General features: G+C 33.8%; 3 protein-coding genes and 2 non-coding genes across 5 annotated transcripts; 2 read left to right on the top strand and 3 right to left on the bottom strand.

Moving 5' to 3' along the window:
- The first annotated feature begins 15728 nt into the window (after positions 1 to 15728).
- On the top strand, positions 15729 to 24440 carry LOC123703188 (kynurenine/alpha-aminoadipate aminotransferase, mitochondrial). The gene is made up of 7 exons (XM_045651110.1): positions 15729 to 16306; positions 17642 to 17810; positions 18601 to 18787; positions 19245 to 19505; positions 20984 to 21163; positions 23291 to 23497; positions 23980 to 24440. Exons 1-7 carry the CDS (start codon positions 16096 to 16098, stop codon positions 24178 to 24180), a joined length of 1416 nt encoding a protein of 471 aa, XP_045507066.1. The 5' UTR covers positions 15729 to 16095; the 3' UTR covers positions 24181 to 24440.
- Positions 24441 to 27771: 3331 nt separating this feature from the next.
- LOC123703334 lies at positions 27772 to 27933 on the bottom strand. The gene has a single exon (XR_006752980.1). It is a non-coding gene; the product is annotated as a U1 spliceosomal RNA (small nuclear RNA).
- Positions 27934 to 58794: 30861 nt separating this feature from the next.
- On the top strand, positions 58795 to 102873 carry LOC123703192 (retinal homeobox protein Rx1-like). Its single transcript, XM_045651115.1, has 4 exons — positions 58795 to 59200; positions 73281 to 73510; positions 102101 to 102260; positions 102707 to 102873. Exons 1-4 carry the CDS (start codon positions 58795 to 58797, stop codon positions 102871 to 102873), a joined length of 963 nt encoding a protein of 320 aa, XP_045507071.1.
- Positions 64473 to 64587, bottom strand: Trnal-caa. Its single transcript has 2 exons — positions 64550 to 64587; positions 64473 to 64517 (listed from the first exon to the last, which is right to left on the bottom strand). It is a non-coding gene; the product is annotated as a tRNA-Leu (tRNA).
- A 33675-nt stretch (positions 102874 to 136548) lies between the features above and the next one.
- LOC123703067 (actin, muscle) lies at positions 136549 to 138060 on the bottom strand. The gene has a single exon (XM_045650945.1). The coding sequence runs from the start codon at positions 137985 to 137987 to the stop codon at positions 136857 to 136859; it is 1131 nt and encodes a 376-aa protein (XP_045506901.1). The 5' UTR covers positions 137988 to 138060; the 3' UTR covers positions 136549 to 136856.
- Between the last annotated feature and the right edge of the window lie 6119 nt (positions 138061 to 144179).

A 144179-nucleotide genomic window follows, 5' to 3' on the forward strand; every position in this document is an offset into this window, starting at 1 on the left:
CCTTGAGCCCATGGCTAGCTACGCCCATGCATCACATCAGCCTATTCCCGTCCACTGCTGGATGTAGGCCTCTCCCAAATAAACCTTCTAATTATTCTGAATTTATAACACAAGTTGGAGCTCGCGGCTTCACTTGCGTAATACCAGCGTGCATTTGATGATTTTCTCATTTCTGTGAAAGAGTAACAATCATCCATACCTACATTTTTATAAACTTTCCCGTTAACAATACGTTAATGGCTTGGCAATTATAAGAATTACCTACTATGAATGCAGCATTTTTATGTTATTTATTATTATTATTTGAATTTCCAGCGTGAGACACTAGTAACCCTAGTGCCGATAGAAAGGGAAGACTCATTTTCTTACGTGGGAGTGTCGCGCGGCGGTCGGGTCGCGCTCTATACGGCTGACTTTAAACTTATTAAGGCCTATGAGGTAATTTGTTCTAGCTATTATTGTTTATTCAATTACTTGCCAAAACACCAATGCGATACAAAAATGTGAATTATATAAAATTGTTAATATGCAGTTTTTCTTCGATTGCGCATGACAACTTACGAAAACAAAGTAGGTAAATATACAAGTATAGTGATTTCAAGAGACAAAAACAACTAATAATTTTATTCCTGAATAAAAATATCAGCTTGATTAATTATTGATTAATAAATATATTAATTAATAAAATAAGTTCATCAATAAAATTTGGTAAGTGGCTTCGGCTGAAAAGTGCAACTAATTAACTTGCCAGCAGATACATTCGACATTCTAGTAATAATGATTACTTTCAATACAATATTACATTGAGAGTAGGATACTTTGTAATATTGTATGAATGTAATTATTTTTCACTAGCTGTTCCCCGCGGTTTCACCCGCATTGCTCCGCTCCTGTTGGTCTTAGCGTGATGATAATATTATATTATAATATAGCCTATAGCCTTCCGCGATAAATGGGATATATAACACCGAAAGAATTTTTCAAATCGGACCAGTAGTTCCCGAGATTACCGCGTTCAAACAAACAAACAAACTCTTCAGCTTTATAATATTAGTATAGATTATGTATCAATGTTCTACATTTTTATATTCTATAGATATTCTACCACCGTACGGGCGTGCGGCGCCGGGTGCGAAACTGTTGGATCACTGATGCTGTCTACATGCATGTGAGTCAGTATTGTAGTAATTTCAATAGAACAATAATTTTTTAACAAAAATTTAAGCCATTCAAATTGTCAGAAATTAAAATGGAATGGAATGGAATGAAAAAAGGACCAACTGGAAGGCAGTAGGTAATATATATATTAGATTAGGTAATTTTATATGCATTACCAATTGTAGAGTCAAATATAGTATAGACTTAGTCACATAGATGGCGTTTTAAAGCTATTTATGTAGAGCTCTACTCTTGGCTCTACTAGATAGAGTCAATTTCAACATATTTTTCAGAGATGGCGTCACATTACAGTTAAATATCGTGTTTTCTAAAAATAAAAGAAAAGAAAATATAAGGATAGGTATATTTATAATCTCTCTATGACTAGTATATAATATCTAGTATGTGATAGGTATACATAATAATATATTACATACTTATTGTTAAAGGATGTAGTTCCAATCATCAAGATATGGAAAAGGATTGTATAAGCTAAAATAGCTCTACATTTTTGGTAGAGTACCTACAATGTAAAGTAAATATGATTTGTAAGACATGTAAGAGCTCACAAATAAAATTTTATTATTATTATATATAATTTCGGTGCCTGTTGTAATATATTTGCCATAGAGGACGCCCCTTATTTTTGCTATGCCTCTAACTCGCGCTATTTTATGAAACGCAGGCTGGATACAAATATTGGCGAACCTAATAATAAGTCATTTCCGAGCATTTAAATCTCTATGATTTTTTGTATATTCGCATTCACGAAATGTGTGATAGCGAATAAGAATATCCGAAAAATTATTTACATTGAAAAATATGGACTAGAAGTCAGAAGTGAAACTTCTTTGGCAAGATTCAAAGATACCAAAATCGTCGCCTTATTCCATGGCGTGACGGTATTATCGTGATTGATTGATTGAATTTAGTAATTTTAGCGGTGCAAGGTTTTTATTTTTTGTACCAGTTATTATGGCGTGTTCTGTTAAGAAACTACCTCTTGCAAAGATACATATAGGTATAGAGTATAGACCAACGGTATAGACAGAAAGATATACAGAAAAAACAAAGTTACTTAATACACCTTGAATTATTACTAAAAATATGCCGTCAAACGAATTGGTTAATGTTATTGTTTATATTGTAACTAGCTGTTGCCCGCGACTTCGTCCGCGATTAGGTCGTTTTTCGTCATTCGTCGTTTAAAAAAAATAAGTGTAACTTTATTTTAAAATGTTAATTATTGTCTCTTATAAAATTTAACTACATTAAAATTGAACACTCTGATAAGAAAATCTTAAAATCTGAAGAAAACATGAATGAATATGATTTAAATTCTACATTACTTAGTATCAAATAATAATCTAAATTAAATGTAGATTAACAGTTTGAGCACACCATTATAGAATATGTACCCAAATATTAAATTACGTTAGTTTACATAGTAACTTTACTAAAAACACGATGACTATCTTTCGCGCTCGGTACCACAAACTAAGCATGTTTGTGATACGTGGCCCGCGTCACTTGACCCCCCGCGAGTTCCCCTCCGTTGCTATGCGAAAATACATTCGTCGCCCTACTGTAGGAAAAATTGTAATACTGTGGCCTGGGCGTTATAACACGTCCAGGGAGTTCCTGAGAGCCGATATCACCATCTTGAGGAAAAGCTTCTAATGTCGATTTAAAACTGCATACATACGAATTAACCTGTTCTAAAATTGTGAAATGAGTTCAGTTTTAAATTTGAGAAATATTGATTTCTTGTATTCCACTATTCGTTGTAGTCGAATACAAAATATATTTAAACAAACTTAGGTTGGCCTTCAGGCAAAAGGGATCCTATCAAATGGTAAACTTGACCTTGTATCTTAAAAGTAAGCATGAACGGATCTTCTGATAATTATTGAGCACCAAAGGATCATTTGAAACGCACTACTATAAGAGCGAATATTGTCTAATAACAGTTTACATTGCACCACAGAATACATATTAGTATCTAAACGAATTGCACAGTATGTTCCTCTAAAAGTAGTGATTTCAAAGGTTCCGGTGTATCTTCAAACGAAAGCAGACTCGCCTTACATACTACGTTAATATCGCCTATACAGAAGATGATTTGTAATCAATTGTGAGGTTATAAGCAAACCCACTTTTATATTTGCCAGACCACACCACCGAATTCGTAGATTGTTTACCTCAAGACATGAACTATGACGAAATCTGTCTGCAGTAAGACGGGCCTCTCGCTATTCGTACGTTTCCAGAGACCGAATAGTTTCAATTCTTAATCTTTCATTAAACAAACTTATTAATCGTTCTTGTCTCATATAATTGTAATATTCGCGTCCCTACTCTAGTCATTGCTTATGCTCATGTCCATCTTATTATGATGCATCCTATCATTTGTCAAACGGTCTTCATATTGAGTAAAGTTTCAGATTCTCGAGATAAAATATGACTGTCGTGATCAGTAGTGAGACGTAATTCCGTCTCAGTGAGGGTTTCGGTCTCACGGGATAGTACAATATGCCGTTTGCGATCAGCTGTGAGACGTCATACCCTCTCAGTGAAGGTTTCGGTCTCACGGGATAGTAGGGGAGACCGGGTTTGGTTGTCTCACGGGTTGGATGTCACAGCGGTCTTAATACAAAACTGAACTATCGAATAAGTCTGGTGACCAGCGTGGCAAGAGCGATACAGTGACAACCCTGTCCCCACTTCGCGTCAGACCGCCCCGATCGGCCGTGAGGGCCTCACACGTGTTTATTGTTTTCGCACAGATTTTTTATGATATGAGGACTGAATATGCTCCTCATAACATCACTTTTTGTGAACGAAACGACAGCGCGGTTTAATTCAATGCCAACACCATCAGAAAAAAGGATTATTTTTAATTGTGGAAAAATATATTATGATTTACACTATTAAGGCCGTGTACGCGGTCCGTGCGCTGTTTGGCTCAAATATGTGATTTTTCAAACCAGATTGTCCATCAACCACTTATCTTACAAACATATGAATTACTAATAATTTTAGGAAATTTTATTGTCTATATAGTTAGTTAAGAGTTTTTTTCAATTAATACAGTATTTGTGAATACCATCAAGATAACTGAGCCGATGATTACTTGATTTCGCTTTTAGTGTCAATTTCGAAGCTAAAAATATCTGAAATCGCTGACAGATCTAACACACAATTTTTTTTAACTAACTGCAAAAATCCTTATTAAAATAGTTAGTTAAAAGATTTTTTTTATTTTGGACTCCTAACTTACGAAATTAAAATCCGAACAATGTGAATTTTTTTAGAAATTATAGTCGACAAAATAATTATTTTCACCAAGATATTTGACTTAGTTAAATATAATTTTTACATATTGCAATAAAAGAACGTCTTACTTATAAGATAAAATTTAAAAAATCAACTAAGGTACCTCTATTATTTTTCTACAATTTTTTTTAAAGTACTATAAAACACTGCGCGCGACCCGATTAAAATCAGTCGGCAGCGAGCCTTTCCAGAGAGAGGACATGTTGCTCGGCGCTCTCCTGTGGACTTATGCTGTTCATAGTAAAAGGATAGCGCAAGCCGCGATCTATCGTAATAGATCGCGGAGATTTTGACTTGCGTTAAATTGAATAAGCCCTCTTAACACTCTTTTACATAATTTATTTTATCTACTTAAATAATGAAAATGATATATTTATAAAATATAAAACATATTATGTAAAATGATTAAAAATAAATAAATGAAGCAACTACGATTCAAAGAAACATCTTTTTCAGTGTGAAAATGCTCTTAGCAATCCTGGATGATGAACTGTATATCACGTAGGTACTCTGATCCCAGTACGGTCGGTACGTCGATAGCCATAACGATAAATATTATAATCAGATAACCGCAAAGTCAAAATAAAAACATTACTTGTAAAGTTGTGAGTGCAAAATTTACGTTTCATTTGGCAATAACATTTTTTTCGGTACTATAAAACGTAGTAGTTTGATATGTGGTTGGCTGCCCCTCCTCTCCTTCCTGAAAAATATCCTCCAAAATTTCCCGAGATACTTCCAATGATTGAACCATTGGACGTTGGACATTAACTTCAGTCAAAAATTGACGAAGCGGATGATTACTAATTTCCACTTAATCCTCGCTGCTACTGTCATTATCATCAAATCATCAATTTTCAAGTGGTGTAGTAAAAATATCAGCAGAAATCGCCGTCCAAAGGCGATATAATTTTATGAGCATTAGATCTGTAAATAAAAAAATCAAAAGTTAACTGTAAATCTATAAAAAAAGCTACTTACAAATAAAATTTTATCAAAAACTTCTGTTCCCAATGCACCTCAAAATAATAAAAGAATCATTCATTTCATTTCATTTCAATAAATACCTATAAGTTAGTCTGTGCTATAAGTAACAACTTACCTTTTGTGGGAACGCATGATGGTGAAAATTCACAAAACATGAAGATTGCATTTGATATTTTTGGTTTTATGGCATTCAATTGCTTTATAAATATCACTACATAGTATAAAAAAAGTCGCTTTCTGTGTCCCTATGTCCCTTTGTATGCTTAAATCTTTAAAGTAAGCTAGTAAATTTATAAAACACGAAGATTTTTAAAATTGTAACTAATGAACACAATCATTAGATTAACTGTAGATAATGGTGTCTATTTTTACTTAAAATAATAAACTTAAAATAATAATCTACCCTCACTTTAAAAAAAATGTAGTTTATTATTTACACGAAATATATCTTATAGGGAACGGAAGATATGAGTTAAAGGGTTAAATAAATAAATAACATAATTATATTTAAATTATTAATTTTTAACATTGTGTTCAGTAGTGTTAACATGTAAATTGATTTGATTTTTACGAAATCTCATAGATGGCGCTGTTACAAAATTAACATTATACAAACATTCTTTAAACTATGTTTCTCTTCCCAAGTTACTTAAATGGCATAATTTTTATAGTGTCAATCTGGATATTGTCAAACAACATTTATATATTATGCGTCATTTGATTATTATTAATTTCCAATAGTTAACGTGTAAATTGATTTGATTTTTACGAAATCTCATAGATGGCGCTGTTTCAAATTTGTCTTTTATACTATATACTAATAAATTCATTAAACTGATTCTCTGCCCAAATTACGTTACTGACACAGTTTTTATTGTGTAAAGCTAGATAATAGCATGGCTTACCCGAAACCAACATTTAAACATGAGTCTTTAGATTGTACGCTGTCGTAATACACGAAATACGTAAGAAAAAAAAAGGTTCACAGCTCCTCCCCCAGAGGTGATAGCATGATAATATGTTTGAAAAAGCCTCACCCGACCTGTTAGTAATATCCATGCAAAATTTGAAGTAAATCTATGCAGTACTTTTCGAGATTAGCTCGGACAAACATACAGACAAACAGACAAACAGACAAACCGACAAACAGACAAACAGACAAAAATTCTAAAAACTATGTTTTTGGCTTCTATATCGATTATAGATCATGGATCAAGTATTCTTTTGAAAAAATATTCAATGTACAGTGTTGACTTTCCTACGATTTTATTATATGTATAGATAATGTGTGAGTATTTGAAAAAATGCATAATAATCGTATATTCTACAGGATTCATCTAGCATAGTTTACTCCGCCTCCGACCGCAGTCTCACCATTTACGATGTGTCGACGATCACACATACACCTCTGTACTGTATCACTGGATTACCTAACATTCCTACAGTAAGTAAATACAGGACACCTGTCAGTAGTGAAACTTCTTTGGCAAAGGTCAAAGATACCAAAATCGTCGCCATACTCCATGACGTGACGGTATTGACATGACACGACCTTGAAATTTTGCTCTCAACGCACCTAAAGAAGTTTCATTTCAAAAAAAAGAAAGAAGAAAAATAACTATAATGTACTTGAAGTGAAGTTTTTCACTTCTGACACGGCACAAGCGTTCTTTTCTTTCAAAATCAGTCACCGTTTAGAGGTTATAGTAATTTAAACGATTTTGATGGGATAGTAGAATAATATAAAATGTAAATTTGTTATTTTTTTAGATCAAGATGCTATGCTTATCATTTTATTTTTTACTTCGATGGAAATCAAACAGAGCATAAAAATGTTTCCAAAGAGTGCTTTCAACAATCAATATTTTATAGAATTAAAATCATACATCAACAATCTAGTTATTATTGTAAAATGGGATTCAGAATAAATAAAACTACACATATATTTTCATAAACCATTTTTATTTCAAATATCCCTATTAACATACAATATTTATCTATATATCTGGCAGTGTCTAGCCTACAGTCGTGCAGGCGGCGCGTGCGCACACCCCGAGCTGTATCTGGGAACGGAGCGGGGTGATATCACATGTATACGGTTTCTGCAACCAAGGGTTTCATTGCTGCATGTTAAGACACCCGACACCATTAATTATTATTTTTGGATGGTAGGTAATATAATTTGACACTCAGCAAAATAATTTCCCAAAGTTATATATAGCTACCTAAGTGATATAAATAACAAAAAAAAAACTACTTACATAATTATGTAATTGCAAAATAATAATTCATAGATTCTCATAGAATATTGCTTGATGATGAAAACTGTGTTTAAAAACAGAATCTCATGTTGATGTTTTGTTGTTGAATTTTTTATTTTGTAATGTACATTCTACAAAATAAACATCCACACTCACAGGTTTATTTTGGTATAAAAAAGATACAATAAAAATATTTCGTAAAAATAAGTACGAATTATATAGATTGGAGCCATAGATCCGGCTCGAAGGACCAAAATTTAGGTGAGGTTTTGTGATAAAAACCACCACTATTTAAACTATAATTTTAATATACATTTAATTATATTATTATTATGATTATTTATTACCAGGAGTTGAGCACCCCTCCCCACAGTACGTACGTCTCGCTTCGCTCGTGGCGCGCGCACGGGCGGAGCGTGCGGCGTGTGATGTGCGAGCGGGACGGCGCGCTCGTGCTGTCCTGCTCGCGAGACGCGGCAACGTCGCTGCGCATGAAGTATGTGGCTGGCACGCTGGATGATTACGTTATTGCTGTGCATCGGGTGAGGGATTAGTTTGACACAAATAGGTATTGTATTCCTTTCTGTTGGAACGAAGTTCCATATCGAGCGTTGCGAAAGGGGGCTAGATGGAAAAAAATGATTACGAAAAGTTGTAATGACACTTTATGCTATAGTTATAAGTCGAGCGTGTTTCTCTGTCTGTCTTTCTCTGTTTCTTGACGTTTCTCAAGCTTCTATTAAGCTATTGTATAGCTTCTATCTGATCATATATCATGGCCTTGAGCGCGGGGATCGAATCCAGAAATTCCGTAACGAAAAACCTCACGCTCCCCACTCCGACGGGCACGGAGGTGTGGCTAGAAGGCATGCTATGCAATAGCTTTACCGCGGCAGTCCCCGAGTGCTACACGTCTTTTTTTTTGTCTATTTTGCGGCCCAAGCCCAACACGCGCACTCAAGCTCCCAGTATGTGGCAGGGTGTGACGTGTTTCCACGCGACGCGGCAGCTGACGGCGTGCGGCGCGCAGTGCACGGTGCGGCTGCACGCGCCGGCGCAGCGCGCGCCGCACGCCGTGCTGCACGCCGCCACCGCGCTGGTCGACGTGCGCATTTTGGACAGCGAAAATATCGTGATTGGATACTGCGTGGATTGTGTAAGTATACTCTGACACATATTTATAATTATGTTAACAAATTGTTAAAATATACACTACTGTTAACACGAACGGGAATATAATAATTACTAGCTTTCCGCCCGCTTTGACTAAATTATACTAAAACCTTCATGCTTCATGCTTCATTGCGTAGTTTTAAATACCTACTTTAGCATACACATAGATGGAAAGCGACTTTGTTTTATATTATGTAGTGATGTTGATGTGTCGAACTGAAAATTTTTCCACAGAGTATTTACATCTGGGACATTTACGAAGAATGTTTACTGCAGAAGATTAAAATCAAGTTTCCGTTTCTAGGTGTGCTGGGCAAGAAAGTTGAGTTTGGGACTAGATGTATTCATTTAGGTAAAGTTTTAAGTTACTTTTTATGATATTTGGCATCGAAAAACCTTTTATTTGCATTTCTTTTTTCATATTTTTGATGCTTGATATAATACAGTTTATTTTAATAATAATTGAATAAATAATAATTGAAAAGCATTTGTTACAAGGTCCACCGAGAAAGAAAGTACAAAAGCAAACAGCAGAAGATCCAAATAAATCGCGCAGAGGTTCAAGTGTATATGAAGGTTCGACTGGAGGGCTTATTCTGCAACCTGAGCATGATGACGATTCGGATCAGAATGGGTACGTAATTACTTGATATTTTTTAAATTATTATTGGTTTATTGGGGCAGCTAGTTTAATTAATAAATAAAAGATCTTTTCCGAAATAAAATATCTCTTTAACGGTTTTCAAACAAACGTGTATAAGAACAATGATTTAGTTAATTCTATAAAGCGTAAATTTTTGTACGCTTTTCACCAATTTTTATAAATTCATCTTTACTTAATTCCAGGTCATACGAAAGAACAGAGGTACTATTTACGTGTAGCGACAGTGTATACATATTGCGTTTGCGCGAATTCAACACCCGTACATCTTCACACTTGACGCAAGAACAGCATGTGCAGCATGAACAGCATGTGCCGCATGAACAGCTTGTGCCGCATGAACGGCCCTTTATCGATGATCCGCATGACAAGCACAAGCCAGAGACTCATGAGTTTGCAAGTAGGTAATAAATCTTAATCGAAGTTCAGTGCATGTGCAGCTTGTGCATGCATGTGCAGCTTGTGCCGCATGAGCAGCCCTTTATCGATGATACGCATGACAAGCACAAGCCAGAGACGAATGAGTTTGCAAGTAGGTAACAAATGTCAATCGAACTTCAGTAGCCATCAGCAGTCAGCACCTGTTGCATATGCAGCTTGTGCCGCATGAGCAGCCCTTTATCGATGATACGCATGACAAGCACAAGCCAGAGACGCATGAGTTTGCAAGTACGTAACAAATGTCAATCGAACTTCAGTAGCCATCAGCAGTTAGCACCTGTTGCATATGCAGCTTGTGCCGCATGAGCAGCCCTTTATCGATGATACGCATGACAAGCACAAGCCAGAGACGAATGAGTTTGCAAGTAGGTAACAAATGTGACATTTGATTGGCTACTGAGCCATCAGCAACTGCTGCATGTGCAGCTTGTGCCGCATGAGCAGCCCTTTATTGACGAGACTTACTTTTAAATGAAAATATAGATATGAAACAAACTGTATAATATTGCAATAACATAAGTAATTAATATCTTGAACAAAATAGCTCAAACGCCTTCGCTTCACGATTCGCCCGCTTCGCCTTCGCTGCAAGTACCCTCGATGCCGAACACACAAACATATGACTTGGATGAGCTGATCAAAAACGCAGGTATTATTTTTGAATACATATTAAAACATAAAAAATTATTGTATTTAAAATCATACTTCGTCCTTATTTAGTAACCGGCATATAAATTTTGGTAAATGAATTTTCAGGTTTAGAAAATATTCTGGAGAAGAATTTCGTTTTAATGCAAGGATTAAAGCACGATTTGAACAAGAAGTTATTTGAAATGGAGTCTACTGTTGAAGCGGTGAGTTTAAAATATTTTAAGTTTTTTTTTTGTGAAATATTAAAATCTAGAGTAGGTATGCGAATTCTATGGCAGTTTTAATATCTACTATACTATATTTTATGCGAATGTGTTGCACATAGCATATAGCAGGGATTGAGCCAAACGTACCCAAGGGATTAAAGACATAAAAACTGCATTAAAATTATTAAATTTAATTAACTTATAATATTTAATGTAAACTCTAGCGCAAGTCAGCAGTGTCGGCGTGCGCCCCACACTTGGCGCTGACGAGCCGCGAGCTAGATCCCTTGCCGACGTTCGACCGACTCGCCGACAGACACACTGCAGTGCAAGCGTAATATTTGTTGTTTACACTAGTACAAGTCAGCAGTGTCAGCGTGCGCTCCACACTATATTAATAGTAAATTGATAATAAATTGTCACTCGGAAAACTTTTAATTCACTTTTTAAAATCTGCGTTTTGTAATGAAGAACATAAAATTATTTGTTTTATTCAATTCATTTTAGCTAGCGACTAAAATTCCTATTATAACTCCAACACAGTTTTATCTAGACACGCGGCAGCGTGTCAAGCCGAGTTCAAGCGAAGAGAACTGGCGAGCAGCAGCCGTGTGTATATTTACACGAACCATTTCGAGCCACTTTTCACCCCCTTATAACTCGAAAACTATTTAAGTTAAATAAACCAAATTTGGTACATAACAAGAGGACCTCAAGATAAACAAGAACCTTAAATTTCATAAATACAGATTAAACAGTTGCGTAGATATTAATATCCAAAAATCGCAATTTTTAAGACTGACTGACTTATAGACATATACAAAACCTAACCCACTTCCAGATGACCTAGAAAGTTCAAATTTTGTAATCAGCTAGGTAATAGTGAGTGTACAAAGGAAAAAATCAGAAAATACTGAATTTATTTGTATTAAATTTTTTTTTCAATGACATTAATTTTGTTTGTATGTAAAAATGGAAAAGTTTAAAAAAATAGAAAATAGTATATTCACCTTACTAGTCTTAAAAAATAGATCAAAACTAGTCAGTGGCCGAAAAAAATTTTGAAATCCATCAATAAATGACTGAGATATAGATTATTGAAGTTTACATATTTTAGCGCGAAACATCTGTAGATTGGATGCGCCTCTGACATCACACTCGCGCTAGTATCGCTAGGGCGGATTACTTCGATTGCATGATTTCTTTATTCAAAACTATTAAGTATTAAACGTAAAATAAAAGAAAATTGTAATAAAAATATTGCTCATACAGTTAAAAATAATATATAATTTTACAAATTCACATTTCTTTATTCTTTATTTATGAGTGTTTAGTTTATTTTTAATTTCAGTGTAATGGAAGAAGGCTTTGTCGAAGGTCGAAATGATTTAATTTGCGTAATATTAATATTAATATAAGTGAAACATCTTTAGGCGCGTTTAGAGTAAAATTTCAAAATCTCATCATGGAAATACCGTAACGTCATGGAGTAAAGCGACGATTCTTCTACAACGATCTTTGCATCTTTGTAATAGTGTGTGTACATATTCACGCTGGATGTTTAGAAAATCATGTAATCTTTTAAACAGAAAACGAGTTTAAAAAATTGCAGATAATGACGGGGCAATGTGCGCTGACATTCATAACATACAAGAAAATATAGAAAATAATACTAAACAAACCATACAAAGAATCCGCAAGAAAAAATATAAAAATAGTTTGGAAAATCCAAAAGTGCACGCCTCATAATCTCGTCCTTTACAATAAAATTGATTATTTATACACTATAAATATAAAAAAGAAATAAAATAAAACAGTTGGAAAAGTAAAGAAAGCGGTACTGTAATAATTGAGCTATTTTTCTTGTGGCCCCACCTAGATGTGAAACTGCGCAGGTTTAAGGGACTGACTACCAACTTATTTTTTTAAACCTTGGCTTATAGTAGGTATAAAGAATCGAGTTTATAATGGTGAATTTTGAGTACACTATAAATATAAAAAAAAATAAAGAATATATATAGATATACTAAAATTATGGAGAACAGTCGATATTTTTTTTTTGTTTATTTAATAACAATTAAACCACATCGAATCAGACCCTGAAAAATGAAAGGGTTCTATTCTTGAGCATACTCAAGCGTAAGAGAAAAAAAAAGACTCGATTAGTAAAGTATTTCGGTCGCTATCGTGTTAACAAGAAAATCCTCCGCACATACAGACACACGGACGTCCAAGACAGAACTTTTTTAAACTGTTTTTTAACTAGTTTAAATAACAAAAATGACATCAAAAATATCATGAATGTTAAAAATAGTGTTTTTTCTTAATATGTGTGTGTATGTGTCGTGGTCATATCGTAGATTTGATCATTTCATGATATGACTGGCCATTTCACGAAATGGTCGCATATCGTGAAATGGCCAACATAGTTTGATCAGATCGTTAAATCGTCAACGTTTCACGATTTGGTCATCCACATTTGGCCAGATCGTATAAAATATAAAGAGTCCATAAAATATTAAAAAAATTCAGAATAACTATATTCTAAAAACTTGTTTAATGTCATTTAAGTTAGTGCCGCGGCAGCGGCCGGCAAATGCCAGAAGCGAATCGTTTTTGCAATAGAAAACAGTTCGGTTAGGTTAGGTTAGACTTTGATAAACAATGCCAGAAGCGGATCGCTTTTTAAAAAACAAACAATTATAATAATATAGTAGTAGTTTCTTAAATTATTTTATTTAAGTCGCATTTTTTCTTAAATACATATAAGATATCCACATTTTCCATAGTAGATACTCGTACCTCTTCGTCGTAAATTCTTTGCTATGACTTTCTTCATAATATTGTTCTTAAACGAATTATGAAGTTTTTAACTGCGAATAATTTAATTTTCGCCAGCGGCCGCCATCTTATCACATAAACACAGAGCTTGCAGCGCCTCTACCAACGATTAATGTAACTATTTTACGATATGATCAAATAATTTTGATCATTTCATGAAAAAACCGTGCGTTAATTGGCCATATCGTGAAACGATTTCTTATCATTGATCTGCCCAAACCACATCATGATGTGGCCAAACTAAATTGGCCATTTCACGATATGCGACCATTTCGTGAAATGGCCACTCATATCATGAAATGATCAAATCTACGATATGACCACGACATATGTATTATCTTACAAGTGCAATGTATGATATATAAAGACATTTTAAGTTTGAAAAATCAGATGTTTTGCGCGAAGTGACAGTAGTACCCACCTCAACGCTTCGCTTATGAGGCGTGCAAAAATCGTATATAAAAAGTATTATATTCATAAAGTAAATCAAATTTGCAGAGTAATTTTCTGTACAAAAAGTAATGATATCCCACCAAAAACATAAATGTAAAAATTGGAGCCGAGTTCAATCGTTGACTTAATTTGCCAAAAAAGAAATGAGATCTAATTAATGTGTGCCAAGTTCTGCAGACAGTCCAGAAATTTATTTATAAAGATGTATTAAGTTCTTAGGTTGACTGAAAACTCAATTGTTTTATTTTCCCTTAGAGAACAATGTTTATTCCAAAATATAACTTTTTTAATTTGAATAATATAATTATTTTCACAAAGCAAACAACTAATGACCTATTGAACCCCATAATTTGATGAGGCTAGTTTTACATACTGTTTATATTTTGTGAAGTTCTAAAAACTAGCCTCATCAAATTATGGGGTTCAATAGGTCATTAGTTGTTTGCTTTGTGAAAATAATTATATTATTCAAATTAAAAAAGTTATATTTTGGAATAAACATTGTTCTCTAAGGGAAAATAAAACAATTGAGTTTTCAGTCAACCTAAGAACTTAATACATCTTTATAAATAAATTTCTGGACTGTCTGCAGAACTTGGCACACATTAATTAGATCTCATTTCTTTTTTGGCAAATTAAGTCAACGATTGAACTCGGCTCCAATTTTTACATTTATGTTTTTGGTGGGATTCATATCACATGATTTTTTATATGACCATTATGTGTTTCAGATATTTCCCCGGTCCCAGCGTGAATATAACTCCGACGGGAAGCCAATCTACTACGCCCAGAAATAAAATCAATTGACAATTTCACTTGGATTTTTAATCCATTTCAAAGTGCGCCATATATTAATATGAAATATTACGATATTTTTTGCTGTAATTACTTTAACTGATGCGAATTTATTGAATAAATATTTTTTACTGCTGATTATGGTTTTATTTCATCTTTACCTTATATTGCTTAATCGAATTAAGTACAATCTCCGCTGAAAAACAATTTCATTATAAATTATGTAGTTATTTTAAAAATTACATATACATAATATAGACCGTACCTATGTACCTTCGTGGTACCTTCTGAAAATTTTTGCAAAAAAATTATATCACTGGAATTTTAAATTCACAATTCTTTGTTACAGCTTCGTTACTTAAATTGTAATTTATGTTCTATGGAAGATTTAAGAATAAAAATAGCAAGTTTTCGTAGTACTTAGGCACATAATATAATATCTTTATATAATTTCCTCAACCACTTATAATTTTAATTTTCAGTATATAAATAAGTATGTTGTTTAGAAAACATACGAATTCAATCATTTGAAATCTAATGCGTAAACTCAAAACCTATACTTTAAAAATAAACTCTAGAATAATAGAAAAACTATAAGTAGGTACCTATTAAGATTTTCCTCCCACCTATTGACTAATGCCTGAAACGGATCAAATACTGCACAGTTATTAGTTTTGCACGATGAATTAATTTAATAACATAAATGTTTACATAAACTTTATCAACGGAACTTCATAATCAATGAATATGGCAAAAACATTTTTGTGTTTATCACGTTTGGGCAACTTACCACACGATATTATTATTCGGACCACGCTAATCGTTTATTGTGTTTAATTTTAATTGAAATTAAGGTCCGTGGAAATTAAATTATAGTCGCGAAATTTTTTGTACGGATAACTCGTCGTATAGTATTATAGAAAGACGACAAAAAAAATTAATCGATTTTAATAAACGGCAATTCAAATTTATTATTTTAACATCATTATTTACTTTGTACGTCAATAATTGCATCATTAAAAAAAAGTTACAGGCTGCCGATAAAGTGAAAGAAAAAGAAACAAAGAGAAAAAAATAAAAGTCGAAACCGCGCCAATAACGTTCCATTTTTAAAAAGTTATTCGAATTTAAAATGCTCGTTTCGTGTTTGAAGTTAAACGGGGTTCGTCCCTTATATTCTGTGATAAGAAAGAGTTCTCAAAAGGTGGAAGATATATTATGTTTATATGGCGAAGAAACATATGATTTCAAGGATAGATACCGGGTTTTGGATGAAAAGGATTACGCTAGATTTATAAGCAAGCGGGCAATGAAACGAGAACCGGCAATCACTCGATCTATGAGTAAGTATGTTATATATTTTATTAAGTTCTTATAAAAACGGGTAACAGCCCGTGGCTCTACTTGGGTAAGGTAATTTCTTGTGGGAATGAGATATTATATCAACGCAGTAAAAGAAGCCTTAGATATCACTCTCTAGCCTCCTATTGCCATTAAATTACTCTGTTGCAAAGATAAAGAAAGACCAACAAACAAACACAGTTAAAATAATAAAGATGTTGATTACGTAATAGCTCTATCTAATAAATAATATCTACCTACTAGGTAAATAGCTACTTATATTTATATTTTTAGTTTTTGCGAAAAGAAGGCATGACTGATAATAATTAAACTGTTAAATTAAAACCAATCAAAGTAACAAAAAAAAAATGATAGGTACGTACTTAGGTAATTTTTTTTCATATTTTCACGATTGAACCTTTTTTTCAAATAATATCCACAGTACAATATTTTCTAAATGTGTAACACCGAAATAATTTTTGAAATCGGACAAGTTGTTCCTGAGATTAGCGCGTTCAAACAAACAAACTCTTCAGCTTTATAATATTAGTATAGAATTCTTAAATTTAAACGCGTCGTTATCACCAACATAATTCTACAATACTCTCTCATAAAATATAGTAACCAAAAACATAACTCAAATAAAAGTCAATGAACCAATTTCAACCAATTTATTGCGAAATTCATATCAGCTGCGTTTTCCAGAAAAATTGTTATCATTATGTAACTGACCCGCTATCTCAGTGACCCCATACTGACGCAATACATTACACAATAGTTTATTGACAACGTAAGAAATATATTTAAAAACTAAAAAACAAGAAATCATTTTTTCAAGGTTGATCAAGGATCATTGTCACTGATCCTTGATCCTTTTATGTTACCTACGATTTTTGTGCCTGTAGACAGTTAGGAGGCTAGAGAGTGACGAAGGCTACTCTTTACAGCAGTATATAAAAAATGTGGCATATATGACAATTGCTATTTTCTTGAACTACTTGAGTGAAACCGCTAATATCAGGTAGTTTCTTCCTATGTAATTCTACTGCTAATAATTATGCCTATAAAAATTGCTGCTGTGTTTTGTCACCTACTAAATCATAAACGAATACACATCAAACAAAAAATGACGTGTGGCACTCGGGGACTGCCGCGGCTGCGGTAACGCTATTGCATGCTATGCCTTCAAGCCACACCTCCCTCCGACGGTCGGAGTGGGGAGCGTGAGGTTTTATCGTTACGGAATTTATCGATTCGGTCCCCGCGCTCAAGTCCCGCGATAGAAGCTATGCAATAGCTTAAAAACATACCTATAGGTAAATCTAATCCCCTTACAGCATCCTTAGCCTACAAGATCGGCAAGCAAATGATCTCCCTAGCAGAGGGAATGCCAAATGAACAAATCTTCCCCTTCGACCGACTGGAGATCAGCACCAAAAGTGGGGGTAAGATCCTCATGGAGGGGGATGAGCTTGCCATGGCTCTGCAGTATTTACCGTCTCAAGGGTAGGTGTCGAACTCTAATTGATCACAGTTATTTACATCAAAACAAATATACGAGAATCAAAATAACGATGCAATACCTTCATTCAACTCTATGCAATAACATTTATTAATTCAATAAGTCTTCCAAAGCTCTTGTGAATAGTTGAAAAAAATAATTAGATATATTTATTTTTAAAACCTAGACAGTAGGTAAATAGATTTATAAAGAGCACTAATTGAGTGCTTTCAAATGTTGGAAAAGTAGTTCAACAATTCCATATTATTTCAACTGTAACCATACCTACTAGAAATAGATTTCAAGGTGAAATACTTAATACCTATCATCTGAATCAGTGTGGAATCAGTTCAGTGTTTTTTGTGTGACTGTAACAAAAATACGCACATAATATCGTACTATCATGATCTTCATTAATTTCTCCAGTCTTACCTATATATCACAGAATAATGACTAAAAATAATTTGTTTTCTTTGAGTGTCACAAAAAATTGTTTATCCACGAACATAGGTAGGTACTTTGGTCTTTGGTATAATGTTCCTGAAGCTAGGAATCATAGGAAATCTTTGGTACAATTTACAAATGACTTAACTTGGCAACCTTTAAAGCTTTTTGGTATTTAACTACTTTAACTAACGTACTTACGTTTTTTTAACATTCAAATGCGGTTTAATTGAAAACTTTTATCATAGAAACAATTTGATCACTTGGCGGGATTCGAACCCTCCACCACGTGATATCTGAATTTCTTCTTAAAAAATTAACCTAAATTTCCAAAAACTTCCAATCTCAAAGGTTCCCTCCCCTCCTCACGCTCCTCCGGGAGTTCCAACAGGATGTCCACCGCCCTCCCCCCCTGGACCGCGACATCCTCATCACCAACGGGAGCCAGCACGGCATCTACCAGTGTGTGGAACTGCTCGTGGACCCTGGGGACCCGGTTATCACTACCGAGTTTACTTTTACCGGGGTTAATAGCGCGGTATGTGGATGCATGCTATAATTGATAACAAAACAAAAAATTGTATCGAAATGTGTTTACCTAAGTACGTATATAATATGTCATTCTTGAAGCAGGCTATTTCTATTACGTTTTTCTTTAGATCAACTAGTAATTTATGTAACGCTCTTAATTCTTATGACCTGATATTCTTTATTTTTATTTTTAGAGGCTACTATTTGATCAAAATGATTTTTCAAGAGTTTTACTTTTTATCCATTGTTACTTCACATTTTTATACCAAATGCATTTGTAGAGTTTTTATGGATGTCATAAGCAAGACATTAAAAAAAAAATTGCGGTTTAAATAAAAGCTTTTGGATGCTATCAGATTTTTTTACCTTTTTTGAAGCCTAGAAAAGCTTTTTAAAGAGCTTTTATTAATTGTTTATTGGCCAAACACTTTTTCGAGATTCAAAGTAAATCATCAATTTTCCAGCTCCGTCCCTACGACCCAGAAATCCTCGCGATCCCCGAAGACGAGGATGGTTTAATCCCCTCTGTACTAGAGGATTGTCTCTTCCACCGCTCTAAACTTGGGCTAAAAATGCCCAAACTCTTATACACAATTCCAACAGGAAATAATCCTACGGGAACAGTTCTACCGGCACACAGGCGAAGACAGATTTACGAACTAGCTTGTAAATACGACTTCTTGATTGTGGAAGACGATCCGTACGCGTTTTTGAATTATTCTGATGTGAGTATGAGTTTATTTATTTTTGACTGAATTTTCATAATTTTTTGTGTTTGTATTTTTTTGTGAATGAGGTGTTAAGCTAATAATAATTTATTAATACTTACGCTAAAATAATTTTGACGTATTTTGATGCCCAGTTTCTTTGAGTGTAACAATAACTTTAAAATTTCTTGATAATTTTTATCAAACCTCATAAAATCCAAATAAATGAAGATTAATCGATAAAAGAGAAGCCGCGGGTTCAATGTTAACCTGCAATATTTGTATAATTTACATCATATTATAATTAAATTTAATTGTAAACAAATACGGAAATACAAATATGTACAGATAACAGCTGATAAAATATATAAGCTTCAAATAAGACATGATTCATAGCCATCTTGTTATTTAGATGTCTATGTTCATAGCAATATCTAATTAAATCTAAGTGTCAATAATAAATAATCACAAGAATAAATAATAATAAATAATCACTCTTTTAAAATCTCAACGTTATCTATACTAATATTATAAAGCTGAAGAGTTTGTTTGTTTGTTTGTTTGATTGTTTGTTTGTTTGTTTGTTTGTTTGAACGCACTAATCTCGGGAACTACTGGTCCGATTTGAAAAATTCTTTCGGTATTAGATAGCCTATTTATCGAGGAAGGTTATTTCATCACGCTACAGGCAACAGGAGTGGAGCCACGGGGGTGAAACCGCGCGGAGCAGCTAGTTTAAAATATCTTTTAAAAATAATTTCAATAAAACTCTTTTGAATAAAATATCGCACGTTTCAGCAAAAAATAAGTTTCTTTGACATTTAAATTTTAATTGCTACAAAATATTACTTATTAGCTTTCCTCCTATTTATAATATTTTAAAATATTATTATCTTATTTATTATATTGTATGTGACAAAAACCTTGCATTACGAATTACGATACAAACAATGAATCAAAATATTTAACAAAAGAGCTATCAACTAGGGTTATCACTATCGATGGGGGTTTATCTAAAAAGGTAAACCATTTGTCATTTTATGTGTTTATATAATATTAGGTTATGAAAATATTTTAGTTTTTATTAATCTTGTATTTTTTAAACGTCAAGTCACATGATTGGATCAAAAACTATTAACTTATCAACATAAATTATTATGTTCAATCTAAGTAGAGCTCGGCTTTTATGAATTTATGTGGGTCGTATCTTAAGTTAACACTTTTAACTGTTTCTTAAAATATTATATAAGTATAGAGGAAATTAAAGAATCGCACTAATTATGTCTCAATAAAAAGAGCTTAACCGCTAAGTTTTTGGTGATAAATTCTTTGCCATATTTTCATCGTTTGCTTTTCTTGATTCATTTTCAAAATGATTTTGAAACGGTAAAACTGAATAAAGTCTTAAGATCCGACCGCACTAGGCGTAACTATTTTGGTATTTTTGAATCTTGCCAAAGAAGTTTCACTTCTGACACGTTCATCACGTATTCCAGTCGCGCCCCCCGTCCTTCCTATCACTGGACCAGTGCGGGCGCGTGCTGCGCCTGGACTCTATGTCGAAAGTGGTGTGCGCGGGGCTGCGCGGCGCGTGGGCCACGCTGCCCGCGCCGCTGCTGCGCCGCGCCGAGCTGCACACGCAGGCCGAGCTGCTGCACCCCTGCACGCTCGCGCAGGTATGGCATGATATGACGTTACGTGACGTGTTATGACGGAACGTGACGTGACGTGACGTAACGTGATGTGACGTGGAATTACGTGTAATGATGTGAAGTGACGTGAAATGGCGTGTTATGACGTGAAGTGACGTGATATGACGTGACGTGACGTGAAATGGCGTGTTATGACGTGACGTAACGTGAAATGACGTGTAATGATGTGACGTGAAATTATGTGTAATGATGTGACGTGACAGAAAATGACGTGCTATTACGTGACGTGAATTGACGTGTTATGACATGACGTGACGTGAAATGACGTGATATGATGTGACGTGAAATTATGTGTAATGATGTGACGTGACGGAAAATGACGTGCTATTACGTGACGTGAAATGACGTGATATGATGTGACGTGATATGATGTGATGTGATATGATGTGACGTGACGTGTTATGACGTGACTTGACGTGAAATTACGTGATGTGACGTGAAATTACGTGTAATGATGTGACGTGACGTGACATGATATATGTTATGACGTGACGAGAGGTGAAAGTCGTATTATGACGTGACGTGACGTGAAATGACGACCCGTCGTGACGTGACTTGTATGATATGACGTGGCATAGCATGACATGACGTGACATACGTCACGTATTGTAAATGTTTGAATTATTTGTATGTAGAACGTAATAAAATAGTCAGTGACAGGCCAGCGGAAAACTTACCCTAAAACTGATGTTAAATTATATCATCGTGATTTGTTTAACTGTTATGTAAAAATATTGTCCTTGGCCATGTGCTATCAAACGCGGCGACGCTAATCAAGGTCGATGATAACGGTATCACAATTTGGTAAAATGTGTCTTACTTGTTGATGCAATTAAATTGGACAAAATCAACATGAGTAGACTAATACCACAGAATACATAATAGTAGCTAAACGCTACTAATACAGTTTAAATACTGGTTTATTTAATTAATTTTAATGAATGAGAATATGTATTCCTTTTCTTATCAATTTCCCTTATCTCTCATCCTTCTCCTTTCATATCCATCCCTAAACATTTTTTAGACCACAACGCGTTTTGAGCAATTATTTCGCTCAATGAGCGTTTTCGGTCTTTGAGCGTAACATAATATTATGTAGGTACTATCTCTTGATGAAAAAAGAAGATTCGCAGAACGCTGTACCTACTCGACATAATATTGTAATATACAGGGTTACTTGTAAAACACCGGCAACCTAGCAGGACAAGATAGCTAACATCATAAGCAACAACATTTGTTCTACGACTTTTGATAATTTGTTAGATTTTATTTTCATACAAAAATAAATATTCATTTAATTTTCCGTTTGAATATTATAAACTCTACGCCTCCCAAAATTTCTGTAAACAAGAAGCGAACGAGAGGGGGAAGGGGGCGTCGCGTCGTCCATCCGATAATGAATAGAACATAGACTTACAAATGTTAGGAGAGTGCAATAAAAGTTTAAAAAATCATTTAAAAATAATTTATTGCGTTATGCCAAAAGTCGTAGAACAAATGTTGTTACTTATGATGTTAGCTTTCTTGTCCTGCGAGGTTGCTGGTGTTTTACAAGTAACCCTGTATATGTCACGATATAATCGTAAACAAGATTATAATCTCGGGATAGATTCATGTGCTTTTCATCTTATGCGTGATTGTAGGTTGCGAAGTATTGTCATCCGTGAGACCGTGAGCTACTGCTTGCCGAACGCTGTATTCGCGCGCTGTACACATATATTGTAATTATCGCGTGATTAAATCTCTCAGAGTAGCGCGAAGATTATCTTCTTGCTCATTGGAATCTGTCACTACACATTATCTACACAATGTATGACTGACCGGTTGGCTTGGTTGGTAGTGGCCTTGCCTTCCAAGCCAGGGGTCGTGGGTTCGATTCCCACCCGGGGCAAATATTTGTGTGATGAACATAGATGTTTGCTCTGTGTCTGGGTGTTAATTATCTATATAAGTATTTATTTAAAATTATATATTTATGTTTATCAGCCATCTGGTTTCCATAACACAAGCGAAAAGCTTAGTATGGGATCAGATCGTGTCGTGTGTGAAAATTGTTCCGAAATATTTATTTATTTATGTAATAACGGACAGGTGATCCTGTACCGGTTGCTCCGCTCCCGCAGCGAGTTCGCGTCCCACGTATCGTCAGCCCGCGCGCTGTATCGCTTGCGGCGCGACGCACTGGGCGGCGCGCTGGCGGGCGCGGGGGGGCTGGGGCAGCGCGCGCACTGGGACACGCCGCGCGCCGGTTTGTTCTACTGGCTGGCCCTGCGCGGCGTGCGCGACGTGCACCGCCTGGTGAGTGTGTGCTACACGCTTTTTTCAGCATTTCAAGAGTAAAAAGAAAGAGACAAGTGATAACTGCGTTAAAAACAACCGACTTCAAACTTGCACTTTGCAACATTTACAAATACAGACAAAAATGCTCATAAAATAAAAACTACTGGGCCTATCCGAATACAATTTTTATGGGACCAATTCGACACCATCCCGCATCGAACAAAAAAAAGAATCACGTAAATGGGTTCAGAAACCTCGGAGTGATCGGTGTACATACATAAAAAAAACATACCGGCCGAATTGATAACCTCCTCCTTTTTTTGAAGTCGGTTAAAAATCTCAACAAACAAAGTTTTTCATTATTATAAAATATCATAATCTATTTTTAGAAAACATGTCATCAATTTTAGTGACAACAAAACCTGCACAACATCAAATTTTCAAAATGTAAAACATAAAATTTCAAACGAATTGTAATCCATCAATTTTTCCCCTACCAGGCGTTCGAAACAGCAATATCCCACGGGCTCATGGTATGTCCCGGGCAAGCGTTCTCCTACGACACACAAGCTCCCTCTCCATACGTACGACTTACCTTCACTAGAGCTCCACTCGCTGACTTACAAGTCGCGGCTTCGAGATTACGCGACTTGCTTGTTCTTGAACAGGGAGAAGAAAGATTGCGGGCTACTGAGGGATAAGAGAAGGTCGAAAAATTAAATAAAAAAAACATTATATTGTGTAAATCCTTTATTATAAAAGGAAAACTCAGAATAATCAATTTTGATTATGTACAATACAATTTATTTTAAACATAATATCTAGATAACATTTGAATACACAGTAAAAACATAATTTCCCATAATATCAGCTAATTGCACAAAGCGCTAACTGTGCATATCACGTAAAATGGTATTTATAAACAAGTCAAATTGCACATTTCCATTTTTGTATTTATTCGTCCTAATTACACTATTATGGGAAATTATATAGTATTTCCCATAATTTGACACATATTCCAACAGTTAATAAAACATTACAACAACATAAATTAATTTAATTTATATTTTTATTATTAATATTAACCAACTACAATGACGCTATTGCGTATAGCGCCATCTGTAGTTCTAAAATAATAAAATATAATAGTTTATAAACCATTATGTAATACAGTAATATAATAATAGATGGCGCTGTTTTAATTCTACAACATTTTTAATGTAAAATAATTTAGATCTGTATTAATTAATAACGTGTACATAAGTTATTTTTAAATGAATTAGGAGCGATTTTTTAATCCTTGATTAAAACTTATCCTTTCAAATAACTACAATCTTTCTTCTCTAATATATATAAATCTCGTGTCACAATGTTTGTCCTCAATGGACTCCTAAACCACTTAACCGATTATAATAAAATTCGCACACCATGTCCAGTTCGATCCAACTTGAGAGATAGGATAGTTTAAACATGTAGGTACCACGGGCGAAGCCGGGGCGGACCACTAGTATAATATAAAAATATCACTTTTAATGATAATTTCCGTACAATAGAAAACATTTTTGAAATGCTTATTTAATACGTTATTCGTTGAATAAAATAATCAAACAATTATATAAACAAGGATTGAAAAATCGCCTTTGAATTTTTTACTGTAATGTGATTTTTAAGTTTACATAGATGTCGCTAGATTAAAACTTTTTACTGTAAAATAATACTTAGTTTTAAGGAACATAATATAATATATAAGCGATCGAATAAGTCATTTTAAGATTATTTATATAAATATTAAAATATATATTAAACATTAATTATTATATTAATTACAATAAAGTTTTTATTATTTACTGAAATTATTGTGTTTTATTGGAAACTAATTGTTCTACTGGATACAAGATGGCGCTAAGAAAGAAAGAAAATGGTTAGGTATTTCATTTCATGTTTGAAAGATCAGCAAAATTTTATACCTAATTTATAATGATATTCTATGTTTTTACTTTTCATACCCGTTTCTTTATTTTAAAGTTTTAAGTCAGAAGCATAAGTTGGATCACAAACAACTAGGTAAGTATCTGGTCGCGGAAGAATTCTATTCGGTAAGAATCCGACATAACCCACGGCTCCTTCCCCGGGGGCCGTGGGTATCTTTGGAAGATTTCCCCACTTTAAAAAAAGGTAAGTATACCTAATAGTTAAACAACTATAAAAAATATATCAAGTTCTTTTATCCAATATAGGCATATAATATACTAAGGTAGGTTACCTATCGTAAGCTTACGCAACGTATTTTGATGCGGTTTTTATTAATAGATAGATTGATTCAAAAGAAAGGTTTTAGTATATAAATTATTAATTTTTAGACAAAGCAGGCGAACCCGCAGGAGGTAAGCTATACACAGGGAATTGAAATAGTTTATCAGGATTTATTTCTTTGCTGCTCCCCCTTAACATTATCTAGTTAGCATTCAAATGCTTTTTATCGATCACGTCACGAACATCGATCACGAGGATTTTGGGCGGAAGACGAGAGTTTGTTGAATCGGCTCGAATTTTTTCTATTCTTTAAAAATTTCTCAGTAGTATATTTTCCAAAGCAAGCGGTGTGAAGGCAAGCCCAATAATGAATGATATAAACAAACCGTCTGTCGTCTGTCTGTACATCCTCAATAGGGGCCTAGTTAGCGCCCGCTCCAATCCGTTACGTAGACTAACTGCACACAGACTCTATTCGTGTATATTCCAATATAATTTAATGAAATCTACAACTATACTTTTATATATATATATAGGTACCTAATATTATAAAGCTGAAGTATGATTGTTTGTTTGAACGCGCTAATCTCAGGAACTACCTACTGGTTCGATTTGAAAAATTCTTTCGGTATTAGATAACCAATTTATCGAGGAAGACTATAGGCTTATATATCATCACGCTAAGACCATCAGGAGGAGAGCACTGCGGGTAAAACCGCGGGGCACAGCTAGTATTAAAATATTTATATAAATCTACATTTTATATTACGATAAAGGCAAAGGGGTTTGCTTGTTTCTAATAATTTTCGAGAACTGCTCCATTTTAACTTCAATTGTAGGTTAAAGATGATATTTTAATAAGCATTAAGAAATCCGCTGCCGGGACCAGTAGGTAAATAAAGCTAAAAAAATATTTTATTGCCATTTTTGGACCGTCTTTATGTATTTAACTTCGTTTTTCTATCTGTATAATGCAGTCATCATCGCAGGAGCTGGAATTGTTTATAAGGATCTGATTATAAATTAGATAGATTTCCTATCTACACCTTTAAACGCTCCAGAAGTGGCGCGACGAAATTATTATACAAACTGATATAATGTACCTAATAATTGTAATTTATTCCGAAATTTAGCGAATATACAAAAATAAAATTGCATTCTGCGTGTTATTGTTTATGGAGAAAAATCGTGTACAATAACATCTGTATGTAACAGTGCGAGTTAGATGCAAAATAAATCGAGGGACGCCATCTTTGATTAATACATTACAACCATTCATGTAGAGCATCTACATGCATGGTTGGCATGCATTTTACTCTACCAAAAAACAGTAGAGACATTTAAGCTGTGTTTAAGCGTTCACTATTCTTTTCCGTATTTTGTTACAAAATGTTGCATATTTAGCTCTACCTTCTTTATTCCAAATTAAGATAATTTGTATTGGAGATATATTATTTGCATTCAAATCACAAATAGATTGACTTGCAGAATTATTTATTTAATAGGTAATAAGTTTTGCATAAGTTGATGTAAGTGTGTAATGAATCTTATACATTGTTAATTGGCCCTTCGAGCAGGATATTGCCTAATATTGTAGGTAGATACTTGTTAATTTTTTAAGCAGAACGGTAGTCGCTTGTTTTTTTATTTATTTGTAACAAGCTGTATAAACATTTTGCCAATCTCTTTCTAATTCATATCTTTAGAAGATCTTTATAAAAACGATTCCTCATAAAAATTCCTCTTCCCTTTCCCTTTTCCTTTCCTCAAAAAAATCCGATTCATTCGTAAATATCATCATTCGTAAATCGTAATAGTAAAAAATATGTCAAGTAGTTGTTTAATAGTTAGTGTTGTCAAGTTCTAAGTTACGTTAGAATTTAAGTAAGGTATAAATATCTTTTTAATTGTTGTTATTAATTGTTTATCAGGAGTTAGGTCTGTTAGGACATTGCTTTATCTTTTAGCAAATATGTAGTTGTTATTTTAAGTTTAACAGGAATGTCTGCTTCATCTTTTAGTGTATACTATGATTTATGGGGGGACGGCGCGTACGCAGTCCCCACTACCAAAAATTACGCGTCCGAGTTATCCACATTAGGGATAATCGCAGAGGTCAACCCCGCCGCAGTGCAATGGCGGGGCCTCGCTCTGGGGGAACCGCCTTCCTGATCACGGTGTCCCCTACGCCAGGTAAGTATGATTTCGCCAAGATCCCCGGACTATTTACGTATTCGAAAAAGAATTTCAATAGCGCGATTTATATCCACGAAATAACAAGGTGCTGCCATCTCTACCAAACATGTTGCAACTGACTCTATGTCGGTGGCTCTACCAAAATAGCTTCTCGAAAATAGCTTTAAAGCGCCGTCTACAATAGAACGTATTATTTTGTTGCCGTTTCAATCTCTACATCGACTCTACATCGACTCTACATGATGATGATGACTGTAATTTTTTATCACAAAAAAATGTAGAGATAATTTATAATAGTGTTTTTCAGTAGTTATAAAATCATCTTTTCTTAAAAGTGTTTCCATAAAACAAATTATTTATAGTGTGACTGCGTCTGTTCCGCTATCGGTCTGTTGGAACTTTCTCATTATTAGCGCAAAGAGTTGTTTTATTCCATCGTCGCTCAGTTAGCTAACAATTTCCCATTTACCTCCACTCATCTATACTTAACATTGAAAAATGCTCTTTATTCCCTACTTGTAGAGTCTCAAATCTATTATTGCAAATACGCACGTAAATTAGCATATTTCAGGAGATAGATCGTGTTTAACTTTCAGACGTATTACTTTGTAATAAAGTAGCTTTTAGCGTGAAGAGTTGTTGTTAAGCAGTCGTCGAGATAAAGGAAATAAGCGATTTAATTGGCGAACGATTATTCGTTGGATTCTGAACGATTCGCTTTTTGGAATTAGTGTGGATTTTGCTGTTGTTTTGTGGAAATTAATTACAAGACGGATTAAATACAAACAGGACCGTGTGTTAAGGCCATATCTGTTAAAATAGTAGAATGCTTTCAAATATAAATAAACTTCCTCAGTTCATATTACATGATAAACGCGAAAGTAAATCTCTACCTATGTAAGACGGTTATGAAATTTATATCAAAGAGTGTTTACTTTTTGTCACAAAAACACTCTATTCTCAACATAGAAGATAAATATGTGTAAGTAGATGGCATACGAATACATATGGAAATCTAGAACACAAAATTATCGACAATATCTAGATATTTTTATTTTTTCATTGGCATAAAATACTTATTATATCGGATAACGCAGATCCAGTTGTTAGTAGAATACAAACTTAATATTATTAATGTTAGTAATTAAATTAAAATAAATTATAGGTAGTTATTAAATATAACACATTCAGATGTGCACACAATACATTAATAAGTTCCTAATAATTAGATATAAAAAGTAGATTGAACAGATAGGTATTAAATTGACATACCTACAAATAAAATATTAATGAAATCCACGATCCCAACAACACAAAATATATCGCATATCCTTTGTAACATTTTTAACTATTCTCATCCGAAGCACGAACCACATCTCAATTTTTTCTCAAACACTTCATATCCATAACATCATATCCAGCTTAAGTTTTTTCCAAGATTAAGTATCACTCGAGGTTTCGCAAAGCCACAAAGGGTCTATTGATTACAACATCCAAGTTCCGACATGTTTTCAAACAAAATAATCCTGTAACAATGGAAACTTGCGCAAATCCGTCAAGAGTATTTGTTATTGTGTCCGCCATAACACCTCTTCAGAAACTGGTAATTACGCCGCCTCAGGTAATGTTACTATCCCAAGATACATCGCAAGTCTTGCATTTCTTCCTATGTTTGCATTATCCATACTAATATTATAAATGCGAAAGTAACTCTGTCTGTCTGTTACTCAATCACGCCTAAACTACGGAACCAATTTGCATGAAATTTGGTATGGAGTTATTTTGATACCCGAGAAAGGACATAGGCTACCTTTTATTGCGAAATATGTACCACGGGCGAAGCCGGGGCGGACCACTAGTTTTAAATAGGTACCTAACCTACTGACATTTTACGTAAGTACCGAATTCTTTTAATTTTAAATATCGACGACACAATATTTTAACACATTAATGTTATAAACCTAAAGATTTTAGTGTTCACACAAAGTTGTTTACTGTTTGGTAATTTACTGAATTTTTTATGGTAATTTGAATGCCTCGGAAAACGTATAGGATACTTTTTACGTATTATTTTAAACCTACTTGCTAAAACTATTATTGAACTATGATATAGCATTGAACAATATATGCAACAATATCGCAATACTCGACAATAATGAGTGAAATGAAATATAGAGATTGACGGAGAAACGGGAAATGGAAAACTTAACACGATTAACGACTCATTGTGAAGGATGCGGCGCGAGATGGAACATTCTAGATTTTTCTAGAATATATTATTAAGGCTGAATAAAACCATATTGTTATTGTACAATATGTTCCGTTTACAAACAATTATTGAAAAAAAAACACAGAAACTTAAGAAAGGACAAAGCGCTGCATATTGCAATGTTGATTTATTTTCCTATATCTATATTCTGTGTTATTTTTATGAAAAAGGCGAATTTTTGCAATCCAAGAATAAGTTACAGAGAGATTTCTTGCACATCCTTAATATGAAATAGGTAAGTATATCAGGTATTAATAGTCCCTTATTCAATACAACAATAATATATTATTTTGTTTTTAAGATGTACTTAGAGCAAATTTCTTTAGTTTTTCAAACAACTCTCGCTATCTTTTATCACTTCTGCCAATCAAAGCATTCGGAAGCTGGATGCATCTTTATGACTTCCCGCATTTCATCATGATTCACAGCTCAGACCGCCAATTCCTAGATATTCTAATATATTGAAAATTAATGGGAATGGCAAATCGAACTAAGCTACCTACTAATTTATGCTAAATTTTATCATAAATTGGCATTATTCATTTTCCAAAGGAGACAAAAGGTCTTTTTGGTTAAGTTTAAAAGAGTAAACATTATATGAATCGTAGGATTCTTTCTTCAATGTTAATTACCACTATGAAAGTAAAACGAATTGAAATTATTTTAGTTCGTACCTAGGAGGATAAGAAGCAACGTATTTATTTAGGAAAAAAAAATAATAATATTGGTGTGCAAAATAAATTATTTCCAGGAAAAAGGTTAGATTAAGAAGAAAATTTTATAAGCTTATAATTTCTTACGCATGGGTAAACGTTATTTATTATAAAAGTTTTCCTCAAATTTTCATATATAAACTTGATTTAATACTAATTAGTAATTATTATTATTATGTCTCTCTCCATAATACACGGGTATCGCCGTAAGGATGATACCCGGTCCTTTGGAAGGCTTACGTGGGGACACAGGTCCAACACGCAGAGGCCCTTTAGAGAATTTAATGTGTTGTGGGACACCAGCCGCAGCCTGCCCATGGCTGCACTATAGAGATACAGCCCTGGGCAGTCCGCGGCCAATGTAGGACTATTGCAGAAAAATGGAAATGAATAAAACTGGGTTATGGAAGGGGGTGTTAGATGGACTGGTATATTGGGTCTATGGGGGCTATGGACGTCTGCCTTTTCAATATTAAAAATTGAAAATTATGGCAGACGGTGACTCGCCAGTTCGGTCGATGGGCTCCCAAAAAGGTTACCGATAATGGCAACAAGGGGGCAACATCAGCTGAACGGCTGGGGGTGTAGAGAGGTGCGGCACCGGTTTCACCATCGCGAGCCCGCGGGCCCGGAGCGGGTTTCCCCGCTATTACGCCATTAGACACTTCCACCCCCGAGCATATAGCTCTAGCGTCTCCACTCTGGACGGCCAACAAAGGCAAGCCAGAGGTGGGGGATCCTGAACCTCGTCATTGTTCACTCCGAACTGCCACCGGGACAGCCCAGAGGTGAGGACAGGGACCTCCCCCGGGAGCGCTCGGTTCCCGCGGGGTCGCTACTCCCCAACACCTCGCCACAAGGTGCCCTGCGGGGTGACTGACTGCACGGTTGGGATATCTATTGTAGATATGCCAACCGGGGGCGATGGGGTCGTCACATCCCTACGCCTTATTATTATTATTATTAATTACTGAATCACTCCTAATTAAAGTGTGTACCTAATTATTATTTCACTTCATAATACGTTACATATTACATGTTATTACCGTCTACCCTCCGATACAAAGGGGCTAATAACCATAAATATCTATAGAGAGTAATATTATAACAAATATTAAATTATTAGCGAATATTACAATGAGCTTACGCATAATCCTCTAAACCTCAACCACGACCTCATACTGTTATTTTGTCTGTGGCATTATTAATTATAACAAACGATATTAGTTTCTATTACAATGTTATAAAATTCAATTTCGTATGAAAAATTATCGAGTATTCTATTCGAATTTTTTCTAGAAAATAATTAGTGTATTCAATTTTGTACTGTAATTGTATAGATATAAAGGTTATTATGGCTTACATGGATTTAATTGACACACTCGATATGTAGTGTTTAAGCGACATTTCACGGTTTGATGCGTGCGAAGAATATGCGACAAATTTATTTACAGGGTGATAATTTTATTTTATGTTTTTATTTTGCATTTCTTAATTTGTTTATATTTGAGGATTCATAATAATTAATCATTAGCACATAATAAAATATTTGGTACTTGTTATGTGGTAAGTAGTGAATATTTTTTAGTACCTACACAGTACAAAGGAAGAAGAGATTCGTAGTAGGTATCTGTAATATACCTAACCTATTATTATTTACAATGTGAATAAAATTATTAATACACATGAAACATAATAATTTCAGTGTTTTGGGAATGCTTATTTAGTTAAGAATTACGTCAATAATAATCCTAAACCATAATTCTAATTTCAACCACATTAATTTGCGTATTATCCACGTTTTTTATTTTATTTATTTATTTACGGCATACGCCAAACCATACATATATTAAACTTAATTCTAAACTTATCACTATAACCTTAGTTCTAGGTACCTCTTACATTCTTCACCTATCATTCCCATCCCTGACACAAACAAATCATATACTGGTGCAGAATTGAGGATTGAGTTCAGCAGCGAAAGCATGCGAGGCACCGGAGACTGCTGGCGTTGAACCGTGCGTGTGCGCCAAGCAGCTAACAGTTGGTGGCTTCGAGCCCGTGTATAATTATCAGGCACATTTAGCCGTAAGAGCATTTCTAATAAATCATTAGAATCTATTTTATTGTATAAAACGTTAAGAGCAAATTTAACAGTTGATAGACTTCTACGAAGTTCCAGCGAGTTATAACCCAAACTACCCAGCAAGAATTTTGTGGGATACAGATATGGGTAATAATTATAACTTCTTGCATACAAGGACCTTAAGAATTTCTTTTGCACCTGCTCCAACATAAGGATATATTTTTTCTCGTAGGGACTCCAGACAACGGAATTCGTCTCTAGAATACTCCTAACAAGTGCCGAGTAGAGAACTCTAATAGCGCTATCTGAAAGTCCGACAGAGTTGCGCAGTAAGAATCCTAAACGTTTGTATGCAGCGTTAGAAACATTGTGAATATGCTCATGAAATAAAAGATGAGGCACGAATGTGATACCTAAGTCGCGCACTTTAATCACACGCGATATTCGATCCTGTCCTAAACTATAAACATAGTTCCGTATATAGGCTGAACGACTAAATGTCATAAATTCACACTTGTCAATATTAAAGTGTAGTTTGTTCTCCACACTCCACATATTAACTGCATCTACGTCTGTTTGCAAGCGGCAGTAATCTTCATCCGATTTAATGACTTTAAATATTTTAACATCATCGGCAAAGAGTAAGATATCCGACTTTTCAATTACATCCGGTAAATCGTTTATCAGTAATAAAAACAGCAAAGGACCAAGATTTGATCCTTGACTTATACCAGATCGAGTAGAATAAGACTCTGAAATATACGGGCCATATTTTACAAATTGTTTCCGATCCCTAAGATAATTAGAAAACAGCTTGAGCAAATTCGGGCCACATCCATGATCTGCTAACTTCAACAACAGTACATCATTATCAACACGGTCAAAAGCTTTGCGGAAATCGAGATAAATAACATCGACTTGATTCTGCTTATCCATTTCACGTGATAATGTCTCAACAAGTGAAATGAGATTTGTAGCGACCGACCTGCGTGGTAAAAAAGCATGCTGAAGAGGAGAGATGTATGGCTTGCATTCATGTAGCAAATTTTTGGTTTTAAATGAATATAGAAGCCTCAATGAAAACTGAATAGCAACAATTATGTAGATTTAATGAATACTCCAGTTCGGGCTCGACCTAAACTAACAGCTCTTTCTCAACTTTAATTAAATCCAACTTCATTAACTAATTTAGATTTGTTTAACTTGTTATATAAACTAACCAGGATAGTTTCATGTGAATACGTATTTATAAACGACTAGATTTCCGCCCGCGGGTTCGCCCGCGTTTGCAAAGGAGAACCCGCATAGTTTCCGTTCCCGTGGGATTTCCGGAATCAAACCTATCTGTGTGTGTATCTTTATGTGTGCTAAATTTCATTGTAATCGGTTCAGTAGTATTTGCGTGAAAGAGTAACAAACACACACACACATCCTCACAAACTTTCGCATTTATAATATTAGTAGGATAAAACTTTATAAATAAAATGTTCTAGCTGGCAACTGCGGTTGCACCTGTTCACAGTGTGAAGTTTAGAGGTAACTTCGTGATTATTATTGAGTCAATTTTAATATTTCATGAGAGAACCCTCGAAGATATCATCTAGTTTGACATATTATATTTTATTTTTTAGACTTATGGTCTTGAATATTACACTTATCATCTAATAGTAGATTGGTAATTTTGCTTTATATCCACTCTTAAACTACCTGCAAATTTTACCTATACGACAATCCTTGACGTTTAAAGGTTAACTTGAAACTATGAAAAAAGTAGCAAAAGTTTGATACCGGATCTATAACTACATTTCAATTTAATCCAAATCGATTTCGCCGGTAAAAACTATTTTAGTTTTTATATTTAATCATCATCATCATACATTCGTAAAACCTACTCTACATTTTCCAGAAACATTATAATTAGAATTTTGAACATCCTTTATAAGCGTATACTTCCCGCCCCTTGGATTAGTTAACGCATTAACACTTTTTTGTGAAGTCGGATCAATGCTTTGTGCGCGTGTTTGTGACGAAACATTATGTTCATCGTTAAGCTATTACGAGAGATATTAATGGGATGTTTTATTTTATCAGTTTTTATTATTTATCTATTTATTTATCACACTTTATTGTAATACAACCATTATATAACAAAAAACAATAAAAAGGAGATATATGGAACGAGAAGGACGTATTACAATTGGCGGCCTTATCACTAAGCAGTGATCTCTGCCAGGCAACCAAGCGGCAAAAAAAGCGAAATATTTAATAATAATTTTTTAATTGAGCTGAAATTGGAAAACCATAAAAAAAAGAATAAAAAAGAGTTATACACTAAATGAAAATTATATGCACATACATAACTATACATATATGTATAAAAACTATACTATAAATAACCTAACATAATATATACAATATATTATAATAGAAAAATAAATAAATAAATGATAATACATACATAAAACTACATAAAGTATATCATATACTAATAAATGTAAATACATATTGTAATAAATATATTATTCCGAATTAAAGGCAGATAAGAGGAAATGTTTCCGAGCAAGTTTTTTAAAAGAGGAAAGAGAGGGAGCAAGTCTTATCTTTAGTGGTAAGGAGTTCCATAGTCTAACGGCAGAGGCAGTAAAAGAATCGGCATAGAAGTTAGTGCGACGAGATGGGTTACTCAAAATAAGTCTGTCGACGGATCGGAGAGGTTTTTATTTATTTTATTTATGGTATGCCATTAATTACTGAATAAAATTGCCAATAATTTAATGGTTAAGTTAAGAAAAAATAAATGAAATATTATTTGTACCTATCGGCTCTGAAAAGGTAATTTTTCATAAAAGTTAATTGTAGAATTTCTTGACTTATTTCTCGGTTGAAACATCTATTAGTACTTAGGTAAATATTCCTTGTGAGGATAAAAAAGATGATTCGGTAGGTTTAAAAGTTAGTATTGATCAGGATTTGCACTAATTATACACGAATACTAACGTTTTAATTTCAAGCTAGAGCAAAATACGTAGATTTTGGTATACGGTAAGCGATACTCGCTTATGACCAAATTGCTTAATTTAAAGCAATTTTTTATTATTAATGTATTCCATATTTGTTTTATATATGAGCTTTATAGGTTAAACATGTTGTTACATTAACATTAAGTTAACGTTATACAAAGCTTAACACGCTAAAATTGAATAACACAACATTACAAATACAAACCGACATTTGTATGTATTTCCCACATTTTTCCGTAAACTGCAGGCGTTACATGCATTCACGTCAGGTGTGAGAGGGGGGGGAGCGAGTGGGGGGAGGGACTGAATTCGATTCCCGGCTATTGAAAAGTTTCAAGAGGCGAAAAGCTTCGACAAACGAAGCTAAGTGAATTTCGAGCCCTCAGATGGTACAGGGACGGATTTGGAATTAGATTAATTTTTTATAATAATAATTTATTATGGATCTCAAGCAGAAAGGTCACTTTCTATCAATACGTTATTTAATTTACGAACATAATGGCAAAGTAACAGTTGTCTAAGTTGGTAGAATCACTAGGATTCTTATAAATTAATTTGTAAAACTGTGTTGAGTGCGAGCTTCACACAATTTGAAGGCATGTTCAACTACCTTACTACCACAAATGAAAAAGACATTATGGTTTCTGTGAACTTCTGTATTATTTTCTTATGAAAAAGTATACTTAATTAAAAAAATCCATTAAAAAAACAAATTATAAATACATAATATAAAATTTTATATCTTGGCGCATGAACTTGATATTTTTAACACTATTGTGTAATTAGCCTTTGCCCTTTTATACTATCTATTTCTTTCATTTACCTATCATTGTATATTGCACAATTTGAGCAACACGAACACTTGAACAAGTACAGCTCTGTACAAGCGGCTTGGTTCCAATTTTTATCAATCCCATTTTATTTCCCCTTACGAAAGTTTTCCTCCAATTTCGCGCGCTCGGCCCGCCCACTAGTGATGTGATTCTTTGTCTAATATATCGATAGAATAGTCTTATCGATAAATATTTTATATTATACATAACTCACACCGTTTAACATAACTATACGCATTTAAGACTTATCAAGTTACAAATAGTAATCTGAATAAAAATTGAATTAATTAATATGTAATTATATCACCATATTGTTCCTATTATCTACCTCTGGTAAGATTAACGTGCGTTGACAATGACTAGTTTTTGTACAAATTAAACATTTATCTATACAAATAATTTAAAGCTGAACAGTGTTTTGTTTGTTTGTTTGAACGCGCTAATCTCAGGAACTACCTACTAGTCTGATTTGAAAAATTATTTCGGTGTTAGATAGCCCATTTATTGACGAAGGTTAAAGGTTATAATATATCATCACGCTAAAACCAACAAGAGCAGAACAATGTGGGTGAAACCACGGGGCACAGATAGTTAGATATAAATTCCATCCAAAACTAGTAGATAACTGTTTAATACTGTGCCACATTCTACAACATTCTATTTCAAATTATTGGATATGAAATTTATGATTAAATGTTTGTGAATCAATCGGGCTGCAATATCAAACCAATCATATGCTATACCAATCATATACTATAATTCAATTATTGGTTATTTTGCCTCTGCACTGAGTTGTAATCACCTAAATATTCATATCATTACAAATGCTCAAACATTTTCTTATGTTTAAATGATCGATAAAAATATATCGATAGTCGCGCATCCCTTTCGGAACAACCGTAGATTGAGAGGAGGTATCGTCACTCGTCGGGAATCGAACCTCGACACCGACACTTCCTACCGGTGACCCAATATAGCTTCTAATTGTCCATATATTAAGTAATCTCTTTGTTATTCAAATAAAATCTTTTTAAATTTACCTGTATTGTTATAAGAAGGCTTTATACAAAAGCTTTGATTAATTTTTTAAATGGCAGAGTGAGTTTGTATGTTTGCTTGGCTTTTACTTGCAACTGCGCTATCTAAGATCGTAATTTTTTTCATAAAAATTGTGCGTGGTCTACAATGATCGAGATTCAGACAATACGAGTGGCTGGATAATAATAAAATAATGGATTAAGTTGTACATGCCTAGTGCCTACCCTTAGTTTATTTCTGCAGTTTTTAATTATACTTCTTTATATCTATACCTATCTATGCCAATTATCAACACAGCCACTATAAAAAGTCTCTATATATGCGTAAATTTATCAGTTAAAACATTGGCTCTACAAATTCTTCAATCTAAATTCTAAAATACTAATCTGTGACATGGAATCATTTCGTAAAGAAGCAATAATTTTACACCTATCTAAGTATTTTTAAACCTAAGTTTTAAACCATATTAATTTCCAGCAAAAAATCAAAAACCACGAAAAAAATAAATTCAAATATTAGCTTAATTCATTCCACATAACGCGCCTCAACACGATAATCTTATAAACAAACTTTTAAACCACTTCAAATCCCAAAGCTTCCTTCTCAGAAGTTTTTGCTATTCAATGGAAAAAAAGCAAAAAGCTGGTCACTACAATATCTGATTTCTATGTGTGATGCACAATGATGCGTGAACCAAGTGACCACACCATTGTATGGTCGGGATTAGCAGGCTTTTGTAGGCTCTTGTGTACCGAAAATGTTGAACACATTATGTAGATTATAGTATAAAGTGGACTAGGCAAAGGTTTTATTAGGTGAATGTTATAGATTGTAACTTGATCGTGATAAAACATGAATATATAGAAGCTAAACATGACGAAAGATCCTGCTAATATTATAAATGCGGAAGTTTGTAAGGATGGAACTATGCGGGTTTTTCTTTGAAAACGCGGGCGAAGCCGCGGGCGGAAAGCTACTCCTCTGTGATATTATGACGATGTTTAAAGCATGCAAAAATTAAAGCAAATGTTATAAATTTTTTGTCAAAAGCTCGATATACCTGCCACTGCAACCTACTACTTATTATTGAAAATAAGAGATTTTCTATAACATTTATTGGATTAATATGAGTTGTTGTTATGAAGATCATGTGCATTTTATACCCACAAAAAGCAAAAATCGAAGCGTGCCTCCATTCCGTACAATTTATTCACTCATAGATCGAAATCTCACCAAATAAAAGGTTATTCGAGACGAAACCTCAATACTCCTACTGGTTACATTGTAAAACTAATTGCTACATAAGCTTTGAAAACATAGAAAACCAATGTTTAAGATTGCGCAAGATTACTTTGTAGTAACATCTTTGTGGTACCGCGAGTAATGCAATACTTTCTTAGAAATGTAGGATTGTTTGCTTCTGGGTCTTTCAATGGATCGGCTACTTCATAGATGGTAGATGAGTTTTTGTGGAAACGCTGTCGGAAAGTGAAAGACGTATTACATTGCAATTGTCATCTATGCCACTGCGTTTTTTGTTAGCTCTTATAAAACAAATAATAAGGCAACAAAATCTAGTTTTCTCGTAACATACAGTTCTGTGTACGATTTTGTTATGTCTGTTATAAAAATATTCATAGTTAAATCTGTCCACAATAAAAACCAGTTGAAAATACATAGGTCAGCAATAAGTTTTTAAATGAAAAAATTGCCACCACTTCAATATTAATAAAATGCTCATATTTTGCTTGCATTGACTGAAAATTTTTGGTCAAAATTGAGATGCTCAATAAACATATAGAATAGAATGATGGAAAAGACAGCCTTATACCTATAGAATTAGTTTAATATACTACTAACATATTTTCTCCTATTTAAAAGGATAGGGGTAAACTATAGTCCTTTTCAGCTATGATGATTCCTGTGACACTTCGTCGTGTTCCGAATTACGTATTTTATGTTTAAAACGCCAAAATAATTTTAGTGCATAGTATTTTTATTTTATGGCGGCATTATTACCAAAAATATAAAAATGAAACATCTTAAGCTTATAAATCAAAAACAGTATTGTTTAGTTTAATATAATGAAAAATAAAATAAAATAACACAAAAATATAATACCTACGCAACTCGTGTACATGAAATGGATCGTTGAAAAATCATAGAGTTGGAAAATCATATAATCGGCGCCCATCTTGTGATCGTTTGTCAATCGAGGCAATCGTCTGTACGAGTGCGTCAGCCTTGTATACAAGTAGCATTTTTATATTGATACTTTACGTGGTATTCTGTTATTGTTACTAATTGTTATTGTTGACTTTTTGTTGCTGTTGTTTGCTAAGTTTCCTTAGTTAATTGATGGCGAAATGCCGAAAAAACTAATTTTGGTACATTATTCAAATCGATTTCATTTCCATATAAAATATTATCGATTATCGGAAACAATTGATATGATTTCAGTAAAGACATCTCTACACGTGTCAAAAATCGATGTGTCACAGAAATCATCTTAGGTGGAAAGGACTATAAATAGCTAAGGAACTAAACTAAAACTAGGAAGCTTTTTTGCAATTCTTTGTTTTAATTCATACTATAGTTGTTACACCAGACTAAGATAGCTCGAAGCCAAAACATCTCATTTGAATGCAATTAATTCCACTCGACCCTTCACCAATTTGTGTTAAAATTCAATTTATTTCGTCCCCACGTGATACGCCTTAAACAAATGTTAAGCTTTTTACTAACTATTACCATTTTACATTTATCATTTGTTTTACAATTTCAAACTCTATCACTTTGAAATAGAGTTTATTTGAATGTTTTGTAAATGCTGGGCAAATGTATAACGTTGTTATTTAGTAATGGTTGTTGATTTGTATTGAAATTAAAAAGTATGGTGACGAGATTCCTTTGTGACGATTTTACATGGGGTTACTTTTATATGTATGGATATTAGATAACCTATCTTATTACTGTTATTTTAAATATGAAAGACTATGAAAGAATAAAAATGAAAATAACCTCCAGATTACGATCTGTTTGACTGGTTGTGGTCTCCAATATCCTTATTGGAGTAGCGTGGATTTATCCTAAATATAGGTACCTACCTATTGTAAAATATTCGAAGAATTTTATTGAAATATAAGTTTATACGTGTATTGCTCAAGCTTGAAGATTGCTGAAACATAGAGCGCATGTTTGGTACAAATGCAAAATTTCAGTATCTACGCATATTCAAAACAGTTCAGTGTTTTGAATTAATTTTACCAAACTAATTTTTTATATTACAAAATATGAATATACCTACTTACACAAAAATACATTTAATAAACGGCGATAACCTATAATGGTAAATATATTTTTTTTCAATGTCTACCTAATATAATAAAGCTGAAAAGTTTGTTTGTTTGAACGCGCTAACCTCAGGATCTACTGGTCTGGTTTGAAAAATTATTTATGTGTTAGATAGCCCATTTATCGAGGAAGGCTATAAGGCCTAGATATATATATATCACGATAAGACCAACAGGAGCGGAGCAGTGCGGGTAAAACCGTGGGGCACAGATAGTGTACGTAAAATTATAAGTCTAAACATTAATTTTCGTAAACTTTTTTTTTAGTATATCGAACGATATCTACTTTTCTCAATTTTCACACAAGATATACATAGACATTAATGTCCTTTAATCCAGTCTATAACTCCTGTCTATATTATAAACTAGCGGTCCGCCCCGGCTTCGCCCGTGGTACATATTAACGTTTTCTCTACATAAGAACCATCCTCGTACTTCAAGGAATATAATAAAAAAAGAATTATCGAAATCGGTTCAGCCGTTCTCGAGTTATGGAATTACAACGAAAAGTGGCATTGATTTTTATATATTAGAAGATTATAATGTATCCTACACATAACATTTAAAGGTACAAACATACAGATGTGAAAATGTGACAATTAGCGTATCCGATCAGATATCAGCTATGCTATTAGCCATGTGCGACGCCGCGGGACGCCGCAATGCTTTGTGTGTTTTACTTAAGGGTTCCGCAGGCTTACTGAAAATATGGATTACTAGCTTCACCCGCGGCAAAATCAAGCTAATGTGTTATTTTGATTTTGATCTATGTTACTATAAAGTTTCATCCAATTCCGCCCGGTAGTTTTTTCGTGAAGGAGTCACAAATATTCGCATTAATAATATTAAGTCGGAGCTCTTTAATGCCCGGTTCCTATATTTGAAAAACGATCCGTTTTAGTTACGAATAGTAGTATAATTAACCAAGCGTAAGCGAAAATCGTTCCTATAAAAAACGTCTCGTCAAGCAACTTACCGACGGCTTCCTACTGACGGATGGGAGGGTTACTATTAACGAACGGTAAGCTTATTGTATGGAGAAGACAGTTTATCGCGTTCCTATAAATATTTTTAATGTCATTATGCTGTCAAAGTTACTATTCGTATAGCATTTTGTTTACCCGTCGATTTCGGGCGGTTAAATTCTTACTATTTCATTGTTTCCGCTTCAATATCGAAATGTGGAGTTCAGATAGTGATAGAGAAGTGTTTAATATTATATCGAATTTCGGAAGAAGATAGTGGGCGTGAAAGAGTATATATTATAGAGAAGGAGTGGATTTTTTTGCGACCCTGGATTCTCACGAATTTCAATTGAGATTTCGACTTGATAAAGAATCTGTTGAACAATTACTTCTTGAAATTTATCCAGACGTACAAATAAAAGGAGCCAGGTTAGTTTAATGGAGGCATTAATATTATTATACCAAACACGTCTAACCTTATTACATACCTAATTTATGTTGTCATTTCAGGAATCATGGGGTATCTCCATAACATCAATTACTGTTGACGCTGAGGTTCTATGCCTTAGGCACAATATCGATATCAGTGGCAGACCTATTTCCCTTGGTCACGGCATCACGCGTGAACGGGTAGACCGATTTCGATAATTATTTTTTTATAATGTTCCTTGAAGTACGAGGATGGTTATTATGGAAAGAAAACATAAACATGTACCAAGGGCGAAGCCGGGGCGGACCACTAGTATATATATATGTCTATGTTTGCAATGTAGAAATCAATTTTTTAAACATTGTATTGTAAATAATAAAAAATAAATAAAAGTACATAATAAAATGGAATACAAGTTTTATTTCTTTATTACAGTTTAATTTTACATAGTAATATGTAACTACATAATATATGCCAAAGAACTGTCCTGTGATTCTTACCCGACAACCCTCCATCGATTATCATCTTCTATATTATATTCCTTAACGCTGTAATAGGCTCTCTGAACTAAATACATTTTTTACATAAGATTTACATTTAGCACTAACAAATTCTTTTTCTACCGTGTGTCTAGATATATTGCTTAATAGGTAATATACAAAAATTAATTAGTTATTGTGTGTTCAGTATTTCAAGGGCGAAGCCGGGGCGGACCACTAGTATATATATATGTATGTCTATGTTTGCAATGTAGAAATCAATTTTTTAAACATTGTATTGTAAATAATAAAAAATAAATAAAAGTTCATAATAAAATGGAATAAAAGTTTTATTTCTTTATTACAGTTTAATTTTATATAAATATATGTAACTACATAATATATGCCAAAGAACTGTCCTGTGATTCTTACACGACAACCCTCCATCGATTATCATCTTCTATATTATATTCCTTAACGCTGTAATAGGCTCTCTGAACTAAATACATTTTTTACATAAGATTTACATTTAGCACTACCTAACAAATTCTTTTTCTACCGTATGTCTAGATATATTGCTTAATAATATACAATAATTAATTAGTTATTGTGTGTTCAGTATTTCAATTATTGTGTGTTCAGTATTTCAATTATTGTGTGTTCAGTATTTCAATTATTTCTTCATAATATTTGTCCATCATCCTTATTATGTTTGAATTTTTTGGTTGAAAATAAAAAGTTTTCCTGGTAGGTATTTGACCAATTTTTGCATTAAATGTGTTGGTCAACGAAGTCCAACATTCATCCTTTAATTTATTCGTAGAAGCATTAGTCTCCTTACTGGTTATAATAATTGAGCAATCTCGTCTTTACTCTTGCCTTCTTCGATTTCTGTAACAGAAATATATGTTTGACTTTAAAAGTGTCCGAAGCAAAAAGTAAGCGGCAGACGATTTTAAAGAAGAAATATAAAGGCGTACTTACCGGCGTAATATCCATTTTTAATAAATATATAGGTAAACAGTGGTCGTTGTATTGTTATTCTTTAATTATAAAACTTGACAATGAATCATCAATCAACAATGAATGACAATAATTTGACAACTGACAAGCAATGCACGCATGCGCGAGAAAAACGTTCCGTTTTTGCTTTCTGTGTAACGCATTAGGTTGTTTAGAAGGAAAATTATCACGCAGATGTCTACAAATATATAGTTCTTTAGTATTAGTTCTTTATTAATAAGAAACTTTATTCTTAAAGTTTATAATTCGGCTGTATATTTAACTTATTTTGTCCTGAATTTTGTGTTATTTTAATTTCAATTTGGCTTATAACGAAACGCACATCTGTGAGTGAAGAGGGCTCGGTATTTTTATGACCAACGGATGTCCGTCGATAGCACGTCAAGAAATAAAATTGTGGAACGGTATTAACGACTCGTAGTTAGTTCTAGAAAAACGGATAGTAGCTTTGATACTATGACGATCCGTTGAATATAGGAACCGGGCATAAGAGTTGGCTATATTTCAATAAGACGGTTTTCAATTATTGTTATCCATACAAAAATATTAAAATGTTAATATTATGTAGTTTTTTATTTGCTATCTTTTGAGCAACGATATATCTGAACGGAAAAAAAAATACTTAAAGAAACTTTTAAGTTTTAGCTATGAGAGCAGGAAGCTAAAGCTTTTATACGCGCAAAAGCAGCAAATTATTTAATGATTATAATATTATTTTTCAACTAGAAGCTTGTTGAAGCACGTTAATTCTTATTATACTTACTTACCTACTTTTATATTACGGAACCAAACAATGTAAATTGCAATATTTCTCAGCAGGAGTCTGCCAAACTGCTGGAACAGTTCCCTTTGATCCGCGGTAACCACCGGTTCGATTCCCGCTCCGTATCATTGATATTACACAATTTGATACCTTTCGCTTACATATTATAATTAGATTTTTTATTTATTTTGCGTGCACACTATTAAAATGTGTATAAAAATATATCGTATTAAAGAAATTCCGTTAAAAAGTCTACTTACGTGTAATTTAAACGGATTTAATACATTTTTCACGATTTATTCATTGTTACACTATTTCCTAAATCGTGTTTTATATCAGTTAAAAATCATCTTTACACTATCAATATTTCGTTATAATTACATCATATCTATCTGCAAAAACAATTCCCTTCAAAATCCATTCACCCGTTAAGGCGTAAACAGCGGACAAACGGCGACATTTCAGCACAATAGATGCAATCTAATGAAACGAGAGCGAATTGTTATAAAAACAAACGAGGGTCGTGTCTGAGTGCGTAATGTATTCTGTGTTATTGAGTTAGTGGGGTTTGCGCATGCGCATGAGCGACGCGGGGAATCATGGGCGGAGCGGCTTTTATAAAAAAAAATATAACCACGAGCTAAAAGTAGATATTATGTTGTTTAAACGGATTTGAGAGTTGTCATCAAAGTTGTTGGATTCTGTTTTAGATTTGTTCACACTGTGGGCTTATTATCTTATCATTATACTAAAATATTTCATTAAGTATCACTTTTTAATAGTGTACTTTTTAATTTGAAAGTTGATTGTCCAGTGTAAATTTCATTAAAAATACATAGTTTCTACATAAATATGTTTTTTGTATATTGTAAGTATAGTAATTAATAAGATTTTACAGATTTTGCCTTCTCGATTCGCTGTCGCGTCGCTCATCATTATACGCTATATTAGGTACAAATTAAAAAAGTTAAGTCACTTGTCCTGTACTTGTAGTAGATCATAGCAAACAAAATCGATTCCTTATTATCTAACTGTGCTACAGCCTCCTTTATATTTCATATGAAATTGGAAGCTTGTACCTACTCAAAAATAGGGAAAGGAACTCGATGTGCGATCAGTCATCTGATGTCAGTAGTAGTTAAAAAATAGATGATTCTAATTCTAATGTAATACTGTAAAAAAAAGTATTAAAAATTAAAGTAAATTAAAGTATTTAAAATCTTTTTACTATATCCTGTAATTTAAGGCTACAAAAAACGTAAATTTTAAGAACAAAGACGATTGTATGTGGGTAGTTTTCTATAAGTGTTAGATGTTGATAGTTTGTCCAGTACATTATGATAATATGTACTGGACTGGCCATAAATTTATTATCCAACATACAATTAATGTACCATTCCGTAATGTCCTTATTCCTGCTCAACTATAGAACGAAAATAAAATTGTAAATATCTACGACATGTCTACGATTTGTTTTAACTTTTAAGCATCATAAGTTTTGCCTCCTGTCTAAGTATAACTCTGTAGCACAGCATCCCAAAGATTCCCTTGCAAAGTTAAACGATGTAAAATGGCAAATTGTTCGTTGAATCACTCGAGTTTTTTAATAATTGTTTTATGCTCTAACAAATGACTTTGAAATTGGATCTGGCTCGAAGCGCTTACAAAAATGGATGCATAATTCCATTAGAGCGAGCGAGAGGCACCGGTAAAGCGAGATAGATGTTTGTTATTTCCAAAACGGTCATAAAGAAATTGTTTTCAGACCAAATGTGACAAATTGAGGGGTTAGTTTAGTCGATATAATATATTCTGATCTCATTTTCGCCTGAGCTGCGGCTTCGTCTGGTTTAAACTGGATTATCAAATACTCTATTGAATAGTACCTACAATTGTAATAAATTCGTAATAACATTTTTTATTACATTACAAATTCAAATCAAACTTTTTAAAATTTTTTCCTTAAACTTCACGATATCTAGGTACAGTTTAAAAATTACGTCAAAGTAAATGAAATGATAAATCGTCAACGCCTAAGCTTTTCTATTTAAATAACTAATGGTCTTTCGTTATAAAACAATAAAAATTGTATTAAGCGCGTCCCATCGTCCAGTAATTACTGACGCCTTGAGAGCCTGCGCCCTGCGCGGTAGGGTCGCCATCTTCTATTTAATTTTATTTTGCTTGTATTAATATGAAATTAATTCTAGTTTTTAGTGATATTTCTGAATTAGAACGTGTATTATGAGGGTTCATCTAAAGAGTCGGTGCAAGAAAGACGTTTTCTTTAAAAAGACGTACAGACAGATGTAAAATGCATCTGCCCCCATAACACACGAGAGCTTTTTCATGTAGTCTCTTTATAAATACATCGTTTATAAGATTCGGTTTATGAATGCAATATATAAGAGAATCATAGCTTGAATACCAAATCATATTGTACTAAAATACAAGCTTTTTGTCCGTAGTTTAACCTGAACCTTAAGTGTCTATTCCCTGTGTTCCTGTATATTTAATTATTAAAACAAATCTTCTGCCGATGTGTACTGATGATAATATCGACAAATCTGCACTCATAATTCACAAACAACACAAATAAAAAACACTGTAAGTATATTTATGAACAGAACAACTATTTAATAAAAAAAGTATATTGTAAGATGAAGTTCTATCCTGGCTACCCTAATCGCAAGCAATCATGTTAAACGACGCTCACAATTCGTTTTAAGGCTCTCTTATAAGATGATGAGGCAATTTGTGACGCTCTTGCTTCGTCCTGGAGCTCGGACACCCAGTACTAGATTATTTAATTTTAATCGAGATCGGCTCCTGTACTACTTTGGAATCATCTTCTGACTACTGTGTTTTGTTAAGGTTACTTGGATGTTGTTCATTTATAAATTGTTTAAATAAGTGAGGATTGAAACATTGAACAAAATTTGTCAGTATTAAAAACGATAGCCTAGATGTGGTACTAAGAGTAGGTACCTAATAGTCATTGTTATGACACAAGGAACAAAAATCAAATTAAAATTCTGTTTTTCCAGCTATCTAAAGGAGGCGCTCCTAAAGAGAACTTATTTATTTTTTATTTATATAGTTTGAGCTTTTGATGTAATCACTATATACTCACAATATACAATTTTCAAAAACACTTTTATTGTGTCATATTTATCTAACAGCGTTGTAAAATGTAAACTCAAATACATCTATGTTTTGTGTTTACAATTCTCAATACACACGTTGTTTATTATGAAAAAATGCGTTTGAAAGGTTTGATTTTATTCCTATTTTCAAATGAACATCGATTCATGGAAAGGATTCATTCAAAGTGTCTGTTATTCACAATTTGTTGAATGGTCAATGGGTTACAAATATTTGGTGTATTACAAATATATTGTAATTTGCAAATCCATTTATTAAATAGATTTAGAAATGTTGTGAAGGTTTTGTTGCACTTGTAATGTTTACGTTTCTGTGATATTTTTTTTTGTAAGTAATTTAAAATGTCGCAGCGGATTAAAATACAATTTTTTTATTATTTTCTCTGTAGTGCTTTTATAACACGAAGTAGCTATAGAACATGACTATAAAAATTAAAATCTGTTAAAATACCTGTCTGTTTAATTTAATTTTTCTTTTCTTTATTAAATAATTGCACCTTATTTTGCTTTGATTTTAAAAATATGTTGGTAGCTTTACTTTTTAAATCAAATGCAAAAATGCCATCTGCTATAATATTTCTGTCCTAAAACAATCATACCCACTTAGCCACCACAAGAAGGCAATCAAAAAACAGTAGTTTGTACGTAAATATATCGTTGCTCTAAAAGCACTCTAAATGCCATTCAAAACTTTTTTACTTAAATATCCTAAAAATTAACATTACTAATAAGCCCGCATTTATTGAGTTACAAACATTTGAAGATCTTTATCCAGAAACCGAAGTCAATTTACATTGCCCAATAAGTGCATGCTATTACAACACCTAATGCTAAAAGCGTAAAGAATAAAATAGCATGCACAATTATTATTTCAGAAATATAAGGCCAACTTTTTGGTGATATTGTGCAGGGGTCAAGTGAAGGTGGTCGTCGATTGCTCAAATCTATTCCTTTGTAGGCAGGTATTAATTTGAGTGCGTGTTATTATGATCCCCGTGATGGATGGCATGAGTAAGCAAATATTTGTTTTGCCTTTTATAGCTGTAATTTCAAGTGCTGGGACTAACTTATCGTTTTGAACGTGTTTTTAGAAATTGTAGTGACAATTTGTGATGATAAAATACGTGGTTAGTGTGTATCGTCTGCTTTGGTCCAGCAGTTTGTGTATTTATAAATGAAGAGATCTGGATTTAAATTAAACTTTAGTAGTTAAGTATGTAGTTATTGTAATGCTATGCTTAAATAGAAAATAAATGAAAAGTTATTTTATGCCAAATGCGCTTCGGATCAATAAGAGCGATTTCGAAAAATCTTTCACCAGTAAAAACCTTATTTTCGAGGGTCTAAATTGTATTTTTATACATTAACATACACCATTATATAATGTGAATTTATATAATTTAATTAATTTGACATCAAAAAGTGGTCATAAGTCACCTAGTATTAAGCAGTATTACCCATGTAATATTTACTTTACTAATAAAATTTGCACAATTTAATCCCAGGAATCGAACCTGTACCAATCGACACAACCACTGCGCCCATGGATGTCAATTACGTCCCCATGAAGGTGTATAATTGCGCGCTGACGAGTCGCGGTCACCAATCGAGTTAGCGCTCTTGGTGTGACCACTATGTCGCTATGTATGGGGAGATACTGCAGATTAAACAGGAGGAAAATTTAGTCAGGTATATAAAAAGTTAAGAAAACAATAAGTTTGACCATTATGTACGTGATACGTGTGTGGGGAATTTCAATAGGTAAAAGAATTTAATTTAATTGATAAGATCAAAATTTTGTTATATATATATATATTATGTTAAGTAGACTGAAGCTTATTTTCAGAAATAATATATTTTAAGCAGGCAGTTTCACATCTATTACACAATATATAATACTTACTTATATTCGTGTAATCATTAATTTATAGGGTAGACTGGGTACGGTTGAAACAATTTCACTTAAAACGACCATAACTTTGCTGTTTATAACCCGAGCGATGAAAAATATACGTTAAATAAAAGAGCATGTATCTGTCTACTAATAGGCGCTATGATTTTAGTTCCATGTGTATTATTTTTTAAAATAGATCAAATTAAAAAAATAAATCCGATTTGTTTCAACCGTCCCCATACCAGGGGCGGTTGAAACAGTGATTGGGGTCAGTTGAAAAATATGCGAATAATACAAAATATAGCATTAAAATATGTTTTATTGATTGTTTATTTTAAATCTAACAATAATTAAGTAACTCTTTTACAATAAGGTCTGCTCTTTAAATATGGTTACATAGAAACAAGACATAAGTAACTACTCCTCATCTTCTGATGATATCTCTTCTTGTATTTTATTTATTTTTTGCTTCTTCGGTGTTACTTTTACATTTTCCTCCATCAAATTTCATTATTTTTCCTCTATCCGATCGCTTCTTCACTTGCTTAGCTCTAGTTCGTTTCAATATTAATTCTTGCTTTTTTCTTATCTCTTCCTTATTTTGTGTGTCAGTGTAAATAGTAGATTTCCTAAGTTTTCGCCCTCTATTATTGTACCTTCTTTTGTTATATCCTCTATTATATCCCATTTTTTTATTTTCTTGCTCGCCAGTGTCATCTCGCATTCGAATTTACCTAAGAAGCGAATAATTGTGCTTCTCTGCCACTTTTCGCAATGATCTCCGGTTTTCACTTCCTCATATGCGTCTTTGTCTCTCTAAATCTCTCTTACACGTACTATCGGCATTTAAAAATACAAAAAATAATTAAAACAATGTTTCAACCGTACCCAAAAAAAAATGTTTCAACCGTCCCCAACTCCTACTTTAGGTAAAATACAGTTATAGTAATTGTAACAACAATGATACACAAAAACTAGTCACAATGTCATATTCCACAAGATTCACTTCAAACAAAAACGCACACTTAATACTGTCACTAAAATAGAAACGCCAATAATTGGAAAAATATCAAAGCAAAAATACTTACTTTTGGTCATAAAAACACAATAGGGTCTTATAAAATCAGCTGAAGCGCGCGGAGATCGACGCAACATTGTGGTTCGTGTTTAGAACAGTTATGCGCTTCATTTTCCCCTTGGACCCCTAACCCCCCCACCAACGGTTTGCGAGATATTCGTGTTGTTTCAACCGTCCTTTGTTTCAATCGTACCCAGTCTACCCTACACGTAATAATTATACATGCTACGTAAGTCTACGAATTCTCTACGAAATCATTCATTCATTCAAATCATTATAATATTTTTTATCTCTTACATTTCGTCCGACTTTTCACGTAACTTCATACGTAACTTAATTACTAAAATGATTACAACATTTTTTTTGTATAAAATCGTGCACTATCTGCAAATCGCGCATATACTCACAATGTCCGAGCAATCACAAGACGGTGCGACCGCTCTATACAGCGCACGTAACTCACTTGCGAGTCGCAGACTTTGCTTAAATATTACTTGACTAAATACTCCACTAACTACTTATACTGATATTCACCATCCATATTGTTAACTAACATTTCGTCCCAGTTGACATTTTGGAAGATTTTCAAATTACTTATTATCAGTTTTAATTTTCATGCAAACCCAATTATTAACGAACATAATAATATAAAGTAGGTAACATTCTCATTGTGATTTTCTGTCCTTTTTTATGCGTTAAACTAAGGCGTTAAACTATAGAGGTTATAACTAGATAAAAATTAAATACCGTTTGATTAAGTTAAGTTTTTCACAAACTTAATTGACGTTAGGAAAATCGAGTTTCGGAATATCTTTCATATTACATCAGAATTCAATACAGTTACTAAAATTAATCGATGCTATACCAGAGGCTATACTAAAAACTAGAAGCTTCTTTACTAAAGGCCTTTTTCTACAATAATTATTACTTATTAGTTAGTAGTATACAAAATGCCTCGTGCCGCAAATTATAGGACCGTCTTTATCAGATCACAAATTGGCAGCATTTTGCTAAAATTGATATGAATCTATGACAAACCACTTTCTATAATCACAAGATACACATCGAAGTGCTCTTGAATAGTTATTTTAAATGACGTTGGTGATTTTTTTTCACGTTTTTTGTAAATTGTGAATCTTAACTTTTATTTTTAGTTGGTTTCATTTTTAATAATACACATAAGTAGGTATCTACTTCCGAAAATCTAAATCCTTGTGTAGATTGTAAAGTCAAATTTAATAAAAATAATATGATGGTTCAACCTATGGGTATTCGTAATTTAGTATAAATGTAAACACATCATTTTTTTATTTTAAAATAAGACTAGCCTAAAATTTAGCCCTTAATCCTGAGATAGGTACATAAAAAAATTTGTATTTGCCTTTTATACAACATAATATTGAAATCAATAAAGTAATTAGATATAATAATGTCTTTTAACTCTTCGGCAACAATCAGCGGACAAGAGAAATGAGGATAATTCAATGATCAAAGCACGCCAGGCGCAGGTGTCCCAGGGTGGCTATGCGTTTGGGACATCTGGGATTAATGGGAATATAGAAAGAACTAGCTATTGCCCGCAGCTTCGCCTGCGTGGAAAAGATAAATAAACATGATACAAATTTTCATCCCCTATTTTATCCCCTTGGGGGTAGAATTGATCAAAATCCTTTCTTAGGGGACGCCTCCGTCCTAACATCTACCTGCATGCCAAATTTCAGCCCGATCCGTCCAGTGGTTTGGGCTGTGCGTTGATAGATCACTATATCATGATGTTTATTAAATAACACAAAAGTTAAATTAATGATAGTTCTTTTATTTCTTCAAGCTTAAATTCAATAAGGCTTCTAGAAGCGTGAATCGTCATTTACCATTTACCATCGGTTTGGAAAGCAGTATCTATGGAGAAGGATCGGCAAGAAACCCCATAGTTGCTCTTTTAAAGCAAAATTTCTGAGGTAGCTATGTTTCATCATCGTTATGAAATAAAATGTCTGAACATTTTAAAAGTAATGCCGGTTAATCTTTACCGTAAAACTTAATAATATTCTCCTTTCATCAATTAATTTTTATTCTACAGAATACAGTTTTGACCTCATCGCTGAGATATAAATTAAAAATAATAAAATTGAGCCAAAACAGGAATATATTCCTCATTCATCATTTATAAATGATAAGTAGGCACTAATTCTAAATTAATTGTATGATTTTCGTTTTAACCGCAAGGCCGTTTCGTTGCAACTGGATGAATCCAGGCAACAAACATCTTATGTTGTTGTGTTATGTTATGTAAATTTACAATAGAGAAGAGCACCGTATACTTATTACTATATTTGCAAATGTAAATAAAAACTGGTAACAGCTAGGAGTGAAATTAATACGATAGAAAAAAGCCTCGATTTTGATGAAACTTTAAACTTTAAAGATTTTTTAAGTCTTAAAAGTTTTATAAAAATCAAGTAGCTGGTCACATCACAGCCGCCCGCAGAGTCCGACATTAATAGCTGTGCGGCGACCGAGTTATTAATTAACTCAAGGGTTCATCCCCCCCTCCCCCTCTCCCTCCCTCTCCCCGCACACACCACCCCCCACACAACCACTCCCACTTTTTATTACATTGTCTGATACATCTCGATATGGGATAACGCTTGTTTTAAAGTGGAGATTAATGGCAAGTTGAGATAAAAGAATTAATTATAAGGTTAGCTTATTAGGAGTAATGGTTTTAAATGAATGAATGTACGTTTATTGCCAAAACAATTTGATACATAGGTAACCTCAATTTGTAACCTGAAAATCTAATTAACCTATTGTGTTTCAACTTTTAAATAAGGCTTTATTATGTGTGTGAAATAATGAAATTCCATTTGATTCAGTGTTTTTTTGTTTGGGAACAAAAATTAAATAAGATGAAATGGCAATAGCCATAGGTAACTATAGTTACTAAAGCACTATGTATTGTAATTTCTGTGCAAGACGGGATAGTGTAAGACAGTAACTTTAAAAGCTTCAAGCTAATCTAGCGAGTTAGGGGGGTATAAATAGAACTTTAGTCAACTTTTAACATTGATTACTGAGAAGAGTCTGTAATATCGATAAAACTACCTAGTTAATTAATCACTTAATTATCAGTTCAAATTAATTGATATCGCATACACACAACACAACATACAAACTTTTACTGAACTAGAACATAATTAAATTTGACACACAGTTCCACAGATTCAAAATCTCTATCAGTCTAGTATTTAATTAACAGACGCAACAATTAATTACTGTAATGTTCTCAATTATGTCGGAGCGAGCTCCCCCCCCTCCTCCCCACCCCCCACACTGCGGGGGGATGTGAAAACCAATCAATGTCGATTAATTGGTGCTTTAATGCAGCCTCATTCAACAATTATTGGGTCGACTAGCGACTGGAAGGATAGGGAGAGGATGTGTCGATGAAAATTGTCAATAATTTTTTTTTTATAAGCTTTTTCTGCGGCGAAAACTTATAGCGATTACTTTAATAAATACGATTTCTTTAATGTATTACACTAAAAATTGTAAATATCTTGTCTTCAGGGACACGAATAATTTTTCATAAGCGTCATCATCATAATAAAAATTCCAAATAAAATCGAACAAGGACGTTTTACGTGTTATGAAAGTTAAAGCATGTAAAAGTTTTTCTTGAATTATAAATAAGTACCTTCTAAATAAAAAAAAAATAACATAAGATGAATCAATGAAATGGAAAAAAAAATAAAGTCAGCCATTTCTCATTTTTTCAAATTGAAGCTGTAAGTACTAAGTAGGTAGGTATCTGAAATTACCTTGTTAAACACAATCATACCATAATATCCTAAACTGTAAACATATTAACTTTAAGTAAGACTTTAAGTATAAATATTTGATAAATATAAAATATTTAATTAAATAAACGTTTCACATCACTAGCTGAAATAATGCCGCGGAGGCTCCACTCAATCTGCGATGTAAACTGAATTCGCGTTATTACAACAAAACGAGTGTTATTTTATCAATCTTCTCTAGTTTGTACTGCGGCGACGCCTGTATTTTTTATTTTCAATATTATTTTCGTATGTTTTGTTGGAGGTGTTTGATGGCAATATCAGCTTATATACAAGCTATACTTGATTGAAAGAAACTTCAAGTTAATGTTTAAGTCGTTATTCTTAGCATGATCAAATTGAATAATTTATATTTCTTTATTATGTCCATTACTAAAGTTTCGTTCTCTTGCTATCTATATAATATCTAATGTAGTAAAAATTATATAAAATATAAATATTTGCGGGAAGTAAGGACCTACTTATGAATATGTACCTACGTAGAAGATATGACTTTGAATTCATGGTTCGCTCGGACATGAAAATCTTTTATTATAGCTACATGTTAATTGTTATTATGTATGTAGATAATAAAAGATTCAAATGTTTCCAGGGCGTGATTGAAAACTCCTGTTCCTATTCACATCCATAAAAAGGATATATAGGTACCGATTTAAGGTTTAAAAATTTACCACTGAAAACATTGGAAAATGCATTAAAAAATATAAGCAATCAATAAAAACCACTGTACAGCAATTAAATGCAAATGAACGTAAAACTGAATAAAATATATGTGAAAATTGCGGAAAATGGAATTAAATCGACATGTAACGAGCGAATCCATTTGAAAAATTAACATTTTCATGAAAAAGCGGCGCAACAAAATAATTAAAATCAATAGTTCGCGTGAAAGTAATAAGCTGAGAGCTGCTTTAAATATTCAATGAGTGAACCACTTCTGTTCCTCGTTATTACTTGCAATTAATCGTAATGATAAAATATAACACTGTTTACAATGACTTATTATACTAGTAGACGCGGCATACGCCAACATCATTGCACTAAAAAACAGCGTAATTAATACATACCTACTTACTAACGCATTATCACCAATACAGTTGTTCTCTCTTTCACTCTCACGCACGAGACATAATACATGTCTCACTCATGTACTTCGTAATAACAACTGCCGATTAAAATACAAAAAGAACGTCCAGCCACGACGCTGAATGGTGCGTGACTAAGTGAAACTCGGGCACTTACCTGAGTTTTTTCTTGCCAAAATAGAGAGCGGGTAACGTATCTAGCTCTTTTATATATCATAGACTGTTTATAGGAAGATATTTCGACGAAAAAAATAAAGACTTCTAAAGTAGGTGATAAGTTGATTTCTTATTCATATTATCAGGCAATAAATAAAAGCGCTCGGAACCGGCAAGAGCCAAAACGTTGAAAGACGTGCACTGAGAACTGAGAACAAATAGGTAGGTACAGGCACGTGATGAAGATTTGAAAATAATGCGGAATAGTATATAAGTTTGTACTTCCAGATCTAACTATTACTTGAAAAACAAATAGGTACCTACTTGACTTTTTAAAACAAATAATTAAGTATTAAAAAGTTTTTAATTTAACACTTACTGAAAACTTTAACAAGCTAAGTTCACTGTTGTAGATTTTTTTTCAGAATTTATTATTCCAAATTCATAATAAAAAAAGGAATGTAACATTTATTTATTTATCAAGTTTGGAATTCAACTAACCGCAAATAACATTTTATATTACGTTTACAAATTAGGACAGGCTCCATGTTTTCATTGAAACAGCGAAGTAATGAAGTAATAGTTTTATTGCTTTTGGACGCAGATTTAATCTGTTTGCTTTTTGTGTTTTCAATCATCAATCTATTTGCTGCATATTCAATTATCACGGGAATTTCAAAATGAAAATTTATATGAATTATTCAAGCGAAGTTTTACCTAAAAATAACATTATAAATTTTCCAACGAATAGAAAGTAGTTAAATTGTAACTAGGTAATTAACGTAAAAGTTCAGAATAAAATAAAATTATTTTGCCAAACGAATGTAGTTACCTATTGCTTTTTAATAAATATTTATTTCCCACATTTAAAAATAATGATAAGCTTGCTACTCGTCCTGGAATCGCTTTCATACTAACTTTAAACGTACTTTTCATCTGTATGTAGGTAAGGCCATAGCCTGTATTAAAATAATTACCTAACAAATATAAAATATAGGTACCTTCTTCAGTCATCTGCAACTCAAACTTATTCAAAATCGGTTAATGAGATGAGTTGTACAGAGTATCTATCTACTGACTTAGATTTATTGTATACTAGTGGTCCGCCCCGGCTTCGCCCGTGGTACATATTCACGTTTTCTCTACATAAAAACCATCCTCGTACTTCAAGGAATATAATAAAAAAAAGTAATTAAAGAAATCGGTTCAGCTGTTCTAAAGTTATGCGCTTACCAACACATTTTAGGATTCATTTTTATATTATAGATGAATGTGTGAGAGTATTTATTTAAAAATTTATACCCTGATAATAGTTAGTAGGTAGGTAGGTATACTGATTTTTTAAATTATCGTTAAGCATACCTTGTTAGTTAATAAGAAAGGAAGGTATCTATTGTAACGATTTGAAACAAAGTATGTCTCTTGTTCTAAAGTGGATTGTACAGCAGCTCTACATTTTAGAGATAACTTAATTTAATCAATATTCAAGTTTATATATATCTATTCCTAATACCATTATTATCAGTCTATAAAATGCCCATCAAACCCAAGTATCAAAAAGTAAAACAAAAAACTGTAACTCAATAAAAACATAATCTCCGAAAACAATTTCGCTTATAATAAAGTTAATACAATTTCGTAAACCAATTTGTTCAGTAACCTGTCCCGAGATAACGAGCTACTAATGACGCGAACAATTAAAAAAAAACCGTCAAGAGCTAATATTATTTCGTCCAACTAGTAGAAGTCACCCTAGCGCCCGCGACAAAGAAACGCTAACAAAAGAGCGACTTACAAAAAATACGCGCCAGCCATTGGTCGAACGGTACGTGACGTCACCAGACCACGCCCCCTAGCAACCGTCGCTACACTGAGATGAGAGTGATAGAGACGGAACTAGGTAAATACGAGACAGATATATCATCCACTTCAGTATAGCAACTTTCGAAGGTAGCATCTCCTTTCTTTATTCCGTTGAATTCAAAACTTTATTCTCATGGTGTAGAGCTTAATTTGAAACAATAAGTGGAGTTGAAAGGTTGTATTGAAGCGGTGATTGTAAGCTGTTATTGTTGGGTTACCGGTTAACCGATTTGGTTAAATTGGTGTGCTAACAGACAGTTGTCCGGGTGTTTGCTCACTCGCACTTGACCCTGCCTCATTATGAGAAAATACAAAGTTTATCAGCAATACAACGTTTTTTGTTTATTTTGGGTTACCAATTTATTCTCCAGTTATAATTACTGAGAATTAATATGTTCATCTTAACTGACCCCTAAAGGCAGAAATAAATTTTCACACTCCACTTTCAATAACCGAAGTACAAAACCTCTAATTAAACCCTAACAACAAAGCAAACGAGCCGACACAAACGGCGTCGAAAGAATAATTCCACCGTATTGTACCCGAAACTAATCTTAAACAGTTCAAAGAACTAACGCGTCTCACAATCGACCCAATCAGAGGTGAAAAACACTATTGAACGCTCGAATACCGCGAGGAACGAAGGGGAAAATGCTAATACTCGCGCCTTCCCAAACAAAATCACTTCGCGACCCCAAATTCGCACTTTCAATGGGCAATTTCGCCCCCGGGCTAACTCCGCCCCTCGGAGCCTGAGCGCCGCGGCGTCAGTCTCACTCCGACCGCCGCGCAGCATGGACGTGTCCGACGACCGCTTCTACGGCTCGCAGACGCCGGAGCGCGCCGACAGCACCAGCCCGCGCTCGCACATGAGCAGCCCGCACTCAGCCTCCTCCGTGAACGTGACGGACCAGGGCCTGTCCATGTCGCAGCATCAGCAGAACCTGGAGACGCTCAACCGCATGGGCATGTTCTTTCACGCGCAGCAGATGCACCTCAACCAGAGCTTCGACGCGGTCAAGTCTCGGTTAGGGTTGACGCAAGTGGCCAGTGTTAGTCAGGGGCCGCGGCACACGATAGACGCGATACTGGGACTGAACGCGGGGAGACAGCGAGTGAGTGAGTTCGAGCAGAGACGAGAGGAGAGAGAGAGGGATTGTGAACCCGTGCCCGTGTCGCCTGGGGCCATCGAGAGTGCTGGTGAGTTACCGATATAACTCAAATTAACCATATCAAACTATTCCGTATAGTTCTTAAAGTCGGTTGATATTAGGAACATCGTTAGTCGCAATAAGAACTAGTAGAGTTATAAAAATGTTTCTTCTTCTTTGATTTCAAAAAAATTCTGTCTCTTCTGAATACTGAATAGTTAACGCTCTATTTAACTGCATCAAACTTTCTCGTATAGTTGTTTAAGAGGGCTTATTCAATTTAACGCAAGTCAAAATCTCCGCGATCTATTACGATAGATCGCGGCTTGCGCTATCCTTTTACTATGAACAGCATAAGTCCACAGGAGAGCGCCGAGCAACATGTCCTCTCTCTGGAAAGGCTCGCTGCCGACTGATTTTAATCGGGTCGCGCGCAGTGTTTTATAGTACTTTAAAAAAAATTGTAGAAAAATAATAGAGGTACCTTAGTTGATTTTTTAAATTTTATCTTATAAGTAAGACGTTCTTTTATTGCAATATGTAAAAATTATATTAAACTAAGTCAAATATCTTGGTGAAAATAATCATTTTGTCGACTATAATTTCTAAAAAAATTCACATTGTTCGGATTTTAATTTCGTAAGTTAGGAGTCCAAAATAAAAAAATCTTTTAACTAACTATTTTAATAAGGATTTTTGCAGTTAGTTAAAAAAAATTGTGTGTTAGATCTGTCAGCGATTTCAGATATTTTTAGCTTCGAAATTGACACTAAAAGCGAAATCAAGTAATCATCGGCTCAGTTATCTTGATGGTATTCACAAATACTGTATTAATTGATAAAAACTCTTAACTAACTATATAGACAATAAAATTTCCTAAAATTATTAGTAATTCATATGTTTGTAAGATAAGTGGTTGATGGACAATCTGGTTTGAAAAATCACATATTTGAGCCAAACAGCGCACGGACCGCGTACACGGCCTTAATTCTTTTGATATTCAAACCATCGTTTGTTGCTATAAGATATCTACCGGTACAGCTTTTTCATCCAACCATGTTTATTTCGTGAAAATACTTATAATTTGGGACTTTAGGTACCCGACTTTAAAATAAATGAGTTATGTCACTTCTGAACACTGTAAGCTCTATTTAAAAACATTAAACTTTCGAATATTACTTAAATCTATTGATATTAAGAACGTTTGCAATAAGAGAGCGGTAGAGTTTTCACAGTGTTTATTTTGTGCAAACATTATAATTTATAACCGACTACTCGCTTGACCCAACTTCAAAAATAATGGCCTATGTTATCCATGAATAGTGTAGCTTTCTGATAGTGAATGAATTTTCGTGATCGGATCAGTGCTTTCAAAAATTACCCGTACAAACATAAAGTTAGAAACTCTACCATCTTTACGGTTTTGGTATACCTACACCTACCTAAATTATTATGTGTAGAACCGTGTTTCGCATATTATAATTAATGTAAATATAATTTAAACTCAAAAATTTAAGTATGTATTCTCGGAGTGATAAGAAAAATTTGAAAGATAAGAGAAAAACAAATTAATGAGAAATTAGCGTGCGTATAATTTGAGTAGCAACTTTTATGAGTGATAAAAATCATTATAATTAATCTTAAACAATAAGAAAACCATTTAGATAACTTTTTATTGATTTAACAATAATTTGAAAGCAGGAAGGAACATCTACTTTATAGAAAAACTAGCTTTCGACCCGTGGCTTCGCCCGCTTCGTTTAAAACGTAATAAATTATACATATATATAGGTACCTTCCTCTTTAATCACTATAATATCTCAGAATATAAAAATAAATAATGCTCAATTATTTAACAACATAACTATCATGTATGTACCTTAGAGCTCAAAGATAAAATTAATATAATATATTTATACGTAGTACCTACTATGTAGGTACCTATTATATATTCTGTGATATTGATAGAATTTATTTATTTATTTATTTATTTGGTTAACCAACATTTGTTTACAATGATTCTTTAGTATAATTATTATTACATAACATATAGTTCTTGCGATAAAGTAACAAACAATAATTAGAGGTTAACACAGCATGCGCCAATTATACAGAGCTATTTCTTAAGAGTACAATACAAAATGTTTTTTACAAAGTTATTTTTATTATTAAAAGAATAATAATTTTTAATTAATAGATGATAGATGATGATGACAACAATTTAAGGTATCAATATCAATATTAATATTAATCAATATTAATAACAATAGGTAGGTAATTTTTATGGAATATAAACTATCGTTACAACAATTATTATTAGTATCTTACATTACTAGTGAAAATAACTATATTATTATTTTTCAAATATACCTACTAGCTTTCCGCAGCTTTGCTCTCGTTTTCACAGAAAAATAGTATAGTTTCCGTTCCCGCGGGATTTCCGGAATAAAACCTATCCTATGTGTTAATCCAAGTATGTTCTATAAGTATGCTAAATTTCATTGTAATCGGTTCAGTAGCATTTGCGTTGCCTACAAATACATCCATCCTCACAAACTTTCGCATTTATAATATTAGTAAGATAGGATAGGACAATACAGCCTACTAATTTAATATTAACATGTAAACCCAAGTCGGTATATAATATAACGTGTTGATAAATAAATAAATATACCTATGTAGTTGTTCAAACCTACATTGATGTCAAATTATTTTTAATGCTGCATAGGTTTTGATTAATGAGAGTAAAAAATAATTTTATTAATAAAAATTGGTAAATGATTTGCGCTAGAATAGAAGACATTTTTTGTATGAAGGTTATATAGGTTTATGTTGGATGGAATTGAAATTGAAATATTTAATAATTTAATTATTACGGTTCTTCTCTATAGATACCTAGATAAAACTGCATTCCGAAACGGTGGTAAATGTTAATGTTATGGCGATTCAAAAGTGCGTCTAGAAGAAGTCTTATTGAGTAATTAATGTTTAAGTTTTGAATTTGATGTGTAAATGAGGAGGCGGATGGATCAAAAACTAAAAATGTGATGAGGAATAAGATTTTTTTCGTCGACTGTAAATTATAATTTTAAAAACGAAAAGCTTGTTATTGAAGCTTTAAGTTGTTACCCACTAGCTGTGCCCCGCGGTTTTACCCGCATTGCTTTGCTCCTGTTGTGCGTCTTAGCGTGATGATAGCGCCTTAGCGCCTTCCTTGATAAATGGGCTATCTAACACCGAAATAATTTTGCTAATCGGACCAGTAGTTCTTGAGATTAACGCGTTTAAACAAACAAACTATTCAGCTTAATAATATTATGAGCACAGATTATGAGTAGGTACCTATATAAACTAACGTGAAACTTAATTACATTTAATCGGTTGTAGGTATTCCTAATCAATAAATGAATTATATTCCTTACGAGAACTTCTTTCTATACCTACCTACAGGCTACTTTTGATTTTTGTAGGTATGTAGTTGTGTACCTACTTACTTAAGTTACGTAGTGTCGGTAAGTATATGAAACTGAAAAAATAATTTTAGATCAATTTTGCTGAAAAAATAATATGAGTAAATAGAATAGACAATTAAGAAATTTTATTCAGCTTTATGTTACTTTTTAATTTACGTCATCAAGTTGCTAAATAATTAATTTAGATTTTTTTGTTGTGTGTAATTTTTCAAACAAAACGTTACATAAATTAAATATTTTAATGGGAGAAATAAATTGATTGTTTATTCAATTTTAGTTAAATAATAAATTATATAATACTAGCTTTCCGCCCGCGGCTTTGCCCGCGTTTTCTAAAAAAAACCCGCATACTAATGACTCTTCGCCTATAAAAACTATCATATGTATGTTAAGGCCGTGTACGCGGTCCGTGCGCTGTTTGGCTCAAATATGTGATTTTTCAAACCAGATTGTCCATCAACCACTTATCTTACAAACATATGAATTACTAATAATTTTAGGGAATTTTATTGTCTATATAGTTAGTTAAGAGTTTTTTTCAATTAATACAGTATTTGTGAATACCATCAAGATAACTGAGCCGATGATTACTTGATTTCACTTTTAGTGTCAATTTCGAAGCTAAAAATATCTGAAATTGCTGACAGATCTAACACACATTTTTTTTTAACTAACTGCAAAAATCCTTATTAAAATAGTTAGTTAAAAGATTTTTTTAATTTGGACTCCTAACTTACGAAATTAAAATCCGAACAATGTGAATTTTTTTAGAAATTATACTCGACAAAATGATTATTTTCACCAAGATATTTGACTTAGTTGAATATAATTTATACATATTGCAATAAAAGAACGTATTACTTATAAGATAAAATTTAAAAAATCAACTAAGGTACCTCTATTATTTTTCTACAATTTTTTTTAAAGTACTATAAAACACTGCGCGCGACCCGATTAAAATCAGTCGGCAGCTGTGGTCGGCAGCGAGCCTTCCCAGAGAGAGGACATGTTGCTCGGCGCTCTCCTGTGGACCTATGCTGTTCATAGTAAAAGGATAGCGCAAGCCGCGATCTATCGTAATAGATCGCGGAGATTTTGACTTGCGTTAAATTGAATAAGCGCTCTTAATCCAAGTTACCCTCTATAAGTGTACTAAATTTCACTGTAAGCGGTTCAGTAGTGTTTGCGTGAAAGAGTAACAAACGTACACATACACATCCATCCTCACAAACTTTATAATATGAAGTAGGATGGTAGGAAGTAGGGTGACTTAGAATATATTTTTTTTCTGAACGACACAATTAGTAGATTTAATTACAACAATTATTATATCTATCGATAGTATTCCATGTTACATGATAAATTACACTTTCGGTTCGGGGTGCTTTAGCTTGATATACCTACAGACTTCAGTTTATCCAAAACGGCTCTTGTCCCGATTATTATGGAAAACAAGAGTTTAATAAAATTATAAAAACAATTGGTGTTATTTTGTGACCTGGATTTTATGTTTATTGATATTTATTTTGTCACCAAAACGGCTGATTAGGTTTTGATGAAATTTGGCTCAGAGATAGACTCTCATTTAATCGCCTTTACCTAGGTAAAGATAATTTCTTATACTTCTTTATTTATTTTATTTATTTATACGCGAGGTAGGTAAGCCATAGGTTGGAAATTAATATCTAATAAAAAAATACTACTCATTATGTGGGTAGGTAAGGACAATCATTTATAAACAAAAGTAAATATTGAAACATGAAAAAAAAAATTAAACTCTACCAACTACAGAAAAAAAAAATTAAATTCATTATACAAGATCCTTGAAATAAAAAAGTCAAAAAGTTTTGTCAGAAGTGGGATTCGAACCCACGCCCTCAGAGAGGACCAGAACAGCTCAGACCTGCTCAGCAGGTAAGGTTTCCCTTGAGTCTGGCGCCTTAGACCGCTCGGCCATCCTGACAGATACGAGACATGCTGAAATTATCGATTGATTGTTATTTATACTCATTATTTTCATGAAACAGTTTGAACAGTTGGTAGTTGGTACCTATAATTATTCATTGTTTATTTTAATTTTGTTGTCCATACTAAAAGTTACTCTGTCTGTCTGTCTGTTACTCAATCACGCCTAAACTACTGAACCAATTTTTATGAAATGTGGTATGGAGATATTTTGATACATGAAAGGACATAGGCTACTTTTTATCCCGGGAAAATGACGCAATCCCGGAAATCCCACGAGAACGGGAACTATGCGGGTTTTTCTTTAACTGCAGCGAGGCCCGGGCGAAGACGCGGGCGGAAACCTAGTTGACGAAAAATAGGACAGATAGGTACAAATATTTTTGTAAAATAACTAAAATTATACAATAAATTAAAAAATATATTAAAAGATGTACAAAAGTAACCTCTAGGTAGATTTAATACTCTTCCTATAGAAAAAGAGCATTATTGGAAGGTACCTACTTCATCATTCATTATTATTTAAATTAATAAAAACTATTTAGGTAAGCCTACCAATTATTTTTTATCTATACTGGTTTATACCTACCTAGGTATATTATATTAATAATATAGACCTGTATTTAATTTTTTGTTAAGTACCTAGGTATATACTTATACAAAAATGAATTTTCTAAGAAAACTCCTGAAGTAAAATCTTGTATCATTATATTGTAAGATTTCTCAGATCTACCCAATAGGTATACAAAATTTCATGAGAATCGGTCCAGTCATTTCGGAAGAGTATGGTAACTAATCTACACTAATATTATAAAGAGGAAAACTTTGTTTGTTTGTTTGATTGTAATGAATAGGCTCATAAACTACTGGACCGATTTTGATGAAATTTGGCACAGACAATCTTTAGACCCTGAGAAAGAACATAGGTAGGCTACCTTTTATTGCGAAATATGTACCACGGGCGAAGCCGGGGCGGACCGCTAGTATTTTATATAGGTACCTATTAGGTATACCTACACATAGGTGCGTAGCTTGAATATAAATCAAAATGTTGAGATTTACTGCGACTTGCGAGGCCGAAAAGGTTCAAACCAAAATCCCCGCATCGGTCAAACTTGCTGATATTTCAGTCTTTTCTTTTCTAGAAAATATACCACAAAATTCTTTATTTCTCTACTACTTAAATTCAATGCTTTTTCTTTCACCTACGACTTCATAAATGGTCTGCAATTTTAATTAACTAATTATGTTTTTAATGAAATGAAATGAATGTTGAATACATTCGATAGATTATTATCGTTTCAGTATAAATATGTTTGAAATAAAATAAACAGTTTAAAAATTATTCGTATGTTAAACCTTGCATTTTATTAGGTGGTTAATGAAATAAGTTACTTAGATAATTAAATAAAATTTAAGTTTTAGTTCAGTAGCCTAGAGCAAAGAATTTTCCGCCCCATAAAATTTGTAACATAATTTGCAGGTTATTAAATTTTAACTCTAACATAATATATTTTAAGCCGCGATGAATAGATGGCTCCTGTGGATGGCTCTTACACAAAAATCCACTTATCGTATATTTATGAAAGGACAATGAGTAATGGTGGGCCCACCTCTCAATAGAAGTGAGAAACTCATGAATGAATTGGTATTTTTATACCGAATAAAACTTAGTATTACATCAAAGGTTAAAAGTCAGTACTTTCGGAGTTATACTGTCATAAAAGTGATCCCAATCCCTGCAATTAATTATCGTAGTTTACTTCAATATAATATTACCGAATAGTGTTAGAACCGTATTACATGTAAATTTTTAATTACCGTAATAATTATATTATAATTTACCGTATTAATTGATCGAAACCAAGTTGGAAGAAACGCGATTACACAATATTATTGTACTTGCTTGACCGGACGGCGAACTGTAGGTACTTGCGCTCATATAAATATCTTTGATTTGGTACCTAGGAGTTGGGAGATATCAACCATTCCTGGCCCCCGCGGCTTTTTTAAACGATGTAATTGTTATCGATGTACAGGACGACGAATAAATCTTATTTAAAGTGAAATACGTGGAAGAGACTTTAGTATTGTTAACCACACTACTTTCTATCGAGAGTATATCCACCAACCAGCGCTCCTTCAAACTCAAACTCAAACATTTATTTATTCAATTAGAATTCTTTTAGAAGCACTTTCGAATCTTTATTTCACATTTTTAACATTTACCACCGATTCGGAAAGCAGTATCTACCTCAAAACGCTAATGTGACAGCCAATTGTCCAACCAGTCGAGCGATCGATCGACCAACAAATCTGATGTGCCTTAATGATTTTAAACCAGTTGCCCAATAATTGCTAGACTTCGCATCGGTTGACGGACGCGTCCGGTCGATAATTGTTTATATTGAAAATAATTAATAACTTGAACGTTTAAATATGCACGGTTAATGTTTGCTAATTGTTAATAATTGATGTATGCTTTTAAAATGTTAATTGCAGAAAGTTTTAAACTGTCCGTAGTATGTATTTTTGCGCGTTCATTTGATAGGTTGAGTCTTGTTTTATTTACTTAATAAATGAGTAACTAAGTACTTGAGTTATCTATCTTTATTATCTACTAGCTTTTAAAATACCCGCATAGCTCCCGTTCCCGTGAGTTTTCCGGGATGAAACCTATCTTATGTGTCATTATCCAAGTTATCCTCTTTAACTAAAATTCATTGTAATCGGTTCAGTAGTATTTGCGTGAAAGAGTAACAAACACACACACACACACACACACACACACACACACATCCTCACAAACTTTCGCATTTATAATACTAGCTTTCCGCCCGCGGCTTCGCCCGCACTTTGAAAGAAAAACCCGCATTGTTCCCAATCCCGTGGGTTTTCCGGGATGAAACCTATCCTATGTGTTAATCCAAGTTACCTTCTATGTGTGTGCTAAATCACATTGTAATCGGTTCAGTAGTATTTGCCTGAAACGAGTAACAAACACACACACACACATCCTCACAAAGTTTCGCATTTATAATACCTATTAGTAGGATCTGGATGTTTCCGGAAATATATCGAAGATTTACATAACATATTATTGTGATTACATAATATAAGGAAGCATTTTATTATTATTTTTAATTTACAAATTGACCCTGTTGTGCGTTAAATTGACCTAATATAAATTAACCTAATACCTAACTCTCGATAAAGTGAGCTATCGAACGCCTACTTTTATATTTTATGATACGAAAGTTTTCATATAAATAAAATACAGATAGAAGATACAAAAAAGTTGGTTGTGTCGCTTAAATAAAATGTTATATCGAGTTAGGTGCCCACAGCAGAAAATGTTTTAGTTTTAATATTTACTTACATAAAATGCTCTTACTTTGACATTCACACTAAAATTCCATACCACAAACTCTTCAGTTATTAAAGAGTAAACAACAAACAGAAACCAAACGACTGTAACTCGATTATAAAACATCGCGTGTTCAAGTAATTCGTTAATTATGGGAGCGATATAATAAAATGTGTATTAATTAGTACTTTGCTATTTAGCCTTCTTAACTTCATGACGTATTGTTCACTTTACATGCTTTGCTCGTTAAGATTTCAATTTAATGGGTCGACTTTGCTATCGCTTATTTCGTAAGTAAGATACCTATAATATGATGCCTACATAAATTAAAATTGAACACACAAATTAGTTCAAAATCTGATTTAAAACACTGCTTTAGATGTAGCTGAGAATTACTCCGACGGACAAATAAAATCTCATCACAATCAATCAAAATATAATTATAGGTAGGTAGATAATTTACAGTACAGGAGGTTCAGGTACGAATTTAATTTGGTATTTGTGGTCGTGATACTAAAAAAAATTATAATAATAATGTAATATTATGTATATCTATTGTATAAAATTTACATATCCACTGGATGTTAAAACGTCCATAGTCTTTAGAACCGCTCTTGTGTTCGTTTCTGCAAAACGTAAAGATGTAAACGTAAATTATATGAAAAATCGTTTTAATATTTACATTTAAATGGCGGAATGAAATATTGTCATGTCCGTGTTGAAGTAAAAGTTTTTGAATGTGAAAGTGTCATATGTAGGTATATTAATAAACTGCATAAATGTTCAGAGAGTTATCTTGAATAAAGTTTATTTTTTTACAGGAAAATCTCATTTTCACACACGCGGGTGTTACCGCGGTGCGCAGCTTGTTATTGTTAGTAGATAATAATACCCAGATATGATGAATTCTGTGTGCTGTGACGGATTAAAATAAAATGTATTTCATGAAACTGACACTGTAGGTATACCTGATTTAGCGTTTAGACAGATAATATCAATCCACAATCCAAATCTATACCTACCTAATTACCTACATTAATACAAAATACCATCAATTAATTTTCACATAATTGAAATTCCCTCATACTCGTCCAATAATCGAATACAAAGCAAATATAGTGAATCGTTTATCTATCTGTCCATTAGGAAACGGCAGGCGGCGGTCAGCCAGTAATCGAATAGCGACGTAATAGCGATTGCAAATCGATTGTCACCGCATCGACTTCCCCCTTACTAATCAACCTCTCGATTATTGTCCGATTATTCGATTCGAATCGATTTTGATTGGTTACCCTCGGTTGTGCAAATGTTTGCTTTGCTATTGCGTTGATTGCGATTATTAATTTCTTTCTCGTGGTGAAGAGCCGAAGAGGGTAGTGCAGAGTACTTATTGCAATAGATGTAATAGTTAAATAGGAAATAGGATAGTTTCTGGAAATTATAAAACATCTTAATTAGATGATTCAGATGCATATCTGATAAATCATAAAGAGGTAATCACTAAAAGCAATACAACCGAAAGAGTCTGAGTTTTATTACTATAAGAGACTATAAATACTTACGTAATGGTGGTAATAATAATAATAACTCTATGTCCCAGTAGTCTAATGAAAAGTAAATGTGCCTGTGAAAAAAATGATGAGTTTAACAAAATATGTGCAATGTATCTGCCCATGAAAATACGGGCTTTTATCTACTTACCTTTCGTTCAAATCCTACTTATACATTTATGTTTACTGTATTTAAAGCTAGTAGCTAAGTACTAGGTACTTCGACAAGCGAAATCAATTGTGAAACATATCTCTGAATATGCAAATACGAATCAATTTTAGAAAGTTGCCTCTCCTAAAACACAAACGCAATTACTATTTCAAAACGCCAATTTACATTAATAAAAAAATCATTACGATTGATTGTAAAAAGCATGATCGAATCGCTGCATTGTTATTACTTATTACCATTAGGCAATAAAATTAAACAGCACTCAAAATGATTAAATACGAAGAACTTAATACACAGCACGGCAAATCTGACACGTGATTAGGGTACAGATGAAAAAACAACAAGCCATTATGCCCATAATGCTGCGGCTGTTGCCAGATTAACAATAATTATTACAAAAAAGACAAGATCGTATCGTGATAAGTGTAAAACATCTTAATGCGTCCATAATATTTTTATTTGTTTTCTACCGCTTGAAAACACCCGTCTCTTTCACGCTTTACGTTCAGCTTAAGAGAGAGCGAAACGGTTGTAAGGTAGCAGGATTTTGATGGCTCTATCTTTGACAAGTTTTCCGTACGTTTGATTTCTTAATCGTCGCTGCGAGTGACATTGGGTGAGATAGCTCGGAATTGAATTAAAATGTTTGTACAATCTTATTTAGTCCAGATAAGCGATTGCGACATCGACTAATTGACTGAAGTTAAACACTATTGAAGTAACACTTGACACGCCTCACGCCTGCGACACACAGATTACACGGGTTTTTTAATCTGTGATTTTGTTCAGCTATTAAGAATCTGTCTATTTTCGACTAGTCTGTATAAAATTAAATCAATGTTATCACTTCGATTTCTATAAGCGCGTACTTTTACGTAGGTCAGTATTAGACTTTAAGAAATTAAAGACTATAATAATATAACGTTAGGTTTAACCTGTTTTAATTTTCCTAATGTAATTACGAGTTAGGTAATGTTGAACAATGAAAAGTTTGAAAATCCACAAAAATGTTGCGCTCAAACTAAATACATGCCTTATCTAATGGATACTATCAAATCAAAATGACTGGATGGGTTTTTAATTTACACGTTGTTTTTTGTTAATTTTAGAAAATATTTTGGCAACTTTAGGAGACTCATGATAAAATGTAATTTAACTTTTTAAATATGATCCACATAGAAAAAAATTTGACAGAATGCATTTCCAAAATATCTTGATGATCTTTTAAATTGTCAGTATGTGATTAGATAATATTATTCTGTTAAAAGAACATTTCGCTACCTTAAAATCTTTCTTCCATAGATTTCTAAAACGGAAGTAAAAAGGAACTACAATAAATATCAGTTTCCAGTAATTTATTAGACAATCATGTATTGCAAACATGAAGTTTGAACACACGATAATGACTGCGTTATCGGCGATCAACGCCGGGGCTTCACGCAAGCTATACCTAGGGATTGTGATTTATGAAATGTTACTTCCTACAATTATAACTTGATAGGAAGTAACGTTAACTGTATTATCCATACTAATATTATAAATTCGAAAGTAACTCTGTCTGTCTGTCTGTCTGCTACTCAATCACGCCTAAACTACTGAACCAATTTTCATGAAACTTTTTATGGAGATATTTTGATACCCGAGAAAGGACATAGGATACTTTTAACCCCGGGAAATAGGATAGGTTTTATCCCGGAAATCCCTCGGGAACGGGAACTATGCGGGTTTTTCTTTGACGGCGCGGGCGAAGCCGCGGGCGTAAACCTAGTTGTCAATAAACTTGTAGTATGTTTGCAGTGAAGATGTGTTCTTGATTATTTTATGTAAAAGATTTACCTTACATGTTTGATGACTACTAAACTAGTAGTTTCAGAAAGATTTTATACAGGCGTTTTGCGTTGGATTTTTCTATTTATGAATATGTATTGAAGAAATTGTGTCTTCCTTGTCTTCTTTTTTCTGCCCTACGTAATAAATGATATTATGATTCATAAAAAGCCTTCAAATTCTTATTTGTCGCATATGGATATTAATAATTTATAATATTGCTAGCTTACCGCCCGCGGCTTCGCCAGCTTTGACTTAAACCTAATAAATTATGTATATACTAAAACCTTCCTCTTGAATCACTCTATCTATTAAAAAAACCGCATCAAAATCCGTTGCGTAGTTTGAAAGATTAAAGCATACAATGGGACATAGGGACAGAGAAAGTAACTTTGATTTGTACTGTGTAGTGATTTTTCTATACCTTATACATGATCGAGTATTTGGTTATATCACAGTAAATATTTTTCAATGTTAGTAGGTACGTACGTGACCTTAACAGTATGAAATTGGTTCTATTGAAAGATATTTCAAACCAAAAACATACATTTATGACTGCAAAATGTATCACTTTACATCGGAAGCGAACACCACTGCAATCAGCAGCTATATAAATCACAAACATACACGCTATCTGTCCGTGTGTCCAAATTTGAATATAATTGCATTACAGTTTCACTCATTAACATAAACAAACACACTAATTGTTATGTTTGATTCAGCGTGCGGACGGACTTGGCGAATCATTTAGGGCCGCGGCGTATTTATCTATTTTCTTTTTCTAAGGGATAAGGAGACAATTTTGTGAAACATTAAGACACACATTTCAGTGCATGCATTTTAGATTAAAACAATAAAATATTTTATATTATGAAATCGAAAATAGCTTTGTCTCTCTGTTCCGATTTCCTAATTGAACCGCCGCGGCCGTAAGTAAGTACTTACGGTTTCTAAATAAATAATTAATATAGTGTAAAAACAATATAGGAAAGTATTCATCACAAAATCAATACTAAAAATAGATTAGAGATCTATATGAAGAACATGAAGTCAACGCAAGCGAAGCTATGCAAGGTAGAAACTAGAAAGTATGTAATAACGTTTTTATTCAACACTTATAAAATCTAAAAATTATTACGAATAAATGGATAAACAAGACTCTATAAGGCAAATGTCTAAATGACACACCGATGTACGTAAGTTATGTAGTATGTTGGGGCCTCTTAACATCAGGGCCCTAAACATATAAATAGATCCATTTACCTGACTGGTGCTTCAATGATATATGTGTTTGCACAACACTTATCTGTTATTGCTGATGTGGATTTAATGCGGTTTGCTGTAGGCCTGTAATAACTACCTACTTGTGTTTCCTTGTTTAGCAGTATTTAGTAGTTTGTGTATAAAATGATTTATAAGGCACGTTTAAAAGGTGGTATTTTGCAGCTTTGCGTATTGTTATATGAGTTTCTCATACTTTACATTTTGTTGTAGATATACAAATGAAATAATATTTTAGGTCTATTAAAATAATTATAAAATGTATTAAACCATTGAGCTCCGAGCGGCCCGATCGGGCCACGACACAATAGATTTTCTATTGTGTCTGTGATTCCGGGGCCTGAGTTATTAAAATTTGCGCGGGGCTTATCCCGCGACATTGTAATCAAACTCAAAACACAAACATTCAATAATTATACTTCTACTTTTGAATCATCATAACATTACCTACCGCTAAATCGTTAACAATTTAACATATTCACAAACCCTTCCAGGCGAGGGTTCATGCAACAGCAACGATGGTTACCAAGTTGCGGACAAATCCGACGACGAGGGTCCTCCGGCATCTGCAGAAGACAAGAAGAAGCATCGGCGGAACCGCACCACCTTCACCACCTACCAGCTGCATGAACTGGAGCGAGCGTTTGAAAAGAGCCACTATCCTGACGTGTACTCGAGAGAGGAGCTGGCTATGAAGGTCAATCTGCCGGAGGTTCGGGTGCAGGTCAGTTGCAATTTGAAAACAACATTGACGTAAGGTAAAAGCATCAGTAGATGACCACTTAAGGGGACAGAATATTCTTTTTAAATGTTTGACTTTAATTATGACATATGAATTCAGTAAGTTTCTTTTTTTGGAAACCTTGTGAAATGTGTTTTAACATATGAACAAGCATTTCACCACGTACAATGGTCGAATATACTTAAAAAAAAATTAAAAATGTTCTTTTATTAGAAATTTAGTAGTTGACCATCTAAAAACTAGAAGATGACCATATTTTGCATCAGTAGGTGACCACTCAGATGCTACAATTTTAATTGGGTTATTTGTTAAATAAGATGAAAATAAAACGTTTTATTTGAAATAAGTATAATAATAATAAGGCCTTTTTAAGCCTATAATTTAAATAAAAAAACGACGTGTGGCACTCGGGGACTGCCGCGGTAGAGTTAATGCATGCTATGCCTTCAAGCCACACCTCCGCCCGTCGGAGTGGGGAGCGTGAGGTTTTTTCGTTACGTAATTTCTCGATTCGGTCCCCGCGCTCAATAAAGCAGCTTCAGTATAATTTAGGAATGCGCCCCTTTTCCCAGGCATCTACAAAATAAAAATTGGTTTTATTAATAGACCATAGCCATAAATTCGTACCATAAAGTTAGTCAACTACTAAAGAAAATCAATCTATTGTTAAAGTAAATAAAATAGTTTATTTTAATTAATTATTATATTATGCAGTATATTTAAAAGATACAGAACTTAATCAAAAGTTGACCACCATGGTCAATTACTAGAAAATCATAGTCAAACGGTAATTCGGTAATGGACCACCATGGTCAATTACTAGAAAAACACAGTCAAACAGAATCAGTATTGGACCACCCCCACATCTCAATTTTGTCAACAAATCTTTAAATTTTAATAACTCTGTCATTTAAATAAACCATAAACGAATAAGAAACGAAAAACACTTACCGTCAACAAGGTGACAAAATTCCTAGTATTTAGCTTCAAACTTTTTCAATCTCTACGAATATTATTACAAAAAACGAATTTATTGATTTTATGGTCCGTCAATCAACAAACAACTTGCAACCATTTACTATATTTGACAGGTATGGATGCGCAATTTTCGCGCCTATTTGACCAGATAGCAGCTCTAACTACTTATTAACGAATGAGTTTTTAAAATTGCCGCGAATTCTTATTATAATGGTTTATGTGCATTAGCGGTCAACTACAGGTACATGGTCAACTACTAGTGACTTTACCCTATTATCACAGATTACTAAATATTTACTATACATATACTTACGTAATGTACTATATACGATTTGTAAAACTAAACAATTACCGAGACAACCTAATATTTATACGGTATGTATATTTTAAAGCCTTGTTTGATATCTAAACTGCGATAAAGCGTATTATGTAACTAGTTCAGGCTTCAGCTAGTCGTCTATACCTATTCTAAAAGGTATAATTTTATAATCAAACTAACAAAATCATCTTACGTCAAATTTTTTATACTTAGTAGTTAGTAGTAATGGCACGTAAAATTACTCATATTAATTAAAAATATCTGTATAAATTTATAAAGAATAGAAAAAATTCGATCACGAGGCGGGACTTGAACCCGCATCCTTCGCGCCATTCCGGGGCGGATGCCTAACCAACTCAGCCACTCGTGACCCGCCTGAGCAATCGAATTTATTCTATCCTTTCAGTTTTATGTGTCTTAAGGGACACACCGCGCGCCATCTATTGAGATGATTTAACAACCATTTCAACCAATATGAAGCGCGAAATGGCGCGCGGAATGGCGCGAAGGATGCGGGTTCAAGTCCCGCCTCGTGATCGAATTTTTTCTATTCTTTATAAATTTATATTTATAAAGCATTTGAATGCTATAAAAACCAAAAAAATATAAATTCAAGAAAAGGTCGTGTTCCATCGTTACAATATTGTATTCACTGAAAAGTGCTTCATATTGGTTGAAATGGTTGTTAAATCATCTCAATAGATGGCGCGCGGTGTGTCCCTTAAGACACATAAAACTGAAAGGATAGAATAAATTCGATTGCTCAGGCGGGTCACGAGTGGCTGAGTTGGTTAGGCATCCGCCCCGGAATGGCGCGAAGGATGCGGGTTCAAGTCCCGCCTCGTGATCGAATTTTTTCTATTCTTTATAAATTTATATTTATAAAGCATTTGAATGCTATAAAAACCAAAAAAATATAAATTCAAGAAAAGGTCGTGTTCCATCGTTACAATATTGTATTCACTGAAAAGTGCTTCATATTGGTTGAAATGGTTGTTAAATCATCTCAATAGATGGCGCGCGGTGTGTCCCTTAAGACACATAAAACTGAAAGGATAGAATAAATTCGATTGCTCAGGCGGGTCACGAGTGGCTGAGTTGGTTAGGCATCCGCCCCGGAATGGCGCGAAGGATGCGGGTTCAAGTCCCGCCTCGTGATCGAATTTTTTCTATTCTTTATAAATTTATATTTATAAAGCATTTGAATGCTATAAAAACCAAAAAAATATAAATTCAAGAAAAGGTCGTGTTCCATCGTTACAATATTGTATTCACTGAAAAGTGCTTCATATTGGTTGAAATGGTTGTTAAATCATCTCAATAGATGGCGCGCGGTGTGTCCCTTAAGACACATAAAACTGAAAGGATAGAATAAATTCGATTGCTCAGGCGGGTCACGAGTGGCTGAGTTGGTTAGGCATCCGCCCCGGAATGGCGCGAAGGATGCGGGTTCAAGTCCCGCCTCGTGATCGAATTTTTTCTATTCTTTATAAATTTATATTTATAAAGCATTTGAATGCTATAAAAACCAAAAAAATATAAATTCAAGAAAAGGTCGTGTTCCATCGTTACAATATTGTATTCACTGAAAAGTGCTTCATATTGGTTGAAATGGTTGTTAAATCATCTCAATAGATGGCGCGCGGTGTGTCCCTTAAGACACATAAAACTGAAAGGATAGAATAAATTCGATTGCTCAGGCGGGTCACGAGTGGCTGAGTTGGTTAGGCATCCGCCCCGGAATGGCGCGAAGGATGCGGGTTCAAGTCCCGCCTCGTGATCGAATTTTTTCTATTCTTTATAAATTTATATTTATAAAGCATTTGAATGCTATAAAAACCAAAAAAATATAAATTCAAGAAAAGGTCGTGTTCCATCGTTACAATATTGTATTCACTGAAAAGTGCTTCATATTGGTTGAAATGGTTGTTAAATCATCTCAATAGATGGCGCGCGGTGTGTCCCTTAAGACACATAAAACTGAAAGGATAGAATAAATTCGATTGCTCAGGCGGGTCACGAGTGGCTGAGTTGGTTAGGCATCCGCCCCGGAATGGCGCGAAGGATGCGGGTTCAAGTCCCGCCTCGTGATCGAATTTTTTCTATTCTTTATAAATTTATATTTATAAAGCATTTGAATGCTATAAAAACCAAAAAAATATAAATTCAAGAAAAGGTCGTGTTCCATCGTTACAATATTGTATTCACTGAAAAGTGCTTCATATTGGTTGAAATGGTTGTTAAATCATCTCAATAGATGGCGCGCGGTGTGTCCCTTAAGACACATAAAACTGAAAGGATAGAATAAATTCGATTGCTCAGGCGGGTCACGAGTGGCTGAGTTGGTTAGGCATCCGCCCCGGAATGGCGCGAAGGATGCGGGTTCAAGTCCCGCCTCGTGATCGAATTTTTTCTATTCTTTATAAATTTATATTTATAAAGCATTTGAATGCTATAAAAACCAAAAAAATATAAATTCAAGAAAAGGTCGTGTTCCATCGTTACAATATTGTATTCACTGAAAAGTGCTTCATATTGGTTGAAATGGTTGTTAAATCATCTCAATAGATGGCGCGCGGTGTGTCCCTTAAGACACATAAAACTGAAAGGATAGAATAAATTCGATTGCTCAGGCGGGTCACGAGTGGCTGAGTTGGTTAGGCATCCGCCCCGGAATGGCGCGAAGGATGCGGGTTCAAGTCCCGCCTCGTGATCGAATTTTTTCTATTCTTTATAAATTTATATTTATAAAGCATTTGAATGCTATAAAAACCAAAAAAATATAAATTCAAGAAAAGGTCGTGTTCCATCGTTACAATATTGTATTCACTGAAAAGTGCTTCATATTGGTTGAAATGGTTGTTAAATCATCTCAATAGATGGCGCGCGGTGTGTCCCTTAAGACACATAAAACTGAAAGGATAGAATAAATTCGATTGCTCAGGCGGGTCACGAGTGGCTGAGTTGGTTAGGCATCCGCCCCGGAATGGCGCGAAGGATGCGGGTTCAAGTCCCGCCTCGTGATCGAATTTTTTCTATTCTTTATAAATTTATATTTATAAAGCATTTGAATGCTATAAAAACCAAAAAAATATAAATTCAAGAAAAGGTCGTGTTCCATCGTTACAATATTGTATTCACTGAAAAGTGCTTCATATTGGTTGAAATGGTTGTTAAATCATCTCAATAGATGGCGCGCGGTGTGTCCCTTAAGACACATAAAACTGAAAGGATAGAATAAATTCGATTGCTCAGGCGGGTCACGAGTGGCTGAGTTGGTTAGGCATCCGCCCCGGAATGGCGCGAAGGATGCGGGTTCAAGTCCCGCCTCGTGATCGAATTTTTTCTATTCTTTATAAATTTATATTTATAAAGCATTTGAATGCTATAAAAACCAAAAAAATATAAATTCAAGAAAAGGTCGTGTTCCATCGTTACAATATTGTATTCACTGAAAAGTGCTTCATATTGGTTGAAATGGTTGTTAAATCATCTCAATAGATGGCGCGCGGTGTGTCCCTTAAGACACATAAAACTGAAAGGATAGAATAAATTCGATTGCTCAGGCGGGTCACGAGTGGCTGAGTTGGTTAGGCATCCGCCCCGGAATGGCGCGAAGGATGCGGGTTCAAGTCCCGCCTCGTGATCGAATTTTTTCTATTCTTTATAAATTTATATTTATAAAGCATTTGAATGCTATAAAAACCAAAAAAATATAAATTCAAGAAAAGGTCGTGTTCCATCGTTACAATATTGTATTCACTGAAAAGTGCTTCATATTGGTTGAAATGGTTGTTAAATCATCTCAATAGATGGCGCGCGGTGTGTCCCTTAAGACACATAAAACTGAAAGGATAGAATAAATTCGATTGCTCAGGCGGGTCACGAGTGGCTGAGTTGGTTAGGCATCCGCCCCGGAATGGCGCGAAGGATGTGGGTTCAAGTCCCGCCTCGTGATCGAATTTTTTCTATTCTTTATAAATTTATATTTATAAAGCATTTGAATGCTATAAAAACCAAAAAAATATAAATTCAAGAAAAGGTCGTGTTCCATCGTTACAATATTGTATTCACTGAAAAGTGCTTCATATTGGTTGAAATGGTTGTTAAATCATCTCAATAGATGGCGCGCGGTGTGTCCCTTAAGACACATAAAACTGAAAGGATAGAATAAATTCGATTGCTCAGGCGGGTCACGAGTGGCTGAGTTGGTTAGGCATCCGCCCCGGAATGGCGCGAAGGATGCGGGTTCAAGTCCCGCCTCGTGATCGAATTTTTTCTATTCTTTATAAATTTATATTTATAAAGCATTTGAATGCTATAAAAACCAAAAAAATATAAATTCAAGAAAAGGTCGTGTTCCATCGTTACAATATTGTATTCACTGAAAAGTGCTTCATATTGGTTGAAATGGTTGTTAAATCATCTCAATAGATGGCGCGCGGTGTGTCCCTTAAGACACATAAAACTGAAAGGATAGAATAAATTCGATTGCTCAGGCGGGTCACGAGTGGCTGAGTTGGTTAGGCATCCGCCCCGGAATGGCGCGAAGGATGCGGGTTCAAGTCCCGCCTCGTGATCGAATTTTTTCTATTCTTTATAAATTTATATTTATAAAGCATTTGAATGCTATAAAAACCAAAAAAATATAAATTCAAGAAAAGGTCGTGTTCCATCGTTACAATATTGTATTCACTGAACAGTGCTTCATATTGGTTGAAATGGTTGTTAAATCATCTCAATAGATGGCGCGCGGTGTGTCCCTTAAGACACATAAAACTGAAAGGATAGAATAAATTCGATTGCTCAGGCGGGTCACGAGTGGCTGAGTTGGTTAGGCATCCGCCCCGGAATGGCGCGAAGGATGCGGGTTCAAGTCCCGCCTCGTGATCGAATTTTTTCTATTCTTTATAAATTTATATTTATAAAGCATTTGAATGCTATAAAAACCAAAAAAATATAAATTCAAGAAAAGGTCGTGTTCCATCGTTACAATATTGTATTCACTGAAAAGTGCTTCATATTGGTTGAAATGGTTGTTAAATCATCTCAATAGATGGCGCGCGGTGTGTCCCTTAAGACACATAAAACTGAAAGGATAGAATAAATTCGATTGCTCAGGCGGGTCACGAGTGGCTGAGTTGGTTAGGCATCCGCCCCGGAATGGCGCGAAGGATGCGGGTTCAAGTCCCGCCTCGTGATCGAATTTTTTCTATTTTTTTCTATTCTTTATAAATTTATATTTATAAAGCATTTGAATGCTATAAAAACCAAAAAAATATAAATTCAAGAAAAGGTCGTGTTCCATCGTTACAATATTGTATTCACTGAAAAGTGCTTCATATTGGTTGAAATGGTTGTTAAATCATCTCAATAGATGGCGCGCGGTGTGTCCCTTAAGACACATAAAACTGAAAGGATAGAATAAATTCGATTGCTCAGGCGGGTCACGAGTGGCTGAGTTGGTTAGGCATCCGCCCCGGAATGGCGCGAAGGATGCGGGTTCAAGTCCCGCCTCGTGATCGAATTTTTTCTATTCTTTATAAATTTATATTTATAAAGCATTTGAATGCTATAAAAACCAAAAAAATATAAATTAAAAATATCTGATTAATTGATAACATTGCAATTAACAAATAAAGAATACCATTCGCATTATGAGTATTAACTCGTGGACATCAGCCTATTACTTATTAATTTAATATTTTCCGAATATAACAAATAAGATTGACGTAAATCCGTACATACAGCCGTACATTTAACAACTAATAATGAACGATTAAAGTATCCACAAACGTTTCCGAACAAACCCAATTTTTCACTTAAGCAAATAAACCGCATTCCGAATCCAATCCAGTCCATAATTCAATATCGTAAACTAAACGAAAAGCACCCTTTAGTAAGTAAAGTTCGCAAACAAAATTGGCTTCAAATATAATGAACCCAAGGGGTTTAGCTCCCCACTGTAGCATATGTCAAACGAACCCCAATGTTGGAAAAAACCTTCCACATAATACAAAAGTTATCAGGGAACACGATTTGGGGATCCTTTCAACTTGGACATGCCTTAATTGCTTCTTATGCCAAATTGAAAATGGCATCAATTTGGCATTTGTGTGCAGTAATAGCGTTAGCGGGCAAATTAGCATTATTTGTGAGATGTTACTTTATTTTACTAAACGCAGCGGACTTTGTATGTGCGACGTACCTACGTCATATTGTGTTTCAAATTACATGTTTTGAAAGTGTATTGTAGAAAATAGTTTGCAGCGACTTATTCTGGAAGCACTAAAAGCTATAGATAGCTGCATTGATTTTCATTTTATCCTCCTGAAATCTATGAAGATTGCTTCTTCTAAAAAGGAACCGCATAACAATTTGTGTGTTTCTGAACACCCCGTTAGCGCCAATCTTTAACAAACGTTTAACGTACCTCGCGTGACTCGCACCAATTTATCACCACACAATGAACGCACAATAAAAACGCTATAACAAAAGCGAAGCTGATCGCTTACCGCTGTAACTAGCACTGAATAAATACTACACTGTCTGTAACGGAGTTAATAAAGGGGTACAAATGTTTTCGATGGGAAAGCGCTCGCTGCGCATTCCTTGTTACACCTAATCTATTTTGCTAACGGGTTTTTAATTGTTAAAGCTGTAATTGCTTTATAAAGGTTTGCTAGGTTTAGTTCATTGTTGCAATTCCTTTTAGGTTCAGAAATAAATTCGAATATTTATTTGAAGTTTAGGTATTTGTATGTCGAAATCGGTTGAATTTGATAAGTCTACTGTACCTAAATGTCAAATTCTTAAGTTGTAGAGAGCTTTAGAGAAAGCTACATTTTAAATTCTAATAATGTTTGGGATGTCGTAGTTAGATTTCACATAGACTGTTTCATTTAACTGTTTTACTTTGTGATCATGTAATTTCGAAAATGTCTTCATCTCCTATCGTTATGATCCTGATTATGTTTGACTGATTTTCTTTATTCCTTTTGATCTCGTTGCTTTTGCAGTATTTTAATTCTAATTCTTCTTCTAGTGGATACATGATTTACATCACAGATGATTTCTCGCCGTCCTGTTATAAACAGCTAGTAAAATAACTTATAGGATCTGTTTTCACATCTAGATAACCTATGAAGCTGCAGTCAAAATTCACTATTAGTATCTAATTTATAAGTAAAATGCCTCCCTTACCCTTTAACCCGTCTGTGAGGCAATTAACTGCCCCAGAATTAGCGGCCATTTCGCCACTTCTCATTAACTTTTTCATTACTTTGTGTCCGAACTTCGCTAAAGGACGGTTGCGATGTTTATTTGAGGGGTTTTCTAACTTTGAACGTAAATTTAAAGAAAATAAGACACAAGATGAATTTGTTATTGGAAATAATTTTGGAAAAAGCAAATTATATATGCCATTTATTGACCTTCGATACTAAGAAAACTACAACTAACTTCTTTGTACCGAATTAATGGACAATTTGTGTTTATTTTTTAACTTCTGGTAAAAAATATTTTCTTTTTTGTTTTATATCTGATTTAAAAACAACAAATCACCAATAAATAGTTATTTAATTCAATTTATGACTGTCTTAAACGTTTAACACGTATTTAAGTACCCATTACTTCTCTATGTCCCCACATCAATGCGAATAGGGGACCGGCACTTAAACCCAATATGAGATCTGTTAAAATACTTCAATTAACAATAGTTTAATGGCACTGATTCCGATTGACTGCTCCCATACACTCGTACAGTGAAATTAGCAAATCAGATAACAGCTGATTATTATCTGCATTGTTGAAGCCGCTACAAAATAGGGCATTGTGTTTTTGTGTTTGATACAATGTTTTTATGTCTTCCTGCTGTTTTTTTGCTTTTAAATTACTCAGTGGGAAATTAGGATAGAGTAATAAGAGTAAGTCTACAGATATCATCGTCGTTCTATGTATTAAAAAGCAGAAGTTTTGATTCGTTGATTTTGTCAAATAATCCAATATAACAAAACTTAAATAAGACAGCTCTTTTTAATAACCTAATCCTTATTATTATCATTATTAAACAGACAAAATTCGTACATAAAATAAAATGACCTACACAGTACTCATGTATAAAATACAAAAATACATACGAAAAAATATGCATACAACTGTAGGTATATGCAGGCGTAATAAAGGGTGTTTAGCTAGCAATCAATATGTACCAAAACAACAAAAGCCTATAAAACCATTTAGAATAAATGGCTCTCAAATCGTCCATCTGTTCACTCAATTGCTTGTCGCTTCACTGGCGCGGTTCACTTGCTCTAATGTGCTAATAAACGACGCGTACTAAACGCTCCTCGAGGTACAACTCTGCAAAATAAGACTCTAACACATGCATATATAAGATTGAAAATCGGTTGGCATATCTTGGTGATGTGGTAAAACAAAACGTTTATACGTTACTCGAATATAGACTTTATCTATTAGCAGAAAGGTTCATTGTAATTTAACTTTCGAACAACTTTCGCATTTCGATTGATTTAAGATGTATTGTTCGCTAATCGTAGAATATAAACCTTATTACAGAGCGTTAAGGTGCGTTAATAAATGACACATTGATAAAAAAGTTTATAACGGTGGTGTTATATTGGAAATCGAACTTTGTTAATTGTTAATTTGAAGTTCAAAACAGCTTGGCAAAAAACAATTTGGCAACAGTAAGAAAGACATTTAATAAGGGAATTTACGCTTTAGTTCTTTCGAAATATGGTTTATTTTGCCATGTATCAAACATCTAATATAAAAACTTGAGGGTATTTGTGTTTTTTTAGTAAACGGCTTTCTTTTGATATCCGTTACAAATTGGTGTAAGTTTTTGTCGTAATTACAGGGGTTATTGCGAATCGCTTGACACTTGGAGATTATTATGTAGGTAATATGTTTGTAGTCACAATGAATACAGTGTATTGAAAGACTCTTGGAATCTTTTTTACGACTTATTTGTTGTATTAATTTATAGAAATAAGACATGCCTTTTTTAGAACCATTAGTTTCAAAAAATTTTCGTTAATCTAATTGAATGTTTCATATACAAATTGAAAACTGTACATGAATCCTCTATTATCTGCTAGAATAGTATCTAGGTATCTAAGAAAAATTTGAGTTAAGATATATTTTGATAAAGTATCTTATATTCGTCCCAACTCAAACGTACGTATATTTTCCGGCAATAAAAGAGAAAATTAGAGCAAACAAAAAGCTCCCCTTCAATAAAATTATGATAACCATAATCGAACCCCACGACCGTTTGACGGTAATAAATACCGTCACGCATTAGAGTGCGTGAAACTGGCGGCAAACGAGCCAAGCGGGGTATTAGCGGATAAATGCCGCGGAGATCATTTTGATGGGTTTGTTTGTGTAGAAATAGATTAATTATGTAAAAAATTATATTTGATATTATCCGAGGCGAGTTGTATTATTATATTCGGAAATTAGACTTTTAGGGATTTTAAACGCGATTTATTCCTTACGTTTCGCACACTTTACAGCGAGCGTGATCACGGGAATAGGTATATTATGTAAAAATTGTTGAAGATTGGTTGTAACTTGTAAGGAACGTGATTTATTTTATTTAACATTTGATTCATTATATTTACAATATTTTAAAAATAATTGACGTAATTTTGAAGTAATTTTGAGTTTGGTTCTAATAATAGATTCTTGCTTGTTATCTATGGGAAAAGTAGAGGAAAAACCCTTATTTTTTTTAGAATAAAGTCCATGTAGGTACCTACCATGTTCGTTAATTATAAAAAAGAGTAGGTACCTAATGGAAACTATACTAAGTTACTATAATCTAGTAGACAAAAACAATAATTACAATTTATATGATACCAATATTATACAATCTTACTGGACATAGTAAAGCGACAGACAAACGAAGTTATAATAGTTGATTACCCGGGAGGGGGAGGGGGAGGGGGAGGGTTGAGGGGGGGGAGGTAATATAATAACTTTCGCGGTTACCTCGCAGAGGAACGGATATACATATTAATAATATTAATTCGGAAACAACCATCGTAGATTGCAAGTGAATTCTTGATATTGAAGTTCATTTAAATTAAAGGAGGCTTTGATTTCAAGTTAATTTGTGGCATATAAAAGAGCATGAAGGTTGGACAAGTCTAATTTTATTCATAAGTAATTCTAGAAGGAGCTCATATCTCGATTACCAAGAATGTGAAGCGATTGCGAAAGCCTGCAAATTTTTCAAAAATATTTTTCTGTGTAATAAATAAGACGTGGTAACTATTTAGGAAACTAGTAGTAGTATTCAGTAGTAACTGTTACTTATAAAATACATCAAATTTATTTAGAAGGCTCTCCTTCTAAACGCCATTTTGTTTGTTAATTATCCTCACTGCAACCGACTTTATATAACGATGTAAAGGAGCATATACATGCACTACGATTACCATAGAGACGATTACACTAGTAAGTTAAATAGTATAGTGTAAAGTCCACATTAACACCTCGTTTCTGATCGCTAGTTGGCTGTAACTTAGTTACTGCAGCTTTCGTTAAACCAATTACCAACTGCTTCCCAACTCAGACTGCACAATTTGCAATTATATTATATTCAATGAAAAATAATCTATATTTACGTGGTCGTAAGATGTAATTTTGTAATCATGTATTTTGTTTATCAAGCTGTATATTTATAGTTATGTAAACATACATACCTACATCGTCTAAAATATATCTTGCGAGTATATTACAATATAAGACATTCCTTTTAGCAATACTCGCATAAGCTTTATTTAACTATGTATCTGCAGAAAAACATTCTACAGAATTCCTCCGAGTACAAAATCGTTTGAATTAGATATTAAATACTTATTAGCCAATTATTTTGTAATCTTAGAAAGTAGAAACTGCTATACGAACTGTAATTATTTTTTCATTTGTATTTTGGCGATTCAGAAACGCTTCTAAATGAAAAGCGACGTAAAACCCAAATATAATTCCGATCTAATTTAACTGCAATAACCACACCACAAATTCTATATTCCTGTAAGCACACCAATAGAATTACCGGCTAAAAGACATTCCTTATACACTGGGAAGTGTTGAAACTCAATAACCGAAGCAAGTCTGTAATCGCGGAGTCAGAGCCCCGTGGGAGACACGGCGTGGTAGATATGGGGAAATGATGTGGGCCTGATAGCGGGAGGCTATGGAAATAGCGAGGATGTGACAGATGTGTATGAGCTGAAGCGGTTATTTTAATCGTGTGAAGAACATGGATTGTGTATGAATTTAGAGATACAATCACTACATACCTATTGTATGTAAACAGTCGTTTTCTCTGTCCTTATGTCTTGTCTTGCTTAAATCTTTAAAACTACGCAACGAACTTTGATGTGATTTTTTTAATAGATAGAGCGGTTCTCGAGGAAGGTTTTAGTATATAATTTATAAGGTTTTAAACAAAGCGGGTGACGCTGCGGGCGGAAAGCTAGTGCTTGATAAAAGCTAAAGGAAAATTAAACATCAATCGGGGCGAAAATTTACCCAGAAAGAATAGGTAGTTGCATCAAGCAACATTGTAAGCCTATTACCTACATGTTCAATTAGTTTTGTATATTGTAACTGGAGAATTGTAATTCTTGTTCTTTTTAATGATCACTTTTTACACTTTTTTTTTAATCGCATAATATAAAATATTATAATGAAGTTTGAATATCATAAACCGCTTTTTTCGCCGCCTCGTGGTTCCCGTGTCGCTATTTTTCGCCTTCGGATTCAGGAGATTATGACGGCCTGTAATGGCGGCTAATTTGCTGAATGTCGTCATTTGTGGTGAATTGTTTAGGGTGATGACAGCGGGTGATATACAATACTGTGTTATATTTATCGTAGTACCCCGTGTACCTACTCCGGATTCGTTTGTGGTACTGTGGTAGGTACCTAAACTGTTGAATATTGGTCATAGGTAGGTAGGTACTAACTATAACCTTCGTGGGCTCATGCACAACAATTTGCTGAAGATAATGACATTTTCAAAAGCATTGTTTACGATTCTATGACGGAAATACAGACAAAGATGAAACATTCAGTTTTATACGGGCATATCTACTAATCATTAAAAAGCTTTAGGGCCGATTATTCAATCCTTGGTTAAAATTTATCCGTTCAATAAAGTATTATACGAACATTTTAAAATGTCACCTGTAAACTGTCAAATACGGACAATTAGAATACATTTTTGAAATGGTAGTTTCATACGTTATTCGATGAATAAGTTTTAACCAAGGATTGACAAATCAGCCCTTAGAGAATTAAAATTTATTTATAAGTAATTTAAGGCTATATCGTTGTAGTAAAACATGACTGCTCTTTTTTGCTTCTCTATTTGCACTTGAAAGAGTCGCAAAAAATTTAAAGCTTTGAAGTCAAATATGTTTTGAAATTCTGGTTAAGTCTAGTGTTTATTCTGATAGATATTTTTTAAATTAAAACCACAGAATACATAATAGTACATAGCTTTAAAACGTTCAAAACTGATTGAAATAAATAAAATATTTTTAAACTTAGTCCCTGCCTACGTTTCAACATTTTTGGTAGGTATTGAATAATAAATATATCCTATAAGCTTTAACATTTAGGTAATGATTTAGGTAACTAATTATTACCTATACTGACTTTTGTTTTGGTTTTCTAGATACCGTTATTTTTTAACACAGTTTGTAGTACCTACTTTATTAACTTTTCATTTCCAACTCAATAACCTTTTGAAATAAAAGAACGTATTAATAATTATAATCACACGTTTCTCTTACGCCCTACAAACCTATTCACGATATATTATACCCTCTGTACAAGAATTATCCATTATTATCGAATCAATACGCACAATACAGCGAAACTAATCATAACTTGCTTTGTGCCATAATTTGATTAAAATTTGACGGCTCCTTCCTGTTAAAAAACCCTTTAAAAAACAGGAAATGGCTTAATAAGGGTAATTCAATTAGTGACCAGCGTAAGATGAGCCCTGAGTAGTTTTGATCGATGAACGTAGGAAGTAAGGTGGGGTTCATGTTGTACTGGTCGGTTTTTTTAAAGATATATGAATGAATTAGTGAATTAATGGTGGGTTCCGAACGTATCATGTCGGTATAGGTTACGGCGGAACTCTTAAACTTGATATTTCCTTTAGTTAGTTTTGTGAGAACTTGAGAACGCCGCGGCCGCTCTGCAATTACGTGCGTATTTGCTAATATTTTTGTTATTTGTTTTATCGTGTATGTTGCGTCAATTGAATGGATTAAACAGTCTTCCGCGACAGACAAAAACGTAGAAAGTAGTCGATGACTCGATGGCTTTATTCAATAATGTAAATACTGAAATACACCATTTGGTTCTGAATAGGTAGAGCAGAAATCAATGTTAATTAAATAAGTTTTGTGTAAACAAAAACGAGCTAAGTAGCTATAATGTTTTGTCATTTGTGCAAAGGAAGAAGCAGCACAGATTACCTTACTTAATAATAACTGCGTAGATACGTAGTAGATTTGGTGAGTCGAATGCTACTTTTATAGATAAACTGATAGGCTTTAGTAAGAAGGTTTTAAAAAAATTAATTAATTGCTAATAGCCTAGTTTTATAGAGCTGTGATACAGTGTAAAATTTAAATATTAAAAACATAGAGAATTAAATCTATTATAAGTCCTAATTCGTCTTCATTCACATTTCCGTCACCATAGAGCACAGTTAACACAATCGAAGCCGGCAAAACCATTCAAATGTATCAATGAACACAAAAAACTAACCGTGTCTAAGTTTGGTCTAAGTGCAGTCTATTGTTACTGAAGTATAAACTTTCTTAATACCCTGTATTTAGCGCCAACAGCGACAATGCAACTCAACAAGCAGATTATCCGACCAATTTGACAATTCAATTCGAATCTCAGTGTTGAGTGTCGGCGCTTACAAACTACACACAACATTATAATTTCCTCCCCTATTTATAAGGTTTATAATCGAAAATTTAAATTTCGAAGTCGTTATTTCAAAAAAGTTTGAACTAAATTCTAGTTGCAGTTCAACAAATTGATTTGAACCTTATCATCCTTATAATAAGAGTTAATAATTTTTACAAGTTGCGTGCACAAATCAGCCGTCTCAAAATACCTATTCATGACGACCAGTGTAAGAAGACCCGTCAGTAAACTAAAGTGAACTCTATTTCATTGTATTAACGTTGATGTTTTCTGGTGTTGTCTGGTGATATTTGAGATGGCCAGTGAGCCGGCTCTTCAAAGTAGGCAATATCACGGAGTATAATGCTAAAGTTTCGATTTCATCAAAGGGCGGTTTCCTTTGCATCATCTGCTTATTTTTAGGAATCCGTAATCCACTGATCAATGCTAAATGCAAAATTCTGATAATTCCTGCTAAAAGTTTCAAAAAGCCTCCGTCGGCAAAAATATTTTCTTGTGCTAACCTGTGGTGCTAACTAAATATTTCTGATTTTACATCGTTCATTAATTTGGTGTGATTCAATAATATACGTAATATAAATCTTTGCTCTACAAAGCTTTGCTGTAACTAAGTACAAAAAACACTTTGGCTAGAGTGGTATAAGAACGATACCTACGGACGGGTACGATTTACAGTGTACACATTGTACCTACTTGTGCCTGTAGGTATTTTATTAGTTGTTCTGATCTGCTTTATAAAATGTATGTATTTACGGTCTACATCATAAAATATTCATCCATAGATTTTTTATAATTAGCCAATATGAACTGACCTTTATCTAATATCAAAGACGCGCAGTGTGTCCGCGGCCTAATGATATAATTAATTAATTTGTCGGCGTCTGCAATTAGCCCCGAGAATTATTCATTAATTTGTTTATTTATTTTCCCTTACAATTAATTACGACGTCTTGTGTAAGGTCTTTATTATAATTGAGTTTTTCCTTTTCTTTATTATTTCAGCTTATTTATAAAGATATTTATGAAGACTGTCGTCTGTTTCCTTCCAAAAAGACATTCATTTGAAGGAATCGTGAATGTACCATAACCTAGAGCAGTTTATGTAACTTCTATATACACAGTCAATTAAAATAATTACACAACATAAAGAGCAAAATAACAATGAATTGATAAGCAAAGCCGCAGGTTTAAATTATACAAATAAAATCCTCTCAAACCAACTTAATTAAAAGTAATTAAGCTCGGTTATATACAAGCGGTACACAGAATAATCAACCTTATTCCTTAACAATACAGTTTATAATAGTTTAATATCGTTCGAAGGCCGAGGCGTCAAAGCTTACGAAAAGCTCACAGTTGAAATGGAGTTTTGATTTAATTAATTTTAAAGCTGTGTGTGTGCTTTATGTTTTAATTGTTTGTGTAGTTGTTACAAGTGGAGATTAATAATATTTTAAAACGGGTTTTTAACACGTTTTATTGCTGTTAATTTAATAAGAAAGCTTCCCTGTTTATAACGCTTTGATAATAATAATCGACTATATAGCTTTACATTTTAGATAAATTTGTTTTGCTGATTAAATTTAGTTATTTATTACTAGCTGCGCTTCGCGGTTTCACCCGCGTGGCTCCGCTCCTGTTCGTCTTAGCGTAATGACTAATGATATACCTAATAGAGCTTATAGCCTTCCTCGATAAATGGGCTATCTAACACCGAAATAATTTTTCAAATCGGACCAGTAGTTCCCGAGATTATCGTTCAAACAAACAAACTCTTAAGCTTTATAAAATTAAGTCTGGATTTTCAGTGTGTAAAGTATACAATATTAAATTCGAGCAAAAAGTTATTATTTTCATGGGGTATGTGATAGATAGAAGTCTTCAAAACAAGTTATAATTTCAGACATGTAGCCTAAGGGCGTATTCAGAAAGAAAGCTTGAAACTTATAAGCGCTTATCGGCGCTGGTAACCCGCGCAGGAAAATATTATATGAACACGCGCCGATAAGCGCTGATCGGCGCCGACAAGTTCCGACAAGCTTCAACAAGCGCTGGTCAGCGCTGGGCGCTGCCATATAAAATTTGTTTTGGTCTGCTTCAACCTGCTTCCTTTGTGTAGAACGAACCAGCGTTGACAAGCGCCGATAAGCGCTTATAAGTTTCAAGCTTTCTTTCTGAATACGCCCTTATATATTTTTATGCCTTACTTACAATCTCCTAGTTATCCTACCATTAATTTCTAGATTTCAACTCTCTCACCACTGTACCAAAAATAGTTACCGATATAAAATAACTTTCCCCCGTCCCAAAGGACTTATTACAGCTTTAAAAACAGTGACCCCACATTCACAATGCAATATGTGCAAGTTAAGTAGCAGTTAAACGTCCGACCTCGCACTCATTACTATACTTAACTGTGAAATTCGATACTGTTTGTGACGCTGCGGCCAATTAGAGGCCGGCACGTGACCGGCACGTGACCGACACGTGACCAACACGGGCAAGACACGACACACGATACGACTGTCGCGATTTGCCATGTTGATTTGCACTGTGTAAATAAGGCAACTTGTTTGAGATTACTGAATTGAAACAAGACGCTTTGAAGTGTAATAAATTATGCGTAAGTACAGTTTTATTGCGTAGCTGTCAGCTGTCATATGTCAAACTATGCGACTAAATGATCAGTAAGCAGATCGATCTACAAACAATTCCTAGTATAAGGTAATGTAGATTGTAGATACATATATTATAAATCAAAAGCAGGTGCATCTATAGGTGTGGAAATTTAAAGTTTTATACTGTTTCAATTAAAAACTACTAGATAGGTATAAATAAATACTTCTAATTGAGTGAAAATATAGCATACTAGCTTTCCGCCCGCGGCTTCGCCCGCATAGTTCCCGTTCCCGTGGGATTTCCGGGATGAAACCTATCCTATGTGTTATTCTAATGTATAAGCTATATTGTGGTAAAGTTTCATTCAAATCCATTCAGTAGTTTTTACGTGAAACAGTAACACACATCCATACATCCATACTTACAAACTTTCGCCTTTATAATACCTAGTAGTAGGATAAATCTATAGACCGCATTGCTCTTATCGCGTAACCCAATACAGTCGAGTTTCTTTCAGCTCTATCTATATTAAAATGTAAATTCACAATACAAAGCTAATAGCAAACAAAATATATTCCCACATTGTAATGATATCTGATTAGCCATCACAGATCACAAAGCACCACGTGGCGGGCATTGTGCGGAGTTACTATTTAGTATTAGGTAGTAATTGTGCGTTTTGTCCGGGAGCGGGCAAAGTGCATTATAACCGATGTTATGTTGGTAATTGAGTTGTTTTTGTGGTTGATCGTAATTATAGGAGTTGTGTGAATAAATTGTTCGTGGTAATGAAGACAATTCGTAAGATCTCACATAATAATTGAAATGAAGTTCCTTTATCCTTAACGCAGTCCGCAGAGACCTTCTTGGCGCCTCTGAAGTTTTTTTTTTATATTTATTAGATGATGGTGCCACCTATCAACAACTTTATATAAAAACTAGCTGTGCTTTGCAGTTTGTCTATCTAATACTTACCGAATTTTCCAAATTCCTAATCGTTTTCGTAGGTAACTTCTAGAGTTTAGCGCGTACAAACAAACAAACTCTTCAGCTTCACAATATATAAAGAAATTGAACAATCTAAGATTCAACCCACCCCAAGTGCATTACAATATAAAAGTTCTTATTTAACGTCTATAAGGCCGTGAGCACACTGTTTGCGCGCACTTAATATCGCGCTATTTGCCCGACGTCGCTCGTGTGCGCGCGCCTTATTTGCCCCAAATGCCTGTTTACACGCGCCTCTTGCCTCTTGGCTCTAACTTGACAGAGTATATTAATTTTGTGCAAGTTGACGGGGTTAAGGAGTTTTTAATTTAGGGGAGATTGATTTGATTTAGGATGTGTTTTTTGTTACTTTGTTAGTAGAGGATTTATAGAGTCATGTTCAGCTTGATTGTAAAATATCTTGTAATAATTACCCACTTAGTAAACTTATGTTAATTGTAAAGAGAAGAGTAAAATATTGCAAATAGTAACGTTCAAAAGAAACTTTAACTATGTAGAAGTAGATATGCTGGTAATTGATTTCAGTAGTAGTAAAAAATAATCTAAACTCAAATCAATATCAAATACAAAATAATGTTTGAAAAGGAACAATTTAAAAAATAAACGTTTATCAATGGTTTAATCGACAAAGTTTCACATAGTAATAAAGCAATTTATAAAGTTAGACACAAAAAGAAAAACAATGTAAAACAGTAATTAAAGGGAAAAGTAAACAAAAGGAATTGATTGGAAAAAGTTAGAACAAACAGCGCGTTCGTTAGCTCGCATTGTGCTGGATTGTGTGGGTTCCAACTTACATGTGTATTTTTGTGGTATTAAAAAGATGATTTTATTTTTTGTTTATTTTTCTATATCTAGGGAAAAGATGTTACTGTTAGGTAGGTAATGTTCGAATAACCTAGTTTTAAATTTCATAGCTCTGCTTCAATTAAGATTTATTTACACGTTTCAAAGATAATATTTTTATTTTTTAGATATGACTCATAATTATTAATTTATGTTACAAAGAATCCGCTAATTTGCGATCATCTTTCTTTCACATTATTGATATATTAAGAAGAGCTGGAACGTCAACACATTTACACATTGCACATGTTAGGCCGGGAGATACTGACACAAAATTTCGGGTCATTTGTAACAGGATGGCGGTCTAGAAGGGTCTTAGTACGCAATGACAAAAAGAAAAATGATGGTCAGAACGCTGGTACCGGCGGACTACATCTTTTTTATGGGCTATCGGTAAATTCTAAAATTTTTGTGTTACAAATCGTTTGACTTTCGCTATTTATACGACGAGTTCGACTAACGCCCACGCGACAAGTCCGCCGGTACCAGCGTTCTGACCATCATTTTTCTTTTAGTCATTGCGTAATAAGACCTCTGTAGAACCGCCATTCTGTTACAAATGACCCGAAATTTTGTGTCAGTATCTCCCGGCCTATGTATGTGTCATATTTTGCAATTGTTTATAAATACAGGGTGATGTAATTGGTGTAGTACCTACGAATATCTAAAAATCTATGAAGAATTTTGTGATACAGTAAATGGAAGAATTATAGACTATTTTACAGTATTTAATAAAATCATTTAATTTTTTGTTCATTTTCATTAGAAATGTCAATTTTTCTCACCAAGGTAGAAATTTGGATGATAAGGATCTTGTTAGAAAAATATAAATTTTGACTAAAATCGGCATTTTTTTTTCAAAAATCAAATTACTAATTAATAATCAGAGTTAGGTATCACATTATTAAAAAAAATATTAGAAAGTTTGGAGAAAGACGCGAGAACATGAGGAAAAATATATTCAATTAGAACCAAAAGTAGATAATTACACTGACTCATTTATAATAACATTAAGAAATTCCGACGGCGAGTTCTTCGAGCGATGAAAGTTTCAGTGAAGTAGAAGATTACGATTAGGTATGATTAAGTAGCTATTCTTCTTCTTCTCTTTAGATACTGCTCTCTGAATTGGTGGTAAATGTTAAAACTGTTAAACTGCTAAGACGATTCAAAAGTGCTTCTAGAAGAAGTCTAATTGTATAAATGTTTGAGTTTGAGTTTAAAACCAATAGTGTGAAAATTATACAATAAACATGTAACACATATTTGTCAGCGCGTATTGGTAGGTATTACGTACTTTCTACAAATATAATATTTCTTAGATATCTTTACTCGACTAAAGTCAGGACAAGACTGCTCCGCAACTGCAGAAGACGTCCGTTATTTAAATCATTATTGTCCGTATATACATAGTAGTCTTTGATCATTATCAAAACAACCATCCGTGTGTTGGGAGTGAGCGCACGTGTTATTTGTATTGTTTTTATGACCTGAAATTTAATTATTATTTGATAATTGAATGATTATTAATACTTTTATCCAATTGATTATTATTAGAATAAATAATTAACTTCATCAATTGATTTACTTATAAAGTATAATTTTACAGGTAAATTATGAGAGCTTTCATAATTATATTTGCATAATATATTTATCTACAACACACCCATTTTACAATTCAAGTCTAAAATGAAACTAGAGTCGCATTTATTTTTGAACATACTGTAAGTGAAATTGCATAAGTGTGAGTACTGTGAACATGCCAGCTTTCCCTAATTGACCTATAGATTTCCACATTCTTTAAATATAATGTAAGTAGAGAACTACTTCGTTATTAGCTGATGTTTATATTCGATGTTCACTAAGGATGTTCACCTCGGCTTGAGGTCCTCGTGAAATATCTACGGAACCCTTCCACTCGAAAACGGGTTCCATAAACTAATTACTGACACAACCGACTCACTCTATTTAGCACTTTTATGAACTCCACCGTTCTCTGTATATTTTGGAATTGGAAGGTGTGAAAGTCTATTCTATTCACGAGGTGTATGTACCTAATAAAAAATATGTTTTGTTGGTAATATATCGGGATTGTTCCATTTTAAATACCTACCATCTGGATTTGATTACCTACCAAGTTAGTTACCTACAGGTGAAGGTGGGCTATTAAAAAATCTTCCAAATTTTATTAATTAATACTCGTATAAAAATCTTCAAAGCATTTAAAACAATTAATAAGCAAAAAGTGTTTTAAACATTATTTACAATGTATCTAAAACACTTAAAATTGTTAGGGTTTATTTCGCACTCGACGCACATACAATATTGTACACTTTTATAACCAAAAACCAATTTTTCAAGGGATCATTTATCCACACTTCACGCCTAATAGCTTTTTAAATATCCTTTTAATGAATCAAATGTAACTAAGTAAATTAAACCTTAAATATACGAGATAGAATCCACATTAACTTACCTACAAAACGAGGATATCACCATTAGGAACTTAATTGAACGAAATAAGAACTGAAAACGTTCGCCGCAAAAATCTATTTACAGTTAACCGGTAATCGAATAAGAACTCTATCGCATTGTGTTACGATTTCAATTTAGTTAACAATCTATGGCGCTTACGACCCTTCGGGCCGCATTATCATTAAACGGTTTGAAGATAAATTGAAATCAAGAGATGAGCGTAACATTACAATCAATTTTGAATCTTATTCCGTGGCGCTACAGTGTATATTTTTCATTAACAATCCCTATAACAGTATTCTATGGATCGTCGAGTGTAGTTTATATAAAATTAAGCGTTATCTCGTAGTAATAAAGTCAATTATTGTTTGCGAGTGGTCGTTAAGGGGACGCTATGTTTGCGAGAGTTAATTTAGTTGCAGATTAATTCAGTTTGATTGATGTTTTTGTGCTTTTGATGAGGTCGCCAGTTTATTGCCGACTAATTGCGCTTCCCGAGTTCTTTTGACTAATAAATGTATGGTTAAATGTTTTTATAATCGGAACTCTATTGGGATTTGGGGTTAAAAATTTATTTACATGATTATAGGTGATACAGTATGAAAGTTTTAAATATTATGTTATATTGTAAACCTTTACATAGGTAGTATAGTCGTTTATCTCGGCTTCACCCGAGTTTATGTTTCTCAGTATAGATGGAGATGATGTTCACATCAATGTAGATTTTTTTTTTAATATTTGCTCGGGTACTAGCTATAAATAATAATTTAATTTTTTGGAGTACTAAAATTGTAAAATATGGCGAGAAAGTTGCCTAATTTTATACACTCACTGTTCCAAGGTTCAAATCATGTTTTAAATATTACTTTGCATTAGGTAAAGCAGTACGAAACATGTAATGAAGATGGTTGTTTGATCATCTATATTTACAAATTGTACATAGGTAAACCTTATTTACCCACCGGACTGTTTCAAACTCAAAAATAAAATACAATGGGACCTATTATTATTTTTTCGCTTCGTCAAAATTAATAGGCACATCAAATACAATCGCAAGTCATTATTAAAGGTAACATCAGGAGCAGACGTAACAAACCCCATCAGAACCAGATCATTGTGCCCTCCCCTTAAGAAACGAGCAAATTAGCTTCCACTCAAACAGGACCCTAATTTCCAAAGAATACAGTTCAAATTTAAGTAACCTTTCCCTTTATATAGGTTCTTTTGTGTTTAACGAGTTGGCTAACTTTTGGTCCAAAGCTGCATCTAAGATGGCGATGATCGTGCATCTCGCTCGCTCGTATGGGAAGAGTGGTGTTGTCTCGCGCGTTTTCTTAAAAGAAGTTGTTTGTGAAGGGGAGGGGATTTGTAAATAAAGGTATTGTGGATCGATGGCTGACTGGCGTCATTGGCGTGCTCGAACACTTTACACATTTCGGCTCTCATCTTGTTACTTTGTTACGTAACTTTGTGCGTCACTTTTTGTATTGATAACTTATAGACTTTGGTTAAATTTTTTTATTTTAATTGGCTGATGTTAATTGGAAATTAGGTAGGTAATAAAAGTTTAAGCTGATTTAAATTATTAAATTACTTTCGCATCTAAATATAAAGAAGGCGAACACAAACTTTAAAAATAAATTACCTAAATAAAACTAGTTACATCAGTAGATATATATTACAAAAAAATTTATAGCATTTTAAAACCTAGTAACAATAAAAACAAGGTAGTGCACTTATAGTACATACTACATACCTAGACCGTAAACTATAGAGTATAGACTACAGACTAAGTATATCATAGAATAAACTATAGACTATGGCTAGCGGCTGGCCATTGGTCGCTGTAATGTGATTAGGTACGGACGCCCACAACACATCTTTTGTATAACTATAGTCTATAGGCGAAATAATAGAATCGTTTATAATCTTGCTGCTGATAATGTTCTAAAATCTTATATTTATCGGATCGTAATTAGCTTATCAGTCATCAAAATCAGTATCTACAGTTTTATTTTGTTATTGTGTTTGTTTGTCTATTCGTTCTCAAGTATTAAGATTAGCTATTAAATTGATTTAATTTATTATTAATTATTATTTTCCTAACTGCATCTGTATTTAATGTAGGTATGTTTACAAAACATCGGGATTCAGAAAACAAAACAAAAAATATAGTTTAATTATTTGCAAGACTTCCAAAATTCCTACACACATTAAATAAATTCTTACAAAATGAAGAAACAAAGAACTGAATATTTTTCCAATAACTCTACCATTAAAACCCCATACCTATATCGAAGTTTTATTGTCCCGTCAGACATGTCACGTGACACAAAAAGATACGTGACAGCGGTCAAGCCAGACTATAGTTTTATTGTAAAGTGTAAACTCTTTTTGTACATGTGTAACCGCCTTATGTATAGGGTTTTTTATTTCTTACTAGCTGGCATCGGCTGTGTCCGGGTGGTGTTGTCAGTTTGAATTTTTGTAGTTATACCTATAGGCACAGATAGACTCACACAAAAAAGCTACAAATGTTCCTACCTACCTATTTCCTTACAGCAGTTCTTGAACCATTCAGAAAATAATATGTAACTACATTCTCCTGATCATAAATCATAATTTCTCTATAGGGTCAATAGAAATTTACACAAGTATAGTTTCGGTGATATTTTTTTGCTATTATAATAAACAAGCTAGGTATCAGAATGAGCTTTTGAAAAGAGGAAATGCGGTTGTTACTTTGTAGATATTGTTTTGATAATCGAGTATTTAAAAAACTATTGCGGTATGTACCTACCTATTTCAAGGTATTTTTGCTAAGCACGGCATCTTAACAAAATTATACAGAAACAATTTCATACTTTATTCTTATTTAATGTAAAATCAACAAAAAGCATCAGCGTATCTAAGTTACAAATATTGTAAGTTACGTATAGTGCATAATATCCAATAGGTATCTAAGGATGTCTCGAAATGATTTGAGCGGAAATCATACTTCCTGCCGTGAGACGCTTCCACTTTACATTTCCGTATCCTAAGAATATGTATTTGTATGTTTGTCTCTCAATAATCTGAAAAGGTGTGTATAGATTTTGATAAAATTTGTCACAGTAACTTTAAAATTTGGATTAATAAAATATTTGTAAAGGCCTACAGATATAATATTAATATAAATTGCAGGCTTTTAACCATAGTTTATATTCGTGACGTTCAATTGTAAACGATTCTTAAGGGACCATGAGTTTCGTGTGTTCAAAACGTCGACAAACAAACTGACATGTAGGTAGATTTTAGAGCTTACGACTTGTTGTCACCAGATAGCACTTAGTCAGTCATTTGGGACCGTTTCACACGATTCAATTTGTCTGAAGTCTGAACGGACTTTTCGTTTTCTGCTTTTAAATGATATTCTGATGAGGTAGGTGCATTATTTCAATATATTTACTTCGACTAGGTACCTATAGATTTTTGTATTACGTCGTTTTTTTGATGCATTGCCTTTTATTGTGTTTAAACGACTTTGTTAATTTACAAGTCCTCGTTTGAACATTCCTGAAATTTCAGTGAAAGTTCAAGAAAAAAATGCACGAAGACAATCTTCTTTCTTTATTATTGTTTTTCGTAGCAATTAAAAATTCTTGTTAGGTACGTCGTACTTGAGATACCTAGAATTAGCTCTATTGGAAATAACTAAAATAATAAAGTAGTTATAAACGCAAATATTTCATAAAAATTGAATTCAAATGTTGTACGAGATGATAAAATAACAACAGCATCACAAATATAATTTCCTCACAATCTAACCTCAAAAGCAATTACCCCGCTTGCAATCAGCGTCAACGCGTTTACAACAACACATGTTGTAAGCGAAGTCAATTTGTTACACAATTAGCGCTAAAAGACTTCGCCAGAAGAGAATAACTCAATTATGTTCAATCCTATAACAAATACGTAGAAACACGACGCTTCGACCAATCACGACGCGGCGCAAATTGAAATCTGACAGATGTCATATCCCGCCGCCATTGTTGTTTTTTATCTGTGACAGTTGGCGCGGGCGGGTTGAGTATTTTGCTTTTATTGTGACGTTTTTATTCAATCAATGCGTAATAAGAATGTAACTAGAGTTCGGAACCCCGCAGCTCCGCGGGCCTGATTGCAATTGTTTGGAAATGTTCATTGATTTGGTTTCATGTTTATTTATATTTTAGGAAGATTATCGTATAACTTCAAAGGCAGGTTATATCCAAACTAAACGGAACTATAGATCGTTTGTTTCTTCGCTACATTTCCTGTAAAAAGGGCCTAAAGAATCGCGTGCCGCGGCCGCTTATTACAGCTACGACTACGCGCAGTTACCAACATTTTATTATTATTAATTACCAAAACAGGCTTATTTGTTGACGTTTGTTCAGTTATAATTAGATTTCCGAACAGATCGCCTGAGCACGAAAACAAGCATTCAATTTGTGCGTGATTTTATTTTACTGTTGTGTAAATTTTAATTGCTCCGAAGTATGTAGGTTATGTAGCTTAATTATTTTGGTAATTGCGTTTTAGGTTAGATTAAAGATAGCATTAAAGTTTATTGTTTGAGCACTTTTATTATTATATTAGGTTATGTTTTATTTATCTGTAATTAGCAGCGAATGAACTAGTTACGGAATTACGGTTAAGTAGGTATAGGTAATTTGTAATTTAAAGTTAAAAAGTCTTTAAATATTTTTAAACTCAAATTTTATTAAATACTACTAAGTAGTAAACATTTAAAATAATGTAGGTACTACAATGTTTAAAATCTTACAACCATCGAAACATTCATCTCCACTCATTATTACACATTTCTTTACAAATCATTACCTACTCTAAAAATAAAATATAAGCTTACCTACATCGGCGTAGCCGTAGCGCCGTTGGCTTTACTTTCACAATTCGGGTTTCATAAATAAATTCTTAATCCCTTAGCTTTATGTGATAAATAATAGTCTCGATATAAAACAACACATAAAATGGTAGAAATCAGAAAGCGTCATGTGTCGAGTAGCGACGGTGTCGGGCCGGGACGTCGGCTCGTGTCTCGCCACACTCCTAAATTCATAAAAACCATATTACATTGTATGGATTAGAAGAAGAAAAAGAAGAAGCTTTTATATAATATCTAATTTCGAATTTTGAATATCTCCACTTCACCCTTTTAAGTTTAGTTTCGCGTGTAATTTCACGTAGGTATGTAAAATTCAGAGATAAAGTCATTAGTTGTTCAAACGTGAAAAAACTAAATTACCTACAGATCAAACATTTCTTCCTTAACATAGAGTACAATTGAAAAGTTAAGTAGACGATAATATATTATGCTACATTTCAGCATTCTTCTTAAACCTGAAATTCACTAGTTATTTACAAAACAACTGAGCCAATTGTGTTTGCTATAGTTGTCCACCATTCTTTATTTCCACCAAAATCTAACATTATACGAAAAGCAATATCTCAATATATAATAACAGTAAACAACAATCTGCATGATACGATGTATCGTCAATACGACGTGAGCGCTAATACGTTTGACGAAACCTCGCGACCCGCATGTAACCGACTCCGCACGAGTCACGCAAACTATGAATTTTTACCTTCACCCCATGAATATATCATTTGACACTAGAATTTGACACCGCATAACCATCAACCGAATTTAAACCGTAACAAATACGTGTTAAGACCAAATTGCAACACCCCAGAGTTATAGGGTAAGGTACAGTATAACAGCACATTTAAATGATTGAGTTCGCGTTCACCGTATTCCAAGTTTTGTTGTGTCTAGTCTCAAACTGTTTGACGTGTTTGTTCGCTGATTTATCGGTTCAACCGCCGGTTTTATGGCTGAGGGTAAACTTTGATAGTAATAGGCTAATAGATGGCGCATCAATTATCGTCGACCTGCTGCGAGTCACTTCATTAATCTGTCGAGTTATATCGTTTTTATTTTTGGAAGTTTGTAAAGTTTTACTGTTTATGACGACAGTTTGAATGTTTCGGTTCTTTGTTCGGGTGTAATGGCATATTGTTTAGAATAACTGCTAGCTGTTACATGCGACGGCGTAATTGTTTTTCGATTATTTTATCCATATAGAGCTCTCCTGATTTTCATACTACTCTTGTGTCTATCAAATTAAGTAATTTGGATATCTAATTAGTTATATCTCACTATTTTATGTTTCACTACGCAAATAAATATGATCAATCCTGTCCAGTCTTCTTTAATTTCAGTAGATACATCTATATCCTACTTTCTAATTAAAATTCTAATCCCACCACTTTAATTCCAGGTCTGGTTCCAAAACCGTCGCGCCAAGTGGCGGCGCCAGGAGAAGATGGAAGCAGCTCGCCTGGGCCTCTCGGAGTACGGCTGTGCCCCGCCGCGGCTGTCTGCGCTCGGCCTGCCGGTCGACCCCTGGCTCGCTCCACCACTGCTTACTGCTTTACCGGGTATGTATAACATGTAGACTGGAAATTATATCGATTAAAGTAATTATAAAGAATGCATCTAAGTCTACTTCGGATTTGAGATAATATAATTAAGAAATTGTCATTCTATGTTATCATTTGAGAACGAATTAATGAAATATAATGTTTTAACCTACTTTACACCTAATCAAATAATATGAAATATAAATGATTGTAAACTGTAATTTTATAAACGCGACAATTTGTAAAAATGTATGGATGTGTGTTAGTTACTTTTTGACGCTACAGCAACTGATCTGATTTTGATGATACATTTTTTTGTAGCTTATGTACGAGAAATACACATAGGCTATAAAATACTTGATTTTGCTCACGGATTTATCCTCAAATCATTAAAAACAACTAGGTATGATAGATGACAGTTGCATTTTAAATATCTATGCTAATTTTGATCATCTCTTTTCCAGGTTTTCTAAGTCATCCTCCTTCAGGCTACCCAAGTTACCTCACTCCCCCCGCACCGGTGACCCCCGCACCCGCGCCCCCCGACCCGCGCTCCACTTCCATAGCAGCGCTGCGGATGAAGGCCAAGGAACACGTGGAGAGCCTTAGCAAAGGTCTGCAGATGGTGTAATAGCATTAATTATAGGTTTAATCGGTTCTCACTGAAAGCAAGGCATTTGTCTCGCTGATTCTGTTTTAGCTTATGTTATTGAAGACGGTAATAACACAATATAAGACTTGTTTTATACATTTGGAAACTGTAGAATTTGATGGTTTTACATTGCAAAACTAGCATAAGACGCATAAACTAGACATACAATTTTATTAATAATGTTTTGTTTCATATAATTTCATGACGAAGTTTTATGTAGTCTTTGATTAATTATTTGAGTATCAGAGAAACGTATGTTTCCTGACTGTAAGTATTGTTAAAAATTAATTTTTAATATGTCTAGTATATGAGTCCTTGTAGAATTAGGATTGAAATAGATAACTTGCTCTTATAAACCTTATTTATATCTATGATATGTATCATTGTCATGTAGATCTTTTAGTTACTCGGCTCTGAGATTTCAAGTGACATTTTTCTTCATACAATTTGCTTTGTATAATGTTTGTTTGATTTAATGTTCATATTTCTTTTTCAGAAAACTATTAAAGCGATCAAAACGTCCAATATCTAGAAACGTCAACTATATCGGAAAATTGAGAGAATTATATTTTTTCACAATAAACACAATTATTAAAGGTTAATTTAAAATATTATTTTACTGTAACATTGATTAGTACTTTACCCTATAGGTTTCTAAATTGCTCAAAATATTTTTTTTCGTATGTTTGTGTATAAAATGTTTAAGAATATAGAATATATACTGTATACTTAGGATCTTATGTACATACTGTATACTACTAGCTGTAGCTCTTGTGAATGTATACTATTTTCGTAGAAGCCCTAGGTAGCAAAATTGTGTTTAGTAGAATTTTGTTTGTATTTTATAAATGTATAGTTTAATTTCCGCCTGGCTTTCCATTTTCTATCATTTATGACCCAGTATAACGCCCGACAAACTTCTTGGCCAAAAAGTAGCATGGTGGGGGAAGCTTGCGCATATAAAAATATACTAAAACTTGATGCGCAAACTTCCCCCACCACGCTACTTTTTGGCCAAGAAGTTTGCCGGGCGCTATAGAAAAATATTTTATGACGTACAATGCAAATGTAAGCAGAAAATAAGAACGTACCTATTTTATAATATTCATTATTAAATTCCCAGAAACTTGTTCTATCCATTACAAAATAATAGCTTTGTGAATATTGTTACTTTTAAGAAACTATTTCCTTTGTCACGATCTTGTTACAGTACTTTTTACATAACTGTCACAGTTTATAATGACATCGACATGACATATATTACATTAAGGGCCGATTTTTGAATGTTTGGATAAAACTTATCCGTCCAATAAAGTAACACAATAATATTAAAATGTCACGTAAACTGTCAAATACGGGCAATTAGATTACGTTTTTAAAATACTAGTTTTATACATTATTCGACGAATAAGTTTTATCCAAGCATTGAAAAATCGGCCCTAATGCGAATAATTGAATTTATTAAATACGATGTAAATAATGTACATATCCGGTGTGTTTATTTATTAATAAATTTGCCATATTTTAGTATAAGTTAAAGTAGAAATGTATACATATAGTACCTATGTATAGAAATAATGTTATTTTTTCCACTAATGTGATGAATATTATTTTGCATTTAAAAGAGTTATTTTAAAGTATGTGTGAAGCAGATTAATTTAATTTTATGTTATAATTATTTTGAATTATTAAGTCAATGTAAATATAAAGACATACTTTTATAAAATGAATTATGTAAGAGTCTAAATTTTGTATATTTTAGTTTATTTAGCACGTGAGTTGACAAAACTAATGTATGATCGTTGATCATTGCCTATTTCGTTCATTTAATAGGAAAGCTACTTAAATTACTCATAAGTAAATATCTGATAAAAATATACTAATGGTAAAGATAAATAAATGTGTTCTTTCATACTATATGCTTGGTTTCATTCATCCCTATAATATTTTACTGTTCCAATGTTCCTTATTACAGTGGATTATAGGGTATACCGATTATCCTACGTTATTTTGTAGGTATATATCCATACTAATATTATAAATGCGAAAGTAACTCTGTCTGTCTGTCTGTTACTCAATCACGTCTTAACTACTGAACAAATTTGCATGAAATTTGGTATAGAGATATTTTGATACCCGATATCTAAGCCCAATAAAGGACATATGCTACTTTTTACCCCGAGATATAGGATAGGTTATATCCCGGAAATCCCACGGGTACGGGAACTATGCGGGTTTTTCTTTGACTGTGCGGGTGAAGCCGCGGGTGGAAAGCTAGTTAATATATAATAGTTAAAAAAAATTTAGAAAAAATTCTCATAATAATCTCTCGTCACACTCACTTACTTATATCTATAAACATAAAGATGAGGTAAAACATACAGTGTAAATTATTTGAAACAGAAAATATGTAACGTTCAATTTATACGAAGTTACATTCAAACTAACTACATATGTACATTACGAATAATTTAAGGTATCTATGCAGTTACTTTTTTATTAAAATATAAAATCAAAACCTACTTCGAGTGTCTCAGAAAGTATGGCTTTAAAGCGAACTATTTACTATACAAAACAAATAAGAAAACAATAATAATATCATAAAACATTCGACAGTTCAAGTGCTACGCCGTAGCAGCGTAGTACGAAACTCATGAATGGATTCACCCGTAGAGGATGCTACAATTTATTTAATAAACTCAACTACGATCAATTATTGTTTTTCTCTCTCAATGTATGTATTTGTTCAGGCCGGTTAAGGTTAGCTTACATTCGGAAAATTTTTATTCAGCGATATATTTTCAGTGTACCCACTCTGACAAACTTTTGGGACGAACTTATTCTTTAATTTAAAATTACATTTATTTTGATACCAAATCACAATTCACCTGATGGTATGCAACATCTTCTTAATACACAGTATTTTTCTAAGAAAAATATGCTAGATCTGTGTTAAATACCACCGAATAATATTTTATTTTTAATGAATTATCATGCCAGCTAATATATATAGCTATACTTCATCACTACATAGTATAAAACAAAGTCGCTTTTTCTGTCTCTCTGTCCAATGTCCCTATAGTCCCTACGTCCCTATAAACTTGCTTAATAAGGTAAAAAGTTCCAACGGATTTTGTTGCGGTTACGTATTTAATTTTAATTAGTTATGGAGAGAAACGTAACCATTACGACAACATTACGAAATAAGAATAAGTTTGTTTAACATCCATGTAGTCCCACCCTTACCACTCGTAACAAAATGAATACCGCGCGTCGTCGCACACGATTAGCGCGCAAACGCCACATTAACATGTTATTGGACCCACACCCCCCCTCCCTCACTCCCCCCCGCACCAACACCCCCTCGCACTCCTTTACAGATATGCTATGGAGGTAGTCGAGATTATGATGCGATTGTTTTGAAATTTGTGAAGTAGATAGGTTGTATTATGTTTTCTAAGTTTATGAAAGATAGGTACTAAATGTTTCGACAGAATATATTGTTCTGCCCTATTTTCCTGACGTTTTTACTTTCCATAAGAACTTTCCTTATGCGTTACCAAAAGCTTAAGAATTATCTATAGTAATCGCATTGGTCTAGCCTTCGATGTGTCAACAATATCTTTATTGAACATTTGGTTACAGTTACAGGATGGTTACAGGGAATGTTACATACTTATGTAACTCTACCTTTTTTATCCTATTAATGAGTTATCGAGTATTTGTATTTATTACTTGTTGATCCCGATTTAACTCAAAAATAGATTTAAAATTATTTACCACTTCAACCGGGGCGAAGCCAGAACAAACGGCTAGTTTTATTTAGATTCTCTGCAGTATATAGATATGCAGGTAAACCCGGGGGCTAAAGTTAAGCGCTATCACCATCAGTCACTTGTTATCAGAATTATAACTCATAACTCTTGGAACTGCGTCGCGTGGTTTGCAACTTTGTTCGCGGGTTCCGTACTTCGAGACTTGATAAAAATCATGCCTTTTAATTAGTTTAAACTGACGTGTTTAATACATAGTTGTTAGGAAATGTGATTGTGGAGATAGTATGTTCGACTTTCATATAGAATCTGCTCAACAACTTTCTGGTCGAATCTGCTGAGCTGATTTTGATGAATTTTATTATTACACATTGCTACATTAGTAGCATTGAAGCTGTAATAGAAAATGGACGATGAAAACTGGAAGTAATTGCGAATGATGGTGCGAAAAACAGAAAGCAAGAAGGCTTACAATAAAAAAAATCTAGCCGATAGATTAGGACCCTAGCCAGTAAAAAAAAGAAGGTACTTTCAGCTAGGTACTTTGAGTTAAACAAGTAAATATTTAATTATTTAACATTTATATTGTCTTAAAGGAAAACTATACAGCTTGATAGTCCCTATTCTGAAATGTTTTCGTGTTTAGTGTATCCGTGCGCGGAACCCCAAACCGAATCAATGCAACGCGTGTAATGAGGGCGAACATTTTTAGTTAATTTGCATCAATTAGTTTTAACCAAATCAACTAATTACCTACTACTCCGCCTCTCACGATTACAGTGCGCTAAGAGCTGCTGAATTATTGCTTATTATTTTTTAATAGTTATTAGATCGCAGAATATTAAAATAATGTCTATTGTAAGGACTTATTTTTCGAAGGTAAGTATTGATTTTATGATATTTCATTTTATCCAAAAAGAAAAGACTTTGACGGAGTGAAAACTATCACTCCGTTTCAGTACCTACCTATAATAACAGCTGTGAAAACTCAACACTTAATTTGACAATAGTAGAGCGCGTGGGCATAAGGCATAACCTTGAAATTAGTAAATTGATTTTTTTTATTTTCAGCAGCATGTATATTCAGTTTTACACACATAGTAGGTACTAAATAGGTACTTGCTATTATTAAAGCTAAGCAATTATTACGAGATTTGTTATTTCTCTGTCTAAAAAAAAACATTCTGATTTGATGTTAAAAATTTAAGTTATTGTATAATGTAGCTTAACCTGTATGTTTGTATGTAACCAACTGAATTTTGACCATCCTCAAACGGACAGATTTAACTCAAGCTTTATTTGAGAATACAATATTTCACGAGTTTACCGCATTAAAGCGTGTTTTTAAGTTTTTATTTTATTTTATTTATCCCAATTTCCTTGCACTCATTGCCTAGCTCCTAGCTGACGAGTCGGCGCACGGCAGCCGCTCGTTACGAACCGCTAATTGTTACACGAATCATAATGCTCGTTTGTGTGACTGCGCTCTATTTGTTTAACTTCAAGATTTGGTTAAATGTGGGATTTGATTACCTAAGGATTGTTTTTAATTTTATTTCCGCTTTTTTATTTGGCGGAGATCACTTACATACATATACTCTAACATCTATTCTATTGGCAATATTGTAGTCTAGATTATTAAACGTTTGTAGCGGATGGTCTTGTATAATGCAGGAATTTAATTTCACAAAATTTCCAGTTCAAATATAAAACTTTATCTCAATTCTCGTAGGTAGTCAGTTAAATAAAAAAAAAGGTAAAAAATAATATAGATACCTATATAAATCTTAATTAAATTTAAAAACTGACACACTAAAGTCTAAATAATTGTTTTATTATTTCATCAATTAACTATGTATGATTCAAAATTGTTTTCTATATTAGACTACACAGTACGTTTTCTGTTCTACGCCATCTCGTGGCGAGAGGAAACACCAAATAAATTTTGTAGTAATAATTTATTTATAACATTGTTGTTATAAGTAATCTATAGCAAAACTAATAATGCAAAAAAATCACATCTAAAGTAAATTTGGTTTTCGTTAAACTTACAATTTGAAAGTAATTTCAAAGTTTATATTTGAAAACTTTACATTACCAATAGTTCCGCTACTCGCCGCTAGCTCTCATGGCGCTAGCATCTCACCAATTTTTTAATTACGCCGCCTCAGCCCGGGGCCATGGGGCGGGCCGCGGGACACATGAACGACTACAATTTGCAAGTCAAAGCCGCTGAAAAAACCCAAAAACACCCGACACAGCCCTTCGGCATTCGATTGAAACAGAAATTACTGTGGAGCAGTCAAATTCAGAACAAGATCAACATAATTTTAAATTACATTAATTTAAAAATATTGTTCGAGCAGCGAACAAATATTTTATTTTAAATTACTTATTATCCATAGTTACATTACATATTACAATAATTGAGCAATAACGTAAATGAGGTCAAGCTGCCTCAGCAGTATTATCGTGCGACGGCCGAGCCGGCCGAAAAGCGTAGTTCACCCATAGCAGCGCCCGAGTGCTCTATCCGCTCGAATCCGCGTAAATCATATATAATTATTAGCAGCCATTAAAGTGTTCCCAGTTGTCCCATAATATCATAGCATCATTAGCAGCACTTATAGCGACCTAAATACAGTCCACTTTCGATGTAATACGTAAACCGTACATTTTCGAGCCGGATTAACGTAAAAAAGTGTGCCGCGTCGCGAGTGTAAAGTGTGACGTGGAACCGGAAATCCACGTGTCCCTTCTTCCCCCGTGATATTTATTCAGCATATTATGATCTTATAACCAGCATACTAGCAACAAGCAAGCAGCATATAATTCAACAGCAGCCAAAATTAGCATTTTTACGAGACAAAATCCAGCATTTTCAAGCTATAAAAGAGCTTGCGTCAGCTCCACGTGTCGCCACGTATATCGCCCCGAGCAAAGTACAGCCACCCAGCAGCAAAACCCCTACCAGAATATCTAGCAGCAGCATTCGAGCGGGATAGAAATTAACAGTATAGCAGAATTAGCAATTATCTATCAGCGACCAGCATACAGCAAGTAGCAATCAGCAATCATCATTCAGCGACCAGCGTACAGCAAGTAGCAATCAGCATCCGTGAACTGCAAAAGGCATCTAGCAACTAGCATCTAGCAACCAGCAATTAGCATCTAGCACCTAGCATCTAGCATCTAGCACCTGGCATCTAACATTCAGCAATCAGCATCTAGCAATCAGCAACTATCAATTAGCAACAGACAAGCAGCGACCGAAAATTAGCATCTAGCAATCAGCAAGCAGCAAATAGCCATCAGCAATTAGCAACAAGGAATCAACAACCAGCGAGACGTAAGCCAGCTGCAGTTACGTCACCAGCACGTGCCGCCACGCGTCAACCGCCACGTCAGCCAGCAGCAGCAAGCAACCTAAGGTATCCGGGGACGTAGCCACGTCGACCGTATCCGAGACAGCCAAGTAAGAATTTTCCATTTTATTTTTTATTTCTACCGTTTGATTATTTTATATTAAAATGGAAGCTTTATATACGGTCCAACTAGAGATCAAGGACAAAATAAAGAGGTTATTAGCGAATTTTAAAAAAGATAGTGCAGAGCGTAAGAGTATCGACTATTGCAGACAGCGTTTAGATATATTAGAATCTTTATGGGATGAATGCCAGAAAAATCATGAAAAGCTTTTAAAATATGAATCGACACAGCATCAATATTTTATGCGGGAAGAATTTATTAACATTCACGACATTTATATTAGAACAAAGGAAGCAATCATTGAAGCATATGATAATTTTTTATTACAAAAGCAAGCCCATCTAGAGCCGAAAGCGGGAGGATCCGCTTTAGAAGCGCAAGCGACGCCTAAGTCTACAACATTTCAATCACGGGGGACCAACAGCAAATTAGATGACTTATCACGGAAGCAGGAAGTCAATTTTAAAGCATTCATCAGAGCAGTAAGCAATATTGACGTGAATAATTTGGAGGAGAAGTGGGAATATGAAGACTCTCTTCGTATTCTCCACAATCGATGGACAGCGGTGGAAAATCTACATTGGGAGATAGTCGGTGAACTTGGAGAGGAAGATGAAGCGTACGAAATTAATTTTACTAAGCATGAGAAAATATATATCAATACAAAGAGAGCTATAAATTCGAAAATGTGTGCAACAAGTCATAGAGATAAATCAACTCCGCAGATGGATATACCGACATTTTCTGGCAATTATCATCAGTGGGTATCATTCAAAGACCTTTTTAATGAAACTATACATAAAAATACATCAATATCGAACGCGCAAAAAATGCAATTTTTGAAAGCTAAAGTAAGCGGGGAAGCCGAGCGCCTTATACAGCATTTGCCTATCAGCTCCGACAATTATTTAGTTTGTTGGAACATCCTAAATCATCGATTTAATAACAAGAAGCTAATTTTTACATCGCACGTTAACATATTTCTCAATTTACCTAATATACAACAGCAATCATATATAGCAATCAAGAAATTACATGACGTCACATTAGAAAGCTTACACGCTATAAAGAACCTAGGCGTAGATATAACTACTTGGGATCCGCTATTGGTACATTTATTATCACAAAAATTAGACAGCGAAACTTATTCTGAATACGTAGAATCATTAAAAAGTACTCGAGAGCTCCCTATACTACAAGAATTTTTGGATTTCCTTGAGAACAAATTTACATCGCTTGAATCATCACGAAGAAACCAAAATTCAGCAGCAGAACAAAGATATTACAGAACATCAAACCAATTATTAGCAACGAACAGACAACCTATACATATTAATTCTAATAGAATTAATATTAATAGCCAAGTAAAGAGGTCACTGACGTCAATGCACACCTCAGCGAAAAAATGCCCCTTATGCAATTTCGAACACGCGCTCACTAACTGTCCACAATTTATTAAATTACCTTTTATGAATAAACTTCAAACGGTTAAGCAATTGCGTTTCTGCATTAATTGCATTTTTGATCACAATGGGAATCAATGTACTTCGAATAAACGGTGTCATGTGTGTGCAGGCCCACATCACACGTTATTACACGAATGTTTTAAGCAGCAAGCTAGCGAGAATTTTAGAAATAAAAAATTGATGAGTAGCAACACCCAAAGACAGGTGTATTACAGCCCCAAAAATCAAGCGAATACGTCTCAACAAGATGATTCTGAAGTACTTTTAGCCACCGCATTGGTAAAGGTAACAGCTGAAGATGGCAAACAGCACATAATGCGAGCACTGATCGACCAAGGGTCTCAAATTAGCATCATAACCGAACGAGCAGCACAGCAACTGGGCTTAAAACGCCAACAAAGCAAAGGGATCGTCCTTGGTGTAGGGGGCCAAGAAAACAACTGTCGTGGAAAACTCAAGATTAATTGCCAATCTATATATAACAATTTTACCTTCAACGTCGATACATTCATCATGACTAATCTTATAAAAAATCTACCTAATAGATCGTTTGAAAAACCCGGCTGGTCGAAATGTATAGCGCACTTAAACTTAGCAGATCCAGAATTTAACAAAAGCCGAGCAGTAGATATTTTATTTGGAGCAGATATTTATTCATACATTATGTTAGATGGGATCATTCGAGGCCGCGAAATCTCACAACCACTAGCACAGCAGACGCAATTGGGTTGGTTATTATGTGGAGGCAGCATAAATACCTTCCATTGCAACGTTATTTTGAATCACATACAAGAGATTCAAGATTTTTGGAAAATAGAGGATATACAGGAGCAAAATGATATGTCAGCGAAAGATAAGCAATGTTTAGATTATTACTTAGCAACTACAAAGCGATTAAAGAACGGGCGTTATGAAGTAAGCATACCTATGGAGGATCAAGCGTTACAAAAATTGGGATCGTCTGAAAAACTTGCATTAGCACAATTTATGAATTTAGAAAATAAACTTAATAAGCAGCATGAATTATCAGAGCAATACAAGCAATTTATGAGCGAATATATACAACTGGGACACATGAAAATAGCAGCATTAAATTCAAGCGTACAATGTTTTTTACCACATCATGGGGTACAGCGAGCAGCATCCAGCACCACTAAACTACGAGTCGTATTTAACGGATCAGCTAAAACCACGACAGGCTACAGCTTAAACGACCTTATGCACAAGGGACCCAATATGCAAAAGGATTTACAAAGTATCATTATCAATTGGAGACTATACCGTTACGCCTATACATCTGATATTGAAAAAATGTATCGACAAATATTAGTCAAAGAAGAAGACCAAAAACTTCAACAGATATGGTGGAGATCAAGCCCGGACCAGCCTATAAAAGCATATCAATTAACAACTATCACTTACGGAACGAAAGCAGCACCTTTCTTAGCAATTATGACGTTGAATCAGCTAGCACAAGATGAGCAAAATAATTTCCCAAAAGCAGCAAAAAGCATTAAAGAAGAGTTTTATATGGATGACTACATCTCGGGAGCACACACAATTAGCGAAGGTCAGCAAAAAATAGCGGAGGTGAATCATGTACTTAGCGGAGCAGGGTTCCTTTTGAGAAAATGGATTGCAAACGATAAGAGCCTTATTAAAAACATTATCAGCGAAGAACGAGACGAGCAATCAACATTTATGTTTAAAACGGAAAACACGCCGAAAACCTTAGGCCTACGATGGGACCCGATTAGTGACGTATTTGTATTTGACTATGATAGCGTAATAAATGAATACTCAGCAAAGTTAACGAAAAGAAAATTATTATCGGAAATGTCTAAGCTATTTGACCCATTAGGATGGTTGACGCCACTTACAACAAAAATTAAGATTTTATTTCAAAAAGTATGGTTACAAGCAGATCTTGAATGGCGTGATCCAGTCTCCCAAGATATAAAAAGCGAATGGATAAAAATTAAAAAAGAGCTAAACACGTTAAAATGTATTAAAATTCCCAGATGGTATAAATGTGATGAGAATAGCATAATTGAATTACATGGGTTCTGCGATGCCTCAATAAAAGCCTATGCATGCGTCGTATATGCCAGAGTCGTAAAAAATAGCTCAATCTCAACTATAATAATAGCAGCAAAATCCAGATTAGTACCGAATAAAAAAGAAGTATCGTTACCTAGATTAGAATTATGTGCCATGGAGTTATTAACAAAGTTAATGAATAAAATAAAAAATAGCATCAGCAGCACAAAAGTTGAAATTTATGGTTGGAGCGATTCAATGGTAGCCCTTGGTTGGATCAACGGAAACCCCGACCGTTGGAAGCCCTTTGTAGCAAATCGGGTAAAGAAAATTCAAGAAACAATGCAACCTCAATCATGGCGCTATGTAAAAACGAAGGAAAATCCAGCTGACGCAGCGAGTCGAGGTCAAACAGCATTACAATTAAAAGAAAACTTATTATGGTGGCGAGGTCCGGGATGGTTATTAAGTTCAGATTTTAAAAATAAGCAGCAGCACACTAATTATACGACAAATTTAGAAATAAGAAAACAAGTTAATATTATTCAAAAAGCATACACATCAAGCATAATAGATAATTTATTATACAAATATAGTTCATTATTAAAAATAGTACGAGTATTAGCATGGATATTACGAGCGATTACACCGTCATTAAAACAAAGGCCGACGTATCTCACATTACAAGACGTGAGAAAAGCTAAAACAGCAATTATTAAATATGTTCAATCGACTGAATTCTCAGCTGATTTAGAGCAATTAAAAAAAACCGGCCAAGTGCGAGTCGGGCTCGCGCACAAAGGGTTCCGTAGCAGCAAATATAATAAACTTATTATTTACAGTTAAATCAACCTATCTCAAAAACTATAAGAGATACTTTGATCAAACCAAAAATCGTTGAAAGAGTTAATTAGCATGCATCACCTCTATTTTTTTTAGAATTTTATACCCCGTAGTTATAAAAATAGAGGGGGGGGGACATACTTTTTACGACTTTGAGAGCTGATATCTCAAAAACCGTTCACTTTAAGAAAAATGTTTTTTAGAAAACTTTATATCATTTTAAAAGACCTTTCCATTGATACCCCACACGGGTATGTACATCGAAAAAAAAAATTTCATCCCTCAGTTACATGTATGGGGGGCCCCACCCCCAATTCTTTTTTTTACTATTTAGTGTCATATTTTTGTAGCGGTTCATACAACACATATTCCCATCAAATTTCATCACTGTAGTACTTATAGTTTCCGAGTAAATCGGCTGTGACAGACGGACAGACGGACAGACGGACAGACGGACATGACGAAACTATAAGGGTTCCGTTTTTGCCATTTTGGCTACGGAACCCTAAAAAGGACAATAAATTACGATCTAATAGTGCATTATTAAGCTTAAATCCATTTTTAGATGAAAATGGTATTTTAAGAGTTGGAGGACGTTTAAAAAATTCAAACATCAGCGAAGATATGAAACATCCAATAATTATTCCATATAGCGGGCGTTTAACGGAACTACTTATAAATGAAGCACACGAACTTTCTTTTCACGGTGGAGCAAAAATTACTATTTCAATTTTAAGGCAAAAATACTGGATAATCAAAGGATATCGAGCAACAAAAAAGCAACTTCGGACCTGTATCACATGTAAGAAGCGAGAACCTACAAAATTACATCAACTAATGGGAGATATGCCTAGCTATCGTGTCAATCCAGCTCCTCCGTTTTATCATACAGGAGTTGATTTTACGGGATTCGTCAACGTCAAGATTAATAAAGGTCGAGGAGTAAAAACCACAAAAGGTTACATAGCGTTATTCATATGCATGGTTACGAAAGCAGTACATATAGAGATAGTTTCCGACCTCAACAGCACAACTTTCATAGCGGCTCTGCGACGCATGGCAGCACGACGCGGAACCCCAAAGCATATATATTCAGATAATGGCACGAACTTTGTCGGTGCAAATAAAATTATACAACAAGAATATAATGAATTAATAAGCAATTTTAGCGATAGTTTTTACAAAGAAATCACTGAAATGGAGATAGAATGGCACTGGAATTGTCCATCGTGGCCTAGCGCAGGAGGAATTTGGGAAAGATCGATAAGAAGCCTAAAACAGCATATAAAAAGAGTAGTGGGAGAGCAAGCTTTAACCTTTGAAGAATACAGCACAATCCTTGCACAGATAGAAGGATGCCTTAATTCAAGGCCTTTATGTTCAATTACGGAAGATGTAGAAGATTTAGATTTCTTAACACCTTCACATTTTTTAAATCAGCGAGCGGAGAATACTCTAATAGAAACAGCACATGATGCCAGGACTAGATGGTACTTAGTAAATAAAACTTTTAATGATATTTGGAAACGTTGGAAAAATGAATATCTCAGCCAGTTGACCGTTCGAAGCAAATGGTTAGAACCTCAAAGGAACCTTAAAATAGGGGATTTAGTGACCATTCACGATGATATTATGCCAGCCGGGAAGTGGCCAGTGGGCCGAATAGTAGAAACCCATCCAGGAAGTGACGGGTTAGTAAGAGTCGTTACATTAAAAACAAAAAATGGGATCTCAAAGCGGCCAGTAGTAAAGTTATCATTATTACCACTCGAAGAAAATAGCAATCATCAGCAAAATAATAATATATCCACTCAAAACAGCAGCAGCGAATTGAAAAGCGAAAGAAAGAAATGTCGAATCAGACAAAATATTCCTTCAAAACTTGTAAGCGTCGTACTATCATTAATATTTTTTATGAGCATTTTATCCTACTCTACAGCGGAATATAAGTTAAAACAGCTTGAAAGCAATCTATCCATATACTTTGACTCGATGGGTGAAATGCAACTAGCTAGAGACAAATGGAAGATAGTTGCATATTTTGACATGTCTCCATATTGGCAAGGGAACAAAGCAGCGGAACTTTTATCGGATTACTTAGAAAAAACCTGCACTAACATGAATGAATCAAATCACTGCCAGACTATCTTGTTACAAATACGTCACGATTACAATGAACTCCAATACTACAACCAGCTGTTACTGAATCAGCATTTCGACGCGCGGTCAAGAACCCGGCGCGGTCTTTTCAATGCGGTCGGCTCAGTGGCTAATTCATTATTTGGAGTACTTGATCAAAGCTTTGCTGAGAAATATGAACAGGAAATCGAGCTAATTCAAAATAACGCAAATCATATAACTCAACTTTGGAAGAACCAAACATCGGTCCTAGAAGCCGAATTTAACATCTTAAAGCGAACAGAAAAAACCATAGAAACCCAGTACAAAATGTTTAACAGACATTTAAATATCTTAAACAACAAAACAAATATAATCCAATCTGAAATTGAAACCATTCAGGAAGTAACCTTATCAGCAATAGCGTGCAACAATTTAATTCAGAACTTACGTAGAATTCAAGATACTTTATTAGACACTACCACTGAAATTTACCACGGCCAGATAAATGTACACTTATTGTCACCGAAACAATTGCGCGACGAGCTGCAAATTATATCCAGCCAAATATCCAAGGACGTTACGTTACCAATAGAAAACATCCATACAGACCTATATAAAATCTATAAATTAATAAAAGTAAAAGCTAGAATTACCGAAAACTTTTTTATATTTGAAATCCTCATACCATTGATTAGCCGGGACAATTTCCAACTATACAGACTGATACCCATACCCAAGCAAGTTAACAGCAATATGATAAGCATAAGACCAATAGCGGAATATATTTCTATAAACATAAAGAGAGATGCCTACATAACATTAACCCTAGCCGAACTACAAGCATGTCAAAACCAAAATGATATTTATTTTTGCCAATTGCATGGTCCCATAATAAGTTTTAGCAACAATGAACGTTTTTGCGAAATAAAAAATAACAAATGTGAATACAATATAAACAGCTGTAAAAGTAATTGGATACAATTACATGATCTAACTACATATTTATATTTTCAATGCGATACTGCACACATACGTATTCTATGTGATAATGACATACAGTCGCGCCAAGTCAGCAAGGCCGGACTTATATCACTGAGTAAACAATGCATAATAAAGGGACATGATATCACTCTATACTCATTTAAGCAACTTGAAAACAAGCTATATCTGAAACCAGACATATTAGAAACCAAATTAAATCCCATCCACAATCTGATTAACTCTGCTCTGCCTATCACAAACTACTCTGACAACGAAGAAATCAATACATCATTAAAATCTCTTGGGGAGAAAATAAAAATTATGAAAAACGCTGTCGATGAAACGGATACCTTAGGTATTTCGCAACACGACCTACACCAATATGCCGTATCATATGGAACACTAGCATTAACAATATTAGCAAGCATCTTTTTCTTCGTGTGGTGGCGAAGGAGTCGAGCGACTCCACAGCAGAGCTTCCCAGGAGCCCAACAGCAGAGCGTCCCAGCAGCGCAACAAACTATTCAGTCTCGGACCATACCCCAAGAGTGTGTCGATTCTAGTGTGTGCGTGCATCAAAAAAGTGTTACTAGTGTTCGTGCGTCTCCCTTACCCGAGCGGGGAGAGTGTATCAGTGAAGTAGCGTCATGTGAACAAAACAGACTCAGACGATGGGCAAGTGCGCGTTTTAAAAGGAGCGATAGGTCGACATCGCCAATAGCTAACAAACGCTCTGCTATAATAAGTGACTCGGTGGTGGAAATATAATCTCTAAGCATTATAAACATTTCAAGACTTATAAAAAATTAATATATATCTTCTGTGGGCCTCGGGAGCATGTTCGAGCAGCGAACAAATATTTTATTTTAAATTACTTATTATCCATAGTTACATTACATATTACAATAATTGAGCAATAACGTAAATGAGGTCAAGCTGCCTCAGCAGTATTATCGTGCGACGGCCGAGCCGGCCGAAAAGCGTAGTTCACCCATAGCAGCGCCCGAGTGCTCTATCCGCTCGAATCCGCGTAAATCATATATAATTATTAGCAGCCATTAAAGTGTTCCCAGTTGTCCTTTATCATAATATCATCATTAGCAGCATTTATAGCGACCTAAATACAGTCCACTTTCGATGTAATACGTAAACCGTACAAATATTTATACGTACAAATTATCACGTGTTTAAGTATTGGCCTTTTCGAAACAATTACGTAATATTATGAACTTTTATTATTTTCCTGACAATAAAATATTTTTCAGGTCATATAATAATATACTTTGAACTTAATACCATATTAATATATTGAAGCGACAGTAATGTTTTATTCTTCACTTTTCAGTTTTTACTTATTAAAACATTAACAATAGGTAATATTATAATCTATTTAAGCTTTATTGTACGATATGTCCTCGAGTAATATTTCAGCCTGATTCCACCATTAGGTTATTATTATTTTGTAGACATGAGAATATCAATTTCAAAATAAATAAGCTTAGCTTTTCCACTAAGTAGGTATATCGTTAGTATATAAAATATATTTCACGAACAATTTTAAAGACCCTATTAATTCCATCGGATTATTAGGTATTTGTAATTAATAAAAAATTGCTAGAATGTTAGATATTTATTTTTACACCACAATATCGTGTCAACACCTCCCGTATGCCACGTTCATTTAGCAAGAGGTGAATATCGTTACGTTTCATTTGTTTAGCAGTAATTGCTGGAGAATAAACCAACTTTCTCTGCACTGTCTACCGCGGCCTACCCTTGACTCTGAAAATTACTGGATAATGTAAAGAAAATATGTTAATGTAGGTAAAACAAGTAGGTATCACATCCTATTTCATTATGTATTGCAAAACGCATCTTGAACATAATAAAATCAGATATATTAGGTTAGTTCACTAACTTTTATTCAGAATCAAATTTCATAATTAAATTTACAAAATGTCGCGAAATAATTTAAGTGAAATACATTGTGTACAGCGCCCTCTGACATTTATACAATGTAATAGTATAATACCAGTTGTGAAATTAGTTACAGCGCCATCTATAATCAGGTATTTACAAATATTGTTTTTCTTATAACAACCTAGATGACTCTTTTCACGAATTTATAATATCACTAATATTCTAATTTTTTGAAAAAATCTGAATCTCCGTAACGGTTTGAACTTAGAGGGTTTGAATGATTTTCATAAAATTAAGTAAGTATGCAGAATGTTTCAGGGTCCCTAATCTATCTAACTAGGATTCATAGATAAATAGGTGTTATTCTTTACATAGGTAATATTATAATACTAGCTGTGCCCGCGACTTCGTCCGCGTGGAATAGCGACTGCATAGTAGTTACTACTTTACATACAATTATTTAGTAAACACGTACTACCATAAACAATTCATAGAATTGTTAATAGAATTTATTACTAATCTAAGCTAAAAAACTTACGTACTTTCCGAAAATCCGGGGCATTTTCCGGGGATATCCGGAAAATGCCTGTAAAATATCTGGGAAATCCCCCGGAAAATGTGTGAAAATGTCCGGGAAATACCCGGAAAATATCCGGAAAATATCCGGAAAATGCGTGAAAATGTTCGGGAAAAGCGTGGAAAATGCCTGAAAAATCTCCGGAAAATGCCAGGGAAATGTCTGGAAAATATCCGGAAAAAGCGTGGAGAATGCCTGGAAAATCCCCGGAAAATGCCTGAGAGATGCCCAGAAAATGTCCGGAAAATATTCAAAAAATGCGTGAAAATGTCCGGAAAAGGCGTGGAAAATGCCTGGAAATTTCCGGAAAATGTCAGGTAAATGTCTGGAAAATGACTGGGAAATGCCTGAGAAATATATGCAAAATATCCGGAAAATGCATGAAAATGTCCGGAAAATATCCGGAAAATGCGTAAAAATGTTCGGGAAAAGCGTGGAAAGTGCCTGGAAAATCTTCGGAAAATGTCTGGGAAATGTCTGGAAAATATCCGGAAAAAGCGTGTAAAATGCCTGGAAAATCCCCGGAAAATGCGTGAAAACATCCGGAAAATGCGTGAAATGGTCCGGAAAAGGCGTGGAAATGCCTGGAAAATCCCCGGAAAATGCGTGAGGAATTGCCCGGAAAATGCCCGGAAAATATCCGGAAAATGCGTGAAAATGTCCGGAAAAAGCGTGGAAATTGCCACTTCATATTTGCGAAGTAATTAAAGCAGACAACCAAAAAAAGAAAAAGAAAGCTAAAATCTTTCATATTAAATGTATATGGGATATTCATATTTCATATTATGTACTTAATGTAAGGGTTTAAAGATATTTTTTTTGATATTTCTCGATTTATTTAAAAAAAATGATTACGGCCATTATTAGGTTAAGTACTTTCGATATCAGTTTAAATTTTTTTGTTATCTGTAATACTTACAAAAAAAAATCGCCTGTGCACACTGAACAATTACCTACACCTTGTACATGAATGCCTTAGCAAATGTTCGCCGTGATTATTTAAATGATCATAATTTTTTTATTAATGAACCAATTGACATGAATTAAACACTAAATGACAAAAAAAATTAACTACAGTTTTGGGTTCGGGATCAATTTAATAATTACACTTGCTAATATTTTTTTACATATTTTCATTGTATAAAATCGTAACATAACTTCCTTTATGTATTGTTCTTATAACACATAGATAATATCTTCCCAAGGTACTAAATTTTAATAAAAAAGTTGTTTTTGTTATTTATATCTAAAAAAGAGTAGTTATATTAGACAGAAATAAACATAAAATTTTTATAAGTTTTATGGAAGCTGAATGTAATGCAAATGGGCAAATATAAAAGTAAAATTAGGTATTTAAAATAAATAAATGAAACAACTACCAATTATAGAAAAACTTCTTTATCTCTTACCTTGGGCAGTCTGGAAGAGATCGCTAGTAAGCGATAAGACCGCCTTATGTACATACCGTGTTAATCCATTTGGTATGATTGTAAATATTTTACTTGGTGTGGTACGTATATTAAATTGATAAATAATAATATGTACTCTGATCCCAGTACTATCTGTACCGCGAAAGCCATAACGATAATAAAACAATCAGATAACAGTAAAGTACGAATAAAAATCATACTTGTACAGTAGTTGTGAGACATTTTTTTTTGGTACTAAAACGTAGGTAGATTCTCACGCACGCACGCTGATACGTGGTTGGCTGCCCTTTTCTCATTCCCGAAAAATATCCTCTAAAATTACCCAAGATTCTTCCAATGATTGTACCATACGTTGGAAATTAACTTTAGTCAACAATTGACCACGCGCCAGGATACTTATTTCTACTACATCCTCACGCAAATCGTTAATTTTTTATGAACATTGAATCTGTAAATAAAAAAAATGAAAAGATTACTTTACCTTATTTTATTAAAAAGCTACTAACAAATAAAATTCTATCAAGAACTTAAGTGACCTTCTTTGGGCGTATAATATAATCTTGTAAAAGTTATACATAAAAATAAAATTTCATCATTTTCTTATTTTGTCGTAACTTCAATTCTAATTAAAAACATGAGTCCTAACTATATAATTAATTAATAAAGAATAAATATAAAAGCTACAACTTACCTTTTGTGGGAACGCAAGAAGGATTTTTTAAAATGTCACAATTAACTGTTAATAGTGTCTTGTTTGACATCAAATAATAAACATCTACCCTCACTTGTAAAATTTTATTTAGTATATTCACATAAAATATAAGCACCTGAAGTGGACTCTGGGAAGACATGGGTTTAAAAGTTAAATAAATAAGTACAATTTAAAACCCCACCAACATCATATTATTTAATTTTTAATTATAAATTTGCAAGAAGCGTTATATATGTAAATTGATTTGATTTTAATGAAGTCTCATAGATGGCGCTGTTTCAAATTTGTCTTTATTCTACTAAGATTCATTAAACTGTTTCTCTGCCAAAATTACGTAAATGACGTAGTTTTTATAGTGTAAAGCTAAATAATAGCGTGGCTATTATTTAGCTTTACACTACCCAAAAACAACATTTAAACATGAGTCTTTAGATTGTACGCTGTGTAATACACGGAATACGTTAGAAAAATAAAGGTTCACAGCTCCTCCCCCGGAGGTGATAGCATGATAATGTGTATATAAAAGCCTCACCCGACCTGTTAGTAATATTCATGCAAAATTTGAAGTCAATCTATGCGGTACTTTTCGAGATTAGCTCGGACAAATATACAGACAAACAGACAAACAGACAAACCGACAAACAGACAAACAGACAAAAATTCTAAAAACTATGTTTTTGGCTTCTATATCGATTATAGATCATGGATTATGTATTCTTTTAAAAAAATATTCAATGTACAGTTTTGACTTTCCTACGATTTTATTATATGTATAGATTATGGTACCTACATTCAATTTTGATTATAATCTTAAACGCACACGGTATCTTAATTTATTGTAATGTAGGTATATTATTTATTGCATCTAAATATTATAAGCAACAATAATAATTTATTTAGAACATACTTTTCATAATCTCACATTCAGAACTGAATTTGAAGAACAGTGTTCCCTTAGGTACAAGTTACAATAATACCTATGTCGCTATTCAACAAATGGTAGGTAGATATTATACTTTATCAAAAAACAATAAATAAACGTTCGATATTGATAATTTTCAATACATATCCATACTAATTTTATAAATGCGAAAGTTACTCTGTCTGTCTGTTACTCAATCACGCCTAAACTACTGAACCAATTTTCATGAAATTTAGTATGGAGATATTTAGATGCCCGAGAAAGGACATAGGATAGGTTTTATCCCGAAAATCCCACGGGAAAGGGAACTATGCGGGTTTTTCTTTGACTGCGCGGGCGATGCCGCGGGTAGAAAGCTAGTTTTATTATATTTTATTCTGGATATTGTTATAGAATCTGTAAGTAGGTTATATTTGGGAGTTATGTCTGATACCTACCTAGGTTCTTACGTTTTTTGTAGTTGTAGTAGTAAAAGTTCTTTTCTTATACAAAAATAGTGGAAAATGCGCTACTAAGGTACCAATTAGCTTCTATTTTATTTTGTGTATTATACGTTTTTTATATACTTACTGTGTACCTATGATGATATTATTGTGTATCAATTAAAAGTTTAAAAAGTTCGTGTTTCTGTATACAAAATGCCTATTACTATTAGGTATTTCACTGAACATCGGAAGGGTAATTTAAAGATAATGATAGCATTCTTTCGACGGAGATAAATCGTTTCATTTTTACCTTAGCTACAACTTCTAACTAAACCATACGAGAAAAAGAACGTGTGCGCCGAGCACTAGCAGAAGTGAAACTTCGTTGGAAAATCCACAGGTACCAAAATCGTCGTCTTACTCCATGACGTGACGGTATTACTATTGCCATGACGCCTATCATGACGCGACCTTGAAATCGTACAGCTTACGCGCCTAAAGAAGTTTCACTTCAAAATTTACACTACACAATAAAAAATCTTAGCCACATCGTATCGTATCTACATTGACATGGATGTCAATGTAGATACGATATCCGCATTAGCTGGAACTAATGCGACCCCAAACGAAAATTTAATAAAGAAAGCTAAGCTAGCCCGTAGCCGTGTCCACAGAGCGCCCCCCCCTCCCCCCGCGCGCCACACACCCGCGCCCGCCTCTCGCCCGCGCTACAGTAATAACGTTTGTAAAAATATCCGCAGACACACGCTTAAAGGGAAGTTCATCTGGTTTAGATTTTATTGAATACTAATTTATTCGTTTCTTTTTGTTTCAATTTTAAGGGCATTAAAGTTTAGACTTTGTAGCTCTATCAATCGGAAATGTATCTATTATATATATTATCATTGTCATGTATGTACTTACTCGAAAGTGCGTGAAAAGCTCAATTGAGATTTTTATTTCATCCAAATATATGCGATTTGACATTACTGCATTTTGACATTATTGTTATTCATATCTGAAGCAAGCTCGCAAGCTAATCAAGTCGAATAAATATTAAATATATAGTGGTTTTTTAATTTCAGCGATAACTGCTGTTGTTATCTATTTTTAGTAATACGTACACAAATGTAAAATAACATCAATGATGTAACAAGAGGATGTCATGACATTTTTTCGTTGATGCGTTAGTGATTTCAAGCTTTCTTTTATATTTAGAAACTCAATGTGAATACCATTTATCATTTTAATTACCATCATCTTACTGCATCTTATTAGAATAGTTTATAATTAGATTATACAAAGCAGACATTGTACTTTTTTATATTCCAATTGCTCTACCTAATTGATTTATCATTTAACCAAGAAGCTAATATAAGAAAAATCTAGCAACTTCTTTTTAGAATTACCAATACAGCGGTGAATATTATTACTACAAATTTTAAACATGTTCCTATCAATCTTTGTAATTATCACCAAAACTAAAACGCCAACTTGCCCTTAACATCCCGAGTGAGTTTTATTTACTCGTCGCCTTAACCCGCGCTCGCCGCCAATATTAAATTCTGCAACCGAAACCCCCCGCGCCCCACGCCAGTACCCCGCATACCCACGAATTACATTATATCTGTTAATATGGTGATTAATAATTGTAATTACATGTACCATTTATTATCAGATTTTTCATACCACGTTTACGAAAGAAGAGAGTTGAACAGTGATATATGATACAACTAATCATGTTTAAATTAATAAAATGCAATAGATGTAATAAAATATACACTACCTAGTTTTAAATGCAATGCAAGAAATTATTGAGATAAATAAGAATTTTCCACTCAAAAGCTGCTACGACGTAGCAACTTCTTATAGGTAAGAACTGAATCATCTTTGACTAGGAGTTTCTTTATATTCTTCAAGTAAGTATATAATTATAATAACTTAGATACTACATACTTAATATTATTTAATGTAATAAGTAATGTAAGAGTCGTTTAGAAATAAAGACGCAAGTGATCGAGACAACAGAAAGGAAAATACATCTTTTAGAGCTTTGAGCTTTTAAAATATGAAACAGATCAAAACTAGAATTGCGACGCCTTAAACTTTCAACGATTTTTGTTATCTATTATTATTAATAGATACACAATTTTTGTGCAACATGTACAGGACATTAAACTGGCTTCCAGTTTAGCTATTTTCAGAGATTTCAAAATGAGACTTGAAATAGAATGGAATTAAGAAAGCTTGCTTCTTTTGTTTAATCACTTATTAATGATGATTTTAATGCTTCGTTTTATAGCAATCATATTAGTTAAAGTACGCTTTATAAATAATACATTTTTTAAAGAATTAAGAATAGATTAGGTATGTCATTAGGTATACAAGGCGGGATCACGGTTAACGCTTTTACGTAAAAACAACTAATCGATTTCGCTGAAATTTTGCAGCACCACAGCAATCAAGGCCTGAAGTAAAATACAGCATGAATATTATGTTCATGTCTTTTTATATATTTCTGATTCAAATTATAATATTATTATTACAATAATTGAACTTTTAAATTTATCCCTAATTAAATAACTATGACCAGATAATCCGCAATAAATACATTCGAAGTTAGATTGTTTGTCTGTCATTGAATAGGGTGGACAAAGCTGGATACGGTTGTATATACTGTATACAATATTAAAATATATCAACTCAAAGGATTATCTACAATTTATTTAGTTTTCAAAACGATGAACTAAATCTTTTTTTATTTCAATACCCGAGGTGTTTTAGGGTTGGAAAAAAATTTAGTGTAACATTTTTTCGTTATGCGTGACATTTTTCCGTTACGCGCTTTTTTTTTCTTATCCCTACCACGCGTGATTCGACGTATTTCTGTAAAGTTGCATATTGTAAATTATTTTTTGAAAAATAAGGTCATAAAGAAGTTTCACTTCTTACGTGTGTACCTACACTAGTACACACACACATTTTTTTTTACTAAGAATCAAAAACATTAATTTACAATAATTCTGAATGATATAAATTGAATGTGCACATAAAATAAAACTGTAGAAGTATAAAAAGTAAAGGTAAAAATATTTTATTCAAAAAACAAGCATATAATTTCGTTGATACTTACGGTAATAAGGCTGTTAACATAGTAAATTATGTTACATATAAATATACATACTTTTTGAAAACTTATCATATTATATTAGTAATTTTTTTTGTTTGAATCAAATATATATTTTATAAGACTATACGAATAACGAACGGCTAAGTCGTAAATAATAAATATATAAAAAATCTTTTATAACATAGTCGTTTCCAATAATATGAATATAGAGAAGGAAGAAACTAGAAAGGATTATAGAGATATTCATAACACCACAGGTTTATGTTAGAGTTTCTAGAAAATGCGATTGAGAGCTTTTAAAGTTTATTAAAATATAATACTATTGTAATATTAATTCTATTGTCTTTGACTTAAAATGTTTTGTATGTAAGTATATTTTACCTGTTTATAAGCTGTTCTCGAGAGTCATCACGAATCGTCTCGAACGCAGGCTTGATGACTTCCAGCCTCCCGAACAAGCCGGTTTCCGAAGAGGCTTTAGCACCATGGACCACATTCATACGCTGCGGCAGATTATACAGAAGACGGAGGAGTATAATCTGCCATTATGCTTGGCGTTTGTGGACTATGAAAAAGCCTTTGATTCGACCGAGACTTGTGCCGTATTGAGGTCTCTTCAGCGTTGCCGCATTGACTATCGGTATATCGAAGTGCTGAGAAGCTTGTATGAAAACGCCACTATGTCAGTCCGGGTTCAGGAGCATTGCACAAAGGCAATTCCTCTGCAGCGCGGGGTGAGACAAGGAGATGTAATTTCTCCGAAACTGTTTACCGCTGCTTTGGAAGACGTCTTCAAGCTCCTGGACTGGCAAGGATTTGGCATCAATGTTAATGGCGAGTACATCACTCACCTTCGATTTGCGGACGATATCGTGGTCATGGCGGAATCCCTGGAAGACCTCAATACAATGCTCGGTGACCTGCACAGAGTTTCACAACAAGTGGGCCTTAGCATGAACATGGACAAGACGAAAATCATGTCAAATGTCCATGTTGTGCCCACTCCGGTATCAGTTGGAAACTCTATTCTCGAAATTGTTGACGAATATGTTTACCTGGGACAAACCGTCCAATTAGGTAAGTCCAATTTCGGGAAAGAGGTCAATCGTCGAATCCGACTCGGCTGGGCAGCGTTCGGGAAACTACGCAACATCTTTTCGTCCAAAATCCCTCAGTGCCTGAAGACGAAAGTCTTCGAGCAGTGTGTGTTACCAGTGTTGACATACGGATCTGAGACGTGGTCCCTAACCGCGGGCATTGTGCACAAGCTCCGCGTCGCTCAACGAGCTATGGAAAGGGCTATGCTCGGGGTTTCTTTGCGTGATCGAATCAGAAATGAGGAGATCCGCAAAAGAACTAAAGTCACCGACATAGCCCACCGTATTAGTACGTTGAAGTGGCGTTGGGCCGGGCATATAGCCCGCAGAACCGATGGCCGTTGGGGCAAAAAGGTTCTCGAATGGCGACCACGTACAGGACGTCGCAGTGTGGGACGGCCTTCAACGAGGTGGACAGACGACCTGATCAAAGTGGCGGGGAGCCGCTGGAGTCAGGCCGCTGGTGATCGGTCGTTATGGAAATCTTTGGGGGAGGCCTATGTCCTGCAGTGGACGTCTTAAAAGGCTGGAACAGAACAGAGAACAATAAGAGAATACTTTTAAATAGCTGTTGTGTAACACGGCTTCCTGCTTCTTCAAGTTTACACCTTTGGAGTAACGTACAGAAGAGAAAAGTATCATATGCCATGAACAAATTTAGTTATTACTTATTATTGACAAAGATAATTATTCGATTGAGCGATTCTATGTGAGCGGTGAAGACTAAAATTGTCTAGGATTTGTAATTATTTAGGGGTATTTGCTCCGAAACCCAGTGCGTAATGCGTTCGCATAAATTTTAAAGCAATTGAAATGATAATTAATTATCATTAACCTTTCAATTAGAAGTTTATTTTAAAGATTCATTCCAAAAGAAAACATTTAGGTATGTGTAACTACCATTGAAATGAAACGAATCGGAATTTAAAAATGATATTAAAAAAAAAATTATAAAGCACAGGAGCCGAGTAAAAACTTCAATACTTTAAAAAGCACTCATTTATTTTCGTTTAAACATTTAATGATGCAAGTATTCATACAAATAAGCGATAAACAACGCAAAATAATAATTTAATTCGTAATGAAGTCGACACAATCGCGTCACACAATATCAGCAGATATTGGAATATCAAAGAGTAGCCGGCATTGTAACGCGCGCATTCAAATCGGTTGATAAGAGCGAATTTAATAAAAAGCTTCAAAAGCATAACGGTCCACCGGCTTCGAAAGCGCGGGGTCGCTCGCACGCGATAATAGACCTTATTGATTGCGCGACAATTAAATTCATTTAAGCTTTGATCCGTTCCAACAATGCTCTTTTATCCGCCCTCTGGGGATAATGATTATTAATATTATAGTTTAGTTAGCTATAAATGAGGCGTCGACAACTTGTCTCATAACGGGGCGCGCAAATAGCAGCGGTCGGGCGCAGGCCGGGAGCCCGCGACACTATCCGCTAACTATGCTAATAATATTATTATAATCCTATGTTATGGGGGTAATTTAGTGGCTGTATTGGTACTCACACATTTTTTTTATTGTTTATATTGATTGATTTTTAACCGACTTCAAAAAAAGGGGGAGGTTATCAATTCGGCCGGTATATTTTTTATATAAATCATTATAAGTACATAATATATATAACATTTCATCATTAATAATTTATCTGTTTAAATTTAAATAGTTTATCGTTTTTAAATTTGAATATTATTACTTAGGATGGAAGTTTCGATACGCCGCCCGCGGCCGCTTAACAAATGTAGATGTAGGTAGATAATTGCTAGAAGCATAAATTTATTTTATCGATTCCAAACTTCTGAAGGAATTATACTTACCTACTTGAGTTCATTCATATTTGACTTTAAGTTGAGGATTGCACAATTTTAATTTATTGAATGTCATCAAAGTGCACTAAGTAATTCACTATCATACAAACCCAAAATACTTCAATAGCAAAATCAGAACAGTAAGCCGAACCCGCCGCGGGCTCTCGCACCAGTTCGCGGTGTCGCAGTTACGATATTAGCTCTTTGCAGAATATTTCTATTGTTTCCGACATTTCGCTCATATTGGAATCAAATCTACTCCGCTCCAAACTATCTCGCTTTATATTACACTTGATTACAATTTATTAACACTCTAATTACATTTTGTATTTGTTTGTTATGGTTTCATAAATGCGTAATACGTTTTAATCAAAGTTAAGAGTTTGTGTCTATGGAAAGCATGATTATCATTAAATTAAACCAACATTTCTGTGAACATAATGTTTTAATGCTTTCTTTCACAAAAGAGAATTAAATTGTGATTACAAGATTCTTGTGTCAATAAAAAAAACGCGTCAAGAGTAACGCATGTGTATAACTTCATAATCGAAAACACACATTGTGTTCACAGTATTCTTATCCAGAAAATCTTAATTTTCGTCAATATCGGTTCAAAAGTAATAGAAACGTATCGTTTCCAGCTGATAAGCAATTGATAGACCCGACCAAACAAACGGCTCCTCATTACTGTAAATGTTGGCTCGGAATGACTTCCCACTTTCCATTTATCTCCAACTGATTTAAATAGTAACGCCTTTCGAGACAATTGGATCTGTTTTCGCGCGTTTTACGAACAAATAATTAGCGCCTTTGAGACGTGTATCGATTTCTAAGTGGGAGGAAAATATGGGTTTTCAGTCATTTGTAATATATATAGATACATTACGTCTTGAATGAAATGTATAGAATTTGTACGATATTGAAATATGCGACAATATATCGTTGGACACAAACTTATTTCTGTTCATATTTTATTGAGAAATTGCGTTGTTTTTTATGTTGTGAAGTAAATTAGAAATATTTCAGTTAATAAAATCAAAGGAAATGTTCCTTTAAACTTATTTTTCAGCAACTGTGTAATGTAGAGTTCTGATGCTCGGCTCTACATAAGATAATAATTTAAGAATTCTTATATCCGTAGGGGAGCGGGGGGCACGTTGTTACAATTTTTAGATAATTATTAATATCACAAAAGCTATCAAATAATGTATACATTTGATTGCTTTTACCATTAGTGTGTCTATTCAGCTACTAGAATAGCATTGGAAAAATATTAAAATTTACGTAATTTTTCCCATAATAGAGAATTATTGAAATAAGTCGATTGGAACAACTTACCCCTGACTTGGGGCTAGTTGTTACAGCTTCGGGGCATGATGTTACAGTAGGTAAATAAACAAAATGAACAATAATAAATCATTTATTTTTTATTATTTCAAAACGTTATGAATATAAAAATAACTGCGTTAAAAACAACCGACTTCAAAAACGGAAAAGTAAGAAATAAAAAAGATTTGATATTATTAATTACTACATATTATTTAGATGTGCTATTTATTAAATAGGTTTGAAGTCGGTGCCAAACACTAAGCGCTTAGTATTAAGCCCATGCACCGACATCAAACCTATTCGGTTGTTTTTAACGCAGTTATTTTTATTTAATAATTTTTAGTGTAATTTTCAACACGAATCAAACGAGCCCAAACTCGATAAAGTTGAGTAAATATTCTGAGTTCCTATGGCCACCTTCCGATTCCATCATCAAATCAGCTCCATGTCAGGATAATGTTTCATCGCTATCCAATTTACATTCGTATACAAAATTTCAGCTCAATCGGTTACCGGGAAGTGAATCAAAGTTACTTGCTACATTCCAATTAAGTCATCGAGTACAGACAAAAATGCTCATAAAATAAAAACTACTGGGCCTAGCTGAATAAAATTTTTATGGGACCAATTCGACACCATCCCGCATCGAACAAAAAAAGAATCACGTAAATCGGTTCAGAAACCTCGGAGAAATCGGTGTACATACATAAAAAAAAAAAAAAAAAAAAATATACCGGCCGAATTGATAACCTCCTCCTTTTTTTTTGAAGTCGGTTAAAAAGAGACTATTTTGAACGGTCTTATAACATTTATAAGCAATTATAATATCTATATCGTAATTTTCCAACTTTTTAACAGAATAATCACGTAACTTTGGCAGGAACTTTCTTAAATCTTATATAAAACACTTTTTCATTACTGAATTAGAAAACTTCGTCAGTAAATATCAACTTGTTATAAATTATTTATACTTTTTTAACTTGGCACTTCAGTCAAACTAAAATCTCATTCTAAAAAAAAAAACATTGATTATTTAGAATTAAAAATAATTGAAAGATGAACCATTGTTTTAAAAAGCAAGAATGCGCCCGTCGGAACGAAAGCTTCAATTTCTTTCCATTTATTTTAATTTTTAAGTACAACGTAGTAATTTATAAAAAATGATACTGAGGCAAGTCTTTACATGTAACAACCTACCCCGAAAAATTGTAACAACCTGCCCCATGGTATGTTTTTTAATTAAAATTAAAGCCGCCATTAATGGATATGAATAGCAGAATAAAACGCTATTACAAATTAAAACTCGATACATTATGAACGTTCGAGGTGAAAAGAATTTAGAGAATAATAAATATAGACAGCAGGAATCAAAAATTTCGTAAAAGATTTTGTTACTTTCTTGATATAAATCGAGACACGTTCACATAACCTAACAGTTTGCCGCTCAGCGGATCACTGATTGTTTTTTTGCAACGCACGATGTTATAAGGAAACAAATGAGTCCACTTACGTCTACCAAAGAGTTTTAAATCCCGGTAAAAAATGCGTGTAACTTCTTACCCCTGTAACAACGTGCCCCCCGCTCCCCTAAATGCCTCGTGAGCACAAACATATTTTGGAATTGTATTTGATGTTCCAAAATTATTGTTGTTAATGACAACCAAAACACAATACATAATTGCTTATTTTAATGAATTCATGAATTTTTATTGTCTTAAATTGTGAAAAACATGTTCACAATTTCATAGAAACGTAAATTATTATACACACAGCTTGATAGTCTCTGTAAAGTATGCAGCAATAAAAATATCTTACTTGGCACATATTTCATCTTCAAAATCCGTCACTATGTTAATTAGTACATTGTGCTGCAGTAGCTACAATCATTATTATGTAAACAGAGTAATTCATCTTGAATCAATTGCACACTAATGTTAGCAGCCTTGTTAACATCTGTTGACTGTTTGTTTGTCACTAATTGTATTGTCGCTATTAACAACTCGAAAATTGTGAATCATAAGCTAAATATTTTTGCGTGATTCAGACACCTGTAATTCTAATATAAGCGTGTTTCGTATTTCTATTTTAAGCTATCATATAATAAATTTGCTATACAGATTGTGATAACGGGAATCTTTTATATTAGGAGGAGATGTTCATATGGTAGTTAATAACAACTAAAATGCACTCGCTTCTTTAGTGTAACATTTACAAGAAAACAAAAAAGCGTAGAGTATTGATTTTCAAGGGAATTACTCAGAATCAATTCAATTTTAACAAGAAACCCGCTTGCTACATTTCACATACATAATATTATATTTTTATTTATTTATTTAATAAAATCATCAAACACAAATCATTATACATAAAATTAAACTGGCGCAAACATAATCTCTTTAAAGAAGATATTGTTTCTATCATGTCTTATCTTTTGAACTATGCGCTTAGGTAAACTGCAAAATATTTTTTTTTTAATAATCGGGTTATATTTACAATAAAAATGCTTATAGACGTTAACTAGATACTAGTTTCGCACTATATGACTAAGATATAGGTCTCTCATTGATACATATGAATAAATAAGCTCTAGCCTCAGGCTATAGCATCAAAAGTCGACGTATCTTCAAACTATATGTGAGCCAAAATGCACATAAGACAATTAGACATGAGATGAAAATATTTACGACCGCATGTTGAAATATGAGAATAAATACATGTTCCTATGTTTTATATCATACACAATTTCATTGAAATGTATCCCCAACTCCCCACTTCGCAATACATCTATTATAACAATAATAAAATTGGAATGTTTGTTTGTAATATGTTCAATGTTGTAAATGAATAAAAATGTATACACGGTTTAGTTACCAAAATAGCATTTAATACAATTTTTTCCGTCTGTCTGTATGTTTGTTGCGGTTAATTTTTGAAATCTTTTACCAATTTTGTCGGGATTTTAACTAAGATATAGCTGATGTAATAAGGATTAAATTAAGTTACTTTTTGCTATATTATTTAACACTTTAATCAAAATACTACATTTTGAATTTTATTTTATATTCCTGCAGAAAAAACTTATTTACTCGGGTGCAGAAACCGCGGGATACAGCTAGGTAGTTAGTGATAAGAGCGATCGTCCGACGAATTCACCGCGGCTTTTATAGTAATCAGTGTTGTGCCAAAACCACGTCATACTATGTTCTTGTGCCTTGAAATGATATAGTATGTTGTATAGAAGTTAAGTAGTTAACATTATAATATGAATCATTTAACACCACACACGAAGTAAATTTTCTTTTCATTTCAATGTTTATCTCTACTAATATTATTAAACTGAAGAGTTTGTTTGTTTGTTTGAACACGCTAATCTAGGAACTACTGGTCCGATTTGAAAAATTATTTCGGTATTAGATAGCCCATTTATCGAGGAAGGTTATATGCTATATATTATAATATATTATAAAACCACGGGGCATAGCTAGTATATAATAAAATCGGTTTATAGATAATAATAACTATTTACCACTCTATAGAGTAAAAAGTTATAATAAAATGCAGCTTTTAATAGTATTTACATAAATTATAAAATCAGATAAACTCTATCAAATGATTTACTATTTTATTGGCATTAAGTTTTCCCAAAATAAACATATTATAGAATATGTTTATTTTGGGAAACATATTATAGAATATGTTTATTTTGGGTAGGGATACGAACATATTATGATGAAACACATATTAGATAACTAGCGGTCCGCCCCGGCTTCGCCCGAGGTACCTACATGTTTAAACTATCCTATCTCTCAAGTTGGATCGAACTGCACATGGTGTGCGAATTTTATTATAATTTTATTTTATTATTTTTATTTTATTTTATATATTTTATTTTAATATATTTTTATTATTATGTGGTTTAGGAGTACATTATTAAGTATATTAAGATTAATTAATATCAATGCAATTATTCCACTAAACAAAAAAGTTTCAATAATAGGAAAACCCTTAAATGGTAATCTATCTTTGACTACAGGTGAGAAAGATATAAATAGATAAACCTCGCTGAGTGTTATCAGCGCATGAAACGCGTGTTACGCCTCAATGTGACTCAAGGATTCAAATTAGCTTCAAATCGTAATAACGTTCAATATTAAAACACGTCACATCAGCTGATCGATCGCACACAATGGGTTTTTAAGTACTTGACGTCATAATACGTGAACCCTTTTAAGGGAACACTAGGGGAGGTATAAGCCAGAACGACGCTAAAGGGCCAACAATATGTCAGCATTCATGCCGGAATATCCCTCACCTTTGTTCCGTTGCTATTAAATATGATATAAATAGAATTAAAGAGTTGTTAAATATTTGTGAGAGTCAATGGAATTGTAAGATTAACCATTAAACTAAATATAAATACAAGCGCAATGTCTATGAAATATTCAAATAATATGTTTACTGAACAAAATAATGAAAATTTTAAACGTAGGTAGTAGAAGCCAAAACATAGTAGTATACGAGTATGTTTATGATACAACAACAAGAAATAAATTAATAGTTGTCAAAAAATATTTATGTGAAAAAGTGTTAACGATTGCAAGAGCGACAAAAAATATTTTATGACTTAACAAAACTGAAGAGCAACTGAATGAAAAACTCTATCATGAACTCGGCTCTCCATATTTGTAAGTGGAGACCGAACGATACCAAAATAGCGGATCGAAATAAATCTAAGATCCACGAGGAGACGTAAAACTGTAGCAACTTCCCGAAATAACGCGCTTTATCTTACAACATGTGAGTCAACTCCACTAATGAACAAGAACATAATTATCTTATTAGTCACATAAGTACGTCCAATGCTGAAACTACCATAAGAGTGTATGTTGGGATTGCGTAACATCGCAACAAACTTCGATTCACCGAATTGGCCAATAATAAAACAAATATAGAGCAAGTGCTTTGACCGACGACGCTTATGATTTCCGCGGAGACCGTAAAAGTTTCGTAGGTTTGTGGATTTGGAGTAAAATGAGACGATCGCGTCACGGCTGACGTCGCGCGCGCGGACCCGGCAGCGCCGCGCGGGAGTCGCGTATTAATAGACCGGCCCCTGCCTCCTCGGGAGATATTTACGGAAACGATCAATGCAAGCGAATTCCTCATCTATCGGCTTAGCTTTAGGATTATGTTCTCATGGCAACAAGCACCGCGCTATTTCTTTATATTTAGACGCTCCGGACGCGGGAGTTTTCTTGACTATTTATGGTAGTGCACGCTCTGCCCGATTTTGTATCGTGTGGGGTTGCCTACGGTTCTATATTCGTCTAAAAGGATGGGAATGTTTATATGAAATGAAAAGTTTTACGATTAGGTGTTATGTGTATTGTGTGATGAAACTGACCTAGTTTTCACCAGGTGTGTGTTGTTTATTGCTACTGCTCAAAATATTGTTTTAGCAATCGATAGAGCTTATTATTGTGTGACTGATGTCATTGTTTCATTTCATAGAATGCATTGCTGATATATGAGACGGGAGACTAGGTCGAGGTGGTTCTAATTAAAAACCAAAGTCAACAGTTGTATAAAAAGAAATGATGTAATTACAATAAATAAATTAACCGTTTATTTATTAATTACATTTTGGCGTGAGATCCATAACGATCCCGTGTATAATAAAAATAAAAAAGAAAATTAAATTTATATAAATTTTACAATAAATTACATTACACATTAGATGGCGTTATATTAGATGTTCAGTTCTGTCAGGTATCACTACGTACAACGTACAAAATGCTTGCGTTCCGAAACCCATTCCAGAGCACCACAACACACAGCAGGCGCTCACGCGGCTTGCGCGGGCGCAGGCGCAGCGAGACACTTAGAAGCACTTGCGGTGGACGATGCCGGGGCCGGACTCGTCGTACTCCTCCTTGGAGATCCACATCTGCTGGAAGGTGGACAGGGAAGCGAGGATGGATCCTCCGATCCATACGGAGTACTTCCTTTCGGGGGGAGCGATGATCTTGATCTTGATGGTTGAGGGCGCGAGGGCGGTGATCTCCTTCTGCATCCTGTCGGCGATACCGGGGTACATGGTGGTACCACCGGACATGACGGTGTTGGCGTACAGGTCCTTACGGATGTCGACGTCGCACTTCATGATGGAGTTGTACACGGTCTCGTGGATACCGCAGGATTCCATTCCCAAGAAGGAAGGCTGGAAGAGAGCCTCTGGGCAACGGAACCTCTCGTTACCGATGGTGATGACCTGACCGTCGGGAAGCTCGTACGACTTCTCGAGGGAGGTGGAGGCGGCAGCGGTGGCCATCTCCTGCTCGAAGTCGAGGGCGACATAGCAGAGCTTCTCCTTGATGTCACGGACGATTTCCCTCTCAGCGGTGGTGGTGAAAGAGTAGCCCCTCTCGGTGAGGATCTTCATGAGGTAGTCGGTCAAGTCGCGACCGGCCAAGTCCAGACGGAGGATGGCGTGGGGCAGAGCGTAACCTTCGTAGATGGGCACGGTGTGGGAGACACCGTCACCGGAGTCCAGGACGATACCGGTGGTACGACCAGAGGCGTACAGGGAGAGCACGGCCTGGATGGCGACGTACATGGCCGGGGAGTTGAAGGTTTCAAACATGATCTGGGTCATCTTTTCCCTGTTGGCCTTAGGGTTGAGGGGGGCCTCAGTCAGGAGGACTGGGTGCTCCTCGGGGGCGACGCGCAGCTCGTTGTAGAAGGTGTGGTGCCAGATCTTCTCCATGTCATCCCAGTTGGTGATGATACCGTGCTCGATGGGGTACTTCAAGGTGAGGATACCTCTCTTGCTCTGGGCCTCGTCACCCACGTACGAGTCTTTCTGGCCCATACCGACCATCACACCCTGGTGACGGGGGCGACCTACGATGGACGGGAACACGGCGCGGGGCGCGTCGTCGCCGGCGAAACCGGCCTTGCACATGCCGGAGCCATTGTCGACTACGAGCGCAGCAACATCGTCGTCGCACATTTTGAGTTTTGTGTTTGTGTTGTGGGACGCGCTGGAAGTTGACTCTACGGCAGCGAGACTGCGAGTGCGGCGGAGAGCGGCGCGTTGGGTTTATATAGCGTACGCGTCCGCCACGCCGCGCTCCATACAAGGCGCGCGCGCAGCCCGCACTCGCCCAACCTCGCGCCGCATTTTACTAACATTTTAACTTAATTAACAACATTTTCAGACATTAAACTATACAAAACACATAGGAGAAGTTATATAGAGGTCTATAATAATGTAAAAGTTAGCAAAACCTTAACGGGCGCGCCGCGATCCCGCCCGCCCTGAGCCATTTCAGGCGCTCCCCGCCCTCGCGTGTTTGACCGATAAAACCAAACAATTTCATGTTATTACTTAAATGTTTTACTTGATAACAATTATTCTAACATTTACTTTAATTTACATTAAAAAGTTATCGTAGAATTACAAAAAAAAAATGCATTTGATACCAGATAACTAGGAAACAATTAGATTCTTATTAGATTAATGAATTTATGATTGAACAATAACACAAAGTTTTGGTAAATTCTCATTAAATGTTATTTTTTTTGCTTGTGTTTTGGAATAAAGAGTAAACATGTAACTAACTAATATATTAACAACTACATAAATGAGATTAAGAATACAACTCCTCGTGTATTTTATGTATCATATTTAAGTTTCCTCGTATGATCTAATGATCACCAAAAACGGAAATTCTTATTTAAAACATACTAATTAATTATACTTATTAAAATATTTCTCATATTGATCTATATCATTACAGATAAACACTTTTACAAATAAAATTAATAAACATTTCATTCTGAATTAAAATTATAACTATTTAATGACACAATTTGATTTCAAACAGGCGTTTTCTTATAAACATTTTCGTTGGTGAAAGTAATGCATTTGTATGATTATTTTTCAGGTTCAAGCCTCTGAAATTTTACACAAGAAATAGATGGATTCTTAGAATGGAAACTTAAATTTAGTATTTCCCTAGTTTACCATATAGCGGAGATGTTTACACGAATATAATTTCAGATTCAAAATTACATTTGCAATTAAATACACTTTTTATCATCTAGCTAAGGTTGCTTTTATTTTGAAGGATAATCATAATTTAATATTGATAAGTACCATGATAGGTGAAAATAGCACATGATACATACAAATACTGCATTCAATTAAATTAGGTAGGTTTTTTTTCTTAGTGGAATTTTATGGGAAAGCAATAATATGCTAGATTATTTCATTATTTCTACAAATAGTAGTAGATTTATGGTCAACATATTGTGTATTGTGTGACCTATATTTAGCTAAGTATGGTTAATTTAAGTTATACATTTTTTCTTATACATACATATTTTAAATAATTATATTACCATCATCATCAGTCTTATAATATAACAAACGAATTCAAATGACATAATACATTGTGTTCATGATGTAATTATTTATAATCTGTTTTGTATTGATTGTTGTTTTGTTTCATAATACTATTCAATAGCTCTGTATTCATCTACAAGTAGATGTCAACAATGTATTACCAAGAATACTTAATAGTAGCTAACTTACTATTACATTATCGTAAAAGTAATAGTTTCAATTAGAGATGTGGTAGTCAATTTAAAATTATATAGTTCAGCTTGCGGTAAAATTATGTATAAACTGTTTGAAATCTTATAATAAATTTATCGCTTTAAATTTCACAGGAACATCGGAGATGAATTATGAATACTCAGCCGCTTCACTCAATTGTTGTGGAGAAATATTGTAAGTAGTAATGTTTGGTAAGCGTACTTATAAATACTATTAATGAATTAGTAAATGTTTTTTTCATAAATACCATATAAAGAAATGTAATAATGTAAGGAAGGTATTGCTTGCTCTAGATTTTCTTTACAGTTTTTCCTATTTGAACAATCGTCATTATTTAAAAATAGAAAAATATAGAATATTTGCCGAAAGATAGAGTGAAATAGTTCCCGTATTTTGCTTGTTTTAAAAAACCTTTAAAAATGTACTAGTATAATTTGATAATGTTTATTTTTCAGTAGATTGCTGAAGTCAGCGCGGGTTAATGGATTAAAAGTTTTATGAAAATAATGTTGTTTTATTTTAAACCCTGTACTCTCAGTAAGATATACATAATTAAATGCTATTTTGAGATAATATCAGTAACATGGTTCACATTGTTTGTTAAGGATCTGAAAAATTGAATGATAAAAATACAATCTTGTCTGAATGATTTCAATTATGTAATAGTTAAGAAAGAAATACATAAACACGTATGCACATTACATACAATAATATGAAAGAAAATTTATAGCATGTGTAAATTTCTCCAAACTAAGAATATACTTTTTTAAGCACAACTTTAAACTCCATTAATTAAACGTATTATGAAAAACATCACTTTATGTACCTAGGTAATAAATGATTTCCTATCTTGCACTTATAAAATGACTTTAACATAAATCCAGCAAGCGAGGAAAAGGAAATAGCTTAATCTCCTTCATTCATTAAATATATTCACACTTTCAGACATCGGACGTAATATGCTCTACAATTTATCATAACACACCATACATTACCACTTTTATATAATAAGCATTCTAATTTTTCTTATTAAAACAGCAATGTATACCTTCTTTGATTGAATACTATTATGTAGTTAATTTCATAGTGGAAGCCAGTTGCAAGTGCAGAGTGCATTGGCCGGTTATATTTAGAGCCAGGTGGTTCATGGTATTACGTGATTTTTGGTTAAAAATACCAAACTGTTTGCTGCAAGGATTTCATGTGTACATCGGTTTTTATCGTCTTACTTATTAGAACTTCGAAAAAAGCGCTTGAAATTGAAAGTAAAAGCTCTATTATAAGAATTCTATCTACATCACAAACTACTTATAGGCCTATATGTATAGTATATTACATTGTCAGAAAATGTGAAAAGAGGTGACTTTTTGTATCCTGAAAATGATATAACTTTAAGGAAATAAATTTTTTCTTAAATTAAATACTACTTATTTCATATTTTTCAGATTTTATACAAATCATCATTAAAAATTTTACCAAATGGTACTCTTTTCTTAAAATTGAAAAACTTAAAAAAAAAAATTCCAATAAATGAAAATTCCAATAAACGCCTCTGAAAATGTTTATGGGCGGTGGTAGCGCTTACTTAATGTTATCTAGTATTACATTGAGATAATAATACTACGTATGGAGGAGACACCACGAACAAAATCTGTGCGCCATTTTTTTGCTCTAACTAAGTTTTAAAAATTATTATCTAGTTAGGTACCTACTTACCTATGAAAGTTATTCCTTTGCACTTTTCCGTATTATTTGTATTATTTGTGCAATATCTTAACAAAAACGAAGGCTTATTTGATGCGTTTCACTTTAAAACAAATAAAAAATGACCGTGCAGTTACGCCATATGGCGTATGTTTAGCGGAACATAAGTGATGTAGGCGGTGTCGTCTCCATATGTATATCTCAATGTAGTATTATAATATCATATGTGCTGTCAGATCAACTCCTTTGCCAGTATATGTTTAAGAATCACGGGTAAACTTGGGAAAAATTATTATGATATAATATTAATATGATGAAATAAAACGTTGACGTAATTTTAAAAGAGCAACTACAGAGTCTCTATATAATATAGCTATTGATTTCTTAAAGTGGGAAAATTTAAAAGCGCTTCTGAAGGAAGTCGTGAATAAATAAATATTTAAGTTTGAGTTTTATTAAAGTTTATGACATTAAAAAAGACTTTTTGTGTAACAGTAACTCTATATGTAAACTAATATTTTAAAGACAAAAGTATGTAACTATGTTTGTAATGAATTGACTCAAAAATTACTGTACTAATTTGGAAGAAACTTTTCAGTAATATAAGTTGTACATTAGAATAACACATGAGCGATTGAAATGCTTGATTTTGCCCGCAAATTCGTCCGCAGGTGAAGCCGCGTGGCACAGCTAGTAAACATCATATTAAATACACGACAAATTTAATTACTATAAAGACTACATATTTTCCTCGCATCTCGTAATTTTTCTTAACTAATTATTTCACTATCTCATGGCCTTGAAAGAAATAAAAATACGAATGTAATGACCCTGAAAAGAACAGCTGTAGCCGCTGCGACGTAATTGTTTGGTTTAATTTCATTGTAAATTCACACTAACAATTTTTATTAAATGCAATTTAACCGAATCTATATAATAATAATCATTACGAATAATGGGGTAATTAGCAGACATTTTTAATTTAGTGCTAAAGTCTGTTTTAGATATTTAGATTACGAATCTTCGACTCCATGATACATAAAATTACTTTTCATAAAAATATTTTAAATTTTTGTTTAGTCATTGAATATCAGCATAGCAGTTGTAGATAATAATGCAACTATCTAACAGCTAACTCGTTTATACTACTAGATACGTATTATATTAATTTTAATGTAGAGCCAAAATAGAGCCGGTAAAGCTCTTTCTCTTTGTTTCCATTTTGCTACTTATAGATTAAATTTCTAGATCGATTCAATTAATATTGTCAATAGTATAATAGAGTTTCTTTTTACGGTTTGTTAAAATCCTGCCTAGTAATATCAAATTAGTTGGTAACAATTGGGAGTAAAGTAAATGTGTCGTCACATCATGTCCGGAGGGACAAATAGGCGGACAAATTAAATGTAACGAGATGAACGGCCGCAAAGATGAGTGGATTCGTAGTTGTTACAGTTTCTAAAATATGTCATTGATCAGTATTGTACTTTTTTGTGAAATTAATGTAAAACTTACTTATGACGCTACTAGAAACGTAAATTTTAGCAGATAAGAGTAAACAAATAAGTAAACTACAGTATGTTAGTGCAGTTTATTTATCTACACTTCTCTGTAGAAACTGCTTTTCTAACAGATGGTTTTAAATTAATACATTGATTATTTTATTTATTTGGTTCACAAATTGGAATTGACACAAATAGGCTTAAAAACTATTTACTAAGAAAGATTTGGAGTGTAATTTAACTACTTATACTAACAGATAGTAAACATAATATGTAATATTTTTTTTACAAAACTTAATTCTAAGATCAATCAAGTAAAACTAAAATTTTAATCTACTCAATGCACAACTAGAGAAAATATCGAAATGTAACTTAATATGTACATATACATATTATGAACATAGTATATATTATTATATAGATAGAATAGCATATATATTTCTGAAGGAAATCTAGTGTAATCTAAGTTTTTGAGTTTACTCAAAAAACACTATAGGTATTTATAGGTTTTAATAACAACACAATCAATTTTTTGTATCACATTTAATTCCTTCATTCATCGTTTATGTTATATGTTCCACATACAGGTCAATGAACGGACCTCTTAAAGAGCATAACATCGGAGGCATAAACAACCCACTGCCACATCTGCTCGCCGCTCTATGTCCGCTGGTCGCGTGCGAGTCGTGCCGCGTGCCGCGCCGCAATCACTGCTCTAATTGACTACTTGCTGTACACTGCAGACCATAGATATTGGTACACTAGTAATTGTGTAATTTGGGTATTAAATTATATAAAATTGTGAATACTATGCACCTAAACTGTAGCCAAACTAAAAATCACTTGCAATAATTATTAAATTTCATTTATTTCAATGTAAAACTCTTCCCATAGACAGTTAAGGTTAGAATCAACTGATATATTATGTAATATGTATTTTTAAATTCTATTTTAATTCATCATTTATATGATTGCTTTTAGAGACGTAGAGACGTACAAGCGCTTCTGCCTCCTATATTGCTATTTTCATATTTGTATTATTTTCGCAATAGCCGCCTTTGAATCCACACGATACAAATTAATAAATAGATCAACAGATTAAATAGTACGTAACGTAGCAAGTTCTATTTTATTGCCACCACGTGTACCCAGCTAATCCCGTCAACTAGTCCCTCGGCTAAATCGATCATTGTATCACTGTCCCTTCGTTTGTCCCACTAATTGGCGCTAGTTGCTCTTTTGGGGCAAGGGGTTTGGGCCATGGGCCGTGGGACGATTAGCTTTATCGACTGCGAACTGACAGATTGACATCAATGAATTGGGTGTTAATATTATTAGTTCATTATTTGATATTATTTGCTTTGGATTTGTGCGG

The sequence above is a fragment of the Colias croceus genome, chromosome 25 (assembly GCF_905220415.1).
Source record: "Colias croceus chromosome 25, ilColCroc2.1".
NCBI lineage: Eukaryota > Metazoa > Arthropoda > Insecta > Lepidoptera > Pieridae > Colias > Colias croceus.

Bases quoted from the DNA above. Each gene is read 5' to 3' on its own strand.
- LOC123703188 (XM_045651110.1), top strand. From the start codon at position 16,096: ATGCTCGTTTCGTGTTTGAAGTTAAACGGGGTTCGTCCCTTATATTCT. The intron at 16,307-17,641 runs GTAAGTATGTTA...ATCCCCTTACAG, and splicing joins GGCAATCACTCGATCTATGA to CATCCTTAGCCTACAAGATC. The intron at 17,811-18,600 runs GTAGGTGTCGAA...CCAATCTCAAAG, and splicing joins CAGTATTTACCGTCTCAAGG to GTTCCCTCCCCTCCTCACGC.
- LOC123703192 (XM_045651115.1), top strand. From the start codon at position 58,795: ATGGACGTGTCCGACGACCGCTTCTACGGCTCGCAGACGCCGGAGCGC. The intron at 59,201-73,280 runs GTGAGTTACCGA...AAACCCTTCCAG, and splicing joins TGGGGCCATCGAGAGTGCTG to GCGAGGGTTCATGCAACAGC. The intron at 102,261-102,706 runs GTATGTATAACA...TCTCTTTTCCAG, and splicing joins ACTGCTTACTGCTTTACCGG to GTTTTCTAAGTCATCCTCCT.
- LOC123703067 (XM_045650945.1), bottom strand. From the start codon at position 137,987: ATGTGCGACGACGATGTTGCTGCGCTCGTAGTCGACAATGGCTCCGGC.